The sequence below is a fragment of the Bombina bombina genome, chromosome 9 (assembly GCF_027579735.1).
Source record: "Bombina bombina isolate aBomBom1 chromosome 9, aBomBom1.pri, whole genome shotgun sequence".
Lineage (NCBI taxonomy): Eukaryota > Metazoa > Chordata > Amphibia > Anura > Bombinatoridae > Bombina > Bombina bombina.
Window position 1 is genome coordinate 210,435,511 of NC_069507.1, and position 144,179 is coordinate 210,579,689.

Genomic DNA, 144,179 nt, shown 5'->3' on the forward strand with positions numbered 1-144,179 from the left:
GCATCATGCAGTGATTAGCAAACTCAGATACTTATTCGGCAAAGATGGCTGTTTTAAGTGTATGTTGCTTTATGTATAGTGTCCTCAATTTTTGCCTGTTTATGCCTATAGATTTTTATATATCTGGCAGTTGTCCCACTATACTCTATGAACAATGAACACAGCAACCCCAGATGATTGTTTCGGCCTTCATTGGGCCGCATCAGTGAAGTGTAATCATATTCTACTAAGCACACTGAGTAAGGAGTCCACGTTTGGTTGCCCCGTTTTCCCTTAGGGAGGCTTAATACACACAGAGAAAAGCACACTCACAGGAATGAACAACCAGCTCAATAACTGTGTTAGCCTGTTTTATGGAAATTTACCACCTGGGTGCAGCTTCTTTTAGCCCAGTAATGCTCTTCACAGAATAGAACTTTCCTGTAGTATATCAGTCTGATTCTGCCTATTACCGGAAATGCCAGTCAACTCCTCTCTGAATAAAGAATACAGCAACCCCAGATGATCGTTTCAGCCTTCATTGGGCCTCATCAGTGAGATATAGCCATATTCCTCTAAGCACACTGAACAATGAGTCCACATCTGGTTACCCCTTTTTCAATAGGAAGACTTAATACACAGAGAGAGAAGCACACTCGCAGAAATGAACAACCAGCTCAATACCATTGTTTTATTTATTTATTGATTTACAACCTGGGTACAGCTTCTTTTTAGCCCAGTAATGCTTTTCACAGAGAAGAACTTTCCTGTAGTTTATCAGTCTGATCCCGCCTATTATGGTCAGTCCAGCGCCGAAATACCAGGCAATTCTTCTCTGAACAAAGAATACAGCAATCCCAGTTGATCATTTCTGCCTTCATTGGGTCTCATCAGTGATGTGTAGCCATATTCCACTAAGCACACTGAGAAAGGAGTCCACGCCTGGTTGCCCGTTTTTCCCTTAGGGAGACTTAATGCACACAGAGAGAAGCGCACTCACAGGAACAAACAACCAGCTCAATAACATTGTTAGTCTGTTTTATGACGATTTACCACCTGGGTGCAGCTCCTTTTTAGCCCAGTAACGCTTATCCCAGAGTAGAGCTTTCCTGTAGTCTGTCAATCCGATCTCACCTATCATGTTCAGCCCAACACCAAAATACCAAACAATTCCTCTCTGAACAAAGCAACTCCAGATGATGGCTTCAGTCTTCAACGGGCCTCGTCAATGAGGTGTAGCCATATTCAACTAAGCACACCAAGCAAGGAGTCCATGTCTGGTTGCTCCTTTTTCCCTTAGGGAAACTTAATACACACAGAGAAAAGCACACTCACAGGAATGAACAACCAGCTCAATAACTGTGTTAGCCTGTTTTATGGAAATTTACCACCTGGGTGCAGCTTCTTTTTAGCCCAGTAATGCTCTTCACAGAATAGAACTTTCCTGTAGTATATCAGTCTGATTCTGCCTATTACCGAAAATGCCAGTCAACTCCTCTCTGAATAAAGAATACAGCAACCCCAGATGATCGTTTCAGCCTTCATTGGGCCTCATCAGTGAGATATAGCCATATTCCTCTAAGCACACTGAACAATGAGTCCACATCTGGTTACCCCTTTTTCAATAGGAAGACTTAATACACAGAGAAAGAAGCACACTCGCAGAAATGAACAACCAGCTCAATACTATTGTTTTATTTACAGGGAGTGCAGAATTATTAGGCAAGTTGTATTTTTGAGGATTAATTTTATTATTGAACAACAACCATGTTCTCAATGAACTTAAAAAACTCATTAATATCAAAGCTGAATAGTTTTGGAATTAGTTTTTAGTTTGTTTTTAGTTATAGCTATTTTAGGGGGATATCTGTGTGTGCAGGTGACTATTACTGTTCATAATTATTAGGCAACTTAACAAAAAACAAATATATACCCATTTCAATTATTTATTTTTACCAGTGAAACCAATATAACATCTCAACATTCACAAATATACATTTCTGACATTCAAAAACAAAACAAAAACAAATCAGTGACCAATATAGCCACCTTTCTTTGCAAAGACACTCAAAAGCCTGCCATCTATGGATTCTGTCAGTGTTTTGATCTGTTCACCATCAACATTGCGTGCAGCAGCAACCATAGCCTCCCAGACACTGTTCAGAGAGGTTTACTGTTTTCCCTCCTTGTAAATCTCACATTTGATGATGGACCACAGGTTCTCAATGGGGTTCAGATCAGGTGAACAAGGAGGCCATGTCATTAGATTTTCTTCTTTTATACCCTTTCTTGCCAGCCACGATGTGGAGTACTTGGACGCGTGTGATGGAGCATTGTCCTGCATGAAAATCATGTTTTTCTTGAAGGATGCAGACTTCTTCCTGTATCACTGCTTGAAGAAGGTGTCTTCCAGAAACTGGCAGTAGGACTGGGAGTTGAGCTTGACTCCATCCTCAACCCGAAAAGGCCCCACAAGCTCATCTTTGATAATACCAGCCCAAACCAGTACTCCACCTCCACCTTGCTGGCGTCTGAGTCGGACTGGAGCTCTCTGCCCTTTACCAATCCAGCCACGGGCCCATCCATCTGACCCATCAAGACTCACTCTCATTTCATCAGTCCATAAAACCTTAAAAAAATCAGTCTTGAGATATTTCTTGGCCCAGTCTTGACATTTCAGCTTGTGTGTCTTGTTCAGTGGTGGTCGTCTTTCAGCCTTTCTTACCTTGGCCATGTCTCTGAGTATTGCACACCTTGTGCTTTTGGGCACTCCAGTGATGTTGCAGCTCTGAAATATGGCCAAACTGGTGGCAAGTGGCATCTTGGCAGCTGCACGCTTGACTTTTCTCAGTTCATGGGCAGTTATTTTGCGCCTTGGTTTTTCCACACGCTTCTTGCGACCCTGTTGACTATTTTGAATGAAACGCTTGATTGTTCGATGATCACGCTTCAGAAGCTTTGCAATTTTAAGAGTGCTGCATCCCTCTGCAAGATATCTCACTATTTTTGACTTTTCTGAGCCTGTCAAGTCCTTCTTTTGACCCATTTTGCCAAAGGAAAGGAAGTTGCCTAATAATTATGCACACCTGATATAGGGTGTTGATGTCATTAGACCACACCCCTTCTCATTACAGAGATGCACTTCACCTAATATGCTTAATTGGTAGTAGGCTTTCGAGCCTATGCAGCTTGGAGTAAGACAACATGCATAAAGAGGATGATGTGGTCAAAATACTAATTTGCCTAATAATTCTGCACTCCCTGTATTTATTGATTTACAACCTGGGTGCAGCTTCTTTTTAGCCCAGTAATGCTTTTCACAGAGTAGAACTTTCCTGTAGTTTATCAGTCTGATCCCGCCTATTATGATCAGTCCAGCGCCGAAATACCAGGCAATTCTTCTCTGAACAAAGAATACAGCAATCCCAGTTGATCATTTCTGCCTTCATTGGGTCTCATCAGTGATGTGTAGCAATAATCAACTAAGCACGCTGAGAAAGGAGTCCACGCCTGGTTGCCCGTTTTTCCCTTAGGGAGACTTAATGCACACACAGAGAAGCGCACTCACAGGAACAAACAACCAGCTTAATAACATTGTTAGTCTGTTTCATGACGATTTACCACCTGGGTGCAGCTCCTTTTTAGCCCAGTAACGCTTTTCCCAGAGTAGAGCTTTCCTGTAGTCTGTCAATCCGATCTCACCTATCATGTTCAGCCCAACACCAAAATACCAAACAATTCCTCTCTGAACAAAGCAACTCCAGATGATGGCTTCAGTCTTTAACAGGCCTCGTCAATGAGGTGTAGCTATATTCAACTAAGCACACCAAGCAAGGAGTCCATGTCTGGTTGCTCCTTTTTCCCTTAGGGAAACTTAATACACACAGAGAGAAGCGCACTCGAAGGAATGAACAACCAGCTAAATAACATTGTTAGTCTGTGTTGTGGAGATTTACCACCTGGGTGCAGCTTCTTTTTAACCCAGTAATGCTTTTTAACAGAGAAGACCTTTCCTGTAGTGCAGGGATTTTCAACCACTGTGCCGTGGCACACTAGTGTGCCTTGAGAGATCGTCAGGTGTGCCACCGTGAATTGGTCCCTTCTTGCTTAAGTGCACTCCTTAAGCGGAACAGAAGCCGGTAGCTACTGCTACCCTACGCACTCATCCGGACATGCAGGGACAATCATATCCCAGTGTAGATTGTATGTTAAACCTTTTCCTCACCTCCCTGCTCCTGCCTAGTTTGTCTGGGTAGGTCCTTTCCCGTCACCTTTTCTTTTTCCTTACAGGTCGTATCCTCTGTCCATTTCCCTGAGGTGAGGACTTGGTCCTAGGAACCTATGTAGACGTATATCCGATTCCTAACTGTTAATTGATTCCTAAATGTAGTGACTGGCTTTGTGCTGATCTAAACAGGCCCAGGTTTCACACTGAGTGAGTATAAACAAATTGAGAGACTAAACTGTTGCCTTTTGTTTATTGTTCGTGTTTCCTCCTTGTTGTTGTCCACTTTGGTGTACCACTGTACTGTATTTTTGTAATAACTAATTTTTTCTTCATTGTTCATTTTTGTTTTTTGCACTTGTTGCTGTTTTGTTGTTGATGCAGGTTGTTGTTCTCAGTGATATTTTGATTCTTATTTTTGTGCCTCTAGCTTTGGCAATACAGTTGTAGTGACTGTCATGCTAATAAAGCTTAATTGAATTGACTAAATTGTTCATATATATATATATATATATATATATATATATATATTTATGCTTTATTAGGCTACAATGTGTGATTCTGTAAAATTTTGGGATGGTGGTGTGCCGCAGGATTTTTTAATGTAAAAAAATGTGCTGTGGCAAAAAAAGGTTGAAAATCACTACTGTAGTGTATCAGTCTGATCCCACCTATAACAGTCAATCCACGCCAAAATACCAGGCAATTCCTCTCTGAACAAAGCAACGCTAGATGATGGTTTCGGCTTTCATCGGCCCTCGTCAGTGAGGTGTAGCCATATTCCTCTAAGCATACCGAGCAAGGCAGAAAGAAGCGCACTCAAAGGAATAAATAACCAGCTCAATAACATTGTTAGCTTGTTCTATGATTATTTACAACCTGGGTGCAGCTTCTTTTTAGCTCAGTAATGCTTTTCACAGATTGTAACCTTCCTGTAGTATATCAGTCTGATCCCGCCAATTACATTCAGTCCAGGCAATTATTTTCTGAACAAAGAACATGGAACCCCAGACAATCATTTTGGCCTTAATTGGGCTTTGTCAGTGAGATGTAACCATATACCTCTAAGAATACTGAGTAAGGAGTCAACGTCTGGTTCCCCATTTTCTCTTAGGGAGACTTGCTCAGTATGCTTAGAGGAATATGGTTACACCTCTCACCACCAGGTCAATAACATTGTTTGCCTGTTCTGTGGCTATTTATATATATACAACACACACACACTGTTAATGTCAATTTAATAGGAGAACATAGTTGAACACATATTTCACTGCAATGACAAGAGGCATATATGTGCAGACGCCATCCACCAGCTAGCTGCGCCTGTGCCTACATAGGTATGCTGTTAAGCAAATATACCATGAGCACAAAGTAAACTTGACAATAAAAGTAAATGAAAAAGACTCTTGCATGCTTTATCTGAATCATGAAGGTTTAATTTTGACTTTCATGTCCCTTTAATTTAGCAATTTGATCATGTACAGTATATGTGCAATGGAAACTGTGTCTATTTAATTCAGCTCTTACTGTAAAGCTATTTTATAGATCCCTATTATGAATGCAGAACTTTGAAAGGATTTATAGCATTAGCATTAGTTTAGTAAACTTTAGTAACTGTTCTGGGGGAATGACGGGACGGGGGGGCACAAGCACTTAGATTCTCATTGTTTGTCACACTGTAATGACAAACCTTTTAAACAATGCAAACAGTTTGTAAAAGCACACAACACGATTTAAATACCTAATGAACATTTGAAGAAAAAGCAGAATTTAGTTATAGTAACATTTGCACAATTTATATAGTACATTAAACAACATGATAGATTTTTTTAACTTAATTCACATATCAAAAGTAATACAATTTATATATATATATATATATAGGTCTTTCAAATAATTTTAGAAAAGCACATTTTAGCCTTAGAGCTATTTATCTAGATCAGAGCTTTCCAAACTTTTCATGTTGGTGACACACTTTTTAGACCTACATCATTTCGCGACACACTAATTCAGTTGTACTGGCAAACAGGAGGTTAAACAAACTTGTTTTAAGAGATACGGACACATACATAAATGATATAATAACGAAATATATTTACAAGTAACAGTAAGTATGTGCAAGAATGAAAAAACATGTTTAATAACACCAATAGCTACTTACTATTTAAATGGGATGTATGAGGTTGATGGGATGAACACAGTTTATGAGTATTTGGTGGAATATTAGACACACGTATTTTTAAGCTTCCCCTTCCTATCCATATATCAAGAGCAGGAGCAGCAATGCACTACTGGGAGCTAGTTGCAAAAAATAACCACTGACTTCTGACTTCAGCTCAGCGTTTAAGCTGCCGCCCTCAGAGCTCGGTGAGTGCGATTGACTACTGCCCGCGCTGCAAACACACTGCTGTCCCCCTCACTGACTACACATGCAGTCACGAGCCAATTAAGGAGACTACACGTGCAGTCAGGAGCCAATGTGCCGCCAAAGCCACCAATGGGAATAGTTTCAGTTCCCACTGAGCTGCGCCAATAGGTTAAGATGATCTGTGACCCCCTAGGTATCAATCACGTGTCAACCATGTGATATGCGTAGCAGGTAGGCGGAAAGTCAGAAACCCAAAAAAAAAAAAGTAAAAAAATTTAAATATTAAAAAATGTGTGCTGAAGCAGGGACACACCTACACACTGCTGCCAACACACTAGTGTGTCCCGACACACAGTTTGGAAAGCACTGATCTAGATATATAGGGACCGAATTATCATGCTGCGAATGCAGCAGTTTCCGTGCAAGCCTTAAGACCGCTGCTCCTTAACTTATCCGCCATCTCTGAGGCGGCAGAGAGCAATCAGCCCAATCGGATACGATCGGGTTGATTGACACCCCCTGCTAGCGGGCAATTGGCTGCAAATGTGCAGGGGGCACCATTGCACAAGCAATGTCGGCATTTATCGATGTGCGGCGGACATGATCCACTGCAGTGGATTATGTCCACTCACACTATGATAAATCGGCCCCCATGGGGATGTGAAGCAGAGGAACATACATTGTAATATAATACTCCAAAAAGCCCCCAAAGATTTTGTGTGAAACGGAGATTTAAACTTTAACAAACTGTATATCTGGATATGAATGAGAGATAGATATGTATAATGCTCAAAAGAAAAAAAATGTTCTCTCCATACTGATGAGTTTTAATCACTAGGGGGCTAATTAAACAAAGTGTGAGCTGTTGGCACCTTGTTTAATCGGCCCCCTAGGGATCAAAACTCACTGGTATAGAGAGAACATTTTTGGTTGTGTTTTGGCATTTATCATTGCATAAGCAGTTCTGGTGAACTGCTTCTGCAATGCCGCCCCCTGCAGATTTACGGGCAATCAGCCGCTAGCAGGGGATGCCAATTAACCAGATCGTATGCGATCGGGCAGATTGATGTCCCCCGCCTCAGAGGAGTGAACGAGTGAACTCCTGTTTCCGGCTAGCCTAAAGTCTTGTGCGGAAACAGCTGCATCAAGCTCCATACGGAGCTTGATGAATTGGCCCCTAGGCCCTAAGTCTGCTACATTTCATTAGCCATTGGTGGATCAGTTTAGCAGTTTATGTATATCCAGGGGCGTACTGACAAGGCAGGCAAATCGGTCCTTGCCCCATGCATGATCAGATACTGTCTGCAGCCGTCAGCAGTTTTTATTTTTTATTAAAATGTAATAATTATTTTTTTTCCCTTATGAATTTTGTACTGGGGGGAGGGGTCAGTGGGGGACCTCTCACGTCACATGTGCGGCCGGTGGTGGTGGGTCAGGTCAGGTGATAGTTGTTTGGGGTCATATAATCAGTGCGGCGTGCCACCACTGTGTAGACTTGGAGTCTGGAGAATGAAGCAGGATTTGGAGCCAGGCAGTATGTTAGACTCACTGCAGTGCACCTGCAATATGTGGCCATGAGCACACTCACGCAATTTTAACTGCGCAGGACTTGCTAGAGGAGGCACAGTGATAGCAGCAGCCGGTATAGAATAGCAGCGTGTTGGCATGTAGTGAACTTAAGCAGGAGGACTGATCCGTCAGGTCACGGTGAGAGAAGCCGCCGGAATCCGGATCATCATCTCTGATCTGAGGATCTCATTAATCCTTCCCAGCGGTGAGGGGGTGCAACCATGCAGAGTGTGTGTAGAGGGGGGGGGGGTGCAGCTAAACTGAATCTATTCATAATATTTTTGTATTCTACTCTTACATAGCGCTAGTAGCTACACATTCACAAAGTACACTACCTGTTAGCAGTTCTCCTGGATGTCTTTGCACAACACATTGGAAACTTTTTCAGCTGCATGCTAATAGTTCGTAGTTGTACATTTGGAGTACAAGGAAGCAGATATTGTATCTGGCTGCTGTTTAACTCTGAGATATTATTTTTTCTGAATATCAATTAGGCTATATGTGATGATCTCTCACATTGCAATAAACTTTATTATATTTTTATGGTGTCCATTTTCATGACTGCTCTGCATAGATATTATCTCATTTACAGTATATATATATTTTTGTAAAGTATAACAATGCAACAGACTTACTCCACCACCCCACATACTGACCATTCTATCTCTAACCCTATGCCACCTAGTCATACAATCAAATTACCCAACACCACCCTGGCTCACCCTGACTCTGTCCCAACTTCCTACTCTCAGATTTAGATTTCCAGATGTTGGGAGGTATGGTACACCAACAGAGGCATAACAAGCATTATGATTAAATGTGTTGTTTCCAATTTACTTCTGTTATCTAATTTGCATCATTATCTTGGTATCCTTTGTAGAAAAGCATATCTAGATAGGCTCAGAATTTTGGAGCTAGCTGCTGATTGGTGGCTAAATTTGTTTGCCTATTTTCCTTGGCATACTGATGTGTTCAGCTTGCTACCTGGAGTGCATTGCTATTTTTTCAATAAAATATACCAGGAGAATGAAGCAATATTGATAACAGTCCAGAATTAAACTGGAAAGTTGTTTAAAAATGTATAATCTATTTGAATCATGAAATAAAAAAATGTGGGTTTCATGTCCCTTTTAAGGGCCTTTTAAACCGAGTGAACAAGTGTCTGTACAGGCAGCAGTTGTGTATGGCGTGTCTGGCTTTGCTTTTACTTTGCTTGGGGACTCGTTTTCTTATTGTGAAGAAATAACGTATCACACACCCATGATTATATTGGTTTGGACTGGGAAGGGACTGTGTGTGTGGCAGAGGGAGCTCTCTAAAATAGTATATATCTGTATATAAGGAACTGGAGGGGGGGCTGTGTGTATGACAGAGAGGACCTCTCTATAATAGTATATATCTGTATATAAGGAACTGGAGGGGGGGCTGTGTGTATGACAGAGAGGACCTCTCTATAATAGTATATATCTGTATATAAGGAACTGGAGGAGGGCTGTGTGTATGACAGAGGGGACCTCTCTATAATAGTATATATCTGTATATAAGGAACTGGAGGGGGGCTGTGCGTATGACAGAGGGGACCTCTCTATAATAGTATATATCTGTATATAAGGAACTGGAGGGGGGCTGTGTGTATGACAGAGGGGACCTCTCTATAATAGTATATATCTGTATATAAGGAACTGGAGGGGGGCTGTGTGTATGACAGAGGGGACCTCTCTATAATAGTATATATCTGTATATAAGGTACTGAAGAGGGGGCTGTGTGTATGACAAAGGGGACTTCTATAATTTATATCTGTATATAAGGTACTGGAGAGGGGGCTGTGTGTATGATAGAGGGGACCTCTCTATAATAGTATATATCTGTATATAAGGTACTGGAGGGGGGCTGTGTGTATGACAGAGGGAACCTCTCTATAATAGTATATATCTGTATATAAGGAACTGGAGGGGGGCTGTGTCTATGACAGAGGGGACCTCTCTATAATAGTATATATCTGTATATAAGGTACTGGAGAGGGGGCTGTGTGCATGACAGAGGAGACCTACCTATAATAGTATATATCTGTATATAAGGAACTGGAGGGGGGCTGTGTGTATGACAGAGGGGACCTACCTATAATAGTATATATCTGTATATAAGGAACTGGAGAGGGGGCTGTGTGTATGACAGAGGGGACCTACCTATAATAGTATATATCTGTATATAAGGTACTGAAGAGGGGGCTGTGTGTATGACAAAGGGGACCTACCTATAATAGTATATATCTGTATATAAGGTACTGAAGAGGGGGCTGTGTGTATGACAAAGGGGACTTCTATAATTTATATCTGTATATAAGGTACTGGAGAGGGGGCTGTGTGTATGATAGAGGGGACCTCTCTATAATAGTATATATCTGTATATAAGGTACTGGAGGGGGGCTGTGTGTATGACAGAGGGAACCTCTCTATAATAGTATATATCTGTATATAAGGAACTGGAGGGGGGCTGTGTCTATGACTGAGGGGACCTCTCTATAATAGTATATATCTGTATATAAGGTACTGGAGAGGGGGCTGTGTGCATGACAGAGGAGACCTACCTATAATAGTATATATCTGTATATAAGGAACTGGAGGGGGGCTGTGTGTATGACAGAGGGGACCTACCTATAATAGTATATATCTGTATATAAGGAACTGGAGAGGGGGCTGTGTGTATGACAGAGGGGACCTACCTATAATAGTATATATCTGTATCAGTGATGTGCAGTCACTAGAGGCAGGTGAGGCAGTGCTTCACCTCTCATATGGGCAAAAATAAATATATTTTTTTATTGGCTTTAAAAAAAATAAAAAAAAATGCTATTTTTTTTCCCCAGCATTTTTTTTTCACAGCTACATGTTGTGCAATGGAGAGGCACAAGCAGGTCTGCCCACCATTACACAACATGCTGCGCCATCTACTGGATTAAAGTGGTTAAGCTCATTGCATGGCCCATTATATGCTTATTTGAGGCAGTCCCATTTGGGCTGACCCAATCCAGTGAGAGGCATTAGTAAGTGGAATTTAGGGTTGGGGCTGGATGTTAAATCATATAAAACAAAACAAAAATGGAAAAAAAAACAACTTTCATTTATTTTGTTGCTGTCTTGTGAAGCTGACAGCTTTGCTAAAGTGAAAAAGAGAGTTCTGTTCTTCCCCTCTAAGTGCAGTGGAATGTTCCACTGTCACTTCCTGAATCCTTACAGAGCAGGAAAGGGAGAGAGGCAGAGAGAGCAGTGTTTCACCCACATTTTATTGTAGTAAGTGCTGCAGCCGTAGATTTTACTGAAATGGATTCTGTTAGTGAAAATGATCATTTAATGAATGTGGTTTAGTGTTTTTGTTGAATTGTGTTCAGATACAGCTCATTAACAGGGGGCAGTAAGTGAGCATAACCCAAGCAGAAGAGTAAAGTAGTATTCTACATCTCTTGTGATTCACAAATTGTGTTCAGATACAGCTCATTAACGGGGGGGGGGGCAGTAAGTGAGCATAACCCAAGCAGAAGAGTAAAGTAGTATTCTACATCTCTTGTGATTCACAAATTGTGTTCAGATACAGCTCATTAACAGGGGGGGGGGGGGGGACAGTGAGCGAGCATAACCCAAGCAGAAGAGTAAAGTAGTATTCTACATCTCTTGTGATTCACAAATTGTGTTCAGATATAGCTCATTAACAGGGGGACAGTAAGTGAGCATAACCCAAGCAGAAGAGTAAAGTAGTATTCTACATCTCTTGTGATTCACACATTGTGTTCAGATACAGCTCATTAACAGGGGGGGGGGCAGTAAGTGAGCATAACCCAAGCAGAAGAGTAAAGTAGTATTCTACATCTCTTGTGATTCACAAATTGTGTTCAGATACAGCTCATTAACAGGGGGGGACAGTAAGTGAGCATAACCCAAGCAGAAGAGTAAAGTAGTATTCTACATCTCTTGTGATTCACAAATTGTGTTCAGATACTGCTCATTAACAGGGGGGGACAGTAAGTGATCATAACCCAAGCAGAAGAGTAAAGTAGTATTCTACATCTCTTGTGATTCACAAATTGTGTTCAGATACAGCTCATTAACAGGGGGGGGGGACAGTAAGTGAGCATAACCCAAGCAGAAGAGTAAAGTAGTATTCTACATCTCTTGTGATTCACAAATTGTGTTCAGATACAGCTCATTAACAGGGGGGGACAGTAAGTGATCATAACCCAAGCAGAAGAGTAAAGTAGTATTCTACATCTCTTGTGATTCACAAATTGTGTTCAGATACAGCTCATTAACAGGGGGGCAGTAAGTGAGCATAACCCAAGCAGAAGAGTAAAGTAGTATTCTACATCTCTTGTGATTCACACATTGTGTTCAGATACAGCTCATTAACAGGGGGACAGTAAGTGAGCATAACCCAAGCAAAAGAGTAAAGTAGTATTCTATATCTCTTGTGATTCACAAATTGTGTTCAGATACAGCTCATTAACAGGGGGACAGTAAGTGAGCATAACCCAAGCAAAAGAGTAAAGTAGTATTCTATATCTCTTGTGATTCACAAATTGTGTTCAGATACAGCTCATTAACAGGGGGGGGCAGTAAGCACGAAAACCCGATACTGACAGGAAGTCAAAGGGTCAATTCAGATTTAAATCCATAATTTAAAACCCAGAGTTTGAAGTTAAGTGTGCAGTGTCCACATTATTTAAATTAAAGTTTTTGACATTGAATATTGCTAAGCCTCCCTTTTTCATGGTTATTTGATTTAATTAGGTACATACTCCATATATGTTATGTCTGTTCAGTCAGAGGATGCAGTATCTATTTTTATTTTTCTCTGTGTCTCCATTTATTTAAAGACTGCTGTTAACTTGTAATTCACAAATCAATTGAAAGCTGTTGAATTGTGTTTTTAATATGTGCTGCTTTTATACAAGTTTATATTAATAAAAAGTAGATAATGAGTCATTTAAAAAATATATGTAATTATTGCAGTTAAATGTTTTTAGAAATAATGCCACTGTAAAGTAACTGGTTAAACACATAGTCAAAGGGAGACATTTAAAATTAAACTTTCATGATTGAGGTAGAGCATGCTATTTTAATAGACTTTTCTAGTTATTTATATTTTGAGAATTAGCATCAATTGTTACATGTCAGCAAATCAAATTAGTTTTTGAAAGGAACATGAAAGTCATAATTACATTTCCATCATTCAGATAGAAATTGCACACAAAAAATAAATAAATAAACTTTCTATTTTACTTTTATTATGTACTTCATTCTTTTGGTATCCTTTGGTGTCCTTTGTTGAAGAGCATACCTAAGTGGGATGTGCACGTGCATATGAACACCATATTGCAGCAGCTGTGTTGGCAGTATTGATAACTTTATGTAAAACTTGTATGGTAAATTATTTCTATTTTTACAATACAGTAGTGAGTAGAGAAGAGATTGTGTATCATTCTAATTGCTTAGTAACTGGCACTGTGCCACAGAATTGTGTGAGTGTGTATGTGATCAGAGTGTGTGTGGGTGTCAGTGAGCAGAGTATGTGTGCTTTATTCTCCAGCGAATCAATACATTTCCGATGAGCTGGTGCTTTAGTGCAGTGTTTCTCAACAATGGTCCTCAAGTACCCCCAACAGGCCAGGTTTTCATTATAGCCAAATCAGTGCACAGGTGAAGTAATCAGCTGATCAGTAACTCAGTGGTTACTAACTTGCTCTCACCCATCGCCTGATTATGTCACCTGTGCACTGGTTCAGCTATCATTTAAACCTGCCCTGTTGGGGGTACTTGCGGCCCTCTGTACATGTGTTTCTCCGGCGTATCATATCTAGTGCCTCACCAGCCTCTGACCTCACTGTACATCACTGATCTGTATATAAGGTACTGAAGAGGGGGCTGTGTGTATGACAAAGGGAACCTACCTATAATAGTATATATCTGTATATAAGGTACTGAAGAGGGGGCTGTGTGTATGACAAAGGGGACCTCTATAATTTATATCTGTATATAAGGTACTGGAGAGGGGGCTGTGTGTATGATAGAGGGGACCTCTCTATAATAGTATATATCGGTATATAAGGTACTGGATGAGGCATAGGGAACCTCTACCATTTGTTAAATTGATATATATTAGGTTTTTCCGGGCATTAGACCTCTCTATCATACTGTATATCTCTACATGAGATGCTATAGGAGGGGAGCAGCAATTTTTCTACTGGGAGCTAGCTGAACATGTCGGGTGAACCAATAACAAGAGGCATATATGTGCATCCTCCAATCTTCAGCTAAATATGATATGCTTTTCAACAAATTATAGGAAGTGAATTTAGCAACTTAGATAATTTAAGTAAATTGTAATGAATGGTGTTTAAAACCCGATACTGACAGGAAGTCAAAGGGTCAATTCAGATTTAAATCCATAATTTAAAACCCAGAGTTTGAAGTTAAGTGTGCAGTGTCCACATTATTTAAATTAAAGTTTTTGACATTGAATATTGCTAAGCCTCCCTTTTTCATGGTTATTTGATTTAATTAGGTACATACTCCATATATGTTATGTCTGTTCAGTCAGAGGATGCAGTATCTATTTTTATTTTTCTCTGTGTCTCCATTTATTTAAAGACTGCTGTTAACTTGTAATTCACAAATCAATTGAAAGCTGTTGAATTGTGTTTTTAATATGTGCTGCTTTTATACAAGTTTATATTAATAAAAAGTAGATAATGAGTCATTTAAAAAATATATGTAATTATTGCAGTTAAATGTTTTTAGAAATAATGCCACTGTAAAGTAACTGGTTAAACACATAGTCAAAGGGAGACATTTAAAATTAAACTTTCATGATTGAGGTAGAGCATGCTATTTTAATAGACTTTTCTAGTTATTTATATTTTGAGAATTAGCATCAATTGTTACATGTCAGCAAATCAAATTAGTTTTTGAAAGGAACATGAAAGTCATAATTACATTTCCATCATTCAGATAGAAATTGCACACAAAAAATAAATAAATAAACTTTCTATTTTACTTTTATTATGTACTTCATTCTTTTGGTATCCTTTGGTGTCCTTTGTTGAAGAGCATACCTAAGTGGGATGTGCACGTGCATATGAAAACCATATTGCAGCAGCTGTGTTGGCAGTATTGATAACTTTATGTAAAACTTGTATGGTAAATTATTTCTATTTTTACAATACAGTAGTGAGTAGAGAAGAGATTGTGTATCATTCTAATTGCTTAGTAACTGGCACTGTGCCACAGAATTGTGTGAGTGTGTATGTGATCAGAGTGTGTGTGGGTGTCAGTGAGCAGAGTATGTGTGCTTTATTCTCCAGCGAATCAATACATTGCCGATGAGCTGGTGCTTTAGTGCAGTGTTTCTCAACAATGGTCCTCAAGTACCCCCAACAGGCCAGGTTTTCATTATAGCCAAATCAGTGCACAGGTGAAGTAATCAGCTGATCAGTAACTCAGTGGTTACTAACTTGCTCTCACCCATCGCCTGATTATGTCACCTGTGCACTGGTTCAGCTATCATTTAAACCTGCCCTGTTGGGGGTACTTGCGGCCCTCTGTACATGTGTTTCTCCGGCGTATCATATCTAGTGCCTCACCAGCCTCTGACCTCACTGCACATCACTGATCTGTATATAAGGTACTGAAGAGGGGGCTGTGTGTATGACAAAGGGGACCTACCTATAATAGTATATATCTGTATATAAGGTACTGAAGAGGGGGCTGTGTGTATGACAAAGGGGACCTCTATAATTTATATCTGTATATAAGGTACTGGAGAGGGGGCTGTGTGTATGATAGAGGGGACCTCTCTATAATAGTATATATCGGTATATAAGGTACTGGATGAGGCATAGGGAACCTCTACCATTTGTTAAATTGATATATATTAGGTTTTTCCGGGCATTAGACCTCTCTATCATACTGTATATCTCTACATGAGATGCTATAGGAGGGGAGCAGCAATTTTTCTACTGGGAGCTAGCTGAACATGTCGGGTGAACCAATAACAAGAGGCATATATGTGCATCCTCCAATCTTCAGCTAAATATGATATGCTTTTCAACAAATTATAGGAAGTGAATTTAGCAACTTAGATAATTTAAGTAAATTGTAATGAATGGTGTTTAAAATTGTATGTTCAATCTGAATCATTAAAGGGACAGTAGTCATAATTAGACATTCCTGATTTAGACATTTTAAACAAATTTCCAATTTACTTCTAATATTTAATTTGCTTCCTTCTCTTGTTATCCTTTGCTGAATGGTTTATCTAGATAAGCTCAGGAAAGGAACAGCAAAGAACCTAGGTTCTAGCTGCTTATTGATGGTTGTGTGTATATATATATATATATATATATATATACACCAATTGTCATTGGCTCACCCATGTGTTCAGTTAGAAACCAGTAGTGCATTGCTGCTCCTTCAACAAATGATACCAAGAGAATGAAGCACATTTGATAATGGAAGTAAATTGGAAAGTTGTTTAATATTGTAAATTATACCTAAATCATGAAAGAAACATTTTGGGTTTCATGTTCTTTTAAAGTTTAATTTTGATTTTACTCTCCCTTTAAATTGATTTCTTTAAACCTGCCCTGGTTTCAGTTAAAATGGAGATAGTTTTATCTTTATTTAGTATAGACGCATACTTATACGATCATGCATCTCTTATTTAGTATAGACGCATACTTATAGGATCATGCATCTCTTATTGAAAGGAAATATACAAATGAATAATTTTACCTCTTTAGCTGCCAGTAACAAGTCATTTTACCCGTTGTCTGCCACTCATTACTTTCTGCTCCATACTATAGTGCATATAGGCATGGGGATTTTTTTCTTGGCATAAGCACTTGTTAATTTACAATATTTAGTAAATATTTAAGGAAAAAATTGTCTCTTTATATGGCAATTAAAAACATGGTGGGGGAGGGGCATGTGAGGTAGGAGGGGCAATAGAGGTGGGAGGGGCACATTATATGGGAAGGGCAATATGGTGGAGGAGGGGCAGAGGAGGGAGTTTAACAGGTGGAGAAAAGGGGGGGTGGGGGCCCTGCCACACTTTTGCCTAGGTTGGTCTCAGTCCACCCCTGTGTATATCAGTCTCTATCTGTACTCAGCAGTGGAGATTAAAAAAAAACAGCCTATTTGAAACACATATAGCTTTAAGTAAATATTGTGTTTTGCCCCATTTGACACCTCCCAAAGAGGGAATAAAGAAAATTCTACAACCTAGGTTATTCAAATGATACTAACTGAATTATAATAATTATAATTAACTAAGGGCTAGATTATGAGAGGAGCTCAATATTGCACTTACACAAGTGCGATAGTTGCGCTCCACTCAGTAATACCAGTGCATGTAAATGTGCGCTGGTATTACAAGTCAGGCGCAATGCGAACACGACCTCGCATTCGCATTGCCTTGAAGCCAAGCTCTCATGAGAGCGTGCATCCATAAGCTCCAATAGGAACCGCATTTTCATGCTGGGCGCACATTAAGATATCGCCCCACTTGTAATCTGGCCCTAAATCAGCTATTTGATTTGTAAAATTTAAAAAACAAAACACAGGTTACAGATTTTGTTCTATAGCCTCTTTAGGTAGAGTGGAAAAAAGAACACATATATACAAAAGGAAGATATGGTTAATATCCCTTTAAGCCTAGTGAAATTTAGGTTTCAACATGAAGCACACATTACTTTATGGTAACTACATTTATTTCTTCAATATTTAACTAATTTTTTTTTTTTTTTTTAAATGTATATTATGCTTAGGCTAATCTGTGTTTATGTCTCTTTAAGGACCCAGAACAGATTACATGTTTCTCATTTTATGTATTTTCTTACCTTGCCAAAACTTCCTTTTCCAATTGCTCTCAGTATTTGAAAATAATCCAAGTTCACTGAAAGAAAATTAAGTTAATAAATTAACGAGGTTCATTTTGAAATTTCAGATCATTAAAATTAACATTTATCTTTATTACTTTAATACTGTGAACGAAATGTCCTTTTAAAAAAAGATGTGCTTGCAAATCATTTCTGCCCTACTCTCTGTAAAATGATATTGCAAAACCTTCAGAAACATACAGTATTTCATTCTTTAAATACAGAGATGTCCATCTCCAGTCCTTAAAGGGATATGAAACCTGCATTTTTTCTTTCATGATTCAGATAGAGCAGGCAATTTTAAGCAACTTTTTAATTTACTCATATTATCACTTTGTCTTCGTTCTCTTGTTATCTTTATTTGAAAAGCAGGAATGTAAGCTTAAGAGCCGGCTCATTTTTCGTTCAGCACTTGGGTAGTGCTTGCTGGTTGGTGGCTACACAAATATGCCTCCTGTCATTGGCTCACCAGATGTGTTCAGCTAGGTCCCAGTAGTGCATTGCTGCCTGGAGCTGACTTTAACTATGTGTCAACCTCTTTTCAGAAGTTAAACTCAAAGTTACAGCATTGTATTACTGCACTATTACTGGCATACAAAATATTATATTTTCTTTTTTCTTTCTATTTTCACTTGTCCCTTAACACCTCGCCCGGGTTAGCCCCACCATATTAAAAATTGTAACAAGCAATCATTCCATTTGTTAGATCTTTGTTAGATCAGGTTAGATCAACTGTTTTTTTTTTGTTAGATCTACTCTAAAATATGAAATATTAACAATCTTTTTCAGGGGGGGTTAACCCGTAGCCAGCCCCCCCTCAACAAAAATGTAGCTCCACGTTAGATCAGGTTTGATCAGTCAAAAGTTTTGTTAGATCTAGTGTAATTCCTGAGATATTGCATTTTTAATGAGGGGGGGCTAGCCCCCCCCTCAACTGAAATCTGGACAAAATTTTATTGATTTTGATAGATATACGCAGTGGCGTAGCGTGGGGGGGGTGGCCACAGGGGCGGTTGCCCCGTGCGCAAAATTATGGGGGCGCAAAAGCCTCCACCAGACAGTAGACTGTTGTGACAGTCCCAGACTCCAGCTGTGATTTTAGCAACCCTGCTGTTCTGTCTTGAGTCACTCTCAGTCTCAATCAATGCAAGTGTGAACTTCCATTGTTTGTCACTTTGTCAGTGTCGTCTGAGTCGTCACGGTCTGTGAGTCTCAGTCTGTGCCGCCGGCGCATCCTGTAAGTGTGTGTAAATGTAATCTACTGTTTATCCGACTCTACAGTTTACACCACTAGCACGGCGCAGGCGGGTCCTAACTCCTCCCACTCCCAGCACGCAGGTCAGGAGGGACTGAGGGAGCAATAAGTGGGGGAAGAGCCTGAGCCTGAGGACTGTCTCTAGCGCATCGTGCCTGGTGCCTGCCCTGCCCGTGACTGTATAACTGTTGGGAGGCTGGGGTGTAAAGGTGAGCTCAGTGTTCTCTTGGGCCTGGGTAGGAATAATCTGTCTGTAATCCTGTGCTGCTGAGCTCTGCTCCTGCTCCTCTCATCAGTCTGGATGCAGTTTGGCTGCAGTTACGTCTCAGGCTGGCCGCTGTGAGTTTCCATAAAAGTCCTGCTCTCAGGTCATCTACCGCATGCTACCCCCTGCATGAGAAACCACTTCATTCCTGGGCTCTAGATTGTGTGTGAGAAGGGGGTGGTACACTTGTGCATTTGCATTAGAGAGGAAATACAGATACATGGCTTACAACAATGTCTATCTGCAGCAATATATCAATAAGTTAGAAATACTCAGCAGTGAAAGATAAAGGAGCCAATGACTTAACAAAAGGTAACATTTTCTGAACTTTTGGGATTTTTTCAAAACAGACAGCATCTTGCTTCAAATAGGATGTACATAATGTCAGCAAAGTTAGTTATATATCATCAAATGTCATTTACAACTGTATTTTATACCAAGGTAGCAATAAAAGGGGTATGGAACCATTAATGTTTTTTGCATATAAAATATTTTTACAAATAATTGCAAAAAAAAAAAAAGTTAGCTTAAAGGGACATAACAGTGCTATATCATTTCATTACACTATTTCATGTTTCTGTGTTTAAGCCCTACAAAGGGGTTAAACACATGGTTAACTATGAGCTCAACCCCTGTATAAACAATAATAGTTATATGGAATGTGCACAAAAAATATCCTTTATATATCCTGCAGATCAGTTGGAACCCTCAGGGAAAAAAAAAAGTTTAATGAATATTGGAAATTGTAACAAGTTTAATTTGTTTTATATGTAATTAAAACAAAAACCTGTCTCCTAAGTTGCTGAGCTGGCTCCTAGATTCAAAGCAAATTCGCCAATCCCTACTGTACTGGTGCTAATGGGTTAGGGGGCGCAATTCTTACCTTGCCCTGGGCGCTGACAACCCACGCTACGCCACTGGATATACGTTAGATCAGGTTAGAATAACTGTTTTGTTGTTGTTAGATCTATCACTCAAGTAGCGGTATTCACAATCCTAGTTTGTGTGCGGGGGAGGGTTGATCACTGGGCTAGCCCCCTCTCAACTGAAATCTGGACCAAATTTGATTGATTTTGATAGATATATTTTAGATCAGGTTAGATAAACTATTTTATTTGTTAGATCTATCACGCAAGAGGCGGTATTCACAATCCTATTTTGTGTGCGGGGGAGGGGTGATCACTGGCCTGGCACCCCCTCAACTGAAATCTGCACCAAATTTGATTGATTTTAATAGATATACGTTAGATCAGGTTAGATCAACAACTTTTTCCATTAGATCTATCACGCAAGAGGCGGTATTCACAATCCTATTTTATGTGCGGGATAGGGGTGCTCATTGGGCTAGCCCCTCCTTAACAAAAATCTGGACCAAATTTTATTGATTTTGATAGATATACATTAGATCAGGTTAGATCAACTATTTTTTTCATTAGATCTATCATGCAAGAGGCGGTATTCACAATCCTATTTTTTGTGCAGGGGAGGGGTGATCACTGGGCTAGCCCCCCTCAACAAATTTTATTGATTTTAATAGATATACGTTAGATCAGGCTAGATCAACTGTTTATTTTGTTAGATCTGTCACGCAAAAGGCGGTATTCACAATCCTATTTTATGTGCGGGGGAGGGGTGATCCATGCACAGACCAGTCAGTGCTTTTGCACGCACTGTGTCCATTTGGCCTGTGAGGGACGTTATTATAACCACGCCCCAAAGCTCTGCACAAGACCAAGAGACATTCAGCAGTGACAAACTACGCCCCCCACATACCACCAGGGTATAGGAAGCAGGGAATGGAAGGCTATTCTACACTTTATGGGATTATTTTATAGTATACATTTGTCCTATAACAGAAGAAATAAATTATTTAGTATTGTGTTCTATAAAATTACAAGTAATGCATCTCCTATTATAACATTTAATATTGCTGATTTTATTATAATAAGTATTAACTTTCATAACTCTTACATTGATGTAACAGATATGGAAGTTAATACTTTATGAGATTAGCCCTCCTACAGTTACGGGCGTATTTCTTTTAGTACACACAAATTCAATGTAATCCTATGGACAAAATGTGCACGTATTGAAAGAAATACACCCGTAACTGCTGGGCTGCGCAAGACGTTTGTGAAGTTGGCACCCCATGTTTGTAAAAACTGAATACAAATATACCATTTGTTTGTGCTGATTTGTGCTGCAAAAACGTTTGTGCCGGTTTGGTTTAGGAGATATTGCGCATTATTTTTTAATGAAACTCCGCCCACTTTGCACCCCATGTTATTACATTTTTTTAAAAAATATACCATTTGTTTGTGCTGCGTTTGTGATGATTTGTTCTGGAAAAATAAACGTTTGTGCGGGTTTGGTTTAGAAAATATAGCGCATTATATTTGCTGAAACTCTGCCCACTTTGCACCCCATGTTATTAAATTTTAAAAACAAATATACCATTTGTTTGTGCTGCATTCGTGCTGATGAGTGCTGAAAAAACGAACATTTGTGCCGATTTGGTTTAGGAGATATTGCGCATTATTTTTTATGAAACCCCGCCCACTTTGTACCCCATGTTATTAAATTTAAAAAAAAAAATATACCATTTGTTTCTGCTGTGTCTGTGCTGATTTGTGCTGCAAAAACAAACGTTTGTGCCAGTTTGGTTGAGGAGATATTGCACATTATATTTGATCAAACCCGCCCACTTTGCACCCCATGTTATTAAATTTTAAAAATGATTCTACCATTAGTTTGTGCTGCGTTTGTGCTGATTTGTGCCGCAAAAGCAAATGTTTGTGCTGGTTTGATTTCGGAGATATTGCGCATATAGTATATGAAACCCCCGCCCAATTTGCACCTTGTGTTATTAAATTTTAAAAACAAATATACAATTTGTTTGTGCTGAGGGCTTCCATTTTCAAGTAAGTAGTGAGTTTCTACTTATTCACTTTACAGTTATATTACTTAAGCTATGGTTTGGGCTCCTTCACATCCATTACGCTTCAATAACCCCATGTATGCCGTATAAACCGGTATGTTACCATGTTAATCCCTTAGTGCCCAGGGCCGGATTTACACTTTGGGCGCTAATAGGCACAAAGCGTACTATACAGAGCGCATCCATTTGTTTTTGCAGCACAAATCAGCACAAACAAATGGTATATTTGTTTTTAAAATTTAATAACATGGGGTGCAAAGTGGGGGGAGTTTCAGCAAATATAATGCGCAATAGCTCTGAAACCAAACCGGCACAAACGTTCATTTTTGTGGCACAAATCAGCACAAACGTAGAACAAACAAATGGTATATTTGTTTTTAAAATGTAATAACATATGGTGTAAAGTGGGCAGGGTTTCATAAAAAATAATGCGCGATATCTCCTCAACCAAACCGGCACAAACGTTTGTTTTTGCAGCACAAATCAGCACAAACAAATGGTATATTTGAATTCAGTTTTTACAAACATGGGGTGCCAACTTCACAAACGTCTTTCGCAGAGCAACAGTTACTGGCGTATTTCTTTCACTACACGTGCATTTTTTCCATAGGGTTACATCGAAAAAATTTGCATATACTAAAATAAATACACCCGTAACTGCTGTGCTGCACAAGAACTGGCGTAGAAGCACTGCACGTTCAATGTATTCTAGCCCCTAGTTTTTAATAAAAAAAACTAAGATTGTGAATACCGCCTCTTGCGTGATAGATCTAACGCAAAAAACAGTTGATCTTTTCCTGATCTAACATATATCTATCAAAATCAATCAAATTTGTTCCAGATTTCAGTTGAGGGGGGGCTAGCCAAGTGATCACCCCTCCCCCGCACACAAACTAGGATTGTGAATACCGCCTCTTGCGTGATAGATCAAACGAAAAAACAGATGATCTAACCTGATCTAATGTATATCTATCAAAATCAATAAAATGTGGTCCAGATTTCAGTTGAGTGGGGGGGCTAGCCAAGTGATCACCCCTCCCCCACACACAAACTAGGATTGTGAATACCGCCTCTTGCGTGATAGATCAAACGAAAAAAAACAGATGATCTAACCTAATCTAACGTATATCTATCAAAATCAATAAAATTTTGTCCAGATTTCAGTTGAAGGGGGGCTAGCCCAGTGATCTCCCCTCCCCCACACACAAACTAAAATTGTGAATACCGCCTCTTGCGTGATAGATCTAACGAAAAAAATAGTTGATCTTACCTGATCTAACGTATATCTATCAAAATCAATAAAATTTGGTCCAGATTTCAGTTGAGGGGGGATTAGCCCAGTGATCACCCCTCCCCCACACACAAAATAGGATTGTGAATACCGCCTCTTTCGTGATAGATTTAACAAAAAAAAAGACAGTTGATCTAACCTGATCTAACGTATATCTATCAAAATCAATCAAATTTGGTCCAGATTTCAGTTGAGGGGGGCTAGCCCAGTGATCACCCCTCCCCCGCACACAAAATAGGATTGTGAATACCGCCTCTTGCGTGATAGATTTAACAAAAAAAAGAAAGTTGATCTAACCTGATCTAACGTATATCTATCAAAATCAATCAAATTTGGTCCAGATTTCAGTTGAGGGGGGGCTAGCCCAGTGATCACCCCTACCGCACACAAACTAGGATTGTGAATACCGCCTCTTGCGTGATAGATCTAACAAAAAAACAGTTGATCTAATGTATATTTATCAAAATCAATAAAATGTGGTCCAGATTTCAGTGTAGGGGGGGCTAGCCCAGTGATCACCCCTCCCTGCACACAGACTAGGATTGTGAATACCGCCTCTTGCGTGATAGATCTAACAAACAAAATAGTTGATCTTACCTGATCTAACGTATATCTTTCAAAATCATTAAAATTTGGTCTAGATTTCAGTTGAGGGGGGGCTAACCCGTGATCACCCCTCCCCCACACACAAAATAGGATTGCAAATACCGCCTCTTGCGTGATAGATCTAATGAAAAAAACAGTTGATCTAACCTGATCTAACGTATATCTATCAAAATCAATAACATTTTGTCCAGATTTCAGTTGAGGGGGGCTAGTCCCCCCTCATTAAAAATGCAATATCTTAGTAATTAGAATAGATCTAACAAAACTTTTGGCTGATCAAACCTGATCTAATGTGGAGCTATCATAATCAATAACATTTTGTCAACATTTTTGTTGAGGGGGGCTGGCTACGGGTTAGCCCCCCTGAAAAAGATTGTTAATATTTCATATTTTAGAGTAGATCTAACGAAAAATAGTTGATCTAAACTGATCTAACAAAGATCTAACAAATGGAATGATCGTTTGTTAAATTTTTTAATGAGGGGGGCTTACCCGGGTGAGGTCCCTTAACAGTTACTTTGTTAGAAAGTTTACTTGTCTATGAATGTATAGACTATCCGCTGAGTAAGAATTTTCAGGCAATATTATCCATGTTTCTTAGTATTTCTTTATGTTAGCTTAAAGGGCCCTGTTCTACTAGAAGCACATCTGAGTCGTGCTGATTGGATCATCTACCGTGTGTTTAAATACACAGTAGACCAGGATCAATAGTCAGAAAATGACATGCTCTAATGGATCAATTTTTTGACTATAACGGCCCTTTAAAATACCCAGCATAAATACTAGAAGCAGCATGGGCTGGTAGGTATTTCATGCTTTTTCTGGCTTTAGGGGGTCTTTGAGTAGTATATTGTCTTGGGCCCACTAGACTCCAAATATGGTACTGCCTTGAGGGTCTTACCACCAGAATAGAATCTAATAGAATCCAACCTTAAATTGTAATGTGTGGCAGACATTCATGTGGTTAAGAATCTGTATGAGCATAAATAGATTGCTGGATTATTTTTGCTCAGAGAGATCTTTAAATCTCTGCCAGTCTAAGACCCCTGAGGACTGAAGTGTAACATATCTGGCCTAACGTGTCCATGAAATTTAAGTAATTTCTTCTGCTCTACTGCTCTTGTGAAATATATTTTATATGAGCGGCTAAGGGGAAGCATCAGTAAAAGCCTCTGTGCACCCAGTTTTGTATTAGCAATAGCGAGTAATAGCATTAACAGCTTCACAGGTCTCAAAAAGGTCTGAAATCTGCTCAGAATTTAATAACTATCTTGTGCAGCCAAAAGGTTATAGAAACCCCCCAAAATGCCAAGGTGCTTATGGTTTTATATCCTTAGGAAAGAGAAAAAGACAAAGTGGTTTAAAGGGATATTGTACTCAAAATATTCCATTATTGTTGTGAAAGAGGAGAATTTATTGTGGGCTAGATTACATTTTAAGTGCTAATTTATCGCACACCCTTAAACGGGCAAATTCGCCCTTTTATGGGCACGTGATAAATAATCAGCCATTATAAGTGGTAGGTTATTGCTACCGTGAGGTCACGGTAGCAATTAGCGCTCAAAAAACATTAACCAGAGGTCAGATCTCTGGTTATTTTTTTTAAATGTGCCCCAACTGCCCCCCCCCCCCAAAAAAAAATGTGAAATGACATTTTTAAAATAAAAAAATATAGCATATTGAAAAGTGCCTTTACTTAGCAGTCAATGGGGACTGAGTGTTCCCTGTAAATATATATGTATATGCTTATATACATACAGTATATACCGATATTCATTTGTTAATATGTGTACATACACATATAAACAAATATATATGTATATATTCATATACATATATATTTATATTTGCTACCCATTGCTGTGCGACTTACCCCATTCGCTGCGTTAGTTCTCATGCCGTGTCTGACGGAATGAGAATGAGGCTGCCATTGAAACCTATGGAAGTGCGCTCTCGTAAGCGCAAAGCTTCCGTACAATGCAAGGTCGTATTCACAGTGCTCCTAATTTGTAATACCAGCACACTTTTGCGCAAATATTGTTTTCACTGAAGCAATATTTTACACTCAACTTGTAATCTAGCCCTTTATGTTTTGTTTTAATGTAAATTAAGACAGGGAAAAAGACACAATGATTTGGAACTGCGCTATTGTAGCACGATTAATCAATCAGCAAATTAAACAATTTTTTTTTTAGAAATACATATAATTTATTACAATATAAAAAATGTGTTTAAAATGTACATATACTATGCGACCGGTCGCTTAAAATATATACAAACTTCAATTAATAGTGTATTATGTATGTAATAAGAACAATACTCTTTGAGGAATAATATAAAAACCCTCTTTTTCTATATGCACCTTTGCAAGTCATGATAAGAACAATTCTCTCTTAGGAATATTTATAAAAAACTTTTATAAAAAACTTTTAAATGCACCTTTGCACGATATAACCTTTGAGGATGCAGTGTATACACTCTTCTAAATTGTCCCAGTTTTAAAGTCCGTTTGAATATCTGAATCAATAAGTCTCTGTTTTTAGCAAAACAGTTGTTTATGTCCCTGTTATCCACACAGATAGTGATCAGAGGAAGCTTATATTATTTGGGTATATTTAACCTCACCTCCGTTTTCCTGTTGATAGACCTTTTTTCTCTCCCCTTTTCATGTACCTGATAGTCGGGTTCTCCTTACACTATACAGGCCTTCCACACTCGCGGCTTGAAGAGAAGAAGAAAAACTCACGTTAGATGATAGCGGGTGTTCGTTTATCCAAACTTCACCTCAATAACTCCTAGTAGCGGTCTGCTTGGACGCTTTTGCATCACGTGTTCTTCTGACGTTTTGTTCTTACGTTCCGTAAGCCTCACCGGTCAGACGTTACCTCTTCTGGTCACATGCAGAAATGTGACCAATCGGTGCTCCTTAAAATCGGCTTTTTGGAAAGTAAACCTAATTTGGGGTATTAAGGTCTGACATTCCTGTTCTTACGTCATGTTCTTACGTTCCGTAAGCCTCACCGGTGAGACGTTACCTCTTCTGGTCATATGCAGAAATTTGACCAATCGGTGCTCCTTAAAATTAGCTTTTTGGGAAGTAAGCCTAATTTGGGGTATTAAGGTCTGACAATACTCTGCGCAGAGATTTAGAGTTATTAGTACAGACACAGTCTCTCAATCGACGCGTTTCGCCTTATTACAAGGCTTTTTCAAGATTTTTTAACTCTAAAAAAAACTAATCTACCTATTGCCCTGAAAAGGCATTTGTATGGGCACTCAGCTATTTTTCTTGCCCTTAAAAGGGCATTTAGCTCTTTTAAGAGAAACAAAAATCTAAAAAAAAAACACCCCAAAAAAACCTTAAAAAAACCTAACCCTAACCCCTCTTTAGGTACTCACAGTTGCTGAAGTCCGGCTTGAATTATCTTCATCCCAGCGGCTCCATCTTCATCCAGGGAGCTACATCTTCATCCAGAAGGCTCCATCTTCATCCATCATGGGACCGGCATCTTCTTTATCCCTGTGGATGCGGAGCGGTCGATGCACGGAGGCGGTGGTCCAAGGAGGAGGTCCATCAATCCGATGTGGAGGTCCTCTTCATGTGATAATCCGCTGCACACTGAGTATTCAAATGCAAGGTACCGCTTTTATACTGGGGGTACCATTGCATTCCTATTGGCTGAAAAATTTAAATCAGCCAATAGGAATAAGTGCTGCTAAAATCCTATTGGCTGATTTGAACAGTGGCGTTGTATAGGTGTATAAGGCACCACAAACAAGTATTACAATACTAATTTACAGTTAGCAAGATTTTGAAATAGCAAAAGTTTATAAAATAAGGTGTCAGGGTTCAGTCTGGAATTGAACCTGGGACCTGTCTCTATTTCTGCAGCTATTATTTCCCAGCCTGTTATTTTACCACTATGCCACGAGATGGCTTGATCACAGGAAAGGAATATTGTGTTTTTCTGTTTGCTGCAACTTTGGCTCTCTGGCTCCCCCTGCTTTCCAGCTGAAACAAATCATTTAATCAGCAGCCTGCTTTATCTGGGAGGTTTGTTTGCAATTCTGTGCCTTCACATTGAGAGTTATAATCTGAAACACTCTCTGCTCCTGTATCCTGTGTGAAATACAGATTTGTTGGATTTCCTGGTTCCTGATTTCTGCTTCAATTACTGACTACTCCTCTGGATAATCCCTTGGCACTGTGTTTCATTTTTGATTTCCTGGCAATTGATCTTGCCTAAAACGTTCTTTCCTAATGACTGACTCAGGTACTTTTGCTTGCTTGTTTCCTGATACTACAAAGTTCCAATTGCAGTTTATGCAAATATCCTCTTTGTTTCTACAAAGTTCCAAATTGCAGATTATGCAAATATCCTGTTTGTTTCTACAAAGTTCCAATTGCAGTCTATGCAAATATCCTGTTTGTTATTACAAAGCTCTGCATTCCTGCTTGTTATTACAAAGCTCTGCTTTCCTGAGTGTTATTACACAGTTCCAGTCTACAACATATGCAAATATCCTGCTTGTTATTACAAAGCTCTGCATTCCTGCTTGTTATTACAAAGCTCTGCTTTCCTGAGTGTTATTACACAGTTCCAGTCTACAGCATATGCAAATATCCTGTTTGTTATCACAAAGCTCAGCATTTCTGCTTGTTATTACAAAGCTCTGCTTTCCTGAGTGTTATTACACAGTTCCAGTCTACAGTATATGCAAATATCCTGTTTGTTATTACAAAGCTCTGCATTCCTGCCTGTTATTACAAAGAACTGTATCCCTGCTTATACTACAACCTGTAGACTTTGTCTTATCTAATTGCATATCTCTACATTGCTTTATCCTATAAATAAAACCATCTCCTTTATTTCCTAAAACATTGTACCTGTTTAATTATGCCTAAAAGGAAAGACTCATGCAGACAAAACACAACATTAACCCCAAAACCTGACACCTCTGCACAACAGCTCCTTACTCCTGAATCTGCTCCCTTGCAGAGTATGACATAAGGTGAGGTTTCTTCAAACAAAATCCACTTCTATAAAGAAGTATTTGTAGGAATGGCAATAAGGTCACATGGAGGCAAACAGTCTACTCAAATGAAGTACACTCAATCGAATGAGGTAAGAGCTCATTGTGAGAGGGATTTGCTTCCCACAGCAAGCGTACTTTGGAGTCTCCAGCAGTAGGAAGAAACTGCAGTCATCTGCATTTGGTATACCAGATTTTTCAGCGTTTTCTCAAAAATGAACAAGATACGCATATATGTATTAAAAGGCAGACTACATCTCAACTTGCGGATGAGTGTGTAATGCCGCCCCTTCATTTGCATGACCAATTGCGCAAGTGAAAGGACTGTCAATCACCGAGAGCAAGCTCGCTCTCTGTGATTGAAAGCACAAGTCTGATGGTGACCGATGGTGCTGAGATTCTGCTGCTTATAGTTACAACGAATCCTACTACAGGAACTTTTAAATTAAATTGCCAGCAGGTCCCACTGCAACATCATACAAGTTTTAAAGTACACAGCTTCTTTGTCAGGTTAATAGGTTAATTTCACACATGCAAAATTAGTATTTCCCTTGCACAGTGAACAAAGGGACTACATGAATAGGCCTTTACTATAACCTTGAGAGGTGTGAATGTTCTACAGTATCAATCAGTTTCAGGTGACCTCCCAGTTTCTATTTCAAGAACAGGTACACACAAAAGGTCTTTTCTGAGCTTTTTTTTAAAAAAGTTTTTTTGTGGCTGCAGGCTTTTAACATACAAAATGATATTGCATTGTGATCAATACAGAACCCGACCAATTCGATCAGAAAGCCAAAAGCCATTTCAGGAGCAAATCACTAACAAATTGTGATTAATCCTCTATCTGTTACTCAACAAAACTAGAGGCCAAAAAAGCAGCCAAACAACCATCAAAAACAGGAAAGCCTAGAAAGATTAGAGCAAACAATATAGAATGAAGCCTTATTTATGCTGATTAATTTGCTAAATATCTCAGGAACAAGGTACGAAAAAAGACAGTGTCAGATTTAAGAGGGTTCTGGAGGGCTATGCACCCCATTTATTATGGTAGCACACCCAAACCTTGAAGGTTAGCTCCAGTAAATTTTCAATGTAGTAACGTCCTTGACATGCAGAATAAGTAGAGAGACAGAGAAGGAATATGAAAATTTTTAAATAAAACAAAGTAGGAATATTACATAGAAGATTAGCTCAACCAACTTCATTGATATTTAATTTTGTGGCCAACATTCTACACTCCATATTTTAAAGCTTCAGACTCACTCCTGGTGATAGAAATTCATATTTTGACAAAAATTATTTGCATTGTTTAAGTGAAAGTGGTTGTTTAATTTTCACATGTGCTCAAACCTCAGTTCTTTTACAATTTGAACCTAGAATCTCCCCTGAGTAATTTTACATTTATCCCAAGCATTACTGGACTACTTTAAAGTAATAGGTACAATATTTCTCCTATAAACTTAGATTTCTGTAAATATATATATATATATATAATTGTAAATGTAACATTAGGTGACCTCAGTTATGAAATGCTCTCAGTACTGAAGGATCAGAGTATAATTTTTATTGCAATAACTGAAAGTGAATATGGCATGAGTTCTGCATTATGCTTTTTCACGTTATTAAAATAGAATTACACAGAGTTTGATAAAATCTCAATTCCCTACTGGGTGATTCATCATAGAAATCTTTCTTAATTTGCTATTCTCAATAGGTATTACTGCTAATTTACATTTGTTGTTCTGAAAAACATATTAGAATGACAAATATGCATACAGCTAAGTTGCAGAGGCTGATATGCACTTAACAGAAGAAAAGAATGAAAAATGTATTTGTAATCAAACATCAAAATTATTTTGCTTGTAACCTTCCTTTCAACAACCATCTGTAGCTAACTGATCAACTAATGACATATTTGTTTGTATTATAAACTTCAGTACATATGTGGTTACTCCTAGGGCTGTATATCTTATACATTTTGTTAATGATGAATTGTTTAAATGTTCTGTATAAATCTTTAGCTCCCTTAAAAAAGCTTTATATATTGTTTGTATATAGATGTTTTCATCTCCAGTACAAAGAAGCCACTAAGAGCTCATATAATATTTTTATTTTAAAGATCTCTGAAGCAAACCAAATTCAGAGTTCATGTCACAAATTGATTTAAAATCTGAAGTGGTGAAAAATGATGGAAACTAATTTCTTGTATTAATACATTGGATTACATTTATTACCAATAGTTATATTAAAATTACAAAGTTTAACAAAGTTATAGGCCTACAAAAAACAGAATTTATGCTTACCTGATAAATTACTTTCTCCAACGGTGTGTCCGGTCCACGGCGTCATCCTTACTTGTGGGATATTCTCTTCCCCAACAGGAAATGGCAAAGAGTCCCAGCAAAGCTGGTCACATGATCCCTCCTAGGCTCCGCCCACCCCAGTCATTCGACCGACGGACAGGAGGAAATATATATAGGAGAAACCATATGATACCGTGGTGACTGTAGTTAGAGAAAATAATTCATCAGACCTGATTAAAAAACCAGGGCGGGCCGTGGACCGGACACACCGTTGGAGAAAGTAATTTATCAGGTAAGCATAAATTCTGTTTTCTCCAACATTGGTGTGTCCGGTCCACGGCGTCATCCTTACTTGTGGGAACCAATACCAAAGCTTTAGGACACGGATGAAGGGAGGGAGCAAATCAGGTCACCTAAATGGAAGGCACCACGGCTTGCAAAACCTTTCTCCCAAAAATAGCCTCCGAAGAAGCAAAAGTATCAAATTTGTAAAATGTGGCAAAAGTGTGCAGTGAAGACCAAGTCGCTGCCTTACATATCTGGTCAACAGAAGCCTCGTTCTTGAAGGCCCATGTGGAAGCCACAGCCCTAGTGGAGTGAGCTGTGATTCTTTCAGGAGGCTGCCGTCCGGCAGTCTCATAAGCCAATCGGATAATGCTTTTAAGCCAAAAGGAAAGAGAGGTAGAAGTCGCTTTTTGACCTCTCCTTTTACCAGAATAAACAACAAACAAGGAAGATGTTTGTCTGAAATCTTTAGTAGCCTCTAAATAGAATTTTAGAGCACGGACTACGTCCAAATTGTGTAACAAACGTTCCTTCTTTGAAACTGGATTCGGACACAAAGAAGGTACAACTATCTCCTGGTTAATATTTTTGTTGGAAACAACTTTCGGAAGAAAACCAGGCTTAGTACGCAAAACCACCTTATCTGCATGGAACACCAGATAGGGCGGAGAACACTGCAGAGCAGATAACTCTGAAACTCTTCTAGCAGAAGAAATTGCAACCAAAAACAAAACTTTCCAAGATAGTAACTTAATATCTACGGAATGTAAGGGTTCAAACGGAACCCCTTGAAGAACTGAAAGAACTAGATTTAGACTCCAGGGAGGAGTCAAAGGTCTGTAAACAGGCTTGATCCTAACCAGAGCCTGAACAAATGCTTGAACATCTGGCACGGCTGCCAGTCTTTTGTGAAGTAAAACAGATAAAGAAGAGATCTGCCCCTTCAGAGAACTTGCAGATAATCCTTTCTCCAAACCTTCTTGTAGAAAGGATAGAATCTTAGGAATTTTTATCTTGTTCCATGGGAATCCTTTAGATTCACACCAACAGATATATTTTTTCCATATTTTATGGTAAATTTTTCTAGTTACAGGCTTTCTAGCCTGAATCAGAGTATCTATTACAGAATCTGAAAACCCACGCTTTGATAAAATCAAGCGTTCAATCTCCAAGCCGTCAGTTGGAGGGAAACCAGATTCGGATGATCGAATGGACCCTGAACAAGAAGGTCCTGTCTCAAAGGTAGCTTCCATGGTGGAGCCGATGACATATTCACCAGGTCTGCATACCAAGTCCTGCGTGGCCACGCAGGAGCTATCAAGATCACCGAGGCCCTCTCCTGATGGATCCTGGCTACCAGCCTGGGGATGAGAGGAAACGGTGGGAATACATAAGCTAGGTTGAAGGTCCAAGGTGCTACTAGTGCATCTACTAGAGTCGCCTTGGGATCCCTGGATCTGGACCCGTAGCAAGGAACCTTGAAGTTCTGACAAGACGCCATCAGATCCATGTCTGGAATGCCCCATAATTGAGTTATTTGGGCAAAGATTTCCGGATGGAGTTCCCACTCCCCCGGATGGAATGTCTGACGACTCAGAAAATCCGCTTCCCAATTTTCCACTCCTGGGATGTGGATCGCAGACAAGTGGCAGGAGTGATCTTCCGCCCATTGAATTATCTTGGTCACTTCTTTCATCGCCAGGGAACTCCTTGTTCCCCCCTGATGATTGATATATGCAACGGTCGTCATGTTGTCTGACTGAAACCTTATGAATTTGGCCTTTGCTAGTTGAGGCCAAGCTCTGAGAGCATTGAATATCGCTCTCAGTTCCAGAATGTTTATCGGGAGAAGAGACTCTTCCCGAGACCATAGACCCTGAGCTTTCAGGGATTCCCAGACCGCGCCCCAGCCCACTAGGCTGGCGTCGGTCGTGACAATGACCCACTCTGGTCTGCGGAAGCTCATTCCCTGTGACAGATTGTCCAGGGTCAGCCACCAACGGAGTGAATCTCTGGTCTTTTGATCTACTTGAATCGTCGGAGACAAGTCTGTATAATCCCCATTCCACTGTCTGAGCATGCACAGTTGTAATGGTCTTAGATGAATTCGTGCAAAAGGAACTATGTCCATTGTTGCAACCATCAATCCTATTACTTCCATGCACTGCGCTATGGAAGGACGAGGAACAGAATGAAGTACTTGACAAGAGCTTAGAAGTTTTGATTTTCTGACCTCTGTCAGAAAAATCCTCATTTCTAAGGAATCTATTATTGTTCCCAAGAAGGGAACTCTTGTTGACGGGGACAGAGAACTTTTTTCTTTGTTCACCTTCCATCCGTGAGATCTGAGAAAGGCTAGGACGATGTCTGTATGAGCCTTTGCTTTTGACAGGGACGAAGCTTGAATCAGGATGTCGTCCAAGTAAGGTACTACTGCAATGCCCCTTGGTCTTAGAACCGCTAGAAGGGACCCTAGTACCTTTGTGAAAATCCTTGGAGCAGTGGCTAATCCGAATGGAAGTGCCACAAACTGGTAATGCTTGTCCAGAAAAGCGAACCTTAGGAACTGATGATGTTCCTTGTGGATAGGAATATGTAGGTACGCATCCTTTAAATCCACGGTAGTCATAAATTGATTTTCCTGGATAGTAGGTAGGATCGTTCGAATAGTTTCCATTTTGAACGATGGTACCCTGAGAAATTTGTTTAGGATCTTTAGATCCAAAATTGGTCTGAATGTTCCCTCTTTTTTGGGAACTATGAACAGATTGGAATAAAATCCCATTCCTTGTTCTCTTATTGGAACTGGATGTATCACTCCCATCTTTAACAGGTCTTCTACACAATGTAAGAATGCCTGTCTCTTTATTTGGTTTGAAGATAATTGAGACCTGTGGAACCTTCCCCTTGGGGGTAGTTCCTTGAATTCCAGGAGATAACCTTGAGAAACTATTTCTAGCGCCCAAGGATCCTGAACATCTCTTGCCCAAGCCTGAGCAAAGAGAGAAAGTCTGCCCCCCACTAGATCCGGTCCCGGATCGGGGGCTATCCCTTCATGCTGTTTTGGTAGCAGTGGTAGGCTTCTTGGCCTGCTTACCCTTGTTCCAGCCTTGCATTGGTTTCCAGGCTGGTTTGGGTTGTGAAGTATTACCCTCTTGCTTAGAGGATACAGAATTAGAGGCTGGTCCGTTTCTGCGAAAGGGACGAAAATTAGGCTTATTTTTAGCCTTAAAAGACCTATCCTGTGGGAGGGCGTGGCCCTTTCCCCCAGTGATGTCTGAAATAATCTCTTTCAAATCAGGTCCAAATAATGTTTTACCTTTGAAAGGAATGTTAAGCAATTTTGTCTTGGAAGACACATCCGCTGACCAAGACTTTAGCCAAAGCACTCTGCGCGCCACGATAGCAAACCCTGAATTTTTCGCCGCTAATCTAGCTAATTGCAAAGCGGCATCTAAAACAAAAGAGTTAGCCAATTTGAGTGCTTGAACTCTGTCCATAACCTCCTCATACGAAGATTCTTTACTGAGCGACTTTTCTAGTTCTTCGAACCAGAAACACGCTGCCGTAGTGACAGGAACAATGCATGAAATTGGTTGTAGAAGGTAACCTTGCTGTACAAAAATCTTTTTAAGCAAACCCTCTAATTTCTTATCCATAGGATCTTTGAAAGCACAACTATCTTCGATAGGAATAGTAGTGCGTTTGTTTAGAGTAGAAACCGCCCCCTCGACCTTGGGGACTGTCTGCCATAAGTCCTTTCTGGGGTCGACTATAGGAAATAATTTCTTAAATATAGGGGGGAGAACAAAAGGTATGCCGGGCCTTTCCCACTCTTTATTTACTATGTCCGCCACCCGCTTGGGTATAGGAAAAGCGTCGGGGGGCACCGGAACCTCTAGGAACTTGTCCATCTTACATAATTTCTCTGGAATGACCAAATTGTCACAATCATCCAGAGTAGATAACACCTCCTTAAGCAGTGCGCGGAGATGTTCTAATTTAAATTTAAATGTCACAGCATCAGGTTCAGCTTGATGAGAAATTTTTCCTGAATCTGAGATTTCTCCATCAGACAAAACCTCCCTCATGGCCCCTTGAGATTGGTGTGAGGGTATGTCAGAACAGTTATCATCAGCGTCCTCCTGCTCTTCAGTGTTTAAAACAGAGCAATCGCGCTTTCTCTGATAAGTAGGCATTTTGGATAAAAGATTTGCTATGGAGTTATCCATTACAGCCGTTAATTGTTGTATGGTAATAAGTATTGGCGCACTAGATGTACTAGGGGCCTCCTGTGTGGGCATAACTGGTGTAGACACAGTAGGGGATGATGTAGTATCATGTTTACTCCCCTCATTTGAGGAATCATCTTGGGCAATATCATTATCTGTGGCATTACTGTCCTTACTTTGTTTGGACACTATGGCACAATTATCACATACATTTAAATGGGGAGACACATTGGCTTTCATACATATAGAACATAGTTTATCTGATGGTACAGACATGTTAAACAGGCTTAAACTTGTCAACAAAGCACAAAAAACGTTTTAAAATAAAACCGTTACTGTCACTTTAAATTTCAAACTGAAAACACTTTATTACTGAATATGTGAAAAAGTATGAAGGAATTGTTCAAAATTCACCAAAATTTCACCACAGTGTCTTAAAGCATTAAAAGTATTGCACACCAAATTTCAGAGCTTTAACCCTTAAATTAACGGAACCGGAGCCGTTTTTAAATTTAACCCCTATACAGTCCCAGCTATATGCTTTGCTGAGACCCAACCAAGCCCAGAGGGGAATACGATACCAAATGACGCCTTCTAGAAGCTTTTTTAGTGATTCTTAGATCCTCACACATGCATCTGCATGCCTTGCTCTCCAAAAACAACTGCGCAGTAATGGCGCGAAAATGAGGCTGAGTCTATAACTAGAAAGGCCCCCAGACTAAAAAAGGTGTCCAACACAGTGCCTGCCGTTTTTTAAACGTTCCCCAAGATTATAATGCCAATTATAAGCTACAATCTGCATAATATGCCCCAATAAAGCAATCGTTTTAGCCCATAAAAATGTCTACCAGTTTTTAAGCCCTTTTTTAAGCCCTTTATTCTTTTATATTTGACTAAGAAAATGGCTTACCGGTCCCCATGAGGGGAAATGACAGCCTTCCAGCATTACATGGTCTTGTTAGAAATATGGCTAGTCATACCTTAAGCAGAAAGGTCTGCTAACTGTTTCCCCCAACTGAAGTTACTTCATCTCAACAGTCCTGTGTGGAAACAGCAATCGATTTTAGTTACTGTCTGCTAAAATCATCTTCCTCTTACAAACAGAAATCTTCATCCTTTTCTGTTTCAGAGTAAATAGTACATACCAGCACTATTTTAAAATAACAAACACTTGATAGAAGAATAAAAACTACATTTAAACACCAAAAAACTCTTAACCATCTCCGTGGAGATGTTGCCTGTGCAACGGCAAAGAGAATGACTGGGGTGGGTGGAGCCTAGGAGGGATCATGTGACCAGCTTTGCTGGGACTCTTTGCCATTTCCTGTTGGGGAAGAGAATATCCCACAAGTAAGGATGACGCCGTGGACCGGACACACCAATGTTGGAGAAATTCAAATTTGAGACGTATAATAATGCATTTTAAAATGTAATATAACTACATTTTCAATATACAATAAATTGCAAAAATACTTCAACAATATATATCGCACATTTCACATATATGAATAAGCCCTGACCTTAGTTACTAAGGTTCAAAATATCTAACAAATTAAATTTTGTGAGAGCCAATCAGGCTCTTCCTTTGTTTGCTTCCAGAATGTACTGCGTGGGAGGATAGATGGGAGGAGTCAGTGCTGCACAGGACGGAAAGGAGGCAGAAGCTTGCTTTTCCCTGGTGTGAAGGAGGCCTCAGTTTGGAAAGTATCCAAGCAGTGGTATTACCTAGCTTCAGGGAAGCTGCTGCAGAAAAGTTGTTAGTACTCAAGTGAGTGGGAACAGTGTGAAGATTTAAGAAGTAGCTGGTGTTTCTCAGCCTGTGTGTTAGCAAGTTGCATAGGCTGCATCTGCTAGAGTGCAGTGAGAATTCTGAGAGAATTGACCACAGGGTAAGAGACCGCCTGGTGAGAATGAAAAGTCATGGCCCACAGATTCCTTTCAGATTGCCTTGCAAGATGATTCTGGTATCAGGACGCCTGTTTTGTACTCACTCACATAAACAGGTGGCCCTGCCAGCAAGGGCTCCAACATGAACCACCAATAAAGGGAGTGGACAAGGTTTTGCAGTTAGATATGTAAGGAGGATAGCCTAAGAAATGTGGCACTGAGTTGTTGCTGTTAAACCATTGCATTTGCTTGAGACAGTCTGCAGGGTTTTAAGCTACACTGTTTATTTAAATGATCAGGCACATTTTACTTCTACAATTTATTTGCCTCAAATTGTCTTATTTGCATTTGCATTCATTACTATTATTTATTTCTCTATATGTAATAAAGCCATAAGATATGGTATTGTCTTTATAAATGATAAATTACTTATTATTGCACATGTGTGTGGGGTATCTATAAGACATGTGTATTTGGCTTTGGACAGATTAATATTCACCAAATAAAATAGTAAATTAAACAAACAAAGAACAAATGAATTTGGTAATTAATTTATTGGTTTGTTTGTTCATTGCTTTCATTCTTCGTTAGGCATAATACAAGGGGCTGGGAATGGGCAAGGAGTTGATATCATTTGCGTAATCAGCTCCTTCATTTTTAATGATCTGACCACTCATCTGTCCAACATCCCCTGTATAATATTACTAATGGTTGATGATAGGGACAGCCAATCGGGTACTAAATATTGATTTTAGTCATTCAGATTTGCCCAATCAACATTAACCTTGCATAGGGAGGTGAGAAACTAGAGGAGGCACAGTGATTTCCTTGTTACTAGAGCTATAGTGCAGTTATGTGCTCCTGGTATGTTCCAGTCATTCACCATCACTTTCACTTAAAGAATATTTCACAAAACTGCCAGTATGTTAGTAACTTCTTAATTTGACATATGGTGATATAAAAGATATATCAAGGGTTTGTTAAAATTAGTTGTATGCTATATTTGCTTTCAAATGTAAATAATGTGAACAAATTTTGTTCATGAGAAAATTCCTTTAATGGATATTCTGACAAAACAATATGCCTGCATGAACGAAATACAGTTGAAATCCCAATTTGTTATGTTTGTGCACATCTCTAGTTTATTTGTCTATTTGCAGTAATTTCACTGAGGCTAGGCACTGTAAGTTAAAGTGAATGTCAATTTAGATGAATCGGTGCCCTTTTTTTTATAATTCATAAAAATTTACATTTCACTCATTTTCTTCAAATACTTACCTTTTAATCTTCACACCCGTGAGCGATTCCCCCGGTCATTGGAAGCCTCTTCTGACATCATCCAATCACAGCTCCCCCCTCGGGGGGGAATCATGGCTGAGGCAACGCCGTGATTGGAGGAAGCCGGATTAATCATTTTGGACCCATGAAGAGGGCTTGCTACGGGCGTAGGAAGCGCTGCAGCGGCTATCAGGATTAAAAGGTAAGTATTTGAAGAAAACAAGTGAAATATAAATTTTGATGAATTAAAGTGCCCTTGTTTTTAATAGGATTATTGAAAACCGGGCACCAGTTCATCTAAATTGACATTCACTTTAAATTAATTCAGTGTGTCCTAATCATTCAGTGGATTCAGTGGAGGCTCAGGTCTCTCCTCTGACTATCCATTGCTGATATTTTATTGGTTGTACAAGAAAAATATCATCCATAGTTTCTTGGAATAGAAAAAAATAAATGATAGAAGTGCGCAGTGCTACTTTCATTTACATCTTAATTGCAAACTTTATTTTTGTCTGCACAGGAAATTAATTAGAGAAAGCAATGAAAAAGATTTTATGTAGCACTGCATTTAACTGACAAAACCAAACATCCTGGTGATTTACAGGCATTCTGTATGACTCACAGAGAATGAGCCATTGTATTGAGGTTGTTATTGCATAAGCAAACCTGGAGGAAGACAAAACAACCTTGGATGTTGTGCAGGAACAAATACAAGTAAAACAAGGTTAGGATGGCAGTTTTCTATTGTAAGAATAATTTTTAACAGGATTGTATCCAAAGAGAAATGGGTAAGACATCAATACAGATTCATCATTCTGCCCACTTTTTCCCACAAACAACGTCAGAACAATAATCTGGCATTGAGGCAGTTGTAATGAATAATGTTATGGGGGGGGGGGGGGAGTCTGCACTGCTTTAATGCTGCTGAGTGTTATCTATAAATTTGTTTATTCACGAATATCAAGCTTGACTTGGAAAAATTAAAGTAAATAATGTGTGAAGATTCATTAGCTTTTGATCTATCCAGGTAATATTGTTTAATATTTTCAAGTTTTATAGACTAACATATTATAGGGATACTTAAATACTTAAATGTAGCCACCAATAAGCAAGCATTACCCAGGATGCTGAACCAAAAATAAGCCGTCTCCTAAACCTAGATTACTGCATTTTCAAATAAAAATAGCCAGAGAATTTAAAAATATTTATAATATGAGTAAATTACAAAGTTGCTTAAAATTGCATGCTCTATCTGATTCATGAAATAAAAAAATTGGGTTTAGTATCCCTTTAAGATTTAAATTAGAAATGGAGCATTATTTAGCACTCCCACTCAAGCGTAAACTGTGCTAGAAGTACCTTTTTTTGCATGCGTCGGGTAGCGCAAATATTAAAAGTTGAAAGTAAAAAGGTTGCATGTGAGTTAAACTTGATGCTTGCTAACTTGAGGACTTTAGACATTGCAACCGGGCTAACCCATGCACCCCATAGACTTCAATAGGGAGCGCAGAAGAAAAAACCTAATTGGATCAGCCAAAAGAATACGAGCTCAATCCTATTGGCTGCTTGGATCAGCCAATAGGATTGAAGTTCAATCCTATTGGCTGATTGCATCAGCCAAAATAATTTTTCACCTTTAATTCCGATTGGCTGACAGAATTCTATCAGCCAATCGGAATTCAAGGGGCGCCATTTTGGATGACGTCACTTAAAGGAACCTTCATTCTTCAGTTGCCGTCATCAGAAGAGGATGCTCTGCGCCGGTTGTCTTGAAGATGAAGCCGCTCCATGCCGGATGGATGAAGATAGAAGATACCATCTAGATGAAGATTTCTGCCGCCTGGAGGACCACTTCTTGCCGCTTGGATGAAGACTTCTCCCGGCTTCGTTGAGGACTTCTTGTCGCTTGGATGAAGACTTTTGCTGCTTCGTTGAGGATGGATGTCAGGTCTTCAAAAACTGTAAGTGGATCTTCGTGGGTTAGTGTTAGTTTTTTTTAAGGGTTTATTGGGTGGGTTTTATTTTTAGATTAGGGTTTTGGGCAAGGAAAAAGAGCTAAATGCCCTTTTAAGGGCAATGCCCATACAAAAGCCCTTTTCAGGGCAATGGGGAGATTAGGGTTTTTTAGTTAGGATTTTATTTGGGGGGTTTGGTTGTGTGGGTGGTGGGTTTTACTGTTGGGCGGTTGTTTGTATTTTTTTTTACAGGTAAAAGAGCTGATTTCTTTGGGGCAATGCCCCACAAAATGCCCTTTTAAGGGCCATTGGTAGTTTATTGTAGGCTAGGGTTTTTTTTATTTTGGGGGGCCTTTTTATTTTGATAGGGCTATTAGATTAGGTGTAATTAGTTTAAATATTTGATAATTTGTTTTTTATTTTGTGTAATTTAGTGGGAGTTTTTTGTATTTAGTTAATTGTATTTAATAAACGTAATTGATTTAATTGTAGTGTAAGGTTAGGTGTTAGTGTAACTTAGGTTAGGTTTTATTTTACAGGTAAATTTGTATTTATTTTAACTAGGTAGTTAGTAAATAGTTAATGACTATTTAGTAACTAGTCTACCTAGTTAAAATAAATACAAACTTGCCTGTGAAATAAAAATAAAACGTAAGATAGCTACAATGTAACTATTAGTTATATTGTAGCTAGCTTAGCATTTATTTTATAGGTAAGTATTTAGTTTTAAATTGGAATTATTTAGTTATTAATAGTAGGTTTTATTTAGATTTATTTCAATTACATTAAAGTTAGTGGGTGTTAGGGTTAGACTTAGGGTTAGGGGTTAATAACTTTAGTATAGTGGCGGCAACATTGGGGGCGGAAGATTAATGGTTAATAAATGTAGGTAGGTGGTGGCGATGTTAGGGGCGGCATATTAGGGGTTAATAAGTGTAATGTAGGTGGCGGCGAGGTCAGGGGCGGCAGATTAGGGGTTTATAAGTATAATGTAGGTGTTGGCGGTGTCGGGGGCGGCAGATTAGGGGTTAATAATATTTAACTAGTGTTTGTGATGCGGGAGTGCAGCGATTTAGGGGTTAATATGTTTATCATAGTGACAGCGATGTCCGGAGCGGCAGATTAGGAGTTAATATTTTTATTTTAGTATTTGCAATGCGGGAGGGCCTCAGTTTAGGGGTAAATAGGTAGTTTATGGGTGTTAGTGTACTTTTTAGCACTTTAGTTATGACTTTTATGTTACGGCGTTGTAGCGTAAAACCCATAACTACTGACTTTCAGTTTACGGTACGGATCTTGACAGTATTGGCTGTACCGCTCACTTTTTGGCCGGACAGGCAAACTCGTAATACCGGCGCAAAGGAAGTCCCATTTCAAAAAGGACTTTTTGAAAGCTGCAGTAGTTATGTTGTGTTACGGCCAAAAAAGTGTGCGGTGCAGCTAAACCTGCAAAACTTGTAATACCAGCGGTAGTGAAAAAGAGCCTTAACGCTGCTTTTTCACTCATACCGCAAAACTCGGAATCTAGCCGTTTATTAGTTGATGGGATAAAAGTCACTAAGAAAGTATTGTATTTATTTTTGTTATTCCACAAAATAGCTGATGTCTCATTCCTTATTGAGTCCTAGAGGTACCTTGGTATCTAATTTCTAAATCCAATATAATTCTTTTTTAGAAAGGATCTTATATATATTACCACCTCTAAGGGACTTTCTAACTAAATCAATGACCTTAACAGTGAATCTGGGCTCATTGGAAAAATGGAAACATTTAAAGTGTCTCGCTACACTAGAATCTTTGTTATAGTTTTTGATGTCTCTCTTATGCTCACCTATCCTTGACCGCAGACAACGTGAGGTTTGTCCTATGTTCTGTTCGTGACATAGTACATACTCTAAGTGATAAATCACGAAGCTAGGGGTTGGCCTAAGCGCCAGATGAAAACCTCAGTGCCTGGGGGCGGGTGTCTCCTAGCTGTTACCCAGAATATTAAGAGTGAGGAAAAAGGGGGGGGGGGGCCCAGGCGCCTACCCTAAGGAGGCTAAGGTCTAAGGAAATAGAAAATAGCTAATCAAAAACTAATTTAATAAAAGAGATTTCTCACAAATGACAGTTAAAAACAATGCATAAATGATGTAAAATTATATAAATGCACTTCAATAAAAAAGAATGCATAAAATAACACAATAAATATACTTCATGGATCCATGAATGAGAGACAAATGCATTAACAAATTAATGGTAAAAAACAGAGAGTGATAAAAGTCATTAAAATTTACAAATAGCCAGAAAATAAAAACAATTAAATTTCTAAAAACAATGGTGGCAGTCCTGAATATTCAATGATTGGATATAGAATTGTATAAATAAAAAATAGAAATAGTGTCAAAAGTCCACAAAAAAACAAAATTTTGAAAGTGGTAAAAACGGCTGGGTGATAGTAAAATCCAGTAGTGGTGATAATAAAGTACAAGTCCAAATAAGAAATATAAATAGTTCAAATCCAAATAAAAATAGTTCCAATCCAAATAAGTGACAGGGGGTGTGGAAAACTACGTTAATGGCAATCAAAAAGACGAAGTAAATGGCAATCAAAAAAACGTGGTTATAAATCAGCAATCTTCAATCACAGTGCCAACATACTTAAAAAGTGATCCAAAGTGAAAAAATAAAATAAAAATATAGCAAACGATCCACCTAAGGAAAAAAACAAAAACAAATATAGTGTAGAATGTCCTATAAAATTGGCAATAATGGAATAAGGCTTACCAGTGCTGGTCTACCCGTTTCGGCCCGTGCTAGGCCCTTATCAAGACCCTTGATAGTCTTGATAAAGGCCTAGCACGGGCCGAAATCGATAAACCTCATATACAAGCAAATGTTTTCCAAAAATGCATTACTGACATTGTAGAGACTGCCGAGTTCCCACTACCCCACAAACAAATTGACGAATGAGGGGGCGAGAAATATTCGCAATCAAACATAAAATAATTGTGGGATAGCAGGAACTCAACAGTCTCACACAGAAATAATTTAAACTCATCAGAGTAATTGGTATGATTGTTAAGAAAAAATGCAATTGCCTGTATGACCAATCTATGCGGAATGCATGAGTATAATGACACCACATTTATCACCACCCACCTATTGTCCTCTTGCCAATTCATTTTTTTGAGAATAAATAATAAATGACTCGAATCTCTCAAATAGCTACTGAGGCCTTGAACCAAGGGTTGCAATACAGAATCAACCCACTCAGATAGTGGTTCAAACAATGAACCTATCACAGAGATGATCGGGCGCCCTGGTGGATTCTATGAGCTTTTGTGCATTTTAGGTAGGTGGTGAAAGACCGGTGTCATGGTATGTTGAGGAATTAGGGACAAGGCTTCATCCCTTGTCATAAATCCAAGTGCTACTGCATCTTCAAGTAGTGTATCTAACATTTTAGCAAATTCCCTTACTGGATTACATGAAAGCTTTCTATATGTCACTCCATCATATAATTGCCTGTGGGCTTCCCTAATATAATCTGTCTTGTTCATTACTACAACATTCCCACCCTTGTCTGATGTTCTGATTATTATGTTCTGATTTTCTTCAAGTTGCTTAATTGCTATTTTTTGTCTGCTTGTTAGATTGGTGTTTTGGCTTCAGTCTACAGAAGCTTAGATTTAAGGTAATCAGAGAGGTAAAAAGTGTATTAATATCACAGTGTTGGTTATGCAAACCTGGGGAATGGGTAATTAAAGGAATTATCTATGTTTTTAAACAATAAAAATCTGGAGTAGACTGGCCCTTTAAAACTATGTCATTGTATGAGTCTTACACAGATTACAATGTGTTATAATAGTAGACATGTATTGCAAAAGGAAAGAGATATCACTAACACAAGACTACGGAGACTGTAGATAATTGTAGACACTTCTTTAATGAATTGTACAGAAAGATCAAATTCATTTTGAAAGTAATTCTAACTTCTGGCAAGAAATGCAAGACACTTCAGTAAGAAGATTTTACTAAAAAAATACAAAATGTATTACACAATAAGTTATTAAAATGGTTATTATCCTGTGAGAATTTCCCACAAATACCATAAACTTCTATCAGATAAATGTCATTAAAGGGATATGAAACCCCACATATTTCTTTCATGATTCAGATAGAGCCTTCAGTTTTACACAACATTCTAATTTACTTCTATTATCAATTTTTCTTTCTTCTTTAGTATCTTTTGTTAAAAAGCAGGGACTTAAGCTTAAGAGCCTGCCCATTGCTGGAACACTAAGAGGCCTATCTATCAAGCCGTCAACTGTGCTGCATTCGACAGCACCAATACGCTCGCCTAACACCACGGCCGCGGACCTGAATACACTCTCCTTATTTATAAAAAAAGCTGTCAATAAGCCTTGCACCAAGTACGGGGCGATGAGCAGCGGACTGTTGTTAACTAACAGTCATCGATCTCACTGCTATTCAGCTTTTTCCCAACTTTATTCATACCCTGTCACTAAACACCGCCACTATACTAAAATGTTTAACCCCTATCTCGCCGCTCCCCGACCCCGCTTCAACTCTAATAAATGTATTAACCCCTATCCCTCCACTCTCGGAGCCCACCGCAACTCTAATAAATGTATTAACCCCTATCCCACCGCTCCCGGAGCCCACCGCAACTTTAATAAATGTATTAACCCCTATCCCGCCGCTCCTGGAGCCCACAGCAACTCTAATAAATGTATTTACCCCTATCCCGTCGCTCAAGGAGCCCACCGCAACTTTAATAAATGTATTAACCCCTATCCCGCCACTCCCGGAGCCCACCGCAACTCTTATAAATGTATTAACCCCTATCCTGCCGCTCCCGGAGCCCACTGCAACTCTAATAAAGTTATTAACATCTATCCCCCCCGCTCCCGGACCCCTCCTCAACTAAATAAATGTATTAACCCCTAAACCCCTGGCCTCCCACATCAGTACCATGTACTAAACCTATTAACCCTAAACCACCAGCCCCCCACATCGCCACAAACTAAATTAAGCTATTAACCCCTAAACCTAACAACCCGCTAACTTTACATTAAATAGTAACTCATCCCTATCTTCTAATAAATTTAAACTTACCTTTAGAATTAAAATAAACTATATTAAACTACTAATTAACATACCCTAACTATTATACAATTACATTAAACTATATTAAACTAATAATTAATCTACCCTAAATATTATACTAAAATTACATTAAACTATATTAAACTATTAATTAACCTACCCTATTATACTAAAATTACATTAAACTAACAATTAAATTAACTATATTACATATTTAAAAACCTAACCCTACTCAAGTTATTTAAATCTACTATAAAGAATTACTAAGTTACAAAAAAATAACAACTAAGTTACACAAATTACAAAACACTAAGGCCTAGATTTGGAGTTTGGCGGTAGCCGTGAAAACCAGCGTTAGAGGCTCCTAACGCTGGTTTTAGGCTACCGCCGGTATTTGGAGTCAGTCAAAAAAGGGTCTAACGCTCACTTTTCAGCCGCGACTTTTCCATACCGCAGATCCCCTTACGTCAATTGCGCATCCTATCTTTTCAATGGGATCTTTCTAACTCCGGTATTTAGAGTCGTGGCTGAAGTGAGCGTTAGAAATCTAACGACCAAACTCCAGCCGCAGAAAAAAGTCAGTAGTTAAGAGCTTTTTGGGCTAACGCCGGTTCATAAAGCTCTTAACTACTGTGTAAATGAGCAAAGTTTGTTTTTCTTCTATCCGCATGTATTGCCTCTGAGTACTTGAGCCACCACAGGTATATCGTAGTTCAAAACAAGTAAATACAGTTCAAAGATTGGGCACACTGCAAAATTCAAACCGCTAAGGGTCTCACTCACATTCACCAACGTTGTTGTGCTCGGTCCTGGGGGAGTCTTGTCAACCGCTTTCTGCAGGAATCCGGCCGTGCCGCTTACTCCCCTCCTCGAGTCTCTCGCTGTCTGTGATTCCGTGGGTTTGCGTGTGTCCGTCTGGAGCGTATGATGTCACCTTCCTGTCAATGCTCTGTGTTTCCTCTGTGGTAGCCCCAGGTGTACAAGAGTGAGGGCTGCATCGGAGACTCCTAGCTGGTTGGGTATAGTATGAAGAGAATGAATCAGGAGTCCTGGTGTCTTTTGAAAAAATCCGTAGGCTTTATTTGTTTAAAACAAAAACAAAAGGCAACAGCTCTTGTGTTACAGTGTCTCAAAGCTGCAGCTCAGGGTAGTGGTCACTGCTGCTGACGCGTTTCGGCTTTGTCCGCCGTAGTCATAGCATGTTAAGTGACCACTGCTCTGAGTTTAAAAAGGCAAAGGTTGCCTCCTATTGGGTAAAACAAAACACACCCTTTTCAAGCCGCAAAACAATGATTATAATACATTCAACAAAAACGTGAACTAGTCTGACTAATTTTGATATGTGACATTAGGAAAAATATATATATACAGTTATATGAATTTCTAGAGTGGTGAAACTATTTATAACAAAAGGAGATGTAATAGTAAGAAACTTCAATGATGGATTTTATTTTCATAGTTATTATTATTAATATTAATTGAATAGTATCTCCTCTCAAAAAGTAGGCTGATTTGTTTTTCACCTTAACTTCAACTTATATTAGTTAATTGTTTATTTATTTATTTATTTATTTATTTGTTTGATTTATTTGTTGGAAACCTGCTAGTAGTTGCATGTTAGATGATACATGTAAAAGAAATAATAAAACTTTGCTTATTCCTTTTTCTTTCTAGGGATAATTGAGTGTATATCCTATATAGGGTTTATTATAATATGCCCAAAATTAGTTTGATATAAAGCATATCCAAAGTACCTTTTGAAATTAAAGATTAATTCTTACACTAACATGTATTTAACTAATTTAGATATATTCTTACACTAACAAATAATTGGTTCAGGGACTTAGGTCTGTGACTGTGTCAGATGTTGAGCTTTTTGAATATTCTAATAAACTTGTGTAATTAGAGAAACTTAACCTAACTCACAGTCTAGATGTCAGTCCAGTATCAAGCCTATGATGATTTTTTGAAATTTGACAACATTTTATCAAATAGTATCATGGAAGCTAAAAAATTGTTATTAGAAATTAAGCACAAAAAATATGTTAGAGATCAAACAGACTATGACTCAAATAGAGTGTACATTTGGAATAGGAGGGATAAATCTACCACAAGAAACTTTCAGTTTTATAATAGAGGTAATAGAGGCAGAAGGGGTAGAGGCAGAGGGAGAAGAGACAGAGGAAGCTATCAATCAGATAACAGAAGAGTGAGATTCAGTGACAGTGAGGCAGAAACTACAGATGGCTACTCTAGCTCAGAAGGTGATTTTGAATTCACCCAAGATAAGGGACCACACTTTGTACAAAGTGTTACCCCTACCCCCACCACTACTCTTACTATGGAAGCACAGGCAGATACTATAGTCAAACCCAAGATAAAATCAATTTTAGTTCAGACACCGTCCCTGCACCAAGAGTCAGAGAGAATAAAACATGACACTAAATATATACCATCAAATGAGGTGAAAGACATAGGTCACAAAACCAGCAGTGATATTGAGAAGGTTGTTGCTTGGGCCCAGTTGGTCAGGAGAGGGGGGGCCAAGTACATCAAACAAACAGGACCCCCAAACACCAACACCAAATCAGGGAACCATAGACCCAACCAGATCCAACAGATATCCTCAGAGGAATCAAAAAAGAGGTTATCACACAAAATACCAGTTAACTACTGTGCTCTAAAGTACACTAACACCCATAAACTACCTATGTACCCCTAAACTGAGGTCCCCCCACATCGCTGCCACTCGATTAAATTTTTTTAACCCCTAATCTGCCGACCGCCACCTACGTTATACTTATGTACCCCTAATCTGCTGCCCCTAACACCGCCGACCCCTATATTATATTTATTAACCCCTAATCTGCCCCCCACAACGTCGCCGCCAACTACCTACAATAATTAACCCCTAATCTGCCGACCGCAAAGCGCCGCTACTTAAGTTATCCTTAATCAGCCAATCAGATTGAGCTTGCATTCTATTGCTGTTCCGATCAGCCAATAGAATGTGAGCTCAATCTGATTGGCTGATCGGATCAGCCAATCGGATTGAACTTGATTCTGATTGGCTGATTCCATCAGCCAATCAGAATATTCCTACCTTAATTCCGATTGGCTGATAGAATCCTATCAGCCAATCGGAATTCGAGGGACGCCATCTTGGATGACGTCATTTAAAGGAACCGTCATTCGTCGTCTAGTCGTCGGAGAAGAAGGATGGATCCGCGATGGAGGTCTTCAAGATAGAGCCGGTCCTCATCGGATGAAGATAGAAGATGCCGCTTGGAAGATGATGGTTGCCGGTCCGGATCTACTCTTCTTCCCGGATAGGATGAAGACTTTGGACCCTCTTCTGGACTTCTTCAGCCGTCGGATGATGGATGTCTAGCCCCCGCTTGGGCTTGGATGAAGATTTTGGAGCCAGGACGGATCGGTGATACCTGGTGAGGTGAAGATAAGGTAGGAAGATCTTCAGGGGCTTAATGTTAGGTTTATTTAAGGGGGGTTTGGGTTAGATTAGGGGTATGTGGGTGGTGGGTTGTAATGTTGGGGGGGGTATTGTATGTGTTTTTTTACAGGCAAAAGAGCTGAATTTCTTGGGGCATGACCCGCAAAGGGCCCTGTTCAGGGCTGCTAAGGTAAAAGAGCTTTGAACTTTTGTAATTTAGAATAGGGTAGGGCATTTTTTTATTTTGGGGGGCTTTGTTATTTTATTAGGGGGCTTGGAGTAGGTGTAATTAGTTTAAAATTGTAATATTTTTCTAATGTTTGTAGATATTTTTTTATTTTTTGTAACTTAGTTCTTTTTTATTTTTTGTACTTTAGTTAGTTTATTTAATTGTATTTATTTGTAGATATTGTATTTAATTCATTTATTGATAGTGTAGTGTTAGGTTTAATTGTAGATAATTGTAGGTATTTTATTTAATTAATTTATTGATAGTGTAGTGTTAGGTTTAATTGTAACTTAGGTTAGGATTTATTTTACAGGTAATTTTGTAATTATTTTAAATAGGTAACTATTAAATAGTTATTAACTATTTAATAGCTATTGTACCTGGTTAAAATAATTACAAAGTTGCCTGTAAAATAAATATTAATCCTAAAATAGCTACAATGTAATTATTCGTTATATTGTAGCTATATTAGGGTTTATTTTACAGGTAAGTATTTAGCTTTAAATAGGAATAAGTTATTTAATAAGAGTTAATTTATTTCGTTAGAATAAAATTATATTTAACTTAGGGGGGTGTTAGGGTTAGGGTTAGAATTAGCTTTAGGGGTTAAAAAATTTATTAGAGTAGCGATGAGCTCCGATCGGCAGATTAGGGGTTAATACTTGAAGTTAGGTGTCGGCGATGTTAGGGAGGGCAGATTAGGGGTTAATACTATTTATTATAGGGTTAGTGAGGCGGATTAGGGGTTAATAACTTTATTATAATAGCGGTGCGGTCCGCTCGGCAGATTAGGGGTTAATAAGTGTAGGTAGGTAGCGGCGACGTTGTGGGGGCAGATTAGGGGTTAATAAATTTAATATAGGGGTCGGCGGTGTTAGGGACAGCAGATTAGGGGTTCATAGCTATAATGTAGGTTGCGGCGGTGTACGGAGCGGCAGATTAGGGGTTAAAAATAATATGCAAGGGTCAGCGATAGCGGGGGGCGGCAGATTAGGGGTTAATAAGTGTAAGGTTAGGGGTGTTTAGACTCGGGGTACATGTTAGAGTGTTAGGTGCAGACGTAGGAAGTGTTTCCCCATAGAAAACAATGGGGCTGCGTTAGGAGCTGAACGCGGCTTTTTTGCAGGTGTTAAGTATTTTTTCAGCTCAAACAGCCCCATTGTTTTCTATGGGGGAATCGTGCACGAGCACGTTTTTGAGGCTGGCCGCGTCTGTAAGCAACTCTGGTATCGAGAGTTGAAGTTGCGTTAAATATGCTCTACGCTCCTTTTTTGGAGCCTAACGCAGCCATTCTGTGGACTCTCAATACCAGAATTATTTTAAAGGTGCGGCCAGAAAAAAGCCAGCGTTAGCTACGCGGGTCGTTACCGACAAAACTCTAAATCTAGCCGTAAGTTACAAAAAATAAAAAAAACTATGTTATACAAAATTAAAAAAACTAAGTTACACAAAATAAAAAAGAAATGATCAAATATTTAAACTAATTACACCTAATCTAATAGCCCTATCAAAATAAAAAAGCCCCCCCCAAAATAAAAAAACCCTAGCCTACAATAAACTACCAATCACCCTTAAAAGGGCCTTTTGTTGGGCATTGCCCCAAAGAAATCAGCTCTTTTACCTGTAAAATAAAATACAAACACCCCCCCAACAGTAAAACCCACCACCCACACAACCAACCCCCCAAATAAAAACCTATCTAAAAAACTTAAGCTCCCCATTGCCCTGAAAAGGGCATTTGTATGGGCATTGCCCTTAAAATGGCATTTAGCTCTTTTTCAGCCCAAAGTCCCTAACCTAAAATTAAAACCCACCCAATAAACCCTTAAAAAAACCTAACACTTACCCCCGAAGATCCACTTACAGTTTTCAAAGAGTGGACATCCATCCTCATCCAAGCGGCAGAAGTCCTCAGCAAAGCCGGCAGAAGTCTTCATCCAAGTGGGCTGAAGTCTTCCTCCAAGCGGGCAGAAGTCTTCATCCAGAAGGCATCTTCTATCTTCATCCATCCAGCGTGGAGCTGCTCCATCTTCAAGACATCGGGCGAGGAGCATCCTCTTCTTACGACGACTCTTGCAGAATGAAGTTTCCCTTTAAATGATGTCATCCAAGATGGCGTCCCTTACATTCCGATTGGCTAATAGAATTCTATCAGCCAATAGGAATTAAGGTGGAAAAAATCCTATTGGCTGTTGCAATCAGCCAATAGGATTGAGCTTTCATCCTACTGGCTGATCCAGCCTCCAGGTGTTAGAGCACCTATGGCTATTGCTCAAGCTCAACCATTTAACTTTACACTTGTAATGTGAGTGCACATATTGATTTAACTTAAGCAGTGTTAGCACTCAACAGCGCTAATATTTTTGCCCTCCACTTGTAATCTAGGCCTAAATGGGTGGATAGTAATCTTGGAGAGGGAAACACTGACCATAGCAATACACTCAAGCTTTATTATTATACACTATTAATATTAAAGAGACATAGAAGCCAAAATTAAACTTACATGATTAAGAAAAAGCACACAATTGAGAAAACAAGCTTTCCAAATTTCTTTTGTTATCAAATGTACCTCTTTCCCATAGTAACCTATACTGAAAGTTAGCTTCTTTCCATTACAGAATATCTAGATAGGCTTCAGAGTGTGCACTTGTCTGAAGTACTACATTACAGATTTGTTTGGAATAATTTTTTCTTTAGAGATACTAAGGGGACCATTTATCATGCTACGGAGGACAGGAGCGTGCTTACATTCCCCTGTCCACCACAGCTTGCCTCTGGCGGGTTGAATTTCACTGCCAGAATTCAGCATTGCACAAGAATGCAATTGTACGCCAATCATGCATGGGTGAGAAGCTGTCAATCTCCCCAGTCGGACGAGACCGGGGAGATTAAAATTTGCCACCTAAGAGATGGTGAAGAGGTTAGGGAACCAGTGGTCTGATGACCACTGCTTCATAAATAGGACTGCAGGTCCTCTTGTGAGAACCTGCAGTCGTAGGGGTGCGAAGCATTTGATAAATCGATCCCATAGAGCCTGTCTAGGTAAACTCTCATAGAAAGAGGCTACTTTCCCAAAGACATGCCGTGATAAAGAGGTGCATTTGATAATAGAAATCAATTTGACATTTTTTTTTTAAATTGGCTCTATCTGTATAATGAAAATTTTATTTTTACTCGTATGTCACTTTAAATATAGTATTATGGGGCCGTGTCTGGGCAGGGAACCAACATGGCCGCAATATTAGGAACTCTGAATGATGAATCAGATATCCGCCGAATATCTCCTATACATAACACCATCAGCTACAGAATATAAGCAATATGGACTCAATATAATCTTGTGACCTCAACAATACTAAGATTGCTATATTAGTGAATTCAGAACCCTTATTCGGACCGTTTCCTAATAGCATTGATAACTGTATCAGGGGCCAGTGCCGTGCCATCCGGTCTGGGATTGGGTTGATGGTCTATACCCAATTCATAACAAATTTATTGCAACCTTTTTAAACTCTATTTGTTCCTAAATACTGCTTGCTGGCTATTTCTCCTCTTTAGATAACTGTTTATTGTTACTCATTTAATGTTACTGTTTGTGTATCACTATTTCAGCACAGCTGTGACATTTTTAATCATCCGATAATGACCTATATCACAACTCTAGCTTATTATCCAGAGGTCAGATAACCCTAGATGTCCTGTGATGATTGTCAGGGGACTGAAATTAATACAACATCAGGAAGCCCACTAGAATTGTGTTATTAAACTAACTGACCCTCCCATATTGCATCCCCTCACAAATAGTTTGCTATTTTTATCAGCTCCTGGCACATACCTATTAATCTTTGCCTCTAAGCCAAAGTGTCGCCTCCCTTAGAATTAGGATAAAATATGCAGGTTTTGGGCCAGATACCAAGGATAATATATCAGTAACATATGGCTTTATTCTTATACCATATGATATTTTGTACTATTGTTATCTATATTCACTCTTTTTATTCTGTTCTCATTGGTGGTTGTCTGTTCCTAGTTACTTATACCCAGTGTACCCTGTTCATTTATTATAAACCCACCTAATAATGGTTCCCTATTTTAGTACAAAGACACAAACTCTCCTCAAACCCCCTATATATCATTGTGGCTCCTCCTCCTACCTACTAAAAACATAAGATGAAACTACTTTTAGAATTAGAAATGCAGACTTGTAACCCATACAACATAACATTATGCTCCTTTAACCAATACCACAAGCGGTGTTTACCCGCTGATACACTCTCCTTGATATATCGTAAATCTTTGTTCTGTTATCATTATTATTATATTGCTCATCATGTTTAAGATTAGACGGTTTATCTCATATATTCTACATATTTTATATTTGCATTAAGTAGTATCAGATGCTAAATGTACTAACTTATCAATTGGCCCAAGAATGGCCTCTCCATAACTATTAATAGATATAACCTCAATGGCCCAGTCGGTCCAAGAGTGGCCTGTGCAGTAGTTACCTCAAATCTACATTTCAAAAGAAAAAAAATGAGGTTTCATTGGTTTTATTTTTATTCCATTGTTATTTATTTCTTGTGTTGCCCTTTGTGTAACCATTCAGGTACATATGGAATTGGCAAGCTATTGTTGTCTTTTACTGTGCCATAATTTGGATGACTATGTTTTTCAGTTGCTCTGTAACATATGTGGTTTATGTTATGTCAACTAACAACCTCAATAAAAATCTATTAATTTTTTTTTTTTTTAAATATAGTATTATCTCTGGTTCTCTTTTACAGTGGGCCAATGTATTCACGTTCTCCAACTTTGTTTAACAGTTTGATAACAGTATCATGCCCCTAATCACCACATCTCTGTCAGGGTTTTTCCCCTGTTCTGTTTGCCATGTGCTGCTGGCAGCCATTTTACTCACCTCTTTTGCTGACTCTGGTGCATACTGTGTGATGCTGCTCATTTCCTGCACTTCCTTTTATGGCCAGACTGGTGTACATCATCTGTGTGAGACAGGGTGCAGTCTCTGAATTGTGATGTCATCCCTTATTATTTAAAGGGCCTCTGTTCAGTATGCTTTGCCCTTGGGTTGTCTCAGACTTGTTTGTGAGAGTTCCTGTGTATTACCTGGCTGTCTGACGTCCCTCCTGGTTCCTGATCCCTGGCTTGTTCCTGACTCTGCTGTTCTCCTTGTTCCTGATTCTGGCTCGTCTGACTACTCGCTTTGGCTCCTGACTTGGCTCGTCTGACTATTCGCTTTGGCTCCTGACTCGGCTCGTCTGACTACCAGCTCTGGTTTTGATTCCTGGCTTGTTATTTGTCTTGTGGACTTTTTATTATTTTTTGCTATTAATAAAGGTGTGATTATTTTTGCACTTCTCGTCTCAGTCTGATTCCTGGCACCCTGACAATCTCTGATGTAGCATGAGAGTACAAATAAAAATAATCTTTACAGTGAGTTGTGTCTTCATTGCATGAACAAACTGAAAAGGGAAGAAAATGTTTAAACTGGAAACATATATGACTAGGGTTGCCAATGCCATGTTTTCCTGGACACTTATGAGTTACACATGTTGCAGGGTAGGCAGGGAGGATCATGTATTGTGCTGTTAATCAGCACTACTCCTGTGATGTCCAGAGGCGCAATACATGTTAACCCCTGCAGCATGAGTAACTCATAATTGTCCAGGAAAACATGGCCAAGGTGGCAACCCTAAATATGATCTATATAAACAAAATCCTGCACTGTATGCAGAGCATGGTCTTTTCACACCATTCTTAAATTGTGTCTGTTGGGACTAATTCTGAATTAAGTAAAGGGGGAGTAAACACCTTGTAGTTACAAGATCCTTCTGTTGTGTTGTTATAGAATAAAATATCAGTCAAGTCTGAATGTTTTTAAAGTAAATTAACATTAATTGTTTATCAATAGCCAAACTCTACCCACTATTTGCATTGGAGGAGACAATCTGGGCTTTAGGCTAAAGACAGCAGGCTATTATCAGATATATCCAATTAGGGACATATGAAGCAAGGTTAGCCTTGATAAGTCAGCTGGTGCATTTTCAAGTTCTGTGAATTAGAAAATCCTCAATTTTCAGATCTAAATTTAATGAAAAGGGGCAAAAGAAATAAAGTATATTGCAAAGTGGTTTCATTAGAGGGGTTCACTGTTCCTTTAAGAAAAGTGTAACTCTGTTTTACTGAAATCAACCATTAATTTTAGCTGATGTATCGAAAACATGTATTATTATGCTTTTGCACAAAAAAAAAAAAAAAAAAATATTTGGATGAAGATAGAGCTGTTTTGAGCACTTCAGAGTATTGAAAATCATACATGCTATTTATATCGCAATAATTAAGCCTCTTGTGTTCATGTTTGTATGACACAAAATAAGCTTTGTTATAGGAGAAATGTTTCAGCTTCTTTTTCTTTGCTACTGGAAGTCTCTAAATAATAACCATCCTGTCAGTTCTTTTTAACCATTTAATGGCATGGTTCTGTAATTAAGTGATAGCAAACACAACAGGAAACACCTTTGCTAATTGTGACAAATGTTCGGTAGAGAGAAATAAGACTTAAAGGGACACTGTACCCAAAAATTTTCTTTCGTGATTCAGATTGAGCATGAAATTTTAAGCAACTTTCTAATTTACTCCTATTATCAAATTTTCTTCATTCTCTTGGTATCTTTATTTGAAATGCAAGAATGTAAGTTTAGATGCCGGACCATTTTTGGTGAACAACCTGGGTTGTCCTTGCTGATTGGTGGATAAATTCATCCACCAATAAAAAAGTGCTGTCCAGAGTACTAAAACCAAAAAAAAGCTTAGATGCCTTCTTTTTCAAATAATGATAGCAAGAGAACGAAGAAAAAATGCTAATAGGAGTAAATTAGAAAGTTGCTTAAAATTGCATGCTCTATCTGAATCACGAAAGATTTTTTTTGGGTACAGTGTCCCTTTAACTCCTTAGTTGGCAAATAGAGTTGAAGTGCATTGTGTATATGGGTTCCAATCAGGGATTGCTCTGGATACTGTGCTGTCTGAGTCCAAAAATTAAACGATGCCCACACAATTTCCTATCCACTAAAGTCTAAACAAAGCAATCTCAAATATTTAAATTCTGTAGACTGAAATTTCACACACAAGTATGTTGATACCCAAATAATAATAGTAAATTATCTATAACAAATAATATACATATTAGCCAAATATGCTCTCCATTTGTGTCACCACTATCAAATGCCACCTGGGTCCCATAGTCTCACATAATCCAATTATAGAGCTGGCCCTGTTTCCTAAATTCGCTGGCAATCAAGCTGTTATAGAGATAGAGGTTAAATGGACACTGAACCAAATTTTTTTCTTTCATGATTTAGATAGAGCATGCAATTTTAAGCACTTTCCAATTTACTTCTATTATATTTTTTTCTTCATTCTCATGCTATCTTTATTTGAAAAAGAAGGCATCTAAGCTAAGGAGACAGCGAATGTTTGGTTCAGAACCATGGACAGCACTTGTTTATTGGTGCTGTCCAATCAGCAAGGACAACTCAGGTTGTTCACCAAAAATGGGCCGGCATCTAAACTTACATTCTTGCTTTTCAAATAAACATACCAAGCGAATGAAGACAATTTGATAATAGGAGTAAATTAGAAAGTTGCTTAAAATTGCATGCTCTATCTGAATCACGAAAGAAACAATTTGGGTTCAGTGTCCCTTTAAGGTTTCCCAGCATCCTGCTTGATAGAATTCACACATGTACCAGACCACATACAATACTAGATGCTAACTGCAAAGTCCAACTTATGCCATGGGCAAAATTATATAGAATATTATAGGAATAGCTTCAAATATTATCAGCTGTGATTATGCAAGTATAGGTGTAAAACATGATAAGGGGAAAGTGTCCTATTAAAGCAGTTTCTCAATTCTCCTCAAGGAGCCACAACAGGTAACGGAGCTTAGCACAGGTGAGACAGTTATACTAACTGAGCTATGAACAGCCTTAGAAAGAAAGTACTGGAAATCTGTTCTGTCAGGGGTTTATTGAGGTAATTGAGAAACACTGTATTAAAGGGACAGTCTTGTCAAAAATTAAACTTTCCTGAATCAGATAGGCGATTCAGATAGGGGATGTAATTTTAAACAACTTTCCAATTTACTTCTATCATCAATTTTGCTTTGTTTTCTTGGTATTCTTAGTTGAAAGCTAAACCTAGGTAGGTTCATTTTTAGCCCTTGAAGGCCGCCTCTTATCTGAATGCATTTTGACAGTTTTCACAGCTAGTGGGCATTAGTTCATGTGTGCCATTTAGATAACAGTGTGCTCACGCATGTGGAGTTACCTAGGAGTAAGCACTGATTGGCTAAAATGTATGTCTGTCAAAAGACCTGAGATCAGGGGGCTATCTGCAGAGGCTTTTTATACAAGGTAATCAATCACAGAGGTAAAACGTGTATTATTATAACTGTGTTGGTTATGTAACACCGGGGAATGGGTAATAAAGGGATTATCTATATTTTTAAACAATAAAAATTCTTGTGTATCCTGGCCCTTTTAAAGAATAGCCACAATGTTAACATAGCTGCATTTTGAAAAATATCTAAGGTTACAATCAAATACAAAACTCTATAAACAAACCAAATGCAACCTTCCTTTGGTTCATTTCCTGATTATTTACAATACATTGTTAATTAAAGGGACATTGTAGTATAAAAAGAACATGCTATCATTGTAGTATAAAAAGAACCTCCACAAAGTGGTTAAGCACACAGGTAAAGTCATGTTCAGGAGCTGCAAAGTGGAAACATGTTTATTAAAATATGGATCATGAGGATTTCATTGTTTTTAAAAGTTGATTTCCTTTATTAATATATTTTACACACTGTGGGATATTAACATATGTTCCTCAGCTTCACTGTATTTATATGCCTCCTATATATGTAGATGCAATTAGCTATTATGTAGATGTAATTAGCTATTCTTATAAAATATTTACACAAGAAATATGTAGATGAGGGTTGCCCAGACCACAACCCGAAGGCCTCATCTCGCTCTCTAAGGGTACAGACTGCGCAAGGACAAACATTCCTGACCGTAACGAAGGATCAGTCGGTGAGGATCAGACAGCAAAGAGGGTGTGCAGGAGCGGGTGTGGTAGGGGGTGTGGCCGTGCAAGAGTGGGCGTGGCATGGTGGGGCAGGAGTGGTGGGGGCGTGGTCGGATGGGACTGCAGAAAATGGCTCGTGTACACTGGGTTTCGGACTAGTAGCTTTATAAACAGTTACATTTTTATCAGACATATAAATGGCAGCAGAATAAATAAGAAGCTACAGAGCTTTGTTGTGTTTCCTATCATAGATGGATCTATATCAGCAGAATATCTAGTTTACATCTTGTGAATTTATAGAGATTTCGTATAGACTCTATTTTGTACATTTGTTGTGGACCCAGTTTTTATGGGGGTTTTTTAACGAGTTCTGCACAGTATATTCTACAATAATTTATAATAATCATTATATAACATTGGCATGTAAGCTCAATGGAACATATTTGTCTTATCAAACTCTCATGTAAGTTTATTTCAAAAATAGGAACCTTTTACAAACATCACAATATTTGCAGACTTAATATTTTATTGAAACAAACCATTTTATAAGGCAAGAAGATATAAAGTAGCTCCACCCTATAGGATAGGGGTGCAACTCACGTGGGCCGCACACTACCTACATAGTTAAACAAAGCAGTGGTGTTTGCTATAACTGCACACATTTCAAAAGATTGTGTTTTGTAACTCCTACTTACTCTGGCTTGATGAAGCGCACTCTAACACTTTTATGCAGGTACCACACATGCTCCATCCGTGCTATTTTTTTCTATAGTAGCCCTGTTCCGAGCGCGCTCACAGTTTAGCATACGCATGCGCATAGTATAACATTTTCTCTGCATTATAAATAGTGGATCAAAATGCTGTCAGCATAGCGACACACTGTTTATATAGTGCTAGACATATACCTGTTGTATATAATATAAAATAAATGCATATAAAATATATATCTATCAAATTTTTCTTTTTAATAACAATGTTATTCGTTAAAGACTGAGGGACTTCAATGCTCTCGCTACTATAGTGCTGCTGCTCACTATATAACAAGTAAATCACAATGCCAGAACAAAAGGGATACAGTCATTACAATGGAGACCTGAATAGAAGTTGCACGTATGCGCATCCCTAAAAGTAAGCGCACTGGCTCTTTAAGTTATAAGCATATTAAAATTATTATTTTTCATGGTGGTGAGGTGGGCTGCCCACTGCCCAGATTTAGATTAAGGGCCGCATGCTGCAATTCACTACTCATAGGGGCATATGTATCAAGCTCCGTATGGAGCTTGATGCCCCGTGTTTCTGGCGAGCCTGCAGACTCGCAAGAAACAGCAGTTATGAAGCAGCGGTCACAAAGACCGCTGCTCCATAACCTGTCCGCCTGCTCAGAGCAGGCGGACAGACATCGCCGGAAATCAACCCGATCGAGTACAATCGGGTTGATTGACACCTCCCTGCTAGCGGCCCTTTGGCCACGAGTCTGCAGGGGGCGGCGTTGCACCAGCAGCTCTTGTGAGCTGCTGGTGCAATGCTGAATACTGCAAGCGTATTGCTCGCCATATTCAGCGAAGTCTGGCGGACCTGATCCGCACTATCGGATCAGGTCCGCCAGACTTTGATAACTAGAATCCATAGGCTATTAATAAGTTACTGGTTATAAGGATAACAATATCATCAAGGTGGTTTTTTTTGTTTTTTTTTGTTTTGTTTTTTTTTAATTTCTCAGTTAACAACAGTAAAAAAAGAAATATGTTTAATTTGCAGCAAAGTGAAGCTTAGCTTCAGGTCAAACACTATATTCATTTAACTTATTGTAAGATTAAAATAAAGCAGAGAATGCTGGGTAGGATATGCAAATGAAATATACATCTCACACTGGAGCAACATTTGCGTATATAATTTGCATATTTTAACCATGATTCTCGGCTCCACTTTACACTTAAAGGGACACTGAACCCAATTTTTTTCTTTCGTGATTCAGATAGAGCATTCAATTTTAAGCAACTTTCTAATTTACTCCTATTATCAAAATTTCTTCATTCTCTTGGTATATTTATTTGAAATGCAAGAATGTAAGTTTAGATGCGGCCCATTTTTGGTGAATAACCTGGGTTATTCTTGCTGATTGGTGGATGAATTCATCCACCAATAAAAAAGTTCTGTCCAGAGTACTGAACCAAATAAGAAGTTTAGATGCCTTCTTTTTAAAACAAAGATAGCAAGTGAACAAAGAAAAATTGATAATAGGAGTAAACTAGAAAGTTGCTTAAAATTGCATGCTCTATCGGAATCACGAAAGAAAAAAATTGGGTTCAGTGTCCCTTTAAGTTAAATGATTATTGTGTTTGACCTGAAATTAAGGTTCATTATGAAAATGTGTAATCTGCGTTAAACTTCGACAATCATGCAAGTATGTCACAGATAGGAGGTAGGATTGTCGTGGTGGCTCTTTGGCTGGGAATATTATTTCAACCTCAGAGAAATTAATAACTTATGTATCAGCTCAGCTGATGTATATGATTTTTTAAATGATACTTAGTTTGAAGTCCAGGTCAGATTAAAGTGAAAGTAAATCCTAGCATTTTACAAACGCTAGGATTTACTATTGAAACAAATAAAGGGCACTTTCATTCATTAAGTATAAGATACATCATGTAGAAAGCTCCTTTATTTGATTCAATCGATCGCCGCTCTTAGCTCCTGCAGCAGTGCATGGCTAAAAAAAAATATGTCTGAGGTTACGTTTTCACCTCTTAGCCAATAGCCGTGCGGTAAATCCGGCTCCCATGGGCATCAAGCCGGATTTACCGCACAGCTATTGGCTAAGAGCTGAAAACGTCACCTCTTAGCCAACAAATTTTTTTTTTACCCATGTGCAAGAATCTAAGAAGGCCCCCCCCCCCACAAAAAAAATGTGAATTTGATACATATCTTTTTTTTTTTTTTTTTTTTTTTTACATTTAACACAGAAAAAGAAATGTGAATCAGTTACATGTCTGCAAAAGAAGGTACACTGTGCCCACAGTCTGTGAGATGGTCTGACCCCCTATTACTGTATATAGTAACCCACCAATATTGTATATAGTGAGTTAGTGACACAGTCTATAATCTGCCGGTGAGATCGCTGGCCTGACCCAACCCGCTCCAGTACTTTATAAAGTGACCACAGTAGTCAGTGACATGGTCCAGCCCCCCTGTACTGTATATTAGGGTTGCCATCCGTCCCTTAAAATACAGAACACTTCTAAGTTACACATGCTGCAGGGTGTGCATTGAGGAATATGAATAGTGCTGTCCAGAAACACAATACATGTTCCTCCCTGCACACCCTGCAGCGTGTGTAACTCATAAGTGTCCAGGAAAACATGGCTGAGGTGGCAACCCTCACTTTATATAGTGGTACTGTATAGTGACACTGTTTACCCCCTGCCCCTCCATGCTGTAGTAACAAGGTCTGTAATTTGCTGGTTCCACAAACATACGCACACACACATACATGCTTAAATACATACACAGTCACATACAAACATACGCACACACACATACATGCATAAATACACACACAGTCAAATACATACATACATACATACATACACACACACACATACATGCATAAATGCACACACAGTCACATACATACATACATACATACATACATACACACACACACACATACATGCATAAATACACACACAGTCACATACATACATACATACACACACATAAACACCAATGGGTAAAACAGAAACACTAACCCCTGTAGTCAGAGACACTAGTAAAGCATCATGTCATACTCACATGATATCAGTGAAGGCAGTTGCAGGTCAACGTTTTTTATTGGGGGATTTTTTATTTTTTTTTAAGCGGGACCCCACCCTCAGGGGCCCAGTCGCATTTGCGACCTCTGCACCCCCTGTAGTTTCATCCCTGGCCGACAGCATATTCTAGCAGGGGTTTCAATCAACCCGATCCTATCTGATTGCTGTCCGCAGCCTCAGAGGCGGTGTACTAGTTAAGGAGTAGTCGTCTTAAGACCGCTGCTTCTTAACTGCTGTTTCCGGCAAGCCTAAAGGCTTGCGCGGAAACAGGAGCATCAGGGGCCATTCAGCCCTTAATAAATTGGCCCCCATGGATGTTATAAATTGCCTGGTCCATTTAGTATGCTTTGTTCTGAAATCTCCGGCCCTAAAGGGGTTAATTTTGATATAGTGATCTTATATGGATTTTTGCCCCTTATACTGTTTGAATTGAGGACTATCAATGATGAATGATATTTTTAAATTCTGGCACAAAGCTGTTTTATTTCTAATCGGCAGTTATATCAGTATTTTAAACAGTCAGGCTTATATAAACTCAAATAAAAATTCTCAGCACAGTATTATTGCAACAGTATGAAACTATATATTATTGACATTTTATAGTCCATTTTTTAAAATTGTCAGAGTACACACATAATAAAACACTCTGTGGGATCTAAATTTCACAGTCTGTAGATCTGCAGTTGTTGAGATCAGACAATAAAAAACCACTGCAACTTTATTTAATTAAAATAAATACTAAGAAACTCAATAACATGAGACTTTTCCACTATTTCACCAGCTGTTTATATATATATAAATAATGCTGTTAATAGCTGCAAAGAGAGTAAAGTGACAGTTAATGACAAAGCAATTGTCTAGCTGGTTTCACCTTTTATTTGGGACATGCTTCTGCTAACAGCATGAAACCTACTAATGCTGTCAAATGACCATCTTCAATTTAATGATCTGCAAGTCTGTCCTCATTAGTGGCAGAGAAAGCAAAGATTATAATGTTGTTATATATATTTTATTGAAAGTTACATGTCAGCCCAGCCACCCATAGGTGTTATCAGATTATTTACGACTGAAATTAAAGTACAATTTTAACATCCTACTACTAATACATCTGATTTTCCTGTGGTGTCACTGAAGTCTTTTCATTTGTTCTGAAAACTATTATTGAGACAATACTACACAGATCTTTACCATAATTTTGATTTTCCTTACTTATGATATGGAATAAGTTATTCAGTTTGGAGCAAGAACACTGAATGAAAGGAATATATAATTTCCAAAAGAAAATGCTCTTATATGTATTTTAGGTGGAACCAGACTGATATGCTGTAGGAAAGTTCTTCCATTTTAAAAGCACATTTTGGGATAACATAAGCTAGAAAAAGGGCCCTGTTTATGAAGCTGCAGATGTAGTTTCAGGGGCCCCACATTACAGGTTCACGTGAGCGAGCATGACACGATAGTTAGTTCTAAGAGCACTGCTACTTAGGGGTCGATTTATCAAGCTGGAATTCAGCATTGCACAAGGAAGCAATTTTGCGCTCTTGTGCATTGTTGCCCCCTTCCTGCACACAGCCAATGACACGTGGGCAGGAGCTGTCAAGCTCCCTGGTTGGACGAGATCGGAGAGATTGAAATTTGTCACCTTAGAGATGGCAAAAACGTTAGGGAAGTAGCAGTCTGTTGACTGCTGCTTCATAAATACGGACTGCAGTATCTCTTGTGAGAACCTGCAGTCATGGGGGGGGGGCAAAGGCTAGCAAAGCCTTTGATGAATCGAATCGACCCCTTAGACTCTCCACCACATTATATCGTCCTGCTCAAGGTCAATCAGGATGACTGACATGCCCTGCTCTTTTAGTTGCACAAGAGCAGGGGGTGCGACTGCACAAGCAATCGTTTGTGCAATAATTGCGGACAGCAGATGCTGCTTACTCCCTAAGATGCCGCACATTTAATATTTTTCAGTTGGCTATTTCAAATTGCACATGCACAAATCAGCATATTCAAGTAGGAAAACTAATTTAAGAGTTGATCGTGATTGGAGAAGTTTAACATACTAAGATATATACACAATAGGTGGGCGGAGCTTGGTAGCCATTTTCTACTTATAACAAACAATGAATAGTTAAATGTTTTGTGTACTTCTTACAATCTTATAGACGTGGGATCAGTTGCAGGATGCTTTTCTGGTATGCAAAAATAAGTAATCAAAATTAAGTACTGGGTCTACACTGTCCCTTTAAGTCACTTGTCTCCCCAGCTCCCAGAAGTCTTCAGTGCTATTTCTGTTTTCCAAGCAGCCAACCTGTTACCTACATTGTGCTTCATTTTGTGTTCTGGCTCTTCAACCCCTGGTTTTCCTCATGATTAATGCCTCTCTGTCTGACCCCTTTGGAGTTATTAACTGTTCTGGTACAATTTTTTTTTTTTACCCTGGCCTGGACTCTGGACCCTCTCTTGTCCTATACTTTTTGGGCCTGATGTTCTGGTAGACTGATCTTCTGGCTGGTCTTTGGATTTGTTTTGATTGACTTGTTTCCAAATCCAAGCCTAATAAGTAAGGGAATGCCTGCTTCTGGAATCCTCACTCTTTAACGTATTCAGGTACATCTAACAGAGACTCAGGTGTCAAAATATGCAAATAAATATACTCATAAGACCAACAAAGATTCTCACGCATGCATACCTCCTAACATTTGTTAGATGTTTTCCTAGATTTTGAAGATTAAAGTATTTGTCGTAGTGGTCCAATAGCTTTTATTTGGGCGGGGCTGTGGGAAAATGAGTTGAGGTCATACATTAGGGGCTGGGTTGTGGCCATGACATGGACTTACCTGGGTGGAGTGTGGTTGGTGCTCTGCCAGACCACCTAGGGGCTACGAGTAGGAAAGCTATTACTCCTAACCCATGGAAATCTCAAAGGATGCATGACAGTTGGGAGGTATGCACCTGATGCCCACACTCAGGCAGCCATCCCAAGCACAACCCTTACAGCAGATTTATACAGATTTAGACTGAGCCCCAGAACAATTATACCATGAAACAGAATATCAAAAAATGGGACTGTGCCAGGAAAACTGGGACCTATGACAAGTATGCCAACATAAATGTAATTGTACACATCCTCTCCAAGGATTAGTGGCTCATTGACTGCATCTGACAGCACCATAGCACTAGTATAGTAACAACAACCCTCCAGCTACTTTATAGTAACAACAACCCTCCAGACCTTTATTAATACATCTTCAATATAGGGTCCACAGAAAACAGCAAAGTTTCAGGCTTTAACAACTGCCCTTAGTCATGCCTGTGCTACTGTCCATGTTCCTGCTACTCTAAGTGCTGTTTTCAAGTTTGTGAATTTCAAGCAACCATAGCACTGTCAGTGGTGAGGAACCCCTCTCCACAGACAAGAAAACAAAAAAGTAGTTTTTTTTTAAAGGGACAGTAAAGTCAAAATGAAACTTTCATAATATGAATACTGCATGCAATTTTAAACAACTTTCCGTTTTTTATTTCTATTATCAAATTTGCTTAATTCTTTTGGTATCCCTTGTTGAAAAGTAAACATAGAAAGGCGCAGGAGCAGCAGTACACTAATGGGAGCTAACTGGTGATTTTGTAGACAAGCATGTATGCTTCTTGTCATTGGGTCACCAGATGTGTTCAGCTAGCTCCTAGTAGCACATTGAAACTCCTGAGCCAACATAGGTATGCTTTTCAATAAAGAATAAAAAGAGAACAAAGCATATTTGATAATGGAAGTGAACTGGAAAGATGTTAAAATTGAATGCTCTATCTGAATCATTAATGTTTCATTTTGACTTTACTGTTTCTTTAATCACAGAAACATCTAAAGAGTAAAACGTTTAAAAAAAATAAAAATGTGATGTAAAAATGAAAAAAAAAACAACCTTTAAAGACTCTTTAATGAGGTCACATTTGTAACAACATTTACATCCTGTCCCAGAGCCTGTTGAGGCTATCAAGGAAAATAATATCAGATTGACAGCCACTTTGCAAATATAGCAATAGCAAAAGAAATGTAAAAAACTCAAGGAGTGGCTAATGAGTGGTAAGGCAAAGGAAAATGTTATAATTTAAAACATATCTATGTAATGCTGACAAGCACATATACAGTACATGTATACATGGATCCATGCTATAAACAAGAAAATACAAATTTAAAAATACAAGAACTAAAAAATATTAAAAAGTATTAAAAAGTACAAATCCGGATAAAAATGCTAAAGGAATAACATTTTCCTTTGCCTTACCACTTATTAGGCGCTCCTTGAGTTTTTTTAAATTTCAGTTGTTAATTTTCAGGGCCAGCTAGGGACCCTTAGCTTCAAGGAGCCAATAGGAATTAATTCACGCTAAGCGCTGGGAGATACACCATCACGAATATAGCAATAGCCACTTTTAAGGCTTGATTACAAGTGGTGCACTATTTAGTGCTCGTGCTCTAGCGTTTACACCATTAGAAGTAATATTTTTGCATGCAAGGGTAAGATACTGTAAAAATATATATGTTCTATAGATTATTTTGAATTGAATAATTATTAGTTATTATTTATAACATTTTATATTTAATACTTCAATTGCGTGCCTAAAGATAATTTTACATGTGCACTAACATGATACTGCATCAGACCTGAAGCTTGCAACCGAAGTGCGTTGTGCATATTTTACATTCCTATGTTCTTCAAAAATATTTTTTTTCTTATTAAATATATATTTCTATAGATATGTGATAATAATAATGTAAAATATATATCTATACCTATACATCTGTAGGAATAGATATATAGGATATACAGGGAGTGCAGAATTATTAGGCAAGTTGTATTTTTGAGGATTAATTTTATTATTAAACAACAACCATGTTCTCAATGAACCCAAAAAACTCATTAATATCAAAGCTGAATAGTTTTGGAAGTAGTTTTTAGTTTGTTTTTAGTTATAGCTATTTTAGGGGGATATCTGTGTGTGCAGGTGACTATTACTGTGCATAATTATTAGGCAACTTAACAAAAAACAAATATATACCCATTTCAATTATTTATTTTTACCAGTGAAACCAATATAACATCTCAACATTCACAAATATACATTTCTGACATTCAAAAACAAAACAAAAACAAATCAGTGACCAATATAGCCACCTTTCTTTTCAAGGACACTCAAAAGCCTACCATCCATGGATTCTGTCAGTGTTTTGATCTGTTCACCATCAACATTGCTTGCAGCAGCAACCACAGCCTCCCAGACACTGTTCAGAGAGGTGTACTGTTTTGCCTCCTTGTAAATCTCACTTTTGATGATGGACCACAGGTTCTCAATGGGGTTCAGATCAGGTGAACAAGGAGGCCATGTCATTAGATTTTCTTCTTTTATACCCTTTCTTGCCAGCCACGCTGTGGAGTACTTGGACGCGTGTGATGGAGCATTGTCCTGCATGAAAATCATGTTTTTCTTGAAGGATGCAGACTTCTTCCTGTACCACTGCTTGAAGAAGGTGTCTTCCAGAAACTGGCAGTAGGACTGGGAGTTGAGCTTGACTCCATCCTCAACCCGAAAAGGCCCCACAAGCTCATCTTTGATGATACCAGCCCAAACCAGTACTCCACCTCCACCTTGCTGGCGTCTGAGTCGGACTGGAGCTCTCTGCCCTTTACCAATCCAGCCACGGGCCCATCCATCTGGCCCATGAAGACTCACTCTCATTTCATCAGTCCATAAAACCTTAGAAAAATCAGTCTTGAGATATTTCTTGGCCCAGTCTTGACATTTCAGCTTGTGTGTCTTGTTCAGTGGTGGTCGTCTTTCAGCCTTTCTTACCTTGGCCATGTCTCTGAGTATTGCACACCTTGTGCTTTTGGGCACTCCAGTGATGTTGCAGCTCTGAAATATGGCCAAACTGGTGGCAAGTGGCATCTTGGCAGCTGCACGCTTGACTTTTCTCAGTTCATGGGCAGTTATTTTGCGCCTTGGTTTTTCCACACGCTTCTTGCGACCCTGTTGACTATTTTGAATGAAACGCTTGATTGTTCGATGATCAGGCTTCAGAAGCTTTGCAATTTTAAGAGTGCTGAATCCCTCTGCAAGATATCTCACTATTTTTGACTTTTCTGAGCCTGTCAAGTCCTTCTTTTGACCCATTTTGCCAAAGGAAAGGAAGTTGCCTAATAATTATGCACACCTGATATAGGGTGTTGATGTCATTAGACCACACCCCTTCTCATTACAGAGATGCACATCACCTAATATGCTTAATTGGTAGTAGGCTTTCGAGCCTATACAGCTTGGAGTAAGACAACATGCATAAAGAGGATGATGTGGTCAAAATACTCATTTGCCTAATAATTCTGCACTCCCTGTACATTATAGGTATTGGTATATACATATATATATATATATATATATATATAAATAGAAATATCTATTAAAAAACATAATTTATGCTTACCTGATAAATTCCTTTCTTCTGTAGTGTGATCAGTCCACGGGTCATCATTACTTCTGGGATATTACTCCTCCCCAACAGGAAGTGCAAGAGGATTCACCCAGCAGAGCTGCATATAGCTCCTCCCCTCTACGTCACTCCCAGTCATTCGACCAAGGACCAACGAGAAAGGAAAAGCCAAGGGTGAAGTGGTGACTGGAGTATAAATTAAAAAATATTTACCTGCCTTAAAAACAGGGCGGGCCGTGGACTGATCACACTACAGAAGAAAGGAATTTATCAGGTAAGCATAAATTATGTTTTCTTCTGTTAAGTGTGATCAGTCCACGGGTCATCATTACTTCTGGGATACCAATACCAAAGCAAAAGTACACGGATGACGGGAGGGATAGGCAGGCTCTTTATACAGAAGGAACCACTGCCTGAAGAACCTTTCTCCCAAAAATAGCCTCCGATGAAGCAAAAGTGTCAAATTTGTAAAATTTGGAAAAAGTATGAAGTGAAGACCAAGTTGCAGCCTTGCAAATCTGTTCAACAGAGGCCTCATTCTTGAAGGCCCAAGTGGAAGCCACAGCTCTAGTAGAATGAGCTGTAATTCTTTCAGGAGGCTGCTGTCCAGCAGTCTCATAAGCTAAACGAATTATGCTACGAAGCCAAAAAGAAAGAGAGGTAGCGGAAGCTTTTTGACCTCTCCTCTGCCCAGAGTAAATGACAAACAGAGAAGACGTTTGTCGAAATTCCTTAGTTGCCTGTAAGTAAAATTTTAGAGCACGGACTACATCCAGGTTGTGCAGTAGACGTTCCTTCTTTGAAGAAGGATTTGGGCATAAAGAAGGAACAACAATCTCTTGATTGATATTCCTGTTAGTAACTACCTTAGGTAAGAACCCAGGTTTAGTACGCAGGACTACCTTATCCGAATGAAAAATCAAATAAGGAGAATCACAATGTAAGGCTGATAATTCAGAGACTCTTCGAGCCGAGGAAATAGCCATTAAAAATAGAACTTTCCAAGATAACAACTTTATATCAATGGAATGAAGGGGTTCAAACGGAACGCCCTGTAAAACATTAAGAACAAGGTTTAAACTCCATGGTGGAGCAACAGTTTTAAACACAGGCTTAATTCTGGCCAAAGTCTGACAAAAAGCCTGGACGTCAGGAACTTCTGACAGACGTTTGTGTAACAGAATGGACAGAGCTGAGATCTGTCCCTTTAATGAACTAGCAGATAAACCCTTTTCTAAACCTTCTTGTAGAAAAGACAATATCCTAGGAATCCTAACCTTACTCCAAGAGTAACCTTTGGATTCACACCAATATAGGTATTTACGCCATATCTTATGGTAAATCTTTCTGGTAACAGGTTTCCTAGCCTGTATTAAGGTATCAATAACTGACTCAGAAAATCCACGTCTTGATAAAATCAAGCGTTCAATTTCCAAGCAGTCAGCTTCAGAGAAGTTAGATTTTGATGTTTGAAGGGACCCTGTATCAGAAGGTCCTGTTTCAGAGGTAGAGACCAAGGTGGACAGGATGACATGTCCACCAGGTCTGCATACCAAGTCCTGCGTGGCCACGCAGGTGCTATTAGAATCACTGATGCTCTCTCTTGTTTGATTCTGGCAATCAATCGAGGAAGCAACGGGAAGGGTGGAAACACGTAAGCCATCCTGAAGTCCCAAGGTGCTGTCAGAGCATCTATCAGGACTGCTCCTGGATCCCTGGATCTGGACCCGTAACGAGGAAGCTTGGCGTTCTGTCGAGACGCCATGAGATCTATCTCTGGTTTGCCCCAACGTCGAAGTATTTGGGCAAAGACCTCCGGATGAAGTTCCCACTCCCCCGGATGAAAAGTCTGACGACTTAAGAAATCCGCCTCCCAGTTCTCCACTCCCGGGATGTGGATTGCTGACAGGTGGCAAGAGTGAGACTCTGCCCAGCAAATTATCTTTGATACTTCCATCATAGCTAGGGAGCTTCTTGTCCCTCCCTGATGGTTGATGTAAGCTACAGTCGTGATGTTGTCCGACTGAAACCTGATGAACCCCCGAGTTGTCAACTGGGGCCAAGCCAGGAGGGCATTGAGAACTGCTCTCAATTCCAGAATGTTTATTGGCAGGAGACTCTCCTCCTGACTCCATTGTCCCTGAGCCTTCAGAGAATTCCAGACGGCACCCCAACCTAGAAGGCTGGCGTCTGTTGTTACAATTGTCCAGTCTGGTCTGCTGAATGGCATCCCCCTGGACAGATGTGGCCGAGAAAGCCACCATAGAAGAGAATTTCTGGTCTCTTGATCCAGATTCAGAGAAGGGGATAAGTCTGAGTAATCCCCATTCCACTGACTTAGCATGCACAGTTGCAGTGGTCTGAGGTGTAAGCGTGCAAAGGGTACTATGTCCATTGCCGCTACCATTAAGCCGATTACCTCCATGCATTGAGCCACTGACGGGTGTTGAATGGAATGAAGGGTGCGGCAAGCACTTTGAAGTCTTGTTAGCCTGTCCTCTGTCAGGTAAATCTTCATTTCTACAGAATCTATAAGAGTCCCCAGGAAGGGAACTCTTGTGAGTGGAACGAGTGAACTTTTCTTTTCGTTCACCTTCCATCCATGTGACCTTAGAAATGCCAGCACTAACTCTGTATGAGACTTGGCAGTTTGAAAGCTTGAAGCTTGTATCAGAATGTCGTCTAGGTATGGAGCTACCGAGATTCCCCGCGGTCTTAGTACCGCCAGAAGAGCACCCAGAACCTTTGTGAAGATTCTTGGAGCTGTAGCCAATCCGAATGGAAGAGCCACAAACTGGTAATGCCTGTCTAGGAAGGCAAACCTTAGGTACCGATAATGATCTTTGTGAATCGGTATGTGAAGGTAAGCATCTTTTAAATCTACAGTGGTCATGTATTGACCCTCTTGGATCATAGGTAAAATTGTCCGAATAGTCTCCATCTTGAACGATGGAACTCTTAGGAATTTGTTTAGGATCTTTAAGTCCAGGATTGGTCTGAAAGTTCCCTCTTTTTTGGGAACCACAAACAGATTTGAGTAAAACCCCTGTCCCTGTTCTGATCGTGGAACTGGATGGATTACTCCCATTAACAAGAGCTCTTGTACGCAGCGTAGAAACGCCTCTTTCTTTGTCTGGATTGTTGACAATCTTGACAGATGAAATCTCTCTCTTGGAGGAGAGTATTTGAAGTCCAGAAGGTATCCCTGAGATATTATCTCTAGCGCCCAGGGATCCTGAACATCTCTTGCCCAAGCCTGGGCGAAGAGAGAAAGTCTGCCCCCCACTAGATCCGATCCCGGATCGGGGGCCCTCAATTCATGCTGTTTTAGGGGCAGCAGCAGGTTTCCTAGTCTGCTTGCCCTTGTTCCAGGACTGGTTAGGTTTCCAGCCTTGTCTGTAGCGAGCAACAGCTCCTTCCTGTTTTGGTGCAGAGGAAGTTGATGCTGCTCCTGCTTTGAAATTACGAAAGGAACGAAAATTAGACTGTCTAGTCTTGGCTTTGGCTTTGTCCTGAGGCAGGGCATGGCCTTTACCTCCTGTAATGTCAGCGATAATCTCTTTAAACCCGGGCCCGAATAAGGTCTGCCCTTTGAAAGGTATATTAAGCAATTTAGACTTAGAAGTAACATCAGCTGACCAGGATTTTAGCCACAGCGCCCTGCGTGCCTGAATGGCGAATCCTGAATTCTTCGCCGTAAGTTTAGTAAGATGTACTACGGCCTCCGAAATGAATGAATTAGATAGTTTAAGGACTCTAAGCCTGTCCGTAATGTCGTCCAGAGTAGCTGAACCAATGTTCTCTTCCAGAGACTCAATCCAGAATGCCGCTGAAGCCGTGATCGGCGCAATGCATGCAAGGGGTTGCAATATAAAACCTTGTTGAACAAACATTTTCTTAAGGTAACCCTCTAACTTTTTATCCATTGGATCTGAAAAAGCACAGCTATCCTCCACCGGGATAGTGGTACGCTTAGCTAAGGTAGAAACTGCTCCCTCCACCATAGGGACCGTTTGCCATAAGTCCCTTGTGGTGGCGTCTATTGGAAACATTTTTCTAAATATCGGAGGGGATGAGAACGGCACACCGGGTCTATCCCACTCCTTAGTAACAATTTCAGTAAGTCTCTTAGGTATAGGAAAAACCTCAGTACTCGTCGGTACCGCAAAATATTTATCCAACCTACACATTTTCTCTGGTATTGCAACTGTGTTACAATCATTCAGAGCCGCTAACACCTCCCCTAGTAATACACGGAGGTTTTCCAGTTTAAATTTAAAATTTGAAATATCTGAATCCAGTCTGTTTGGATCAGAACCCTCACCCACAGAATGAAGTTCTCCGTCCTCATGTTCTGCCACCTGTGACGCAGTGTCTGACATGGCCCTAATATTATCAGCGCACTCTGTTCTCACCCCAGAGTGATCACGCTTACCTCTTAGTTCTGGTAATTTAGCCAAAACCTCAGTCATAACAGTAGCCATATCCTGTAATGTGATTTGTAATGGCCGCCCAGATGTACTCGGCGCTACAATATCACGCACCTCCCTCTGAGCGGGAGATGTAGGTACTGACATGTGAGGCGAGTTAGTCGGCATAACTCTCCCCTCGTTGTTTGGTGAAATTTGTTCAATTTGTACAGATTGACTTTTATTTAAAGTAGCATCAATACAGTTAGTACATAAATTTCTATTGGGCTCCACTTTGGCATTGCAACAAATGACACAGGTATAATCCTCTGAATCAGACATGTTTAACACACTAGCAAATAAACTTGCAACTTGGAAATACAATTCAATTAGAATAATATTAAAACGTACTGTGCCTTTAAGAAGCACAGAAGATCTATGACAGTTGAAAATTAATAAATTGAAACAGTTATAGCCTCAATCCTTGTAAACAACACAACTTTAGCAAAGGTTTAATCCCATTAGCAAAGATAACAAATTCTGAAAGCAGGAAACAAATTACAGAATAAACGTTTTTTATCTCAGTCAAACTATAATTCTCACAGCTCTGCTGAGAGAAATTACCTCCCTCAAAATAAGTTTTGAAGACCCCTGAGCTCTGTAGAGATGAACCGGATCATGCAGGGAATACAATGAGTTGCTGACTGAAATATTTGATGCATAGTAAAAGCGCCAAAAAACGGCCCCTCCCCCTCACACACAGCAGTGAGGGAGAACAGAAACTGTCAGAAAAACAGATTAAGCAACTGCCAAGTGGAAAAATAGTGCCCAAACATTTATTCACACAGTACCTCAGCAAATGAAAACGATTTTACATTCCAGCAAAAACGTTAAACATAATCTCTAGTTATTAAACAGCTTTATGTATTTCTTACAGTGTAATTCTAGTGAAGTACCATTCCCCAGAATACTGAAGTGTAAAGTATACATACATGACATTATATCGGTATGGCAGGATTTTCTCATCAATTCCATTGTCAGAAAATAAAAACTGCTACATACCTCTATGCAGATTCATCTGACCGCTGTCCCCTGATCTGAAGTTTACCTCACTCCTCAGATGGCCGAGAACAGCAATATGATCTTAACTACTCCGGCTAAAATCATAGCAAAACTCTGGTAGATTCTTCTTCAAACTCTGCCAGAGAGGTAATAACACACTCCGGTGCTATTTTAAAATAACAAACTTTTGATTGAAGATATAAAACTAAGTATAATCACCATAGTCCTCTCACACATCCTATCTAGTCGTTGGGTGCAAGAGAATGACTGGGAGTGACGTAGAGGGGAGGAGCTATATGCAGCTCTGCTGGGTGAATCCTCTTGCACTTCCTGTTGGGGAGGAGTAATATCCCAGAAGTAATGATGACCCGTGGACTGATCACACTTAACAGAAGAAATAAATGTTTCCTGTATGTGAAGAACATTGGAATGTGAAATATTTACAGTAAATACACAGTAAAACATATTATTAAATATTGTTACAGTATTATTATTTAGACACATATATATAAATAGCCATTTGCAGTCAATGGCCATACACCATATACATTTGAACCCTTATTAAAAAAAATTATTAATTAATATTTATATAACTTATTTTATCAGGTGAGTGTAACAGTATATTTTAATATTTGTATTTATATTTGTTGTGTTTGGTGCAACCCCTTATACGAGGTCTTCTTCAGTCGCGCTAACCTGCCGTGCGTTAAATTTGAATGCATTCAAGCGAACGTGTTTATTTTCAACTTGTAATACGCTCGCAAATTATCGCACACGCAATATTCTTATATCGTTCTTGCGCTAACGTTAGCACCACTTGTAATCTAGCCCATAATATTTATTGCTGATTTTTCTTCTTGTATTGTTTTTTTTTTATTGTTGTAGTATTTTGCCAATGAAAATGAAAGCTGTCTTGTTAATTAGTGGCTTGATTGCACATTAGGAACATTAAGCTCCAGAATCATGAATCAGGAAACAAAAATTATAATTGCTTTGGTTGATTGCTGTGATCTGCATCTGGATTACACATTTACCAATGTACTTTCTGCTGAAAGTCGAAACAAGCAAGCGTGTAATGGAAAATTACTAGGGTCGTGCAACTGCCTTGTAAAAGAGCACATGCGTTAGCTTTTTATTCTGGAATGGGTTAAATAAAATAAGATAAAATGGGTTAAATGAAATTAAAGTATCAGTCGTAAAAGTCATAAAAAAGAAGACCAAAACATAAGAGTAAAAATAAAAATGCTATACGTGTTACAGTGATTTATTATTGCTCTGCTGCCTGCAAATAACTGATCCCTGCAAATAGGTTAAAAACATAAAGGGGCAGTAAATACCTTGAGATTTTTTATAAAATGTTTAGTTATGCATAATGAAACAACTTTGTAATATATTTTCATTATTTATTTTCCACCCTTTTCAAGTAATTTAGCTCTAAAAATAGAGCAATTTCTAACTCTCAGACCTTGAAATGCACCTGCTGACTTCTCAAGGCTAACCCTGCTACATATCTGTCTGTAATTGGCTTTAACTGATAACAACTGCAAAACAATTCACTTTATATTAAGGGACACTGAACCCAATTTTTTTTCTTTTGTGATTTAGATAGAGTATGCAATTTTAAGCACATTTCTAATTTACTCCTATTATCAATTTTTATTTATTCTCTTGCTATCTTTATTTAAAAAAGAAGGCATCTAAGCTTTTTTTTTATTCAGAACTCTGGACAGTACTTTTTTTATTGGTGGATGAATTTATCCACCAATCAATAAGGACAACCCAGGTTGTTCACCAAAAATGGGCCGGCATCTAAACTTACATTCTTGCATTTCAAATAAAGATAACCAAGAGAATGAAGACAATTTGATAATAGGAGTAAATTAGAAAGTTGCTTAGAATGTCATGTTCTATCTAAATCACAAAAGAAAAAATTTGGGTTCAGTGTCCCTTTAACTTTACAACACTGGCAAGCTTTGCTGTCTGCAAACTAAAGCACAAATTGGCTTCTCCAAGTAAGATGAATAATGGGTGGAATTTGGCTTTTGAAAAATAATTGCAGTAAAAAGGATATTAATTTGTTTTAAAGACATTAAGAATTGGCTTATATTTTAATCTGTAGCAGCACAAATAAATGTATTGTAACTAGTAGGTGTTTACTGTCCCTTTAAAGGTATATGAAATCCATAAAAAGTTCTTTTGTGATTCAGACAGAGAAAAGATTTATTTAAAAAAAAGATTCCAATTTAGTTCAATTATCAAATTTGATTAGCAAGTCCCTGTGGTGATGAATAAAGCATTGCAATGGTTATACACAGTATATCCTGCATTTACTTGGAAGCCATAATTCCAAATGCTTCTTAGGCCTCTATTTATCAAGCTGTCTACTTACCTGCATTTGACGGCCCCAATACGCTCGACTAAGCTCACCTAACATCGCCGCCGCAGACCTGAATACGTTCGCCAAATTTATCAAGAAAGCTGTCAAAAAGCCGCGCACCAAGTACGGTGCGATGAGCAGCAGACTGTGGTTAACTAACAGTCATCGATCTCGCTGCTCTTCGGCTTATTCGCAGCTTTCTTGCTATACTGTCACTAAGCACCCACGCTATACTATACTGTTTTACCCCCTAAACCGCCGCTCCCGGACCCCGCCGCCACCTACATTATACCTATTAACCCCTAATCTGCCGTCCCCTATACCGCCGCCACCTACATAAAGTTATTAACCCCTATCCTGCCGATCCCGGACCCCGCCGCAACTAAATAAATTGTTTAACCCCTAAACCGCCGCTCCCGGAGCCCGCCGCCACTTACATTATACATATTAACCCCTATCCAGCCCCCCCTACACCGCCGCCACTATAATAAAGTAATTAACCCCTAAACCTAAGTCTAACTCTAACACCCCCTAACTTAAATATAATTTAAATAAATCTAAATAAATATTACTATTATTATCCTATTTAAAACTAAATACCTATAAAATAAATCCTAAAATAGCTACAATATAACTAATAGTTACATTGTATCTATCTTAGGGTTTATTTTTATTTTACAGGCAAGTTTGTATTTATTTTAATTAGGTAGAATAGTTACTAAATAGTTATTAACTATTTAATAACTACCTAGCTAAAATAAAGACAAAATTACCTGTAAAATAAAACCTAACCTAAGTTACAATTACACCTAACACTACACTATCATTAAAATAATTACATAAATTAACTACAATAAAATAAAACTAATTACAATTAAATACAATTAACTAAAGTACAAAAAAAAACACTAATTTACAGAAAATAAAAAAAATTACTAGAATTTTAAACTAATTACACCTAAAATTATCCCCCTAATAAAATAAAAAAGCCCCCCAAAATAATAAAATTCCCTACCCTATACTAAATTACAAATAGCCTTTAAAAGGGCCTTTTGCGGGGCATTGCCCCAAAGTAATCAGCTCTTTTACCTGTAAAAAAAGAAATACAACCCCCCCACCAACATTAAAACCCACCACCCACACACCCAACCCTACTCTAAAACCCACCCAAACCCCCCTTAAAAAAAAAACTAACACTAACCCCCTAAAGATCACCCTACCTTGAGCCGTCTTCACCCAGCCGGGCACAAGTGGACCTCCAGACCGGCAGAAGTCTTCATCCGATCCGGGCAGAAGAGGACATCCAGACCAGCAGAAGTCTTCATCCAGGCGGCATCTTCTATCTTCTTCCATCTGGAGCGGAGCGGGTCCATCTTCAATCCATCTGACGCGGAGCATCCTCTTCCATCGACGTCCTAACACTGAATGAAGTATCCTTTAAATAACATCATCCAAGATGGCGTCCCTTGAATTCCGATTGGCTGATAGGTTTCTATCAGCCAATCGGAATTAAGGTAGGAAAAATCCTATTGGCTGATGCAATCAGCCAATAGGATTGAGGTCACATTCTATTGGCTGATTGGAACTTGGATTTTTCCTACCTTAATTCCGATTGGCTGATAGAATTCTATCAGCCAATCGGAATTCAAGGGACGCCATCTTGGATGACGTCATTTAAAGGAACGTTCATTCAGTGTTAGGACTTCGATGGAAGAGGATGCTCCCCGTCGGATGGATTGAAGATGGACCCACTCCGCTCCGGATGGAAGAAGATAGAATATGCTGCCTGGATGTCCTCTTCTGCCCGGATCGGATGAAGACTTCTGCCGGTCTGGAGGTCCACTTGTGTGGGTGAAGACGGCTCAACGTAGGGTGATCTTCAGGGGGTTAGTGTTAGGTTTTTTTAAGGGGGGTTTGGGTGGGTTTTAGAGTAGGGTTGGGTGTGTGGGTGGCGGGTTTTAATGTTGGGGGGGTTGTATTTCTTTTTTAACAGGTAAAAGAGCTGATTACTTTGGGGCAATGCCCCGCAAAAGGCCCTTTTAAGGGCTATTTGTAATTTAGTATAGGGTAGGGAATTTTATTATTTTGGGGGGCTTTTTATTTTATTAGGGGGATTAGATTAGGTGTAATTAGTTTAAAATTCTTGTAATTTTTTTTTATTTTCTGTAATTTAGTGTTTGTTTGTTTTTTGTACTTTAGTTAATTGTATTTATTTGTAATTAGTTTTATTTAATTGTAGTTAATTTAAGTAATTATTTTAATGATAGTGTAGTGTTAGGTGTAATTGTAACTTTGGTTAGGTTTTATTTTACAGGTAATTTTGTCTTTATTTTAGCTAGGTAGTTATTAAATAGTTAATAACTATTTAATAACTATTGTACCTAGTTAAAATAAATACAAACTTGCCTGTAAAATAACTATCTTAGGGTTTATTTTATAGGTAAGTATTTAGTTTTAAATAGGAATAATTTAGTTAATAATAGTAATATTTATTTAAATTTATTTAAATTATATTTAAGTTAGGGGGTCTTAGGGTTAGGTTTAGGGGTTAATTACTTTATTATAGTGGTGTAGGGGGGGCAGGATAGGGGTTAATATGTATAATGTAGGTGGCGGTGGGCTCCGGGAGCGGCGGTTTTGAGGTTAAACAATTTATTTAGTTGCGGCGGGGTATGGGATCAGCAGGATAGGGGTTAATAACTTTATGTAGGTGGCGGCGGTATAGGGGGCGGCAGATTGGGGGTTAATAGGTATAATGTAGGTGGCGGCGGGGTCTGGGAGCGGCGGTTTAGGGGTCAATAAATTTATTATAGTTGCGGTGGGGTCCGGGAGCAGCGGTTTAGGGGTTGATAAGTATAATGTAGGTGGGTGAGGGGGGGGCAGATTAGGGGTGTTTAGACTTGGGGTACATGTTAGGGTGTTAGGTGTAGACTTTTCCCATAGGAATCAATGGGATATCGGGCAGCAGCGAACATGAGCTTTCGCTGCTGTCAGACTCCCATGGATTCCTATGGCATCCGCCACCTCCAGGGCGGCGGATTGAAAACCCGGTACGCTGGGCCGGAAAAGTGGCGAGCGTACCTGGTAGTTCTTTGATAACTTCCAAAAGTAGGCAGATTGTGCCGAACTTGCGTTCGGAACATCTGGAGTAACGTGACCATCGATCTGTGTCGGACTGAGTCCGGCGGATCGTATGTTACGTCACTATATTCTACTTTTGACGGCGAATCAGGCTCGCCACAAATACGCTGCAGAATTCCAGCGTATTTGCGGTTGAAAGCTTGATAAATACTGGCCTTAGAGTCTGTGCACCAGTGACACTTTTTTTTAAAGAACACCAGATAAGAAGAGGCTGGCGAGTTAAGCAAGGCAAGTATATCTTTGGGGGTTAAAATCTCGCAGTTGCTAAGATAATGTAACAAAGTTCAGAATTATGTAACATTATTTTTACGCCTACTGTCCCTTTAAAGGGACATTATACACTAGATTTTTATTTTGCATAATTTTTTTTGTAGATGATCCATTTATTTAGCTCATACAGTTTTGTTTTTGTTTTTTTTAAATGTATAGTTTTGCTCATTTTTAAATAATATTGCTCTGATTTTCAGACTCCTAACCATGCCCCAAAGTTTTAGGAGAATACCGACGTATACCTATTCCAGCTTGCTTCTGTTTGTGTAAAGGGTCTTTTCATATGCAAAGGAAGAGGAAGGGGGAGTGTCTACTATTTCCCACTTGCAGTGTGTGTTCCAGTCACCTTTTAAACAGAGCTAAACTGGAAGCTTCTAAGTAAGTTTTTATACTGTTTTACACTGGTATTTCATATCAGTATCTGTGTAGTGTCTATTACATGCAGTTATATGAAAATTGGTGTATACTGTTCATTTAAGGTTCCTTATTTGATGACAGCAATCTTCTTTTTACAGATAATGAAACGTTAAAAAATTAAATCTACTTGTTATTCTCTGACTAATCTTTTCTTTGAATGCATCATTCTATCTAGCATTCATTTAGTGCTTAATGTCCCTTTAAAGGGCCTTCTCCTTTAACTAATCGAGCTCTAATTTAAAGAAAACATGAATACTGATGAATTTCATCAGTATTTTTTTCATTTTCTTTAAATTTCATTGGTGAATTCATTCATTTTGTGAAAATTAAATTAGTATCCGTTTCCCTTTATGGATTTGTGTAAGCGCATCTCTAAGACTCGTGCTGCTATTTGCCATATACACTATAAAAATTATATTTTCTTGGTGAATAATGTACTCATACTATATTTCATCATTTCTGCGAACTAAAGTTATCTTCTAAATGTGCCTTGTCTTCTTAAAAATAGGTTTTATGAAAGTATCTTACAGAAAAAAAAGCATTTCAATTGATGTATAAATACAGTGAGAGAAAATGATTACCAATAGCTTCAGCATCAGTGAAAGTATTAGCGGCTACTCTTTGTCACAGGAAGGAGTTAGAAATTGAAATTGATTTTAATCCATTGAGCTCAAAAGTTTAAAAACTAGCTCAAATGCAATGGTGCAAAATGGCTCTATGCTAAAATGGTACAGTCTGTTGTATTATTAACTATAGAAAAATTAGCCTTAATTTAAACAAAACATGCCTGGATGTATGGCAAACATTTGAAATTTGATTTGAACAAGCAAATGTAGCCAAACAATTATGGTAATATTTGCCCATACCTAATACTTATCAGTTTGTGAGATAACTCAGTTTGTTATATGACTGATTGCAATAACGTATCTCCTAATATTTACCAAAGACTATCCAAGATGAGGACGGAGAATGGTGGCTTAGTCAGGGAGAGGAGTTGCTGCAACTTGGGGGTGAGACATATCATGTTAGGGGGAGTTGGTGTAGGGCGTTAGCTAGATAATAATATGAACAGGACCTTTGCCAAGTTGGGAAATTCTTGGCATGGCTAGAGGGTCCTCAGCAATCCAGGACTTTTATTAGGTCCTTGGAAGTTGTGGTAAAGACAGCAAGCAACTTTCCCAAACTGAATCAATCCTGTCTAATGTAGGTAGGTTAGTAGTGTTGTAGTTGCTGAATTAGAAGTTAAAATCTCCATTATTTTGCATGCTCAAATCCTATCAGGACAAGCTCAACCTTTAACTTTTCTCAGGACGATAAACTGAGTGCCAATTATATGGATAATCAGAAAGCAATACCGTTGTCGTTTATAATTTGCCCTCTTTAGAGTGTAACAGCCTAGATCCCATTGTAGAAAGGGTGAAGCATTGTTTATGAACACATACATGGTCTGTGGATAATTTCATAAAATATTTACTGTAATAACTTTATAAAACTTCCAATGTAATTTCCCTCTAAACAAAGGAAACAAATAAACTTAGATTGTTATATCTCAGCCTCTCTGAAATGTATTAGTGAGGTGCAGTTGTATCATGCTAAGCACCTGAGTTTCATGTATATTTACAGAAAGAGAAGCACTTAACCAGGAATTAACAATGACTCTGTAGATTGTTCTTTGGTGGGTCAACATCTGACAGCAGCCTCTTTCCTCCGAATTGTGCCTTTTACAGAACAGAACTTTCCTGAAGTATATCAGTCTAATCCTGCCCAAAAAAAAACAGTCCAACCCTAAAATACAAGGTAATCCTCATGTGAATGAGGAACATCGCAATCCCAGACAATCATTTATTCTGTGGGCCTCCTCAGTGATGTACAGCCATATCTTCTAGGCACTCTTAGGGAGACATTCCCCACACAGAAAGAGAAGTGATCCCTAAATCAGATGAAGAGAACCATATTTGGTCTCCTTATCCAATCTGCCTAGAGGGATATAGCTGCACATTATTGACAAGGCTCATAGAAGGCTAAAATGACTGTCTGGGTTTGTTATGTTCCTTGTTCAGAGGAGGCTTGTCTGGTATTTATATAATTCAGAAAAGTTCTCCTCTGTGAGAAGCACAGTTGGGCTAAAAAAAACTGCTCTGAGGTTGTGATAAGCGTTAATTTCAAGTTAAACGCTTCTCTTTCTATAAATATGCATATTATGACTCAGAGGAACGTCTCCCTAAGTTTGATGGGGGAATAGACATAAGTTCCGTGCCCAATGTGTCTAGAAAGATATGGCTGCACCTCACTGATGAAGCGCATAGAAGGTCAAAATGATCATCTGTGATGATTCTTGGTCACAGAAGGATTGTTTGTTGTTTTTGAATTGAACTGTAGTATTCAGGCCTTATCAGACTATTATAATTCAGGAAAGTTCTCCTCTGTAAGAAACTCAATTGAACAAAAATTGCTGACCTGCTAAAGAATAAGCTACTGAGCTATTGCTCATTCCTGCTGAGTGCTTCTCTTTCTTTAATAAAGGTTCCATGTCTGGTTTCCCCTATTTTCCTCGTTGTGTCAACTACACGTTGTACTTTGCATATGCCAAAAGAAAATAGATAAAAAAAAGCTGGAAAAAAACGATATGATTGCACTTGAACAGTCAAGTACAGTCTCTTTTAGGTCACTATGGGCCCATAATTGCATGTTAAACGCAAGCAATAGCACAGGGTTCATTATCCTTGAAGCAACCTTGCCCAAAGAATAGCCCTTAATCTGATATTACAAATGGATGATAAAAAAGGTTAACCAGAGATTCTTAACACGGTTGAATTTTTTTAGCAAGCCCTATACTTTTAAAGAATAGCATAGGGATCAATGTTTTTGTTTGTATAGTGTTCTACTTGAGCGCAGCACAATTAAGTGATGGAAAATGTAGCTCTTTTGGAGATAGAGTTGCCACCTCAGCCATGTTTTCCTGGACACTTATAAGTTACACATGCTGTAGGGGGTGTGCAGGGAGGAACATGCATTGTGCTGTTCATCAACACTATGCATGTGATGTCCAGAGGCAAAATAAATGATCTGCCCTGCTTACCCTGCAGCATGTGTAACTCATAAGTGTCAAGAATACATTACCAAGGTAGCAACCCTATTTGGAGACCTGAAATAAAGTGTTAACACTTGAAAAATTGTACAACAAAACACATGTAAACTATATTCAAATAAAGTTTTTCACTTATATTTATTCATTTTAGATATAAAATCAAAGATAGCAAGAGATTTTTTATAATATAATATTCAGGCTTGCCGGAAACAGAAGTTATGAAGCAGCGCTGCTCCATAACTTGCCCGCCTTCTCTGAGGCGGCAGACAGAAATCAACCCGATCTAATTCAATTGGGTTGATTGACACTCCCTGCTAGCAGCCAATTGGCCGCAAATCTGCAGGGGGCGGCATTGCACCAGCAGTTCACAAGAATGTGTATGCTGTTGGCATTTATTGATGTGCAGCGGACATGATATGCTACATCGTACCATGTCCACTCGCACTATGATAAATCTACCCCTATATGTCAGTTGGAAAGTTCTTTCCAAAGGTATGCCCTATCTGAATCAATCATAAAAATGTTGGGTTTCATGTCCCTTTAAGTGCTAAATTAGAAAAGATTGTCCTCTGCGCCTATTCACAACCTATAGGCCCGGGGAAGGGGTAATCCTAGCTGATACCCAATATACAGGAACAAAATTAAGGTGTAACCCAAGGCGCCTACCCTAAGGAGGCTAGGTGTATAAAATGTGTAATCTAATTAAGATTCAGTGTAGTCTAAAAAATGTTTTTAATACATAAATAAAATTGTTTGACAGATAAAACAAATATACATATAATGTCTCAGGTATACATACAATGCTTCATGGATCCATGATAAATAACAGAGAAATAAAATCGAATAGTAAATAGAGTAAAACAGTAAAATAATCCAATAAAATGCAGTGCTAAATAATACAATAGCAGCGAATGATATAGTTCCTGACAATCTTGTTTGGGAAGTCTCTGATGGATAAATGAGGTGTGAAGAGAAAAAGTGTAAAAAAACTCCTCTAATTGTGGGTGAAAGAAACTTCAAAATGTGCTCTAAAATAGCAAAAACATAATCCTCGAAAAAAATATCTCAAAAAATATATATAGCTCTCAAAAACATTTTTATATATATATATATTCCACAGAAGTGTGTTCCAAAAAAACGGTGAAAAAATGTGAAAAAATGTGAAGAAAAATAATAAAGAAAAATTTTTGGGGAATAAGTGAAGAGAAAAGTCTAAAATAGTTCAATTGTTCCAGTTGCTGAGTTTCCTAAATCCCAGTGGAAAGTGTAATCGGAGTGTCAATAAAGGTGTAGAAAATAAATTGTCAGTAATCCTTTATTCCTGAAAATCCTTAGCCATCAATCCAGTAAAAAATAAAAATAAAAAATATGCACAAAAGACAATAAATAAGTGCAAAAAAACAAATAAAAAAAATAAAAAGTAAAAATGAAAAACAGAGAACAGTAACCTGTAGAGAGAGAAGAGAAACAAAATATAGTGTAGATTGTCCTAAATGTTCAGCAAATAATGAAATAAGGCTTACCAGCTGGTCAACGCGTTTCGGCCCGTGCTAGGCCTTTCTCAAGTCTTGAGAAAGGCCTAGCACGGGCCGAAACGCGTTGACCAGCTGGTAAGCCTTATTTCATTATTTGCTGAACATTTAGGACAATCTACACTATATTTTGTTTCTCTTCTCTCTCTACAGGTTACTGTTCTCTGTTTTTCATTTTTACTTTTTATTTTTTTGATTTGTTTTTTTGCACTTATTTATTGTCTTTTGTGCATATTTTTTATTTTTATTTTTTACTGGATTGATGGCTAAGGATTTTCAGGAATAAAGGATTACTGACAATTTATTTTCTACACCTTTATTGACACTCCGATTACACTTTCCACTGGGATTTAGGAAACTCAGCAACTGGAACAATTGAACTATTTTAGACTTTTCTCTTCACTTATTCCCCAAAAATTTTTCTTTATTATTTTTCTTCACATTTTTTCACATTTTTTCACCGTTTTTTTGGAACACACTTCTGTGGAATATATATATATATAAAAATGTTTTTGAGAGCTATATATATTTTTTGAGATATTTTTTTCGAGGATTATGTTTTTGCTATTTTAGAGCACATTTTGAAGTTTCTTTCACCCACAATTAGAGGAGTTTTTTTACACTTTTTCTCTTCACACCTCATTTATCCATCAGAGACTTCCCAAACAAGATTGTCAGGAACTATATCATTCGCTGCTATTGTATTATTTAGCACTGCATTTTATTGGATTATTTTACTGTTTTACTCTATTTACTATTCGATTTTATTTCTCTGTTATTTATCATGGATCCATGAAGCATTGTATGTATACCTGAGACATTATATGTATATTTGTTTTATCTGTCAAACAATTTTATTTATGTATTAAAAACATTTTTTAGACTACACTGAATCTTAATTAGATTACACATTTTATACACCTAGCCTCCTTAGGGTAGGCGCCTTGGGTTACACCTTAATTTTGTTCCTTTAAGTGCTAATATATACTATTATTTATGATTTAATGTGCCTTTAAGTAAGATTTGCAGGTTTAAAGGGACAGTCTAATCAAAATTAAACTTTCATGATTCAGATAGGGCATGCAATTTTTTTCTTAAAATGTATCTTTATTCAATATCCAGCATTATACCATATTAAATCATATCACATACGAATTCCGTTATGCCTCGCAGGGCATTTTGCTGGTCATAAACTCAACTCTAAAGCAAAATGAGAAAACACGGACGCAGTATTTTGACAGATCGAATGTAAAAAAAAAAAAAAAATACAGACATATATACGAAAATTCCAATTTGCCCTTATTACTCTATCAAACTTTCCTACCTTTCTTAAACTATAAAAAAAAATGAGTTAGTCACTGAGTCAGTAGGTAGTTTTTGTTACATACATAATTCCATTACGCCCCACAGGGCATTTTTGACAATTCACATAATAGAAGAAAAAAAAAAAATACAATCCTAAAGCCAACAAGTTCCAATCTGTCCTTATTATTCTGCTGGATTTTCCCTTTCTTTCTTGGGAATTCGGGGTGAGTTATTTTCAACCATAGTGATTATCTTTGGATCTTCCCCAGAGGCTATCTAGGGGGGGGGGGGCGAGAATTTAATAATAAAATAAAAAAAGGAAAAAGAGAAGACGAAGGAGAGAAAAAAAAAAAAAATTCCATCTACTAAATGTTTTAATTTTACCATATTCCTAATATAACTAGTTCTGAATGTCTGAACGGATATATTAAATAGTCTATTTCTTTTTTTGGAAGGTTTTTATAAATGATGACCATTTTAGAAAGAAACTGCAAACATTTCGAGTATCATACAATTTTGTGTTATATTGTTCCAGTATACATTGTTTTTTCAAACAGTTTCTAATCTCTGGGATACTGGGTATTGATAATTCTTTCAATTTTTTAAATATCAGGTATCTAGTTGCTAATATGACAACATTAACATTTTTTTTCTTATTGGGAGAAATTCTTTCATCTGTTCTAAGGAATACTATATTTACATATGATAAATCCAGGTGGGAGATTCCCACCCTTTTATACAGCCAGAATTGCAATTTCATACACATCACTCTGATCTTTGGGCAGTCCCATAGCATGTGCTTAAGGTTGGCCGCGTTCAAAGAACACTTCGGACATTTATTGAAAAGAGGATTCCCCCATCTGTGCCCCTTCTCGGGGGTAAAATAAGTCATGTGGAGGAGTTTAATATGGGATTCTCTCCATGTAGCGGAGAGAGTTGTTCGACTAACTTCCGTAATAGATGTTTGTACGTACTCATCACCCATCAATACCGGGGCTAAAATCGGCGCCCATTTAGATTCAATTCTTGTTATATTACTTAGACCTTTACCTGAGTTCAATATTTGGTAACAGGGAGAGATTGACATCTGCCCTTTTTTACTAATGTTAACCAGTTTTCTAGGGCTCCCAATCACCAGTTCCATTCAGAGTCCTTTATTAACTTCAAAGTAAAATGTCTTGCCTGTAAATAGGCATAGAAATCCTTCTGTGGGAGACCAAAGTCCTTTCTAAGGTCCGCAAATGTTTTAATATATCTCCCTGTTATATCTAATAATTGAACAACCATTTCAAGGCCCGCGGTTTGCCATCTTTGAAAAAGTGATGTTTGTAGACCTACTTGAAATTGAGGATTCCCTTTTAATGGTAGATACTTAGAGACTTTCTCGTTTATTTCTAATATATCTTCAACCATGCCTTTATTGGGATAAATATGGATCAAAGTTTCTTTATTTCCTTTGGAATTTCTCCAGATTTAATATGTATTAATGCTGTAGGGAGGTAGGGAAAAATTATATTATTTTCTAAGTCATTATCCGTTACGTAATCTTTAAAACCGATCCAATCTGTTACTATGCAAGCCAAAAACGCCAAATTGTATAGCCGAAGAACTGATAAGGCACAACCGCCAAATTTTTTAGGTAGATAAAGTTTTTCAAGCGAGATTCTAGGTTTTTTACCTTGCCATATAAATTTTCTTAGGGCCATGTTTAAAATCTTAATATCTTTCCCTTTCAGAAGTGCTGGAATATTTTGATAAATGTAAAGAATTTTCGTGAATAGTACCATTTTATACAAAGCAATACGGCCTGATAATGATAAAGGAAGATTCTGCCAGTTTTTCATTGCACCTATTATTGTAAGGGCATGTAATTTTAAACAACTTTCCAATTTACTTTTATCATCACTTTTGCTTTGTTCTCTTGGTATTCTTAGTTGAAAGTTAAACTTTTTTTTTTTAAATATTATTTTTATTGAGTTTCCTTATTACAAACATAAATTATACAGAAAGCAAGAGAAGAAAAAGAGATAAACATTTCTCATGAATTGACAAAAAAACAATATTCTTCTTTAGAAATGTATCTGTCCTTTATGTATCTATTTAAACCACATAAACTCGACTAACTTACTATAACTCAAAACAGGGCATCTACCATGCCTGGACACACATTGGGTCATTTTTATTTACTAGATCCCATATCCAGTTCCTGTAGTTTCCCTTAAGGTTGAAAGTTAAACTTAGGTAGGTCATATGCTAATTTCTTAGACCTTGAAGGCCGCCTCTTATCTGAATTCATTTTGACAATTTTTCACAACAAGAGGGCGTTAGTTCATGTGTACCTAGGCACATGGAGTTGCCTAGGAGTCAGCACTGATTGGCTAAAATGCAAGTCTGTCAAAAGATCTGAGATAAGGAGTCAGTCTGCAGAAGCTTAGATACAAGATTATCACAGAGGTAAAAAGTATATTAATATAACAGTGTTAGTTATGCAAAACTGGGGAATGGGTAATAAAAGGGATTATCTATCTTTTAAGACAATAAAAATTCTGCTATAGACTGTCCCTTTAACATCATATATTTTCATTAAAATAAAACACTGTAATGCTTAAAAATTCCCTTTAATATTTATTAAACTTCTGCATTTGGATCCTTCGTTAGGATCCAAATGCAGAAGGGCATATTCCGCTCTTTTCAAAGCCGGGTTGATTCTGATGCAAGATCACTCCATTAAGATCTAGGCAGATCCAGATTCTAATGAAGGTAGGATCCAAATGCACAAGTCTAATATTTATAACAGAGACTTGAGGCTTTACTGTTCAGTTAAATTCAGACCAATTTATAACAGTGCTCTGCGTGAGCAAATTTAATTCCAGTCTTAGAAAATGATTACAGCTACAGTAAAATCTCAATGGCCAATTAAAAAAAAAAAAAAGTAGAACGCTGCTTGAAAATGAGCACTGAAAAATATATTTAACCCTCAAAAAAGGAATTTCTGTGATAATGAACTTAGAAATATAAAATTACTTAACTGCAATAGTCTTCTATTCTTCTAATTTATTTCAGAACATTACCAAGAAAGTGACTGCGTTTCTAGCTGTGCTCACAGTTATGCATTACTGGAAATATTCACAGCACACAGATCTATTAAAAATCTAACATTGCTTATTATATAGCCAGAAAACTTATTATATGACAATTTAGGTTAACGGGACATGATACCCAAATGTTGAAACACATTAAAGTGATGCAGCATAGCTTCAAAAAGCTGGCTAGAAAATATCACCTGAACATCTCTATGTAAAAAAGGAAGATATTTTAACTCACATTTCCTAAGTATTCACCCCCCACACACACACACACACACAGTAAAGGGACTTTAAGCAGCCAATCAGGATCAGGGCAGGACTGGGAAATCAGAAATTTGTATGGCCCGGCTCAGCCCCGCCCCCTCCAGCTCAGCCCCGCCCCCATCTAGCTCAGACCCGCCTCCTTCGGCTCATGGCCCAATCCGGCCCTGATAATTTGCCCCATCACAACTGTCTCTGCAACCGATATAAAAGCATTACAGATGTTTTATGTATCTGTTTTTTGGGGTTTTAAGGCTTTACAATGGAGTAAAAGGATTAAATAATATGCAAATGCTGATAGACTACGTAATCTGCATTATGTGTGTGTGTGAACCACTGCAGTAAAAACACATTCACTTCTCTCACACAACACATATAACACAATATTTACCACTAGGTTCACATTAATGTATGTTTAGCCATAAACAATAATAGAAAGTGCACTATAAATGAAGAGGTGATATAACACAGAGGTGTGACATAAATCCCTCACCGTTCTCCAGGAATGTGGTGGCTTTGTCATGGATAGGGATTAGATACATGTGAGTGTATCTAGTATTCAGCAGTCTCACACTGTTATTATTTACAACTGTGTCTACCCGATGCTGAGACAGAGACTGTAATGATATGCACATCAGGGTCAGGGACTGAAGTTATGATTAACAGTGTCTCTCTTCACTTGTAAGAGAGAAGAGATCTTACCTGTGGGTAGTGGCGGCCGCCGGCCAGCAAAATGAGTCCAGAGTCCTGACAGTAAAGTACCGGCGGTGACACTCGGAGGAGCACAGACATCAGCACTTATTCTGGTGAGCTGAATTTTTTTTAAGGTAAAATATCTTCCTTTTTTACATAGAGATGCTCAGGTGATATTTTCTTTTCAGCTTTTTACAGTTATGCTTCATTACTTTCTAGTGATTTAGCATATGAGTATTATGTCCCTTTAATTACTAATGGCGTGAAATTGGTAAAAGTGGTCACTTTAAGTCATTCTATAAAATTTTATGTGTTTGTTCATCCTTCATACATTAGTTATTTTAAGTAAAGGGACAGTAAAGTCAAAATGATTAAGATAGGGCATGTCATTTTAAACGTTCCAATTTAATTCTATTATCAAATTCCCTTTGTTCTTTTGGTAACATTTGATGAAGAGCATACCTAGGTAGGCTCAGAAGCAGCGCACAACTGGAAGTTAACTAGTAATTGGTGGCTGCACATGTCTGCCTCTTTTCATTTGCTGAGCAGATGGTTTTAGCTTCCTCCCAGTAGTGTATTGCTAATCTTTCGCCTACCTTTCAACAAAGGATAACAATAGAATTTGATAGTAGAAGTAAACTGAAACATTGTTTAAAATTGTATGCTCTATGTTTCTATCTTAAACATGAAAGTTTAATTTTGACTTTATTATCTTTTTATTAAATGTCACTGTTACAAAGTCCAGTTCCACAGAGTTGTATATATCACATTTTAAAACAAATGCTACTATATCTTTTGAAGGTGTCAGAGCATTTTTCTAAACATGCTTTACATCGTATGAAAAAGAGGACTAAACCTGTAAGAGTACACACGTTCTAAGCTGGCTCTTCTAGAAGAGATGATGCTCCTATATAAATTAATAATGCTCTCTGATATGGAGAATCTTGCAGGAGAGAGCAGATGTGACAGGGAACACCTTGCACTGATTATCAACATTTTTCTGAAGCACATACAAATCAAATGATGCTGTTTTCAGCGTACTTTACTGCATTCACTTCTAGTTTCAGATGTCTTTTTCTGTCTGTACAAAATTATGTGCATTGTATATTTTGCACCAAACTCTCCAATTTATAACTGTGTGACATGGTTAGAGAATGCAGTGAGACCTATGAGAGAATTTTATGCACCCCTGTTCTGCCTACTTGCCAAAGCTACAAGACTTATTTTACAATAAAGTATTTTAATACAAATTTTAATACGTACTAGAGATGTGCATTCGAGCTTCGGGCGAATGCAAATTTGTCCAAATGTTGTTGATTTGTCGAGTCTCTTGATATACAAACAGCCAATACATTATTGGACGAAAAACGAATGATCGGTTGACAAAATAAATTTGTTCATCCATTCTGGTCGTCTGGCATCAAAAAATGTGCAGGAATAGAGATAAGAAGTTATATTACATAGTAAGATAGTAACATAGTAACATAGTAGATGAGGTTGAAAAAAAGACTGGAGTCCATTGAGTTCAACCTATACAAATCTAATATACTTACAAAAAAGCTCCAGTTGAGCTTAAATTAATCCCATTAAAATGTGACCCAATCAACACAAGCAATCATATCCCTGAAATCTGTTACTAGCCAGAAATGTATCCAAACCATTTTTAAGGTATTGGCATTCACTACCTCCTTTGGTAATGAGTTCCACAATTTTATTGCTTTTACAGTAAAAAAAAACATTTCTGTTGCAGGAGATTACATTTCCTTTCCTCCAGCCTTAAATTGTGACCTCACAAACAATATTCTTGGAATAAATAGAGCTTCTGCCATTTCTGGTTGTTTGGCTAATAAGCATATTTGATTGTAATTATGTACAGCGGGTCTTACCATTAATTTGTCCATCATCCCCTGTCCAATTCTGCCATATTATTACCAATAACTGATGTTAGGGACAGCCGGTCAGGGACTAAATGCTTGTTTATAGTCATACAGGAGTTGTATGTTCATTTAACATTGAAAAATAGGTTATTTTAATTGTTCGAGTTCTATAATGTAAGATTTTTGTTAATATTAATTATCTATCAAGTAGATTACAAGTTTTGCGTTATGACTTTTAACGCTGAAAACATTGGCAATTCCAGCATATTGGCTAGTAACGCATATTACGAGTCGTGTCGGTATAGCTATACCGAAAGCATTTTAGCCTGTAACGCAACGTCCATTCCACACTCAAAAAAATAACGTTTTTGTGTGGGATTTTCATAGCCCTGGTATTACAGGTTGTGCATTCAGGCTAAAATGCTTGCGTTACAGCCTATACCAACACGATCTGCCATCTGAGAGCAGTAGTTATGAGTATTGCGCATCAAAAATCCTATTGGCTGATTTGAATTTGAAGAATCAAATCATCCAATAGGAATGCAAGGTACGCCATTTTGAATCGGCTACCTTGCATTCAAAATCAGTGTACGGCGGGAACTGTATAAAGAGGACGCTCCGAACAGGATGTCTTCGGCTTCCAGGATGGCTCCGCTCCGCACCGCCAGGATGAAAATAGAAGACGCCCCCAGGATGGATTAAGTGGAGATGGATGTCCGGACTTCAGGAACAATGACTAGATATTCTGGGGTTAGTGTTAGGTTATTTTTTCATTTTTTTGGGTGCTTTTTTTTAGATTAGAGCTTTGGGCTTTTTTAAAAGAGCTGAATGCCCTTTTAAGGGCAATGAAAAAGAGCCGAATGCCCTTTTAAGGGCAATGGCCATACAAATGCCCCTTTAGAGGCAATTGGTAGCTTAGGTTTTTTTTAGAGATAAGTTTTTTATTTTGGGGCATTGGATGGGTGATGGGTATTACTTTTTGGGGGATTTTGTATATTTTTACAGGTAAAAGAGCTGTTTAACTTAGGACAATGCTCTACAAAAGGCCATTTTAATGGCTATTGGTAGTTTATTGTAGGCTAGGGGGTGTTTTTATTTTGGCAGGGCTTTTTTATTTTTATAGGGTTATTAGATTAGGTATAATTGTTTTTATTTTTGATAATTTTGTTTATCATTTTTTTGTAAGCTTAGTGTTTTTTATTTTTCGTAATTTAGTGTTTTTCCTTTTTCGTAATTTAGTGTTTATTATTTTTGTAATATTAGATTTTTTTGATTTTTTTCGTAGTGTTAGGATTTTTTTCAATTTGTAATTTAGATTTTGTAATTGGTAGTTTTTCTTAATTTTATCAGAATAGTTGTTAGGTTAATTTATAGTTTAAACTTAGGTTTTTTTATTCCACAGATAAGTTTTTATTTATTTTAAGATAGTTATATTGTTATTTTAATTTAAACTTAGGGGGTGTTAGGTTTAGGGGTTAATAGTTTAATTTAGTGTTTTGTGATGTGGGGGGGGGGCTGGCGGTTTAGGGGTTAATAGGTTTATTTAGTAGCCGCGATGTGGGGGGCGGAGGTTTAGGGGTTAATAGGTTTATTTAGTGGCGACGATGTGGGAGGCCAGGGGTTTAGGGGTTAATAGTTTTATTATGGTGTCGGCGATGTCGGGGAGAGGTGGATTAGGGGTTAATAGCTTTATTATAGTGTCGGCAATGTCGGGGGAGCTACGGAATAGGGGTTAATAACTTTATAATAGTGGCGTCAATGTCAGGGATCGGCAGATTAGGGGTTAATAGCTTTTATTAGTATCAGCGATGTCGGGAGCGGAAGATTTAATAACTTTATTTAGGTGTTGGCGATGTTGGGCGGCAGATTAGGGGTGTTTAGACTAGGGGTTTATGTTAGGGTGTTTAAACGTAACTTTTTTTTCCCCATAGATATCAATAGGGTTGCGTTACGGAGATTTTTCATTCCGCACTTCAGGTGTTAGTTTTTTTTCTAACACTTTCTCCCCATTGATGTCTATGGGGGAAAGAGTGCACGGGCAAGTCAAAGCAGCCCTTGGCTTTTGTGCGGTATGGAGCTTAACCCTACCATATCGCACGCACAAGGAGGCTTTTCAGCAACTCGAAATGGCAGCGCTATGGAGAGTGAAATAACGCAACTTTTTTGGTGTTAGTTTCGCACCCTGTTTAGTGCAAAATTCATAATATACCCATATATTAGCTAAACAAAATATAGAGTGGTGGAGAGAGGTGTAAATACTACCAATATTGCTTAAATAATTCTATCAATGGTGCATTACTGAAAAAACTTTTTATATATAAAAAATATAGAGAGAAAGCCAATGGATATACAATACTATCATTTGAAAGAGAGGACAACAGCACTCATAAGCAATTTATAGTTTATTTTAAACTTTCCTCCAAGATATAATGGAAAGGTGAGCATATATTTTATACATCATCAGTACAAATCAGCACCATAACAGCATGACAAGTAATTACTCTCTCATAGCACCCTCCAAAGATATATAGCAACAAGTTCCAACTGAACTTAAAGTCGATTGTATCAAGCAGAAATAGGTAGCTGCATATTTAGTTTCGCAAGACAAGTCCCGGATATAGTATGACCGCAGCAGTGTTCCAGGACTCCTGACACAGAGATTTAAAACAGCAGCCGCTTGTGAGAGTGTTCCGAGGTCAACGGTATACCACCAACTGGAGTAGCATGACGTCACACTGTGGGAGCGATTAGCTCCAGCCTTGCTTGTGAGTGACACTAGTTTGGTGCTGCCAGCGTCTTATTGGTAGTTCCAGATGCCTCCCATACACAGATTGTGCTAATTTCAAACTTTAAAGTGTCCTGACTACCTGTACTGTCAGAATAAGCTCTTACAAAGAGCAACCAGGTAATTAGAACTTCTGACTGGATATTATTGATGCAAAGGTCTTAATGTGTCTGATTCCTTTCTTTTTCATAAGCCATTCGCCACAGCGTAAACTCACCGGCTTATGCAGGAGAATAGAATTGAGTTAATCAATTTCTCACATATGGATCCGCTTTTCCAAACTTTATTGCGTGCATATAGGGGCCATTTGCCGGCAGCACAGATACTCCATATGGATTACTTCTGCAGCTATCTTGTTTTCCTTCTTACGGATTGATCAAGATTGTCCCAAACACCAACACTGATTCAGCTTCTATCAGTAATGGAGTTAAAGTGCACATGTGTGCCAACGTACGTTTCACCCCACACCAAACATGTGCATACAGAGTCCTCATCAGGGCATATTCTCTATACAGGTAGCTCCGCTATTTATAGCACCTGAATTTGTTGCAGGTTAACTGGGTAACTGTTGTTAAGGTGGAACATTCCAGCTACAGATTTATATTTTCAACATAGCATCCTTTCCCAATTTGAATACATGTATATAAAGACATTCATCCACCCCATCAAGATACCTCCTATATAGCAAAACATAGAACAATTGATTATACCATCAATATAACAAATTTATAAAAAAAAGATCATATTTACAAAAAGCAGGCAAACTCAAATTTATCATTCAGGCCATTGGGGATTCTAGTACCTAGTTTAAAAATCCCCTTTGCTTCCTTCTGCAAGAGTACTCTATTGTTATCACCTCCTCTACCCGAGGTTATACCTCTATCAATAGCTATAAATTTCATGGAATATACTTCGCTATTATGAAATAATATTATGAAACAGAAGTTGTATGTTCTTTTAACATTGAAAAATAGGTTATTTTAATTGTTCAAGTCCTATATAATGTAAGATTTTTGTTAATATTAATTATCTATATTCGATGTTCCCATTGAAAATAACGGCAAAAATACCAAATCCAATATTCATCCAAACTAAATGCCTTTATGGACGAAATTTGGCCGAACTGAGCATTTGAAAAAATCTGAAAGAAACCGTTCGGACAAAACAAAATTTTCTATTAGCACCGATTTGAATGTGTATTTTAATTATGATTTTTACATTTTACATTTTAAACAATTTTGTTAGTATTTTTTTATTGCGCCCTATATTGTAATGATTGTCTATTTTTTACATATAGAAATGTAAGTTATGCCCCTTAATGAACTGCACAGCTGTCAATGTAAAATTTGCCTTTAGAGAATGGTGTGATGGGCCAAGTAACACTGGCAAGTTTATTTAGTATATTGCATATTTTGGAACAAACTTTTCAACTTTTATTCATAGAAAAAAAAATATCAAGATCTTCAGGTGTAACTGCACAACATGCTTAGAGAATACAATGAGACTTATGAGTGAATTTTAGAAAACCCTATTCAGCCCACTTGTTAAAGATGCAAGATTTATTTTACAATTAAGTATTTTTATACACATTTCAATACATTAGCACAGATTTTATTGTGTATTTTATTAAGATTTTTAAATTTACACTTTATAGAATTTTTAAAGCATTTTTATTGAGCCCTATATTGTAATGATTGTCTCTTTTTCGGGTATAGAAATGTATGCCCCTTTATGAAATACACAGCTGTCAATGTAATATATTTGCATACAGAAAGAGAAGGGCTCTACCAAGAACAAACAACAGCTCAGCAGCTTGTTCTATGGTGAGTTACCACCCAGGAGCAGCCTCAATGTAATGTATTTGCTTTTAGAGAATTATGTGATGGGCCAGTTTAGAGAATTTGGCCGGAGAAGAGAGCTTTAGAGAATTGTGTCCTATGTCAGGGGAGCACATGGATGGAATCAGTGGTGTTTTATGGGAGGTGTCAGAGCAAATGGAAACAATATTAACCATGTTCAGTGGTTGAAGCTGGTCAGTGTGGGGTGTGACAAGGTGGTTTGATGCAAATATGATCAGGGGTGTTTAGATGGGAAGAGACCGTACCATTGAAGGGCAAGTTTCATCTTCCACCGTATCCCAACTAACACAACAGGATTGTAAACTATAACACTGAAATGATCTGGAATACCATAGAACTGGCACTGGTCAATTTGATGTCACCATACTCAAGCACATGTGCAAAACAACATTGCAAAGTAGAGCAACAAAGAGTTATTGACAACATATAGCAACACAAAGTTATGTGCATCTTCTTTATCATGCCTATATAACTCCATGCTGGACCGAAAAAAGTAAAGTTTTATAAAGATCTGCTTAAATATTTCTGCATATTTACTAATTAACTACAATGTCCTCTTAAATTATTATTTAAAGGCACACTGTACATTAGATTTTTGCACTGATTTTCTGATTCCTAACCCAGCCCCAAACTCCTGCTTGCTCCTGTTTGTGTAATTTGTCTTTTCATTTGCAGGGGAGAGTCTGCTCTTCCTGCTTTCCCAACCCCTTTCAGTGGGTGTCCCAGCCTAACCTCATCAACAGTGCTAAACTGGGAGCTTCTAAGTAAGTGTTTAAAATGTTTTATACTGGATAAGTATCTGTGCATGTTCTTCTTTATAGTAGTGTCTATTACATGCAGTTATATGAAAATTGGTGTAGTCAAGGAATAAGCATCATTTTCATTTGTCCCAAGAGACCTAAAATTTGATTGAAGAAAATATCCCAAAAACTCTTCTAGTGAAAACATAGAGCAAAAGTGTGGGCTGTAAATCTGTTTTACCAACTTATATTCTGAATGGAAAAGAGAACATTTCTATACAAATAAATGCTATCCCATATAGCAAAATGCTGACCATCTGGTAAATTATCACATAGCAACTATGTTATCATAATATGTTTAAAGTAATTCATCCAATTATTTCTTAACCTGTTTAGAAATATGCAAACATTTTGCCAGCATATTAATATGTGGGCATAACAAACTGTTGGTAAAATAATGTCTCTATTAAATTACCATTTTCAATGGTTACCCATAGGAATTAAAAAAAAATATTATTAACTTTGTAGACAGAAAATATACTAATATATAATAAATATCCTGCGTCTCTACAATTTGTTATAAGGTTCTAATGTTGCCCAGTACAAATAATAGCTATCAAATCAGTATTAATCCCTTGCACCTAGATTACAAGATTTGCGCCATAGAGGGTATTTAACGAACGCAGCAAAAATTGCGTTATTTCACCCTCCATAGCGCTGCCATTACAAGTTTTAGAAAAGCCGGTTTGTGCGTGCGATATGGTTGCGTTGAGCTCCATACCACACAAAATACAAGCGCTGCTTTGACTTGCTTGTGCACGCTTTTCCCATAGACATCAGTGGGGAGAGAGTGTTCGAAAAAAAATAACAAATGCGATCGCGGAATTAAAATATCCGTAACGCAGCCCCAATGATGTCTATGGGGAAATTTTTTTTATGTTTAAAAATAAACCCCACGTCTAAACACCCTTAATCTGCTGCCCCCAACATCGCCAACACCTACATAATGTTATCAACCCCTAATCTGCCGCCCACGATATCGCCGCCACCGAAATAAATCTATTAACTCCTAATCTGCCGCTCCTGATATCGCCGCCACTATACTAAAGTTATTAACCCCTATTCCCCTGCACGCCAACATCACCCACACTATAATAAAGATATCGACCCCTTTTCTGCCGCTCCCCGACATCGCCGCCACTAAATAAAGTTATTAACCCCTAAACCTCTGTCCTCCCACATCACTACCACTAAATAAACCTATTAACCCCTAAACCGCCAGCCCCCCACATCGCAACAACCTAAATTAAACTATTAACCCTAAACCTAACCCTAACCTTAAAGGGCCACTGTAAGTAAATATTTTCTATGCCTGTTACTAACTAACTACCCCAAATACGCTTTTTATCAATAGCATTTCATTAACATATCTCTACCGTATATCAGAAATCTTGTCTGCAAATTTAATTGTTTTCCAAACCCACTCCGTGGGTATCCTTTGCTCTGTACCAATCCGTTTACAATACCTAGGTTTTAAATGGCGCTTTAAACACAAAGTTATTGGTTTAAGTATTTTGAACATGCAGTGCTGAAAATAGTGGGCAGGATAACGTGACATCATCGGCGAATAAAAGATATAACTTTTAGAACGTTATGAAACTTCGTTTTGGAGAAAATATAGGTCAGTAGGTTTTAATTAATGTTTATTAACTTTAATATGTTAGTTGTTTAGCTTAAAAATTATAACAGAAAGTAATCCTTTAAACATAACCGTAACCCTAACCCTAAACCTAACACCCCCTAACTTTAACATAATTAAAATAGAGCTAAATTATCTACCATTACAAAAAATAAAAAACACTCAAATTACAAAAAATAACAAACGAAATTAACCAAAACAATAAAAATTATTCCTATTCTAATACCCTGTTTTAAAAAAAAAAAACACCCAAAAATAATAAAAAAAACCCCTATTCTATAATAAACTACCAAGGGCCATTAAAAGGGCCTTTTGTAGGGCATTGCCTTAAAAAAAATCAGCTCTTTTTCTACAAAGAAAAACATACACACCCTAACAGTATACAAACCCCCACCCCTCAAACCCACAAAATAAAAATAAAGTAAAACCTCTTTTGCTGCCCATTAAAAATAAAAAATGTCTATTCTAAAAAAACAATTACACAAAATAACAAACAAATTATCAAAAATTCTATTCTAATACCCCCCAAAAAAACCACCCCAAAATAAAACAAATCTATAATAAACTACCAATAGCCCTTAAAATGGCCTTTTGTAGAGCATTGCCCTAAATAAATCAGCTCTTTTGCTCACAAATAAATACAAAGACCCACTAACATTACAAACCCCCCAAAATAAAAAATAAAAAACTAATCTACCCATTGCTCTGAAAAGGGCATTTGTATGGGCATTGCCCTTAAAAAGGCATTAAACTTTTTAAGGGCATTTAGCTCTTTTAAGAGTGCCCACCCTAATCTAAAAAAAAACAAAAAACCCCCAAAAAACCTTAATAAAACCTAACTCTAACCCCTCTTTAGGTACTTACAGTTGTTGAAGTCCCACTTTAACAATCTTCATCCCAGTGGCTCCATCTTCATCCAGGCGGCATCTTCATCCAGGTGGCTCCATCTTCATCTATCGCGGCACCGGCATCTTCTTTATCCCTGTGGAGGCGGAGCAGCGATGCGCGGAGGCGGAGGTCCATACCAAAGTCCGGGAGGAGGTCCAGGCGGAAGTCCAGGCAGAGGTCCATCGATCCAACGTGGAGGTCCTCTTCATGCAATCATCCGCCGCACATTGGGGATTGAACTGCAAGATACCCCTTTTATACTGGGGGTACCATTGTATACCAATTGACTGAAAAATGTGAATCAGCCAACAGGAATTAGGCTGCTAAAATTCTATTGGCTGTTCAAATCAGCCAATAGGACTAAGCAGCTCTCATTCTATTGGCTGATTTGTTAGGGTTAGGTTTAGGGGTTAATAGTTTAATATAGGTTGTGCGATGTGGGGGGCTGGCGGTTTAGGGTGTAATAGATTTATTTAGTGGTAGTGATGTGGGAGGCCAGAGGTTTAGGGGTTAATAACTTTATTTAGTGGCGGCCATGTCGGGGAGCGGCGGAATAGGGGTTAATATCTTTATTATAGTGTGGGCGATGTTGGAGTGCGAGGGAATAGGGGTTAATATCTTTAATATAGTGGTGGCGATGTCGGGAGTGGCAGATTAGGGGTTTATAAATTTAATTTAGTGTTTGAGATGCGGGGGGGCCTCGGTTTAGGGGTTAATAGGTAGTTTATGGGTGTTTAGTGTACATTGTAACACTTTAGTTATGAGTTTTATGTAACAGTTTTGTTGCGTAAAACTCATAACTATTGCTCTTAGATGGCAGTACGGAACTTGTCGTTATAGGATGTAATGCAAGCTTTTTAGCCTCACCGCACAACTCGTAATGGTAGCGCTATGGAAGTCTGACGTTGCGTTACAGGCTAAAAGGATTGTGGTACAGCTATACCGACAAGACTTGTAATTGCTGCGTTGCTGTTTTAACGCTGTAATTACCATTTCAGCGTTAAAACACGAATGCACAACTTGTAATCTACCTGTTGCTTTCCAAAGAAAGCTGCAACCCTTTTAAATTCTGAAGATCTCTGAAAAAAATTATAGATAGAGGAATTATTTTATGGATAAAAAGACTGAGAACATGAAAGCAGTTCACATATAATAAAGAGAACACAATTAATGTTTGATTACTCAATCTAACATACAAATGCCAAGGTTGCTAGTAGGGCTAAAAAAATTATTAATATTGTTCGAGTACAATCAATAGTGCTTTTATTTTTCACTTAAATTAAAAGTCCATTCACTTGTTATCATTTAAGCAATAGCCTAGGGCACACTAATATCTGCATGACTGATAGTCCGGTTACATTCCTCGCATATTAGACTTCTGTGGGGGCACACAGTAAAATTAATGTCAGATATTGATTGGGGACAAAGCAGATGATGCGCTTGTAGTGGAGCTCTTCATGTAATTCTGTGTTCTATTATCAGGTCTTAAAAAGAGGCAAATTTTACAGCGGTATTTGGGTTCACGATCGAGCACAAAATTTAACTTACCACTTACAAGCGCAATGAGCACGCTAATAGCTCTATTTGCACTTTCTAATTGACTCCTATTATCAATTTTAATTGTCTTGCTATATTTTTTTTTCTTTTTTTTTAAAAAGCAGGAATCTAAGCTAAGGATCCGGCCCATTTTTGGTTCAGCACCCTGGATAGCATTTGCTGATTGGTGGCTACATTTAGCCACCAATCAGCAAGCGCAACCCAGGTCCGAACCAAAAATGGGTCGGCTCCTAAGCTTGCATTCTTGCTTTTCAAATAAAAATAGCAAGAGAACAAAGAAAAATTAATAATAGGAGTAAATTAGTAATTTGCTTAAAATTTCATGCTCTATCTGAATCATGAAAGAAAAATTTGGGTTTCGTATGCCTTTAATCACTATATGTCCAGACTAATAGCGGCTGAAAGCAATTAAAACATAACTTTTTTATTGAAACACTAAATTATGGGAAAACAATTAAAACTAAAGTAATCCGGGTGAAGTAATATTTTACTCCTGTCAACTGTATATATCTGTACCTAAGAAGCATGCAAAATAGGAAATGACAGGGACTCTTCAGGCTTTGTATAGGAGTTAAAAGTTCATGATTTATTACAGCACATCACCATCATAACAGCAGCATAACATCCAGTCATCTGTATATATCTGTACCTAAATAAAATCACACACATATATATATATAGGAATAGATATATATTATACCAAAAAAATCACATGGGCAGTCAAAATAAACTCAACGCCCCTCAGCTACTTTACAATGACAATAACAAGAAACAGAATATAACATAGATTGAGCATTTATTATTGGAATTGGGTATTCATTACTTAAAGGGACATGAAAACCAAATGTTTTCTCTTATGATTTAGACAGAGCATACAATTTTAAAACAACTTTCCAATTTACTTATATTATTTAATTTGCTTCCTTCTCTTGTTATTCTTTGCTGAACGGTTTGTCTAGAGCAGCAGAGAACATAGGTTCTAGCTGTTGATTGGGGGCTGCATATATATATCGATTGTGATTGGCTTACCCATGTGTTCAGTCAGAATCCATCAGTGCATTGCTGCTCCTTCAACAAATGATACCAAGAGAATAAAGAAAATTAGATAATAGAAGTAAATTAGAAAGCTGTTTAAAATTGTATTCTCTATCTCAATGATGAAAGAAAAATGTTGGGTGTCATGTCCCTTTAAAGGAGATAAATACACACATAGATATATTTAGAAAAGTTGCACAGTCCAAATGAAAAGTTTATGGAGCCTGTTTCTTTTTAACAAAAAATAAATCAATGAATGAATAAATAAACCTGTCTCACAACCATCCTGTGTGTTAGAAAGTAAGTAACATAGATGCTTCACTGATTTAATTAGCTTTCACCACAATAACTTTCAGGCAGGTGGAGACACAGCAGAGACCTGCCCATCCCACACAACATCAGACGGCCCTCACAAGGCCCTCCTCCACTTACAACCTGCATATCAGTCATTGGGCCACTGGTTGAGTGCTAAAGCTGCAAATAGGCAGAGGGCACTGCATAGGAGGAAAAGATAATAGACTGCACCTCCAGCCTTTCATACTTTTGCAGGAAATTCCATGGAACCTCTGTGGAGATTGCAGTTGCCCCCTTTTGCTCCCCCTCCTTGCAGGCGTCTATGTCCATAGTAGACTTTATTTCCAGTAGCATAATGTGTATATTGTAGCCTCAGTTCAGTTATCTAGCAATGTGTCCATTCAATTTTCAATACTCATGTCAATGCTATTAAATCTGCTCTCACACATTGGGAGGCTTCTGAACAGTTCAAACACTGCTCCAACCAAACTGCTTTGATGCACCTTCTCACAATATTGCAAACCAGTGAGAGGAGATAGCCTAACTATTAGCCAGAACTGATTATGCTAAAATGTGTCATTTCATGATGTGCTAAAATGCTAAAAGCACACTAGAAATGGTTTACAGGATCAATGTCCATGCATACCTTCATAGTCTAACTATGTTGCAAAAAACTCAAAACTTCATGATTGGCTGCTTGTTTATGCTAAAATGGCTACCTTGTCTACAGTGACATTTTAAATGAAACAAGGGATAGGACTGTTAGATGTCCTTTTAATTATGATTTATAATATATAAATGCATCCCCCCTTTGTCAGAATTAATTATATCAATATCAGTCATCTTTGATTAAAGGGATATGAAACCCACATGTTTTCTTTCATGATTCAGATAGAACATGCAATTTTAAGCAATTTACTCCTATTATCAATGTTTATTCATTTTCTTGGTATTTTTATTTTTAAAAGCAAGAATGTAAGCTTAGAAACCAGTCCATTGTTTGGTTTAGCACCCTGGGTAGCACTTGCTGATTGGTGGCTACATTTAGCCACCAATTATCAAGCACTACCCAGGTGCTGAAACAACAATGGCCTGGCTCCTAAGCTTACATTCCTGCTTTTCAAATAAAGATACCAAGAGAATGGTGATATTAATTAGAAAGCTGTTTAATATTGCATGCTCTGTCTGAATAATAAAATAAAAACATTGTGTATCATATCCCTTTAATTCAGACTGTTTCATACGCTATTGTAAGGTTACTATACAAACATTCTACATTCAATATATCCCATGTTCCATGATCTCAAAGTAATAATGAAGCATCTGACTACAAACTGTACCCCCACAGCCCAGGTTACTCCGTTACACAAATGTTTTACTATTGCTGGAAAAATAATGTCTTAAAACATCAATGACGCAGCAAGTACAGAACAGCTGCACCAGGTCTAACAGGGTCAAATGAATCATGCTGTTTCAAGGTATTCAGTTTTGAGGATTTTTTTTTTTTAATGCTTTTAATGCTGGTGGGTTGTAAGCTAATAATCAGAGGAAATGAATACATATGTAGCGCAGCTTTCAAGTACTCTTCATTCATAGAAGTAGAAAAAATGTTTGAGAAAATAAGGCACGAAAAGTCAAATAGACTGAAAAGAATTCTGACTAAATAATATATAAAAATTATAAGAAAAAAGCACACAAAAATGAAATATTCACAAGTTAGATTATAGCACACATTTGAGTTGTGACGATTGCAATTTAATAAAGGTATTATTGTTTTATCTAAGATTAAATCGAAAACAGCAAACAGAGGATTGGAATACTCCCATATAGCACCCCCACACACATCCAGAACCCCTAGAAACGTGCTTAAAAGCTCATTCAGATTAATCTAATCACATTTGCTAATTATTAACACTGAATGGCATTTAAGAATGGTGCTACCACTTATGGCTAGATTACAAGTGGAGTGGTAATTACTGCTCCCACTCGTCTGTCAACACAGCTAGAAGTTAGCTTTTTTGCGTGCGCTGGGTAGCGTGTGTATTAGAAGTTAAAAGCAAAATATAGACTGCGCAAAACCCGACATGTGTAAAAAGCTCTGAGCAGGCGGACAGAGATAGCCGCAATTCAACCCGATCGAGTATGATCGGGTTGATTGACACCTCCCTGCTAGCGGTCGATTGTGAGCTGCTGGTGCAATGCTGAATACGGAGAGCGTATTGCTCTCCGTATTCAGCGAGGTCTGGCGGACCTGATCCACACTGGCGGATCAGGTCCGCCAGACTTTGTTAAATATAGGCCATAGACTTCAATGGAGCCCCAAATTAGAAAACACCTATACTCGCTCGCTAACCCCTGTTGAGCGGTTTAGGCATTAAGTAGTGTAGGGGTTAATAGTGATGGGAGTTGTGTTCATTTAGGGATTAAGTAGTAAAACAAGGGTTTTGAAATGGGGGTTATGGCGGTTTAAGGGTTAAGTAGTGTAGCAGGTGTTTTGTGAAGAGGGTTATGGTGGTTTAGGGGTTAAGTAGTGTAGCAGGTATTTTGTCAAGAGGGTTATGGTGGTTTAGGGGTTAAGTAGTGTAGCAGGTATTTTGTCAAGAGGGTTATGGTGGTTTAGGGATCACAAAGTGTAGCAGTGGTTTTGCGATGGGGATTGTAGCAGTTTAAGGGTTAAATTGTGTAGGTCGGAATACTTTATTTTCATATTTTTTGTTGTGTTTAGTCCAAACCCTTTTACATGAGCTTTGAAATTCCTTAAAAAGTTTGAGCATAAAATGATTTGCATTCAAGCGATCACATTTACTTTCAACTTGTTTTATGAGTGTAATATGAGTATATTGTTATATTGCGCCCGTGCTAACGTTACCGCCCCACTTGTATTTTAACCCTGTGCTTCCACAGGATGCACCAGGTGGCACCCTAACTTTTGTGTTCCAGGAATCTCTTTTTTATTAAAGGGACATTAAACACCAAATTAATGTTAGATAGAATGATGCATTCAAAGAAAATATTAGTCTGAGAATAACACGTAAATACGTTTTATAAAGTTTCATTAGTTGTTTAAATATTGACAAAATAAGTGTAAAGTTTTATTGTCTATAAAACAATGGAAGCTGCCATGTTGTAACTTGGGTTACCTTCTCTGCTGTGGCCAATTAGGGACAGTTATTAATAGGTCACTAGAGTGTGCAGCCAATTGATGTGTGGAATATAACTGGAAAGGAACTGGAAATATTACAGGAAAAGGGTACAAAATAAATAATTAAAGTATATTGCAGAGTTTTTATTACATGAACGATTTATCATTTTATATCACAACCTCAAAGTGTTTATTGGCCCTTTAAAGTTAAAATCCAGAGCTTTTTGGATGGGAGAGTGACCAGGCACCTGTGTGGACACAGACCCATTCTCAAGAAGATTTGTTTTCTATATGTTATATGACTTTTGACTGTACTTTCCATCTAATTGTGAGTCACATATTTGAAGAAAGTTTGCTATTGCCCCACTTTGTAAAAGGTTATTATAATTATGTTATATTATTATATTATAATTATTATTATAATGTTTAAATTTGGCATGCGCAATCAGAGATTTCAGATGCCTCCGAAAGTGGAAAAAGGCAGCCGCTCATGAGCCGGATTCCTTCTTGTGAAAGTGCAACAAACTAAGATCTGGATTTGCACAGAGCTTAGTGTGTTGCGTATTCTTGCACATGCATGGAGCCAAGAAAACATTTTAAAAATGACGGTACCTCAAGTTTATAGCTATGTGACAGGAATACATTGTTTCTGCAAAATTCTCCTTTAAAGTCCACATATAGGCCCATAGTTATCAAGGTCTGTCGGACCTGATCCGACAGTGCGGATCAGGTCCGACAGACCTCGCTGAATACGGCGAGCAATACGCTCGCCGTATTCAGCATTGCACCAGCAGCTCACAAGAGCTGCTGGTGCAATGCCGCCCAGTGCCGACTCGCGGCCAATAGACCGCCAGCAGGGGGTGGCAATCAACCCGATCGTACTCGATCGGGTTGATTTCCGGCGATGTCTGTCCGCCTGCTCAGAGCAGGCGGATAGGTTATGGAGCAGCGGTCTTTGTGACCGCTGCTTCATAACTGCTGTTTCTGGCGAGCCTGTAGGCTCGCCAGAAACACGGGGCATCAAGCTCCATTCAGAGCTTAATAAATATGCCCCATAGTAAATAAATAAATTATGTACAAACCTTTTTATCAAAATCAGAAACTAACAATTTATCAATAACTTGTTTTCTATTATTATATTTTAGAAAGACATGTATTGTTGTTAAATTAATTTAATTAAATACAAAAATGTTTAATTGCTATTTAACACCCACACTGCATTCACAAAATAACACATTCACTAACTTGTTACTAAAACAGAAATTGAAAGCTATATTACATTTTAATAATTTCATCAAATCTTAACTTTTTCTTTCTTCTTAGAATTGGTTTAATGTTTAAAATAAAATTATTGTCTGAGGCTAGAGATTTTAATTCACCCAACTAGTTAGCATAATAATTCCCCCTATGTGAGATAGGAAACACCTATCATTACCTGTTTCTATGGCCCTTATTATAATATAACATATATCCAGTGCAAAGTGCCTATGGCTTTCAAATTCAAACTCATTTAAACTAATTTGAAAAAGGATTTATCACAAACCTTTTAAATGCATTTGTATTATGATTGCACCACTAAAACATATAGCTAAAGTCATTTCCTGAGCAGTAATGCATTATTGGGAACTAGCTGAACACATCTGGTGAGCCAGTTACAATAGTGATTATTTCATAACCACCAATCACTAGCTCCCAGTAATGCATTGCTACTCTGGTGATGACTTTAACAATGTGTTTAAACTAAGGTTGACACCTTAAAAAAATACCAGACATTCTCATTAGCATACATTTGCATAAATAATTATACAGCATATATTAGGAACTAAAGCTGCTAGGACTATCAAACTATTATTGGTTTATAATTAGATTCCATGGCCTCTAGTAATGAAGGTCTGGCAGACCTGATCCGACACTGCGGATCAAGTCCGCCAGACCTCGATGAATACGGCAAGCAATACGCTCGCCGTATTCAGCATTGCACCAGCAGCTTACAAGAGCTGCTGGTGCAACGCAGCCCCCTGCAGACTCGCGGCTAATAGGCCGCCAGCAGGGGGTGTCAATCAACCCGATCGTACTCGATCGGGTTGATTTCCGGCGATGACTGTCTGCCTGCTCAGAGCAGACGGACAAGTTATGGAGCAGCGGTCTTTGTGACCGCTGCTTCATAACTGCTGTTTCTGGCGAGTCTGAAGACTCGCCAGAAACAGAGGCCATCAAACTCCTTACGGAGCTTGATAACTAGAGGCCCATAACACTTGGAATAATTTTCACCATGATAGAATCTTTATTTCTATATTTAATCTTTATTTTTAACTTTGATCTGAACCTTAAAAATACCAGCCATGGGTTAGATTACAAGTGGCAAGCTTACTGTTGCGCAAGAGCGATATCAAGTTTTTGCGTGCATTGGAAATAGTGTGTGTATTACAAGTTGAAAATAGTGCAATCGCATTTTACACTCCTCTGGTTAGCGCGACTGAAACCCTTGCATAAAGTAGAGAGTTAAAAAAAGTTGAACCTATATATAAACAGTATCTCACAAAATTTAGTACATCCCTCACATTTTTGTAAATATTTTATTATATCTTTTCATGTGACAACACTGAAGAAATTACACTTTGCAACAATGTAAAGTAGTGAGTGTACAGCCTGTATAACAGTGTAAATTTGCTGTCCCCTCAAAATAACTCAACACACAACCATTAATGTCTAAACCGTTGGCAACAAAATTGAGTACACCCCTAAGCACTGCCTTAACCCTCTTGGGCATGGAGTTTACCAGAGCTTCACAGGGTGCCACTGGAGTCCTTTTCCACTCCTCCATGAAAATAGCACAGAGTTGGTGGATGTCCTCATCCCCAACCTTCCATTTGAGGATGCCCCACATATGCTCAATAGGGTTTAGGTCTGGAGACATGCTTGGCCAGTCCATCACCTTTACCCTCAGCTTCTTTAGCAAGGCAATGGTCGTCTTAGAGGTGTGTTTAGGGTCGTTATCATGTTGCAATACTGCCCTGCGGCCCAGTCTCTGAAGGGAGGGGATCATGCTCTGCTTCAGTATGTCACAGTACATGTTGGCATTTATGGTTCCCTCAATGAACTGTAGCTCCACAATGCCGGCAGCACTCATGCAGGCCCAGACCATGACACTCTCACCACCATGCTTGACTGTAGGCAAGACACACTTGTCTTTGTACTCCTCACCTGGTTGCCTCCACACACGCTTGACACCATCTGAACCAAATAAGTTTATCTTGGTCTCATCGGACCACAGGACATGGTTCCAGTAATCCATGCCCTTAGTCTGCTTGTCTTCAGCAAACTGTGGGCTTTCTTGTGCATCATCTTTAGAAGAGTCTTCCTTCGGGGACGACAGCCATGCAGACCAATTTGATGCAGTGTGCAGCATATGGTCTGAGCACTGACAGGCTGATCCGCCCTCCCACCCCTTCAACCTCTGCAGCAATGCTGGCAGCACTCATACGTCTATTTCCCAAAGACAACCTATAGATATGACACTGCGCATGTGCACTCAACTTCTTTGGTCGACCATGGTGAAGCCTGTTCTGAGTGGAACCTGTCCTGTGGAACCCTGTATGGTCTTGCCCACCATGCTGCAGCTCAGTTTCAGGGTCTTAGCAATCTTCTTATAGCCTATATCTTTATGTAGAGCAACAATTTTTTTTCAGATCCTTAGAGAGTTCTTTGCCATGAGGGGCCATGTTGAACTTCCACTGACCAGTATGAGAGAATGTGAGAGCGATAACACCAAATTTAACACATCTGCTCCCCATTCACACCTAAGACCTTGTAACACTAACGAGTCACATAACACTGGGGAGAGAAAATTGGGCTCAATTTGGACATTTCCACTTAGGGGTATACTCACTTTTGTTGCCAATGGTTTAGACATTAATGGCTGTGCGTTGAGTTATTTTAAGGGGACAGCAAATTTACTCTGTTATACAGGCTGTACACTCACTAATTTACATTGTAGCAAAGTGTCATTTCTTCAGTGTTGTCACATGAAAAGATATAAAATATTTACAAAAATGTGAGGGGTGTACTCACTTTTGTGAGATACTGTATATATATATATATATATATATATATACACACACAAATATAGTTTTGTGTTCAGCTCTATATATATATATATATATAAAACATGGAAGGGGACAGCACTCTCAGTCTGGACTGGTTACACATCCCATGACCCTGCAACATACTCAGCCCTTGGTGCTATAGCACTCTCAGGAAGCTGTGCTGTCTCCAGAGTCACAGGCAGTTAACCCCAAACAAGCCTGGGTGCAAGGCCCATAAGGCAAATTACAAAATAAATGAATACAACACAAAGAGAAAGTCAAGTTCTCAGCTAAGATTAAAAGCAAAACTGGAAGAGTTAGTTACAGCATCTGGCCCAGGGTCATGGGATGTGTACCCAGTCCAGTCTGAGATTGCAGTCCCCTTCCATGTTTTCTATATGTCTAAGGTGATTACATAAGTCTGTGAACCCTGTCTTGTTCCCAGTTTGTTTGATTGATCACTTGCATTTGTGTGGCTGTATTAGGGACCCAGGTTTTGGAAGAGACCTTGACGTGGTACCTGGGCTTGTCCCATTTGGCCAGATGCGGTAACTAACTCTTCCAGTTTTGCTTTTAATCTTAGTTGAGAGCTTGTAAGTGAGTGCTGGACTTTCACTGTGTGTTGTATTAATTTATTTTGTAATTTTCCCTATGGGCCTTGCACCCAGGCTTGTCTGGGGTTAACTGCCTGTGACTCTGGAGACAGCACAGCTTCCTGAGAGTGCTATAGCACCCAGGGCTGATCATTTTGCAGGGTCATGGGATGTGCACCCAGTCCAGTCTGAGAGTGCAGTCCCCTTCCATGTTTTGTACATGTCTAGGGTGATTACATAAGTCTGTGAAGTGACCTTGACGTGGTACCTGGGCTTGTCCCATTTGGCCAGATGCGGTGACTAACTCTTCCAGTTTTGCTTTTAATCTTAGCTGAGAGCTTGTAAGCGAGTGCTGGACTCTACCATCACAAAAAATAAAAAACCCTACCATTATAAAAAATAAAAAACCTACCAAAAAAAATATATGATATTGTCCAAAATAAAAAAAATATTCCTATTCTAATACTCCAAAATAAATAAGACACCCCAAATAATAAAATAACCCTAATCTACAAATAAACTACCAATAACCCTTATAAGGGCCTTTTGTAGGGCATTGCCCTAAAGCTAACAGCTCTTTTACATAAAAAGTACAATAATTTACCCTTAACATTACAACCCCCCACCCCCCAACTCTAACTCCAAATTTGTACTCACCATTGATGAAGGACGGCGCTCCATCTTCATCCCAGCAGCGCTCCATCTTCATCCATCGCAGGATCATCTACTTCAATGTTCATCCCGGCTGCTGTCCATCTTCTATCTTCATCCGGTGGCAGCAGCAAAGGCAGCAAGGTCATCACTGGTGGCGACGTTGGTTCTCATATTCAGACCATCGACACGGAGTTACTCTTCATGTGATCTCCAGCCGCACACTGAATATTAAATGCAAGGTACCCCTTTTATATAGGAGTACTCTTGCATTCCTATTGGCTGATTTGATTCCTCAAATTCAAATCAGCCAGTAGGATGAAATGGGTTTTCTAAAAAAAACTCTACCTGATGAAAATAAAATATTGGAGACTTTTAGCTACTATTCTGCATGTCAGTTAAAAGACTCAAAATCCCCAGAAATTTCCCCAGTTGGTGAAATGCTAGAAAAAGGATAACTGGCAACCCATGGGCCAAATGTGCCCCCTTGCACTATTTTTAAAGGCCTCTGGGAAAAATCAGAACTAGCAATGTGTGCTTTGGATACTTATGTTGGGTGGGCAAACAAGGTGGCAACAACTCAAAAAAACTCTCTGGAGAAGAGAACAGCAGATGGAGGGTACATTGCAGTATTACCTAAATATGTTTCTGTGTCACTGGATGTTTTTAGGAAATGTATTAATGGTCATAAATTAATATATTTGATGCATAAGGCTTCTAAAATATTGATCTGTGTTTTGGGAATTTGGCTATTGCTGTGCTAGAATAAATTACAGTACAGTAACTGTCCATGGTGCTGAAATGTCAGAATTATTACCTGTCAGGAAAATCCGTGTTCTACTGACTTAATAACAGGAATTATATAATGTAAATCAATGGGAAGTCAATGCGATATGTTTCAGGCCCTCTCAAAATGAACTCAAATAATGAATGATTACATTTTTTTTTTATTACCTTATTACATTTAACAATTTGAAATGCATGTTATTACTGTATAAATAATTTTTTAAGATAAAAGCTAAACATATTAGTTATTTATGTTTGCACACTGTAAATAAACTTAAAATGTAAAAACATAAAATTAAAGTTACTGTCCCTTTAAGTAGAAAGTGTCTTCAATCCCTGTACAAATAATGACTTAAAGGGGCATATTACCCAACTGCTGAATCACTTGAAAGTGATGCAAAATTGCTGTTAAAAAACTGACTAGAAAACATCACATAGACATCTCTATGTAAAAAAGTAAATTATTTTACACCAAAATTTCCTCAGTTGATATATCCCCTTTGTTAAGGGACATTAAGCATCCAATCGCCAATCAGGATGCTTGTCCCAGTACTTGCAAGGGAGCATACACAGTCACTTTATTTCCATTCTCAACTTATAGAAATTATGATGAAATCTCATGTTTATATATATAACGTGTCCCTTTAGTAGTCTTTCCCATAGTTTAATTTAAAGTGAATGTAAATTTTGATGCTAAAGTGTCCGGTTTTTAAAAATTTGATTAAAAACAGGGGCACTTTAATTCATCAAAATTTACATTTCACTCCTGTTTGTAAAAAAAAAAAACTTACCTTTTAAACTTGACAGCAGCTCCAGCTTCCTCCGGTCATTGCAAGCCATTTCTGACGTCAGAAATGATGGATAGGTCATCCTCCAATCACGGCTTCCCCCCAGGGGAATCAGTGTCTGATTCAACGTCGTGATTGGAGGAAGCCGGATTCCTCATTTTGGACCCAGGAAGAGGCTTTGCAACGGGTGGAGGAAGCTGGAGCTGCTGTCAAGATTAAAAGGTAAGTTTTTTTTTTTCACAACAGGAGTGAAATGTAAATTTTGATTAATTAAAGGTCCCCTGTTTTTAATCAAATTTTTAAAAACCGGGCACTTTAGCATCAAAATTTACTTTCACTTTAAAGATTTAAAGAAAATAAACAAAAAGTAAAAAAAAAATATTAGTATGCATTTGTTTCCATTAAATTATCTTTAAAAAGTTAAATACTTACCTGTAGCGCTCTAGAGAGCCACGCTAATCCTGACACTTCTTCACAGAGCCCTGGGCCCCGCTAATAACAGCCTCCTATTAGCTATGTGAAGAAGGGTCTGGATTAGTGTGGCTCTCTAGAGCGCTACAGGTAAGTATTTAACCTATATGTATACGGCTACAGGTGCAATTTTTCACCTGTAGCAAAGGAACATTTACATTAATTTTAACGAAAACAAATGTAAATGTTCCCCAAATTTAAATAAAACGAATACCAAATAGTGCAGCAGACGAATATTCAGAAAACTTTCTTTTCCAAATATTCATTCTGAAAGATTTGTTCTAAAGGAATTTTTTGCTGCTGCACATGTCTGATATTATCCTTTTGAAGAGCATTCACAGGAGCAATACGTAACTTTCTTAGCTTCCACTTTTAGGTATGTGCTGTAAATGCTGTAATGGTTGTTGTTATTGTGAACTGTTTTAAAATGAGGTCTATCTGTATAAACAGTTTGGGTTTTTCTTTTGCAAATGCCAGTCAGCACTAGAGCTTATGTGCTCAAGTCAAAATACTGACAACAGCAAGGAACATATTTTTTAACAAGGGCAGTAAATCAGTGAAAGACAAAATTATCCAAATGTCTGTCTCTACTGAAAGTCTCCCGGACAGTGAACCCAACCTTATGACTAAAAAGAAACACATAAAAATGACACTAAAATCAGCACACAGGAAGGTGCAAACAAAAACTTTATTAATTCCATTTAATAAATCAAATGCATCCTCAAATGTTACTCGTTTTAAATTATCTGACATATTTTAATTAGATGACCTTTCTCATAAGCATCATCATTTTGTTTTCATGTGAGTCAGATGTACTCTTACCAGAGTAATTTACAGTACAGTCTGAGTTCAAAAAACATAAGTAGGGCTAAATACTAATGTATTTCTACCTTGAAAATATTTAAATAAACATGTCAGTTGTCAGAGCAATGCAAGAGTGAAGGAAAGGTGATTTACTAGGGGCTAAAGCCGCAATCATTCTAAATAAACACTGTGTCCTTGTGGTTTTATTTGTGTATCCATTATGGCCTAGATTTAATCAAATTAATTTGTGAAACTAATATCTCACTGAAAGAACTTGATGCAACATTTCAACTCAGAAATTTTGGAATTCAAAAAGCCTTGTAACTGTCCCTCGTCAACTTTATTCTCTTTGAAATAACAAGACTCAACCTGAAGATAAGACACCTCGCAAGTACAATAGAGTCTGTGTGAATTGCATGAGGTTTAGGTGAAATACAGGACCATGCCTTTAAAATGCCCAGAATGCCCACAACAAGGGGGTTCGTGTTTGTTAGGTTTGTGAGATAGATCACATTCTATCCAGTGAGGCTACTTTACACTAATAAATCAGACATGCACATATTTTACTTTTATTAATATTTACAAAAACACGTTTTGCAAGCCTGTTTCTTAAAGGGTTTCTTCATGATTTGGATAGAACAAGCAATTTTAAACAACTTTGCAATTTACTTGTATTCTCAAATGTGCTTATAATGTTACTACTCATTATTAAAAAAGGGAAAGGCTATTCGAGGACTGGTGGAATATGTAAATTTGTGCGTGTATGTTTGTGCGTGCATGCATGAGTGTGTGTGTGTGTATGTATATGTGTGTATGTAAGTGTGTATGTGTTTGTGTGTTCATGTGTGTGTGTTTATATGTGTATGTATAAGTATGTATGTATGTGTGTGTGTATGTTTGTGTGTGCATGTGTGTGTGTGTGTTTGTGTGTGTGCATCCATGCTTGAATTGTGTATGTATACAAACGTTTTCTTTATAAAGCTTACAAAGTATCATGCTATTGATGAGATTTTAGTGAATTAAACTCTTTACTTTGCTTAATGTGAAAATCTGTTCCGTTGCTGTTAATAGAACCTTGTTGAATATTAAGTTCAAGAAAAAATGCATTTTGGACAGTTATGTTCATTCTTTGAATGACATTTTGCCCTTCCATCTGAAGACTATGGGAACATTATCTGAATTGTAATGCACAATATTTCTGTAAGAGTGGAAGTATCAACATAGTACAATTATAGGTCTGGACATAAGGTTTTCATAAAAATTCAAAATATCACACATGACACAAACTGCTTGTCATTTTCTGGTGATTTTTCTCAATTTGCACAAATTTAGTAAATCGTGCAAAACCATCACACACAAAAAGATAATATCAGCAATGTATTGCTTTTTATGTAGTAGTTTGACAGCACTCGATTCAGTAGAGTAAATCTGTAATCCTAAAGGCCATGGATAATACAAATGAATAGTCCCTATTTTGTGAAAGTGCTGCTTTAAATTAAATTTAATAAGAACAAAAGTATAAACATGGATATGATCAAGGTTAACCTGCACTATATGCCTTGATGTTTAGGGTGGGTACGTACTGATATTGCCAAACCCCTAAAACATGCTTAGTCTCCTTCTTAGGGTCCAGCTGTCCTTAATAAACATTTTCAACAATTGGGGAAAATTTTATGTAGGTTAGCAAACATGTTAGCAAATACACTATATTTTCACATTGGACCTTAGGTTCTGTTGCCTGTAGCCCCTTAAATTCTTATGTCTATATCAGAGCTCTGATCAGACTGAGTATCCTGTATCCCCTATTATCCAAAATTAGCCATATACAGATCCCAATGTCTGTAAATGTTGTCTTTTATATGTCCATGTTGCAGAGCTCCCAATGAACCCATAATATGTGGGATTATCACAGTTTAGGAGCTCAGTCTACTGTACCTTTTGCAGCAGTTAAGGACTTTGTATAAGTATCAGTTTGTCAAAACCTCCTAGACATATCCCCATCTGCATTCTTTCTGCTTAGCTCTACCCTCTCTCCTCTCATTTCTGCCATTTCCCATCGCAAATCCATCCTCGCATGGCATTACTTCACCACAAATTTGCAGCAAGTGCATGCCTGGAGCTCCGTGCCTCAGCCACCAATCATTTGTCCCTGATAATCTCGCAGAGATTAAGTAAGGTATGTTAATGCATCTCAGGACAGATCCTATATTTAAAGGGACATGAAAACCAAACCCTATCTGAATCATGAAAGTATCATTTTGACTAGACTATCCCTTTAAAAGACATAAAACACACTGGTTTAGATAAGAGAAGTGCAAAAATATTAGCGCTATTGAGCGCTAACACCATTCAAGTTAAATAAATAGAGCTTCTATTCTTGTACTCCTATTAACAAGTTGAAAGTAAAACTTTTTTCGTTTGAGCAGTGGCGTCACTAGGGTTGGTGTCACCCAGTTCGGTACGTTATGGTGTCACCCCCCCTCCCCCCAGAAAGCAGACACACACAAACACAAAAACACAGGCACACACACATACAAACACTCAGACACACTCAGACACACTTAAAAACACACTCGGATGCACACACAAACACTAGGAAACACACTCAAACACACGCACAAAAACACTCAGACACGCACAAAAACACTCAGACACACAAACAGAAACACTCAGACACACACACAAAAGCACTCAGACACACACACACACACACAAAAACACTCAGACACACACACATACAAAATATGTAAACTGCACTGCATTAATTATAAAGCTCATGCCTAGAGATGCTCCCTGGCTTAGCAGAGCATCAAATAAAAGATAAACAGAGCACTCTAAAAATAAATCACTAAAGAAAACTATGAAAATTCTGCTCTCTGACTCTGTTCCAAGTCTGTCAGTGCACAGTCCCGGGCCGCGTGTCTACCGCTTCTTATAGCCAAGCACCTCTGCTCTCTGCCCAACCCCAGACCCCCGCCTGCCCTCCCCTCCTACCTCTTCAGTGTGAACTTAGTGTACCGTAAACGTACCGGTCTGGTGGGCATCATACGTGGCTCCTTCGCTTTAGAGACAGTGTCAGACAGTCATGCGGTCAGGTGCCAGGCATCCCCCTCATGATTTCCCAGTTCCCGATTAGAGAGACAGCACAGCAGTGAGTGACTCCACTGCTCCACACGCCTCTGAGCAGTGAGCACAGATAGGCAGGCAGGTTTAGGCTAGCAGCGCAACTTTGCAAGCCCCACGGCATGCCCACAACATTCATAGTGAAATTGGGCAGTGGAGGAGCAAAGTACAAACAAGCAAAAGCAGCCAGGAAAACTATTTGTGGAAATTGCAGCGCTGACTCAAAAAAATGAAGTGTCTACAACTTCCCCAGTCCCACAAATGTTCACAAATGCTGGCCCCTCTAATAAAAAAATATATGCATCTCTACATTGTATTTCTTTGAATTTCACCCCTGGAGGGTGTCACCCAGGTGCGGCCCGCACCCCCCTAGTGATGCCACTGCGTTTGAGCAAAAGCTTCATGCGTGCAAACATCTGGAGGTCGGGTAGTGTGCAGCAATATTTTACATGTAATATGTGCAGTATATATTTTACATGTAATATGTACAGTATATATTTTACATGTAATATGTACAGTATATATTTTACATGCAATATGTGCAGTATATATTTTACATGCAATATGTACAGTATATATTTTACATGCAATATGTACAGTATATATTTTACATGTAATATGTACAGTATATATTTTACATGTAATATGTACAGTATATATTTTACAATGTGTAAGATCCTTCAGGCTCCTAACTGAAAGGCGGAGGGGAATAAGAAAGGATGATCAAACCCACGTAATAAGTATCAAATGTAAATAAAAGTTAATACAATTTATTACAAACAGTCTATCTGTACAAAAATTAAAATATTCAAAAAATTCAAAAAATACATGGATCCATGATACAAATATCACATATATAGAAAAAAACAACAAGGAGAATTAAAATTGAGATAAAAAATGAAATAAAAACAATGTGGATGATATAATATGTCTCCTGATAAATTGGAAGATCCCAAAGATGGTGAATAATTCTAAGTGATGATAATAGTGCAGATAATAGTGCAAGTGACACCAGGTGGTGTGTAACTTCTAAATAGATAGATAATATAGGATAAACAAATTAAAATAAAATACAATACAATGATTGAAAGTCCATAATAGTGGGTAAAAAATGCACAAAAAAGGTTAAAAAGTTTAAAAAAGTGAAAAAATTTGAACAGAAAAATTCGAACAAAAATCCAAACAAAACGAATCACAATTGTCCAACTGTGAAAAGTGTAATTCGAAAAGTGTCCAACTAAAAAAGTATAATCCGATAAGTGTCTAACTAAAAAGTGTGTCCAACTTGAAACTGTGTCCAATCCAAACAGTGTATCAAAAACAAAAATTGAGTCTTGATAAAGGCCTATCACGGGCCGAAACGCGTTGGCTGATTGGTAAGCTATATTCTTATATCACCACTATTACAAAGACGTTATTGCACTATGTTGTTTTTATTTACTTTTTTATAGGCATCGCCTTGGATGTTTTATTAATTTTGGACAACTAGAGGAAGTTTAACATTGTTTATAGTTATATTTATTCACTGTTCCTATTGTGGTCTCATCATTCCTCACCGCAGGATACTCCTTTCACCTTCACTCACACTTTTAACTGTTGGATACATTTAAATATACACATTTTTTGAATGGCCAATTTTTGTTTTTGATACACTGTTTGGATTGGACACAGTTTCAAGTTGGACACACTTTTTAGTTAGACACTTATCGGATTATACTTTTTAGTTGGACACTTTTCGAGTTACACTTTTCACAGTTGGACAATTGTGATTCGTTTTGTTTGGATTTTTGTTCGAATTTTTCTGTTCGAATTTTTTCACTTTTTTAAACTTTTTAACCTTTTTTGTGCATTTTTTACCCACTATTATGGACTTTCAATCATTGTATTGTATTTTATTTTAATTTGTTTATCCTATATTATCTATCTATTTAGAAGTTACACACCACCTGGTGTCACTTGCACTATTATCTGCACTATTATCATCACTTAGAATTATTCACCATCTTTGGGATCTTCCAATTTATCAGGAGACATATTATATCATCCACATTGTTTTTATTTCATTTTTTATCTCAATTTTAATTCTCCTTGTTGTTTTTTTCTATATATGTGATATTTGTATCATGGATCCATGTATTTTTTGAATTTTTTGAATATTTGAATTTTTGTACAGATAGACTGTTTGTAATAAATTGTATTAACTTTTATTTACATTTGATACTTATTACGTGGGTTTGATCATCCTTTCTTATTCCCCTCCGCCTTTCAGTTAGGCGCCTGAAGGATCTTACACATTATACTATACAACTTAGGTGGTAACTAGGTACTACTACCCTCAGGCTAGTAGGGGTTTGGTTGGCGCAGGGCCAGTACTTTTTCTTTTCAGTATATATTTTACATGCAATATGTACAGTATATATTTTACATGCAATATGTACAGTATATATTTTACATGTAATATGTACAGTATATATTTTACATGTAATATGTACAGTATATATTTTACATGTAATATGTACAGTATATATTTGAGTGTAATACTTTATATATAATTTACAAGTGTTCTTTATATTTTTATTATAGCCCTAGCATTTTACTTCAGGTCTCAAGTTGCATTACATTTTTTAGTTCTTATGTGTTGTGTGCTTGAGCACAACACATAACTCACAACTTATAATATGAGCAATGTTTAGCACGGGATGCACTATCCATTAAAAATATAGGGGGCACTGGGGGCATTTCTAGGCGGCAGCCATGAATAGTCGCAACTTCAGGAGCTCCTGATAAGATTATAATAATCTGCCGATTATCTCTTTAATATCAGGGCATCAAAGCCTCATATTATCAAATAAGTTATCCGCATGTTCTGAGGATTTCATTGATACCTCAGCTGACATCTTCATGGGGCCTTTGGCGGCGGACATACACCAGCTCTCGGCACCCTCTCTGCATAAAAGCAGGGGAAAATAGTTGCAAGCAGGCTTACCTCAAAACACTTATCCACTATATCCAAGCCACACAGCTAAAAAAGCTTACTATGCTCACCAGAAGATGACTGTCTGGTGCTATAATACACCCACTGCTGCCCTGGAGTCCTTAGACAAATGGGAAACCAGACTGGTACAGCTCTTGAATAGTCAGAGTGAGGAGCTGGAGCAGTTACTTCACAGTTTACTAGGAGCAGTGGAGGAGTCTCCGGGAAGCTCACCGGGTCTTCTTGATTGCTGCGAGCATCAGGTTGCACAGGCCCTCTTCACCAAAGGGCCGCAACAGAATATTTAGTTGAAAGCATTGGTGTGGAGGCTCCTCATGATCAACCTTGCTTACAGGTGCCTGAAATGGTAACGATTATTACCGACAATGAGGAAACCCTGACGTGTTCGTTATTGTTGGTCACGGTTAGTTCTCCCTGCATTAGCACTGCCGGAACGATCGATCCACTGAGAGCCTTGGACCCCAAAGAACCTAATGTTTTTGAAGATCTCAGGACATCAGAAAGGTAATATGACCTATCTTTACTCCTGGGTCCCCACAGGATCTCAATGTCTTCACAAAGGCTATACCTCTACAGACCTTCACCCCAAGTCTTCACCCCAAATTCCTAGGAGCTCACACGAGAAAACCTATAGATTTAAACTGCCTTGGCTGATTAATAGCTGTTTTGTTTTGGGTCACAGCAAATGCAGCCGCATGGGTGTTGGTTAAAGATAGGGACACTAACTTCAGCCTCTTGAGCGTTACACATGTACTACTTGAGCAATAGAGGATACCTTTTCTAGTTCTTCTTTTGGGATTAAATGTCCTTAATGCCTCTAATGAAGCCCTGTAAGGCTAATATGTGTTATAAAGGAAACCTTTCTAAACAGCTACCACTTATTCTGTTTCATATATTATGATATAAATCCTAATTACAGAGGTTCTAGTTATAACCACTAGCAGAGGTATTTATTTTCCAATTATTACTAGGATCCTTTCTTTTTCTTTTTATCTGTATAAACAGTTATTTATATGATTGAAGTATATGATGGTTCATCTAATATCTCTTGCCTTGCTATAATATAAGACAATCACTTATATATTATATGATGAGCCTGCTGTCAGCAGCCGAGACAGCGGAGCGCATCATGTTTACTCACATATATTTCTACACTACACTACACTACTGTATAGTTACACGCAAATAACTAAATAAACCTAATACCCGATAGGATCCTTATCGATAGATATATAAATATCAGTAATATTTTGGTACCTCAGCAAACAATTTAAATAATCCTCACTAAACACTAGGTACACATACTTATGTATTTATAATCCTTATAGATACTTTCAAGATATGAGGCATGAATGTCTCATACTCTGAGACGCACTATGATTGATGTAGGTACCCTATAAACTTTACTGCTCATATAGTTAGTGTCATTAAATGATAGCGACACATGTAACACCTACTTACTCTAGCCTTTGAATATAGATACAAGCTATCTCCCCAAAATTATGTTATTGGTGCAACTTTCTACCCATAAAAAGCTTATTTAGATTGGTTAAAAACTTTACAGGATCTCCTGACCACTATAATGTAAATGGCTGTATAAATTGGCATTACATGTTTAAGTTTTTACCTAGTTGTTCAATACAAGACTATATACTATAGCCATAATAGTTCAATAATGGCCCTATATGCTCCATCTCCATTTTTTGTTTATATATATTCATTGTTTATATGTTTCATTGTTAATAGTGCTCTGAAGGTCCAAAAGGGGCCTTATAAATAATAATAAAACAAGGTTCCTCATCCGAGATCCAAGAGCGGTCTCATTTTGTCTGAGATTACCTGCTATAGATGTGTATGTAGTGTATCATTATGAGGTCCAAGAGTGGCCTCTTAACCCCTTAGTGACCAGACCATTTTTAAATTTTCTGCGGTGTTTGTGTTTAACTGTGATTTTCCTCTTACTCATTTACTGTACCCACACATATTATATACCGTTTTTCACGCAATTAAATGAAATTTCCAAAGATATCATTATTTGTATCATATCATATAATTTACTATAAAAACAATTATACAATATGATGGAAAAATGGAAAAAACACACTTTTTCTAATTTTGACCCCCAAAATCTGTTACACATTTACAACCACCAAAACACACCCATGCTAAATAGTTTCTAAATTTTGTCCTGAGTTTAGAAATACCCAATGTTTACATGTTCCTTGCTTTTTTTGCAAGTTATAGGGCAATAAGTACAAGTAGCACTTTGCTATTTCCAAACCATTTTTTTTTCTCAAAGTTAGCGATAGTTACATTGTAACACTGATATCTGTCAGGAATCCCTGAATAACCCTTCACATGTATGTATTTGTTTTTAGAAGACAACCTAAAGTATTGATCTAGGCCCATTTTGGTATATTTCATGCCACCATTTCACCGTCAAATGCGATCAAATAAAAAAAATTGTTCACTTTTTCACAAACTTTAGGTTTCTCACTGAAATTATTTATAAACAGCGTGTGCAATTGTGGCACACATGGTTGTAAATGCTTCTCTGGGATTTACTTTGTTCAGAAATAGCAAACATATATGGCTTTGGCATTGATTTTTGGTAATTAGAAGGCCGCTAAATGCTGCTGCGCAATACACTTGTTTTATGCCCAGCAGTGAAGAGGTTAATTAGGTAGCTTGTAGGGTTAATTTTAGCTTTAGTGTAGAGACACATCCCACCTCCTGATCCCTCACTGCCCCCTTCTCGAACAGCTCTCTTCCCTCCCCCACCCACCAAAGGTCACCCCCATCTTAAGTACTGGCAGAAAGTCTCCCAGTATAATTTTTTTTTTTAATATATATTTCTGCAGGGTAGTATCCCCCTCACCTCCCAACCTCCCTGACCCCCCCCCCAAACAGCTCTCTAACACTCCCCCCTCTACCTTGTAGCTGCCATGTTAGGTACTGGCAGCTGTCTGCCAGTACCCATTTTGCGATATTTTGTTCTTTTATTATTTTTTTATATATAAAAAAACATTTTCCATAGTGTAGCTGCCCCCCTCATTTCCCTACCATCCTACCCACTCCCAGACAGCCTGCTAAAATACTGGACAGTCCAACTGAATCCTAGAACTAGCAACCCTCAAATTGTGTGCCACTGTTTGTTTGTTTTAATTTTTTTTGGAAACCATAGAAATTGGAGAGATTTGACTTACTACACAGTTCTATAAAATCATTATTAAACTAGACCACTGTATTGGACACATTTGGTTTGGCCACCCACACCCTATAAAACCTTCTGCAGATACCTATGGCTAAAGTACTACATTCCGAGTGACGCTCATAGCTTATCATCATACTGTTTTAACAACTGGGGACTTATGTCCAACTAAAGAACTTACACAAATATGAAACATAAAGGCCTAGATTTGGAGTTCGGCGGTAAAAGGGCTGTTAACGCTCCGCGGGTTTTTTTCTGGCTGCACCATAAATTTAACTCTGGTATCGAGAGTTCAAACAAATGCTGCGTTAGGCTCCAAAAAAGGAGCGTAGAGCATATTTACCGCAAATGCAACTCTCGATACCAGAGTTGCTTACGGACGCGGCCGGCATCAAAAACGTGCTCGTGCACGATTCTCCCATAGGAAACAATGGGGCAGTTTGAGCTGAAAAAAAACCTAACACCTGCAAAAAAGCAGCGTTCAGCTCTTAACGCAGCCCCATTGTTTCCTATGGGGAAACACTTCCTACGTCTGCACCTAACACTCTAACATGTACCCCGAGTCTAAACACCCCTAACCTTACACTTATTAACCCCTAATCTGCCGACCCCGCTATCGCTGACCCCTGCATTACACTTTTAACCCCTAATCTGCCGCTCCGTAAACCGCCGCCACCTACGTTATCCCTATGTACCCCTAATCTGCTGCCCTAACATCGCCGACCCCTATGTTATATTTATTAACCCCTAATCTGCCCCCCACAACGTCGCCGACACCTGCCTACACTTATTAACCCCTAATCTGCCGAGCGGACCTGAGCGCTACTATAATAAAGTTATTAACCCCTAATCCGCCTCACTAACCCTATCATAAATAGTATTAACCCCTAATCTGCCCTCCCTAACATCGCCGACACCTACCTTCAATTATTAACCCCTAATCTGCCGACCGGAGCTCACCGCTATTCTAATAAATGTATTAACCCCTAAAGCTAAGTCTAACCCTAACACTAACACCCCCCTAAGTTAAATATAATTTTTATCTAACGAAATAAATTAACTCTTATTAAATAAATGATTCCTATTTAAAGCTAAATACTTACCTGTAAAATAATTCCTAATATAGCTACAATATAAATTATAATTATATTATAGCTATTTTAGGATTAATATTTATTTTACAGGCAACTTTGTAATTATTTTAACCAGGTACAATAGCTATTAAATAGTTAAGAACTATTTAATAGTTACCTAGTTAAAATAATAACAAATTTACCTGTAAAATAAATCCTAACCTAAGATATAATTAAACCTAACACTACCCTATCAATAAAATAATTAAATAAACTACCTACAATTACCTACAATTAACCTAACACTACACTATCAATAAATTAATTAAACACAATTGCTACAAATAAATACAATTAAATAAACTATCTAAAGTACAAAAAATAAAAAAGAACTAAGTTACAGAAAATAATAAAATATTTACAAACATAAGAAAAATATTACAACAATTTTAAACTAATTACACCTACTCTAAGCCCCCTAATAAAATAACAAAGCCCCCCAAAATAAAAAATTCCCTACCCTATTCTAAAATACAAATATTACAAGCTCTTTTACCTTACCAGCCCTGAACAGGGCCCTTTGCGGGGCATGCCCCAAGAATTTCAGCTCTTTTGCCTGTAAAAAAAAACATACAATACCCCCCCCCCCCAACATTACAACCCACCACCCACATACCCCTAATCTAACCCAAACCCCCCTTAAATAAACCTAACACTACCCCCCTGATGATCTTCCTACCTTGTCTTCACCATGCCAGGTTCACCGATCCGTCCTGGCTCCAAGATCTTCATCCAACCCAAGCGGGGGCTAGACATCCACTGAAGAAGTCCAGAAGAGGGTCCAAAGTCTTCCTCCTATCCGGCAAGAAGAGGACATCCGGACCGGCAAACATCTTCTCCAAGCGGCATCTTCTATCTTCTTCCATCCGATGACGACCGGCTCCATCTTGAAGACCTCCAGCGCGGATCCATCCTCTTCTTCCGACGACTAGACGACGAATGACGGTTCCTTTAAGGGACGTCATCCAAGATGGCGTCCCTCGAATTCCGATTGGCTGATAGGATTCTATCAGCCAATCGGAATTAAGGTAGGAATTTTCTGATTGGCTGATGGAATCAGCCAATCAGAATATAGTTCAATCCGATTGGCTGATCCAATCAGCCAATCAGATTGAGCTCGCATTCTATTGGCTGATCGGAACAGCCAATAGAATGCGAGCTCAATCTGATTGGCTGATTGGATCAGCCAATCGGATTGAACTATATTCTGATTGGCTGATTCCATCAGCCAATCAGAAAATTCCTACCTTAATTCCGATTGGCTGATAGAATCCTATCAGCCAATCGGAATTCAAGGGACGCCATCTTGGATGACGTCCCTTAAAGGAACCGTCATTCGTCGTCTAGTCGTCGGAAGAAGAGGATGGATCCGCGCTGGAGGTCTTCAAGATGGAGCCGGTCGTCATCGGATGGAAGAAGATAGAAGATGCCGCTTGGAGAAGATGTTTGCCGGTCCGGATGTCCTCTTCTTGCCGGATAGGAGGAAGACTTTGGACCCTCTTCTGGACTTCTTCAGTGGATGTCTAGCCCCCGCTTGGGTTGGATGAAGATCTTGGAGCCAGGACGGATCGGTGAACCTGGCATGGTGAAGACAAGGTAGGAAGATCATCAGGGGGGTAGTGTTAGGTTTATTTAAGGGGGGTTTGGGTTAGATTAGGGGTATGTGGGTGGTGGGTTGTAATGTTGGGGGGGGGGTATTGTATGTTTTTTTTTACAGGCAAAAGAGCTGAAATTCTTGGGGCATGCCCCGCAAAGGGCCCTGTTCAGGGCTGGTAAGGTAAAAGAGCTTGTAATATTTGTATTTTAGAATAGGGTAGGGAATTTTTTATTTTGGGGGGCTTTGTTATTTTATTAGGGGGCTTAGAGTAGGTGTAATTAGTTTAAAATTGTTGTAATATTTTTCTTATGTTTGTAAATATTTTATTATTTTCTGTAACTTAGTTCTTTTTTATTTTTTGTACTTTAGATAGTTTATTTAATTGTATTTATTTGTAGCAATTGTGTTTAATTAATTTATTGATAGTGTAGTGTTAGGTTAATTGTAGGTAATTGTAGGTAGTTTATTTAATTATTTTATTGATAGGGTAGTGTTAGGTTTAATTATATCTTAGGTTAGGATTTATTTTACAGGTAAATTTGTTATTATTTTAACTAGGTAACTATTAAATAGTTCTTAACTATTTAATAGCTATTGTACCTGGTTAAAATAATTACAAAGTTGCCTGTAAAATAAATATTAATCCTAAAATAGCTATAATATAATTATAATTTATATTGTAGCTATATTAGGATGTATTTTACAGGTAAGTATTTAGCTTTAAATAGGAATTATTTATTTAATAAGAGTTAATTTATTTCGTTAGATAAAAATTATATTTAACTTAGGGGGGTGTTAGTGTTAGGGTTAGACTTAGCTTTAGGGGTTAATACATTTATTAGAATAGCGGTGAGCTCCGGTCGGCAGATTAGGGGTTAATAATTGAAGGTAGGTGTCGGCGATGTTAGGGAGGGCAGATTAGGGGTTAATACTATTTATGATAGGGTTAGTGAGGCGGATTAGGGGTTAATAACTTTATTATAGTAGCGCTCAGGTCCGCTCGGCAGATTAGGGGTTAATAAGTGTAGGTAGGTGTCGGCGACGTTGAGGGGGGCAGATTAGGGGTTAATAAATATAACATAGGGGTCGGCGATGTTAAGGGTAGCAGATTAGGGGTACATAGGGATAACGTAGGTGGCGGCGATTTGCGGTCGGAATATTAGGGGTTAATTATTTTAAGTAGCTTGCGGCGACGTTGTGGGGGGCAAGTTAGGGGTTAATAGATATAATACAGGGGTCGGCGGTGTTAGGGGCAGCAGATTAGGGGTACATAAGTATAACGTAGGTGGCGGTCGGCAGATTAGGGGTTAAAAATTTTAATCGAGTGGCGGCGATGTGGGGGGACCTCGGTTTAGGGGTACATAGGTAGTTTATGGGTGTTAGTGTACTTTAGGGTACAGTAGTTAAGAGCTTTATAAACCGGCGTTAGCCAGAAAGCTCTTAACTCCTGCTATTTTCAGGCGGCTGGAATCTTGTCGTTAGAGCTCTAACGCTCACTGCAGAAACGACTCTAAATACCGGCGTTAGGAAGATCCCATTGAAAAGATAGGCTACGCAAATGGCGTAGGGGGATCTGCGGTATGGAAAAGTCGCGGCTGTAAAGTGAGCGTTAGACCCTTTAATCACTGACTCCAAATACCAGCGGGCGGCCAAAACCAGCGTTAGGAGCCTCTAACGCTGGTTTTGACGGCTACCGCCGAACTCTAAATCTAGGCCAAAGAAAATTAAATTTCTTAATTCTCTTGCAGCTCTCTTGTGTTGGAATTAATAATTGATTTTAATAAAATAAAACTTGCAATACTGCATCTAGTTTTCTATTAACATCATTACTCTTCCTGCTAGCAGTTACTATAAATGGAATACTGCATTAGTAACAGTGTAACAAGAAAAATAGCAAATTTGTTTTTTTCTATTCAACTTCTCCTTCTCAATACAAGCATTGGGCACAACCTGTAATCAATGGTGGGAACATAACATTTTGGGTAAAAGGTTATGTTACTGAATTAATTAGTATGTAGTGTATTTGACTTGATAAAGAAATCACCCACACAGTGTCATCTGGATATTGCTAATATTGAGGATCTGAACAATGTATTAATTTTCTAGCTTCCAGTTTACTGTATATGTGTTCAAATTAGAATATTATGTCCTTGATTTCAAACGTTCTAAAAATGTTAAAAATAAAAGTAGTCTAATAGATTATTTGTGCTAGTATAATCAAATAAATGTCAATAGTATTCTAAATCACCTTATTTTATATATAAAATAACTTTAAAATCTCTGCCTTTGACTCAGAAGCGAGCAGCCAAATCACTGTCTTGGGCTACCTTTATGACCAGACTGCTCCCTTGATGATGTCACGCCTTCGGGAGTTTGTGGGACGCCTAGTTACTCAGTTCCAGTGGAAAAGATTTCTCAGCAGTGGATAGAGAAGGTGGTATTGTTGCTATGAGCTTGACCACATTGTAGCCTCCCCATGAAGAGGTCCGGTGAGTTGCAGCTGGAGGAACCTTGTGTTGGTCAGGAGCAACACATGTGAGTACCTGGATTTGTTTCCTATTGAGGATTGTGTGACCATAGAGGACAATCTGCAATCTGGGCTAGATTACGAGAGGAATATCGCGGCTCTTTGCATGCATTGTACGTAGCATCTGTATTACAAACTGAAAGTAAATGCATTTGCTTGAGCGCAATTGAATTTAACACACGTTGTGTTAGTGCGACTTTAGAGCTCTGGTTGACTGTTAACTCACTCTGGATATGTACCCAGAGTGACTAAAAAGTTGCATAAAACACTTTAAAAATACATTGTACAGTATAGTTATATAGTTAAAAAAACACTGTCTAATAAAAAGTATTTAAAAAAATATTTTATTAAAAAGTTTTAAGGGCTCCAAGATATGAGGTCTTAAGTATTAGGGGAAAAAAAGCATGCAAAGACATTTAACATAGAGATAATACATATATATGTCTAAATAGTCCATGTATTAAGCAGCTTAAGCTGCTTTTAAGCCTTGGGGGGAAGATTCACACATGCAAGCCTGCTTCCCGCAATGTAAGAAGCAGCAGTCATGAGACTGCTGCATCTTTCAAACTCTGCAACCTTTGAGTTGGCGGAGATAAATCACCCTGAACTCGCTTGTCCTGGTGATTGACAAACCCTTCTCTTCCACAATTGGTTGATACAAAATGTCCTAAGTATTCACACCCCATTGTAAAGGACTTTAAACAGAAAATCAGTATGCCTGTCCCGGGACAGGCAAGGGAGCGGGCTTTATGCACACTCATGTTATTTCCCTATTCAGTTTAAGGAAGTTTACTATGAGCTTTAAGTCAAATCTCATGAGATCTCATGAGATCACAGTAAAAGAGTTCATGACCTCAGCACTAAGTCAAATCTCATGAGATCACAGTAAAAGAGTTCATGACCTCAGCACTATTGATGCCGATTGGCTGCTGTTCATTTCTTCCTTTTTTTTTTTTAAACCTTCACTGAAGCAATACAATGCATGTGTGTGTAAAAAACTCACATTTTATGAGAAAGATTGGTGATAAAATGGTTAAATATAAAGTGTCAAAATGCCTAGTCTACAAATTTATAATTTTGTGCTGCGGTTTTAGAATCGGTGACCGCTATTAAACTCAGAGACCAAGCATAGCAAATTTCCACCACATTTTTAAGTATGAAATTCATATTTAAACTGGGATTTCAAAAGGTCAAGGCTGCTGAATTTACAGAATTCAAAAATCCTGCAAAAAAGTGCCGTATAATGTTGCTATGCCAAGATTCCTAATACTTTCACTATATTTTGCATATTCACATTATTAGTTAAAAAAAATCAACTAATGCTAAAACTCATAAAAAATTGGACCAATTTAACCCCTTGAGTACTAATGATGGCTCTGAGCCATAACAAAGTTTCCCACTTTGGTGCTCAGATCCGTCGCTAGCACTCTCCCAACTTGAGGGAGATCTGGGAGCTCCCACCCGCTCCTACCCCGGCGATTGGGCCTGCATAGTGACAGGCATCACCAGGGTTTCACGTTTTGCGCGGTGACGTCACACGCAATGACGTGAAGACATCACCGCGCAACTTTATTAATAATTGACAATAAAAAGTATAGGGAAAGGGGGCATGCTGCTTAGAAGCCTGTATCTCAGGCATCTAAGCAGCTACAGGCGCCCAAGACCCACCGTTGGAAAGGTAATCGCTTACGGTGTAAGTTGGGGATCTGAAAAAAAATATATAAAAGTTAAAATTAAAAAATAAAAAAATTTAAAAATTTTTAAAAAAAAACTTAAATCACCTTAGCACCCAGGTGGGAAAGTGCTTAGCACTCAAAGGGTTAAAGATATATATGAAACACTGTAAAACAAAAGTACTGAAAGATATGAGTCCTATTAGCTATAAATAGAGATTTATTGAACAATAAATTTGTGTGTTAACTGTCTGTCAAAAATACCCTGAATATGTTCCCCATAAAAAATAAGGGGTTAATAAATTTGCATTAAAGAGAAAATAATTTGATCAAAATCAGTCTGAACTGAATAACCCCAGGAACTAATCTTGGACCAAACTATTTTTTTCCCATAATGCATCATCTGAAATAATTATTTTCTTTTTTGCCCTTGAAGATATCTAGGAAAAATAATAATACACCTATTATTGTATTCTAAATTTTACAATAAGAAACACAAAATTATTTTTTACTACAAAAAAAAAAAATCAAATTTTCTTCATTCTTTTGGTATCCTTTAATGAAGGAGCAGAAATGCACTACTGGGAGCTAGCTGAACATATAAAGTAAACCAATGATAAGAGATATATACTGTGCAGCCACCTTTCAGCAACTAGCTGTGCACTGCTGCTACAGATCCTACCTAGGTACACTTTTCAACAAATGATACCAAGAGAATGAATTCAAATTAGATGCTAAAAGTAAATTGAGAAGTTGTTTAAAATTGCCTGCTCTGTCTGAATCATGAAAGTTTAATTTTGACTTTACTGATCCTTTAACTAGCAGAACTTATGCAAATACATATTTCTAGCTGTGACTATGCATGAGAAGTTCCATTCTGCTGAGGTCCCCATATGATTATTTCTTAGATGAGAATAAAACATATTCTACACCTGTTGAATGGCAAGTTGACCAAGCTTGACATTTACATCTACAGGGGGTTTTGTAAATGGTGATTCAACTTTTCAACTAGAATATTATCTATAGCTACTCGCACAAAAGGCTTGGGGCACGATCCGATATGCAGCGTCGCCCGCAAATGCTGGCGACGCCGAATTTTGCGCAGGTTTGGTATCCTATATACGGCATAACCTAGAAGTTACGCTCGTATATTTCTGCCTTTGCCCGTAGTTTTTTGGGCCATAGGCAGGTATACCAAACCCGCAAAGTTTGGTATCCAATATACAGCGTAAGGACTTACGTGGCGAAAATGGAGAAATCTTACTCCATTTTCACCTCGCCACAAAATGCAGCCGTAGTAAGCCTTACGCTGTTTATTGGAGCCCCGTAACTCCCTAAACTAGCTGCTAAATAAAACCTAACACCTAACACATGCGCAATGTCTATCTACCTGTCAACCACAATCTGCTAAATAAAACCTAACACCTAACACATGCGCAAAGTCTATCTACCTGTCAACCACAATCTGCTAAATAAAACCTAACACCTAACACATGCGCAAAGTCTATCTACCTGTCAACCGCGATCCCCCGCCGCCGTAATTTAGTTTAGTTTATGTAATTGTATTTTAGTTTAGATATTTGTAGTTTATTTAGTTTATTGATAGTGTAGGTGTAAGGAGGAAGAGGAGGAGTCAGTGCATGAACAGGCTCCGTTCCCCTGCAGTTTCTCCAGAGGCAGTTGTTCGCGCCAGGAGCTCACATTGTGTTGGGAAGAGAACAACTCATACCTGGGTTCTCTCAAAACTTGCAGCCAGTTATTAATTACACCCTGGCTATTCCTCCACAGCGTATGTTCCACCTACGCTGAATAAGATTTTTTTACTACCCGGAGCTGGACTTAGCTGGCTGTATGTACAAGCTCCTTAAAGGGTAAAGAAAGAACTGTTCTCCCCCCCCCCCCCCTCACTCTGGATAGGAGAGAGGGGTGGACAGCCAGGCTTATCGGCACTAAAAATTAAAAATTGACAGACAACACAGGATAAACCCCGCACTCACCCCAATGTCTAAAAACTAAAAAACTTTGCCCCAGTTAAACATCGAGCAGGAGAAATTAGGCTCCAGCTGGGAAGCCCACTGCTGATTGTGCTTGCCTTAGCCACCGCTGCTGCGAGTAAGGAGAGGCGGACATCCTGAGACACCTGAGATACTGTAATCAAGGAGAGATTATCTCAGCTGTAGCCTTACCGTGCTGGTGCAACGAGGTGAATACGTGAAGCTGACTGTGTCCGCTCTGGCATTTTTCTTTTCCTCTCTGCGGTCTGCTTACCTGGGAGCTTCTCACCGAGATTGAGTTCCAGACTGCCCTCCTCACCCACCGGTGCTGCGTGTGGGGAGTAGGCAGAAGGCTGTGTCCGATATATCTTCAGGACGGACCCTTCCGTACAGCTATCGATCTCTCCCTGATTCAGCGGTAAGGAATACTATAGTGGCGCCCGGTGTGGCCGCAGGAACAGAGTGAATAGCAGAGCGGGTCAATCGGAGTGACAGGAGACTGGGCAGCGTTAGCGCAAACATCAGTTACTGAACCCAGCAGGAGAAGAATTAAACCAGGGAGGAAACTGTCGCATTGATCTACCACTTCAGGGCTAAAGATAAAGTTAATCGTCATTGGATAGGTGAGTGCGGGACAAAGTTGGACTTTTTCTTTATATATCATATGTTAATCTTAACAAGACGGGATTTTTACATTTGCTAGCATTCAAACTGGCGGTGACCAATTGCTGAGATCTATCGCATATATGCTAACATGGGAAGGTAAAAAAGAGAAAAAAAAAAAAAGTTGAAAAAGCAGAAAAACAGCTTACACCCCAGGCTTAGGGGACGACTAATTGGCAGCAAATCTGTTTGCAACAACAAAGACTTAATAAACAGGAGAGGAAAACAAGAACTTTATATACCTCCTGAATTTACTTTAAATGCCAGGATCTGGTGTCCTATGATATATATATTTCCCTTCCTTGAATTATACCTCTGAAATTAAGGGTTTATTTTAATTGATATAGTTTTCTATATCTACAAGTTGAAAGGCTTCCCTTATATTTAGTAATTGTATGTGATCTCTGTAGCCTGAGTTTATCTTAACTGATATTATTAGATACAATGTTGCAAGCTACAGGAAGACAATTATACTAACAAAATTGGCAATTTTCTCTTGCTATAGCAATTTATAAGTTTAAAAGATAGTGTAGGTGTATTTGTAACTTAGGTTAGGATTTATTTTACAGGTAAATTGGTAATTATTTTAACTAGGTAGCTATTAAATAGTTAACTATTTAATAGCTATTGTACCTAGTTAAAATAAATACCAAGTCACCTGTAAATAAATATAAACCCTAAAATAGCTACAATGTAATTATTAATTACATTGTAGCTATCTTAGGGTTTATTTTATAGGTAAGTATTTATATTTAAATAGGAATATTTTAATTAATAATATTAATATTAATTAGATTTATTTTAATAAGAATTTAGTTAGGGATGTTAGAGTTAGATAGGGTTCTTATACTTAATATATATATAATATAATAACGATATTAACTATATTAACCCTAATATAATTAGGGTTAATATAGTTAATTTATATAATATAATAACTATATTAACTATATTAACCCTAATATAATTAGGGTTAATATAGTTAACATAGCTGGCGGCGGTGTAGGGGGATTAGATTAGGGGTTAATCTATTTAATATAGCTGGCGGCGGTATAGGGGGATTAGATTAGGGGTTAATGTATTTAATATAGCTGGTGGCAGTATAGGGGGATTAAATTAGGGGTTAATAATTTTAATATAGCTGGCGGCGGGTAGGGGGATTAGATTAGGGGTTAATAATTTTAATATAGCTGGCGGCAGGGTAGGGGGATTAAATTAGGGGTTAATAATTTTAATATAGCTGGCGGCTGTGTAAGGGGCTCGCATTAGGGGGTAGTTAATGTAGATGGCGGCGGGGTAGGAGCTCACATTAGGGGGTAGTTAATGTAGATGGCGGCGGGGTAGGAGCTCACATTAGGGGGTAATATAGATAATGTAGGTGGCGGCGGGGTCCGGGAGCGGCGGTTTAGGGGTTAATAACTTTATTAGGTGGCGGCGGGGTCCGGGAGCGGCGGTTTAGGGGTTAATACATTTTTTATTGTTAGGATAGTGAGGGGGGATAGCGGATAGAGGGTTAGACGTGTCGGGCTATGTTTGGGAGGCGTGTTAGACAGTACAGGAGATTTAATACTTTAGTCAGGTTTTGTAGGCGCCAGCAGTTTCTAAAGTGCCGTAAGTCACTGGCGACTCCAGAAATTGTACTTACGCAGATTTCTGGACATCGCTGGTTTATCCGACTTACGACACTTTAGCATCTGACGGAGCGGTATATGTGATAGCTCGAGTTGCGAGCTGAAACTACGGGCGGCAGGGGTTCCCTCGCTTGCGCCGCAAACTACGATCTTTATCGGATCGTGCCCCCTATGTTATATATATAAGTTACAGGAACATTCATAATCAGAGCTGCAATATGCATCAAGCGATATGTGACAATTGTAATTAAATACAGGTACAATAGAACATATTATACAATTTAGCTGCAGTCATATCAAATTCATATAATTACAATAGTTGCCTATTTATTTTAGATGTTACATCTAGTTATGACAGAGGAATGGGCGTTCCACAGTTTGACAGGATGTAATATTAACATCTAACTAGAGAGTTTATTTGTTTACTTGATATTCTTTGTGAGCATTTATGACTTACAAGTTGTTACATAGCCAATCTAGTAGAGCTTCTTAAAGGGATATGGAAACCAAACGTTTTCTTTTGTGATTTAGACAGAGCATACCATTAAAAAAAAAAAATAAAGATTCCATTTTACTTCAGTTATTAATTTTGTTTTGTTCCTATGGAGTTCTTTATTGAAGAGATACCTTGGTGGTCATCTGGGGCACTGCATGGTATGGAATAGTGCGGCCATCTAGTGGTCTTGCAAATGGATAACATTCTTTCAGAACTGTTGCCATATAGAAAAGTTTCAACTATGTATGACAAAAAAGTTAAATTTGATAGCAGATGTAAATTATTATTTTTAAACTTTTATGCTCTATCTGCTTTGTGGAAGTTTAATTTTGAGTTCTGTGTCCCTTAAATAAAAATTGACTTCCATTAATATTTAATTTCCCCGATTCCTAATTAGAGTTTTAAGCACCTAAATAAATATCTGGCAAGCTTCGCTGAAGATTAGAAACGGGAAATGATCACTTCTCACTGCAAGTCAGGACATTTTAATCTGTTCCTGTAAATGGATGTGGAATCATGCACAAGTTGTATCTATAGATAACAAGAATCACATTAATAAAACAGATAGTATAACATTGATAAATAAAACCATCATGAACCTGTTGGTGTGCTGAAAAAGGTCACTGTGCTTTTTAACTAACAGAGGTCAATTTACCCTGATGCTTTCTTTTTGAAAAATCACATGGGCAATTTATATGTTTCTTTCTCATGGTGATTTTAAAAAGAAATTGCATACAGAAAGGCTATTTGTAGGTGACCTCTTTTAATGCACATTGCCAAAGCACTTAATCTTTCATTCATTCTCCATCTCTGCCTTATAGAGAGTAGAATCAAACAACAAATAAATCAATAATCTTCACTACATTGTGATCTAAAAAAACAAAACATAAAGATAAGATAAGAAGATAAAGTAATTAAACACACACACATTCACACATGTGAACAAACTATGAAACAAGAATGTGCATGGTCTAAATCTAACGGAAAGTCCAAATCTCCATTAACTCTTAGAAATTAAATGACGAGTGGAAATCACTGCTATATAAAATTAAATTATTTATCTAAAGAACTCGACTCCAATCTGTCCTTCATACCCCACATCCAATCGCTCTCTTCATCCTGTCACAACCACCTACGCAATATCTCCAAAATTCGTCCTTTTCTGAGCGCTGAAACTACTAAACAGCTACTAACTGGCCTTCCTCTCTCCCGCCTCTCCCCCCTTCAATCCATCCTAAATGCCTCTGCTAGGCTAATCCACCTCTCCCGACGCTCTGTATCTGCCGCACCCCTCTGTGAGTCCCTTCACTGGCTCCCCATTCACAGCAGAATTAAATTCAAAATTCTCACTTTGACCTACAAAGCCCTTACCAATGCAGCCCCCCCATACCTGTCCTCACTCATCAACAAATATACTCCAGCCCGTCCCCTAAGATCCAACAACGATCTACTCCTTGCCTCTTCTACCATCACCTCCTCTCATGCTAGACTACAGGACTTCTCTCGTGCGGCACCAACCCTCTGGAACGCACTTCCTCGTGCTGTCAGACTTTCCCCCAACCTCTCCTCCTTTAAACGCTCCCTAAAGACCTTCTTGTTCAGGGAAGCCTATAACCAAATCAGTAGCTAATGAATTCCACTTGCCTAATAGTTGCCCTCATCTAACTTCACACTAACATCATTCCCAACTTTGCAGTCCCCACCTCCTGTTTCTCACCCTCCTACCCATTTAGATTGTAAGTTCCCACGGGAACAGGGCTCCCAATTCCTCCTGTATTTGTTTGTTAAATTTTGTCTGGTGCCTCATATTGTACTGTCCTTTTATCTTTGTTACCTATGAACAGCGCTGCGGAATCTGTTGGCGCTTTATAAATAAAGAATAATAATAATAATAACTTAACAGAAAAATGCTATTGCTGTATTGGTCCCACAGAGAATCTTCCTTTAGTAGATAGTGATACCTTTGCATGGACCAATAAAATGAAGGGGTTTTTATTCCATAAGTTATAAAGACCTCACATGTCTCTTCTTTAGATATAGATACTCTACTCCTAAAGAAGAGAACTGAGAGAGGTCTTGAAAGCTTATTGATTAAAAAAATCTTAATTTTGTTGGTCCATTAAAAGTTATCACAATGTATTAAAGGAACATTTAAAGAACTATAACAGACAAATAGTACAATAGAGACTTATTATCCATATAAAAAACTAATCAGTATAGTTCTATAAGAAATAACGGCAATCCAATACAAAAAAGCAGCAATTTAAAAATTAAGAGACACTTAAGTCAAAATTAAACATTAATGATTTAGATTGAGCATGGAATTAAAAAAGAAAACACTTTCCAAATTGCTTCTATTAGCAAATTGTGCAGTCTTTTTATAAGTATATACTGTATTTCTGAGGCACCAGCTCCTACTGAGCATTTGCAAGAGTTCACAGTTTATATTACATCAGGATGTGATTGGATGATGCCTGTCACATGAGATAGGGCAGGAAAATTGGAGAAAATTTTGAATTTTGAAAAAATAAATAAAACTACTTGCTCATTTGAAATTTAGAATAAGTGAATTGATTTGTTTATAGTGTAATTCTACTCTAATGATCCCTTATTTCTAGCAAAATATAGTACATGTAAAAAAAATGCAAAATACAAAAGATCTCTTAGGGAGTTAGTATTTGGCATTCAATTAATTTAAAGGGACACTTAAGTCAAAATGAAACTTTCATGATTCAGATAGAGCATACACTTTTAAACAACTTTACAATGTACTCCCATTAACAAAATGTGCAGTCTTTATATATTTACACATTTTGAGTCACCAGCTCCTACTGAGCATGTGCAAGAATTCACAGACTATACGTATATGCATTTGTGATTGGCTGATGACTGTCACCTTATACAGGAGAGTAGAAATAGACATAACTTTGGAATTTGTCAGAAATAAAATCTATCACTCATTTGAAGTTCAGACTAAGTGCTATTGCATTGTCTTTTTATCATGCATTTGTTGTTTATGCAAATCTACTGTATTTACTGGTCCTATAAAAATGTTATGTCCATAATAGATTTCACAAAAATGACACTCCTGATGAAAACACGTATTCTCCTTGCAGTTGATAATGATGTTGTAGGACCATTACCAATTTAATGTTAATTTCAAATTTGAAGAATTAAGAATGTGTTACATGTTAAAAAAAAACATTAATATTGGTCAAATATTTTAATATACATAACAGAAGAGAGAAGTGCTCAACAGTAAAATGAACAATGGTATAATAATGTATTCTTATTCTAAGATAAGTCACTACCTCAGAAACAGTCTATTTTTGCTCAAATTGCACCCTTCACAAAGAAAAGCTATATCCTGCAGTATATCAGAAATATGTTTTGGCCTCCGGGGGGGGAAGGTTCATCAGTAAAGTGCACTCATATTTCTCTAGGCTCCTCATCTGCCTTCCAGCATCACTTTTACGAAGACTATTCCCTAAGGGCCATAATTAGCATGCATAGCAAATGTTAGATGCACTGAACCATCGGCCCAATATTGAAATTCCACCAATGAACGAACCTTCCTTTAAAAAATACTAAAACTTCAAAAACATAGTTTATCTGCAACAATATTACAGATACTTGTGGTTGAAGAAAACTTGTAAGAAAAATATGGGGAATCTTTCACGTAATTTATTTACAGGTCACCCAGTGAGAATTTATGTTTTTTTTATTTGTTTGTTGTTAAGTGCCGGAGCTTGACCCCACTAATATCCATCTCTTCGCACCAGAATTGCACTTTAGTGACCTAAAATAATCTCTTCCTACTTTATATGAACTTTAATTTCCAAAAATACAGCTGATGATATTTAATTCTACTTTTCCTGTCCAAATATGTTTTCTTCCTTGTAAATGGGATTATGGGCTAATGCCAAAATTTATTACAAAATGGCCTCCCACAACCTCAATATCAATATTAGAAAGACTGAAATATGGAGAGAGGAGGAAGTTATTAATTGTGGAGTATGAGAAAAAAATTAAATATGTAAAGTCAGATAAAATATTTTGGGGTGAAGTACAAGATGAAACCCAGGGTTGGTAGAATTGAAATATGGGGGGGGGGGTAGTTAAATACTGTGTGAGGGGCAGTTGAATAACAAAGTTGCAGCTTTATTGAGATATCATTAAAGGGACAGTCTACACCAGAATTTGTATTGTTTTAAAAGATAGATAATCCCTTTATTACCCATTCCAACACAGTTACAATAATATACTTTTAACCTCTGTGATTATCTTGTATATAAGCCTCTGCAAACTGCCCCTTTTTCAGTTCTTTTGACAGACTTGCAGTCTAGCCAATCAGTGTCTGCTCCCAGATAACTTCACGTGCACGAGCACAGTGTTATCTATATGAAATATGTGAACTAACACCCTCTAGTGGTGAAAAACTGTTAAAATGCAATCTGAAAAGAGGTGGGCTTCAAGTCTAAGAAATTAGCATATGAACCTCCTAGGTTAAGCTTTCAACTAAGAATACCAAGAGAACAAAGCAAAATTGGTGATAAAAGTAAATTGGAAAATTGTTTAAAATTACATGCTCTATCTGAATCATGAAAGTTTATTTTGGCCTAGACTGTCCCTTTAAGGCAACTACCATTGACTGACACCTTAGATTGGCTTCTTTAGCTTTCAGGAACAAATTTAAAATCTTCCTTCAGATTGGGTGGTAAAGTGAAATTATTTTTCTAAATGTTACTGTTAATGTTCTATTCTCCAAAGCCAACCACTGAAACAAATGCCAAGTGATATACATGATTCAGTCCTTTTAAAACCATGAACCTATAAACCTCAGAACAAACTAATTGATATGTATGGATGTGTAAGCATACTTTGCTCTAAATTCCAATCTTGTCACAAATCATATCCGATATTATTCTACACCGCAAGAATCAGAAATAATTTAATCCAACATCTTAATCCTTCAACAATTGAAATCACTTATGTAGTTAGAACATGTGCTAGATGTAATTGATAGGGGTTGAAATAACTTAATTTGAGAGGTTATTATTGCTAGGTACGCCCCATGCCCTGAGCGCCGAGCATACCTACCAATCAGTGCCTGCATAATCTCTGAGATGGCTCCTAGTGTGTGTAAATGGTGTCAATCTATTTAGCTGCCACTCAATAAAACTATTAAATGTTATGTCCTTTTAACACATGAACTGAGAATGTGCAAAAACAAACTTTAAAAAAATGTAAAGCAGAAAAAAAAATCAGAAACAAGTAAAAGGTGATGAATTTGAAGAGTCCATAAATCATGTGAAAAGCTGCTGAAAAGTGTTTTCTAATTAATTAGCATACACATGTTTAATAGTCGCCATGCAAGTTATCAGGGGTATTATCAAGCCACAATTGCATGGGAATTCTAATTTATTGGAATTGCAGCCATTGCTAGACAATTAGACTAATTTATAGATATTAAGCCATTTTAAAATAAAACGCAATGACAATCAGCCAGATTTATAGTTTATTCATTGGTTATTAGCACCTCTTATTTCATAATCGGTTTTGGGAAAAATATGTGTCAAGTCTTGTTTGTTCTTATCACATTCAAACATTTCAGAGATATTTTTCAATTACTGAATTCCACGGTTAAAAGAACTTAATAAACTCAGACAACATATTTAGACTTAAAGGGACAGTCTACACCAGAATTTTTATTGTTTAAAAAGATAGATAATCCCTTTATTACCCATTCCCCAATTTTGCATAACCAACAGTTATATTAATATACTTTTTACCTCTGTGATTACCTTTTATCTAAGCCTCTGCAGACTAACCCCCTTATTTCAGCGCTTTTGACAGACATGCAGTTTAGCCAACCAGTACAGACTCCTAAATAACTCCACGGGAGTGAGCACAATGTTATCTGTATGACACACATGAACTAGTACTGTCTAACTATGAAAAACTTTCAAAATAGTCTGAGCTAGGAGGTGGTTTTCAATGGTTTAGAAATCAGTTTGAGCCTACCTAGGTTTAGCTTTTCAAAAATACCACTAAGGGAACAAAGCAAATTTGATGATAAAAGTAAATTGGAAAGTTGTTTACAATTGCATGCCCTATCTAAATCATGAAAGTTTAATTTTGACTAGACTATCCCTTTAATACTGAGTACCTGGAAAATTTGAAATGTAACATTGGTATTGCACATAGGCAAAGCACACTGAAATTACACCTGCCATATTGGATGACATCACCAAACAGATGCAAACACGTCCTGCTTGATAAATGAAAGTTAAAAATAATTATAATAATAATAATACGTTCTTTTTCACTAAAAAAAATTAACAAAATCAATAATCTAACAAACACACTTGCCCACTTTACTGCTAATGACCCTGTTCAAATCCCTTAAAAAAAATACACATATCAATATTAAAAGGGATCGATCAACATATGAATGCTTCAACCTGTGATGTAATTGCTAAACAAATTAAATCACCATTTTGTTTTTCCGTAACCCTGCACATTTGTTTTTTGGATTACAAGAAAGATAACAATTTTGTGTTGTTTAAGGTTGTAAAAAATGACTGCTTCAGAGATGTTCACAACAGAAGTATTTTATGATTGTGATCACTGGAAAACCCACTGGCCATACTGGCCAAGGTTGATATATTGTTATCTGTCAAAATCAAGTTTAAGCTCTCAATCAATCCCTTTGGTCTTAATGGTTTCTGATAGTTTAGCTTATGCACTTTTGCTGCAGCCAGAATCATAACAAATATGTTCTGCTGACTTTGATGAGTGAAACATAAGAAGAAAACAAAATGTTTTTGTGTATTTGCAAACTACTGAACCACAACTTCAGTTATTAATTGCATCTGTGAAACGAAAATTAGATAATTACATTAGAAATTTAAAGCTTCATTTTGTTCTTTTAAAGAAAATACGGTGTCATCTTAAAATGACAGAAAATAACTTCAGCAACATCTTTTCACGGTGAATGCCATTGTAGCAGGATTACTTTATCTTGTCTTATAAACGTTAAAAATGTCTTTACGCCTCTTTTGAGCTAAGTTTGGCAGTTAATATAGTTTAAATTTAAAAAAAAAAACAGCTAAACAATAATTAAATCATTCCTGCCACAAAATGTGTTGACAATTAATTGAATAAATTTGCTGTGAGATGCAAGACATCACATTTCAAGTTTTAAAATGTTTTAACCCCTTAAAGGGACACTAAACCCACATTTTTTCTTTCATGATTCAAATAGAGCATGCAATTTTAAGTAACTTTCTAATTTACTTTCTAATTCTTGCTATCTTTATTTTAAAAGCAGGAATGTAAATCTTAGCAGCCAGCCAGCCTATTTTATGTTCAGCACCATGGATAGCGCTTGCTTATTGGAGGCTTACATTTATCCACCAATAAGCAAACATAACCCAGATTCTCAACGAAAAATGGGCCGGCTCCTATGCATCACATTGAAAATTGATAATAGGAGTAGAAAGTTGCAAAAATTTGTGTTTAGTGTCCCTTTAATGACTGGCGTTGTACCCTGTGATCTCACCGCTATTTTAGCAAGCCTTCCAGAGGGAGGGAGGGGCTAATAGTGCGGTCCTGTGGTCTAGCCACATAATCCCTTAATGACCAGCAAAGTACTGGGTACGTCACGGTAGTTAAGGGGTTAATGTATTTCAACTTTTCTCACTTTGTGTTAACAGAACTAAATTACCTCATTAATATAGAAAAATATCTTAAAGCCAAGAAAGGAATAAACTGCAATCAAGATCAGTTTTATATTTGTAGCGCCCCTAGGCAATAAGTAACTAAGCCAGTGTTTTTC